This window comes from Corapipo altera, unplaced genomic scaffold (assembly GCF_003945725.1).
Source record: "Corapipo altera isolate COAL_440 unplaced genomic scaffold, ASM394572v1 48, whole genome shotgun sequence".
Taxonomy (NCBI): domain Eukaryota; kingdom Metazoa; phylum Chordata; class Aves; order Passeriformes; family Pipridae; genus Corapipo; species Corapipo altera.
In genome coordinates this window covers 2,096,924-2,218,459 of record NW_020884931.1, presented here as the reverse complement: position 1 = coordinate 2,218,459, position 121,536 = coordinate 2,096,924, and the positions used below count along the sequence as shown (strand labels likewise).

The 121,536-nt window shown below is 40.9% G+C and overlaps 3 protein-coding genes and 2 long non-coding RNA genes across 15 annotated transcripts; 3 read left to right on the top strand and 2 right to left on the bottom strand.

Moving 5' to 3' along the window:
• Positions 1 to 6,579: 6,579 nt before the first annotated feature.
• On the top strand, positions 6,580 to 33,790 carry STON1 (stonin 1). Of its 7 annotated transcripts, none has more exons than XM_027659213.1 (4): positions 6,580 to 6,653; positions 18,065 to 20,043; positions 29,015 to 29,217; positions 29,594 to 33,790. In XM_027659213.1, exons 2-4 carry the CDS (start codon positions 18,114 to 18,116, stop codon positions 29,666 to 29,668), a joined length of 2,208 nt encoding a protein of 735 aa, XP_027515014.1. In that variant the 5' UTR covers positions 6,580 to 6,653; positions 18,065 to 18,113; the 3' UTR covers positions 29,669 to 33,790. The 7 variants fall into 7 exon arrangements, 5 of the variants coding, with proteins under 5 accessions (XP_027515014.1, XP_027515013.1, XP_027515016.1 ...); XM_027659212.1 differs by having other exon boundaries at positions 6,592 to 6,664; XM_027659215.1 differs by lacking the exon at positions 6,580 to 6,653 and adding an exon at positions 7,277 to 7,606.
• Positions 33,791 to 39,538: 5,748 nt separating this feature from the next.
• On the bottom strand, positions 39,539 to 40,520 carry LOC113954642. Its single transcript, XR_003530297.1, has 2 exons — positions 40,277 to 40,520; positions 39,539 to 39,925 (listed from the first exon to the last, which is right to left on the bottom strand). It is a non-coding gene; the product is annotated as an uncharacterized LOC113954642 (long non-coding RNA).
• GTF2A1L (general transcription factor IIA subunit 1 like) lies at positions 40,468 to 52,137 on the top strand. Of its 5 annotated transcripts, XM_027659222.1 has the most exons (10): positions 40,514 to 40,551; positions 41,300 to 41,363; positions 42,303 to 42,404; positions 42,712 to 42,835; positions 44,188 to 44,243; positions 45,244 to 45,337; positions 46,510 to 47,105; positions 48,640 to 48,912; positions 49,714 to 49,803; positions 51,232 to 52,137. In XM_027659222.1, exons 3-10 carry the CDS (start codon positions 42,306 to 42,308, stop codon positions 51,337 to 51,339), a joined length of 1,440 nt encoding a protein of 479 aa, XP_027515023.1. In that variant the 5' UTR covers positions 40,514 to 40,551; positions 41,300 to 41,363; positions 42,303 to 42,305; the 3' UTR covers positions 51,340 to 52,137. The 5 variants fall into 5 exon arrangements, with proteins under 5 accessions (XP_027515020.1, XP_027515024.1, XP_027515023.1 ...); XM_027659219.1 differs by lacking the exon at positions 41,300 to 41,363 and having other exon boundaries at positions 40,468 to 40,551; XM_027659220.1 differs by lacking the exons at positions 40,514 to 40,551; positions 41,300 to 41,363 and adding an exon at positions 40,598 to 41,031.
• A 4,961-nt stretch (positions 52,138 to 57,098) lies between these two features.
• Positions 57,099 to 69,722, bottom strand: LOC113954640 (lutropin-choriogonadotropic hormone receptor). The gene is made up of 8 exons (XM_027659217.1): positions 69,654 to 69,722; positions 69,038 to 69,112; positions 68,868 to 68,945; positions 66,112 to 66,180; positions 65,377 to 65,451; positions 63,980 to 64,165; positions 60,688 to 60,768; positions 57,099 to 58,439 (listed from the first exon to the last, which is right to left on the bottom strand). Exons 3-8 carry the CDS (start codon positions 68,921 to 68,923, stop codon positions 57,200 to 57,202), a joined length of 1,707 nt encoding a protein of 568 aa, XP_027515018.1. The 5' UTR covers positions 68,924 to 68,945; positions 69,038 to 69,112; positions 69,654 to 69,722; the 3' UTR covers positions 57,099 to 57,199.
• Positions 65,387 to 68,938, top strand: LOC113954643. The gene is made up of 3 exons (XR_003530298.1): positions 65,387 to 65,416; positions 66,383 to 66,483; positions 68,448 to 68,938. It is a non-coding gene; the product is annotated as an uncharacterized LOC113954643 (long non-coding RNA).
• Positions 69,723 to 121,536: the final 51,814 nt, after the last annotated feature.

The window sequence follows — 121,536 nt, the reverse complement described above, 5'->3', positions numbered from 1 at the left end:
TGGTCTGCTTGATCACCACTGTGGAACTGTTCTGTTGTTTTTTCCTTTTAGAAATGCAAAATAGATGTGGTTAGAAAAGGGAGAGGAGATGGGGAGAGCCTGCAGGGTTTCTTATGAGCACGGTGTTGAATTTAAAACTGGGTGCTGGTGCTAATCCGGGTTGGGAAGTGTTTGCTTTCTCTCAAACCATTTTATGGAAGCTTCACCTGTTTCAGTTAGCGTTGGAAGGTGCTTTCTTCCAATTCTTTTGAAGCTGCCTTCTCTGAAGACTTTTATCTTGCAGTGAAGATGCTAATTCAGTTATTTTAATTCTCTGAATCAAATTACCAGGCGTGTTACTGATGCTACTTTTCATAGCTAGCTGCATTGAGAAAAAGGTTTTGCTTAGGCGTTTTTGACATGTCTAATTAAAACATATGCTTTGAAAAGAGTGTGTTTAGGGTTTGCATAAAATGTTATCTCAAACTGGTTTTACAACAGAATATTCTCAACCTCCAAACTGGTATTCATACAGAATGTATAGGCATTTAGGTACAATTCCAATATATCTCAACATCCAAACTGGAATTCATACAGAATGTACAGGCATTTAGGTACAATTCCAATGTACATTAGTTTATCAGCATTTTTTCTTTGCAGTATTATTTGGGAGTGTGTTTGTGTGTCCCCCTCACCAATCAGCAATAAACATGCTTAGGGAGAGACAATTTTGATCACTCAAGCTCCCTTCAGCTTTTCAGGAAATGTTTTGAATTAAGCTCTAGACAACTGTAAACTACCAATACTCAAAAATAGAATCTGGAAAAAAAATTTAAACCAGTATTTTGGATACTGCTGTAGTAATGTTGTAAAGGAGCATAGTACATTACATTTAACTTAGTGGCATTAGAATCTTAGATTAGAAGTGGATCAAGTAGAAATGCCCAACTAGCTTATGCTTATTATCTGCTAACCAGGTGATTCTGAATCTGTTTCTGAATATCTCAAATGCTCTTAAATGTTTAAATTGCTACTGCATAAGGCTGTGCAACTGAAGGCTGACTTCAACATAGCAGTGAAGAATTCATCTTGGAGGCAAAGCTGTCCAGAAATAGAAATTTGAACTACTTTGTGTATATGAAATAGTATGTGCAGATTATCATGGTGTGTACAATATTTGGGCAAAGAAATGTTACTAACTCTGAAATTAATCCTCAAAAGTGTACAGTGTGAATTCTTGTCTTACTAGTTGATTAATTGGGGAAACTAATGACAAAATGTTGCAAACTACAAAAAAATTTTAGAACATTACTGTGTAAAACCAAGGTTAAAGAAAAACCCTAATGACAGTTATTTTTTAAATGGACAGTTCACTGTAATACACAAGTTTTTAAAGCATTTTTAGAGTGTTTAATTCATGTCTCCATAATGTTGGGCACCTCATGAGTAGTCTCTCACACTCATGCATAAGTGAATAATTCAGGAAACATCACTATTTTAATGATTTTAATAACTGGATTTTCAGAAGTTCTCTCTGAACTTTGTTTTTGAAGCTATATTAACTTATTTAAGGATTTTAAACTGTTTGGCTATCCTAGATTTCTGAAAACACATCCCCAGTAACTATTCTGTGTGCTCAAAATAAATATTTGCTGTAATTACGAATGAGTTCAACATCAGAATCGCCCTTTTAAGAGCTACTGCTTCAGGAGTCATGAAAATACCCAAGAAGCACCAAATACATTGGTTATTTTAAAAGACCTTAAGCTCTTACAGGTCAGAGGTTTCCCTGCCTGAGAGATTAAATTCTAAAACAGGAATCTTAGGCTGATGTTGTAAGCTGTGCAAGGGTCTCATCTCACTGCTGTTAAACAATCATGTGCTTATTTTGTTACATAATTATTCATCTGTGATTTGAACAACGATCATGTAAAGTGTTGGTTTAAAAATGGTGATGTTTGTCATGTTTTGTTAGTTCCTTCAGGTTCATTCTGAACCAGCTGAACATTTCAGTAATAGTGGAGGCTGGATCTTGACGATGGATGTGATCTAGCGGCACTCCAAGCAGCATCAGTATTGAGACTGAAGCATTTGGTTTTCCCATCTTTGTTGAAATACTTAGTCTGTTTTTGTGGATTATTTTCTCTTTTTCCCAAACCAGCTCCATTTCTTGTACTTGTGATGCTGCTGCTCCACATAATCTGCCTTCCCCCACTGACAGTTGAAGTTTTGGTGTGAAGGTCTTTGGCCCAGCATGTTTCCTGGATGCTGACTTTGGACACAGTGATCACACTGTTTAACAGTGTTCACTAGGACTCCAAAGAACAGATTTGTTTGGACATACAAAGCATCAGTTGCAAACAGGAAAGGAAATAAATTTTTTATCCACATATTGCCTAGACCGGAGAAGTTATTTACTGGATTGGGTGAGCAATGTGAAAGCTGTGGGATTTTGTAATAATATAAATCCACTGATATATTAAATTTTGGAGAACCATCTGGCCCTGTAACCTGGGCAAACCTGTTATTTAATACAGTCTGTATGTAAGGTAATTTGAGAGCACTATCTTAGCAACAGCAGGGTCATAATAAAAATAAAGCTTAGTACAGTAAAAAATGGTAATTGTTGCCAGAGGTCTGATTACTTCCTCCCACAAAGGCTGGATGCTGCTCGATTAAGAATGCTTGTTCTGTCTTATTTTGCATTTTCTGCCTCTGTTATTACTTGCAGAATTGCTCAGCTATGAGTTAAAACCATGTTTGTTTAGAAGGGGCCACGTTTGCCTGAATTCCTGAATATTTCTTTTAATCAGAGAGTCAGAAACTTGCTTTAACTGTAATTGTGTGTGCAGAACTGCTGGCTTGGTTACAGAAGGGGACAGAGAAGAGCTTTTGGGGACCTTTTGTAAACCATGTTTACTGGTTGACTGGGGCTGTGAACTAAACCACACGGAAACTTGCCTGGGGCAGTTTTCATTATCTGCCTTTGCTCTGTGTGTAGGCAGCTTTAGACATGTCAGTGCTAATTCAGAATCACTCAGCTTCTTGCAGAGGCAAACACTTGCATTGCTGCAATGCTGGGGTTATGCAGCTGAGCTGCAACAGGAGAAATGTGATTCTCGTTGGGCCTAATTTGCATGACAAGCTACTATGCTAAGAGCCCTAAAAGAATTCTAGTTAAAAACTTCTTATATGTGAAATAGCAGAGGTGCAGGAGAGATAATGATTTACCTGTACTGGGTTTAAATCTAATTCACCCTGGGAGTTCAAAGCTTTATAAGCTGATGAGGTCTTAACTAAGGAAGAAGCCTTTGAAATCCAGGCCTGGTGTCAAAATTCTCTTGGTGGTCTCCCATAAACAACACAGCTTGGTCCTGAGAAGAGTTAAACCCACAAAATTTAAGAGTCTAGGTAATTTCCAGTTATTTTAAGCACTGTGGATTCTTTCATGAATTGACTTGGAAGCCAGTCTGTGGTGGCATGTAGCTTCTTGCAGACTTTGTCTGTATAAAGTTCTTTGCTTCTTAAATGAATATGAGAACACCTTAAATCTCCACACGCTTCCCCTTCTACTACAAAGAGAGTCTTCATCCTTGTCTGCCCTCCCACTGAAACTTAAAGTTTCTTTTCTCTTGAACTTAAAGGACTTCAGTTTGTGCTGAAATTGTAAATGCAGAACACTTTATCCAAGAAAGATTATTTTAATGAAGTTAGGAGATTGAAGAAGTCTGAACTGAGAACTTCAGTGCAGTTTCATTAATTGCAGCCTTTGGCATAAGGAACACCTGTAATATACTTCTATTTAGTGTGTTTCAAACTGTATATAGCATAAGCAGGGCTGGACAGAAAATATACACCTCGGGAGGGGCGAATCAACTGTACCAAAGGTTTCTTTTGAAGTCCGGAAAATCTGGTTTATTTTTAGTCCAAAGAAGTAGGCAAGAAAAGTTTCTTCTGGATTATAGATCTAGCCCAGGAGGTCAAGAGCACCTGAATCCAACAAGCATTCAATTTCTCACAGAAAGGACATTAGTATGCTAGATTTCTGTAACCAATTTATGTGTAGTAAATATATATTACTTAAATAGAGAATATACAAGGCTTGTAAATTTTAAATCGCAGTTGTGCTAAGTGAAAGATGAATTTATTAAATAGGGGGAGGAGGAGAAGAATTTGCTTTTTCAAACCAAAACACAAAAGTAATTCTCAGTTAAGATGAACTTCTGCAGAAATTTCTTGCTAAAATAAAAGGTGAACTAGTAGAGCAAAGAGTTAATATAAGTCTAGAAACAAGTATTCTTCTGTCTCCAGTTATATTTGGTTTTAGCCAGATATGAACTGACAGGTTTCACTTTTGACAAAATAGCCACAGACAGTAAACATTTTATAAAAAGGGTAATATATTGCAAATCATGTTAAGATCAACTTAAATATAGTCAGCAATGTAAATTGAATTTGTTAGCATTGTAAAATGTTGAATGAGTTTAATAACTGTGTGTAGCAATATATAATACTGTATGTGAAGTGCTCTTCAAGTTGTATTTACAGTACAAATAATTTTAATAGTTCTAATCCATTCTGTATATGCTATTCATTAAAGTCAAATTATATTAAAGGACTTTTAAATCTCAGTTTCAGGGTTTCTTTCACTAATGCTTGAGTTCTATTGCATGGAATTAATTTGGAGGAAGAGAAAGTGATAGCAGAATTTTCTGGAGAAGAACAGTCTTTTGAAAATGTATACGCTTTTCTCAAAAAGGAAAAATCTGATCTCTTTTTGGACATCCTGACTTTGATAAGGAGATATGAGAAATAAATACCCTTTCCACTCGAAAACCATTAGAAAGGGCTAATGTGGAAGCTAAACAGGGAAAAGGTTTTATTGACTGTTGTGCAGGAGTATGTGAGAGTCTGAAGGACTCATTTGGGAGTATGTAGAAAATATAGAAATTAGAAAGTATTTATAATTTCCTGGCATTTTTTGGCAAAACAAGAGGTTTTGATCCTCTGGTTCCCTCTGCTAAGAGGTTGAGTGTGTCCTGGGAGGAGGCAAAAGACTGTGTTTTTTATGGGAGACTGTAAATACAATTTTGACATCAGGCCTCAATTTCCAAGGCAGAAGACTTTAGTGGGATGGAATTCCAGAGGAAAGAGGTTGGGATCAGGTTCTGACACTTCTGGGGCTGTATGCTGGGATGAGGATGGCAGGTGGAGCTGCCTAACCCCATGCTAGCCAGGGCTGCAGTACTGCAGTCTGAGCCTGGAGGCCTCTCAGGCTGGCAATACTCAAGAAAAACCTTTAAGGAGAGAAAAATGTAAAGGTTACAATTCACTGGCTTGCAAGTTACAGGTTACATTATGGTCAAAAAATTTCAGGCTATCGGGGTCAGGGCTTTGAGCAACCTGGTCAAGTGGAAGGTGTCCCTGCCCAGGGTTGGAAGTGGATGATCTCTAAGGTCACTTCCAACCCAAACCAGGATTCTAAGAAAAGGCCACTACCTGTCTGTGTAGAAAATCCTTAAACCCTTTCCCTTTCTTGATACTGAGATAGAAATATGAACTACAGCATGATTCTGCCACAAACAGGTAGGTAAAAAGCCCCCAGGTGAAATTCTGTATTACTAAAGTAAAACTAATTTGGAGCATAATTTTAACAACCACTATCTTACTTGGTTTGACATTATAAATACTCATGAACTGTCTAACTATGTTTGGCACTGGATTTTTTTAAATTAAGATAATAAACCCAGATTTTTTTAAACCATGGATGGCCAAGGTTTATCCTAGTGCAATTTTTATAATGGCATTAAGCTTACAGAAAAATTTATTTGTGGGGAAAACCATACTGAACACTTCTATTGCAAATGGAGATGGACAGAGCCTGAATAGTATTTCCCAGGCATAGAGCAAAGCAGTAGTATTGCTTAATTTTCAGAGAATACATAAGAAAACTTTTCAGAGAAGATAAATAGGACAAAAGAAAACAATTTACAGAAGGACATCCCTCTGCATTAAAACACAAGGGAAATTTCAACAACACTGAAAAGCAGTGGAGCTAAAATGGATGGATGATGCTTTACAAACAATTTTGGATGATTTATACAAGAAATGAGCTCACTGCTGTAAGTGAGCTATCACTGCTATTGATAACTTTTCATATGGGCAATTTGGGTGTCTGCCGTCCCTGGGAACTCTACTTCATGTCCCTGGGAACGCTCTAGAGGGTTTTATAGGTGTTTTGCCCCTCTTCACCCTACCCGTTCTATTCTATCCGTGTGTTCTTTCCTTTTAGGAAAGAACTCTCTCTGCATGGTACCTTGTCGCCCCTGGGAGGTGCCCTCTAGAGATGCACAAGGCACCGTATAAAAAGGACTTTCTGTTACTCAAGATAATACAACTATATTATCCTGTTGGTTATAAAGGCATTTTCCAAGCCTTGTATGTCTCTGGAGGAACTCCTATTCCCAGGGGAACTTTGACGGTGCTGGTCCACCTCGGAGTCTCCGGCCTTTCAACAACTTCTGCCCCTTGCTGGGGGATGCTCCTCCGGGATGGGGCCGGGCGGGGCTTGTCCTGCCACCGCCCCCCGCCCGCTGCCGCTGCTGCCTCTGCCGGTGGCGGGCGGGTCGTGCCGGCGCCGGGACCGGGACGGGCAGGGAGAGGGTAAGGAGCGGGTACAGAACGGGCCGGGTCGGCTCTGCCTCGGGGGTGGCCGCTCCCGGGGACCGGGGCGGGGGAGCGGGGCCCGTGGGAGCTCCATCCGAGGGGGAATTTTCCCGGTAGTTGCGGCGCAGCCCCGAAGTTCTGGCTTGAAACGGGCCGGTGGATGGAGCTGCTTTGTTTTAGTTAAAGAACGTGATACATACAACAAAATATTTGGTTCCTTTTTCTTCCCCCCCCTTCCCTCTCCTTCCCCCCCCCCCCCCCCCCCGTTTTTCTTTCTTTCTTTTCTTTTCTTTTCTTTTCTTTTCTTTTCTTTTCTTTTCTTTTCTTTTCTTTTCTTTTCTTTTCTTTTCTTTTCTTTCTTTTCTTTTCTCCCCCTCTCCTTTCCCCCTTTTCCTTCTCCCTTTTCCGCTTTCCTTCTCCCTTTTTCCCTTTCCCTTTTCTCGTTTTCCCTCTCCCTTTTCCCCTTTCCTTTTCCCCTCCTCCCCTTTTCCTTTTCTTTTTAAAGCAGAAGTGATGAAAGGGGGATGGCTTTGCCCGGAGCTTTGAATCGCAGCGGAAATCGGTAGCGTTTGGGTGCCGGGCATCCTGCTGGATCACATTCCCATGACTTTTGCCTTGTTAGGGAGGAGTCTGGGGCAACTGAGGAGTGTTTTTTATTTAATACTCGAAGTTAAGTGAATTCCTGGAGCCTTTCTCATATTTCCTAGTGGTTCAGCTGATGATGTTAAACTATGCACGTAGGCTCATGGTGTTTGAAATCATTGCTGCAGAAATCTCTCCCGTAAATCCAGCCGGGGCTTTGGGAAAACAACCAGAGCGGACGCAGAATGATGTGCTACATGGGGTTGAAGTGATTAGGCTGCACTTACCATATATACCCCTAGTGCAAATCCCAGAGATGGTGTTTCAAACGTACCGTAGATGGGAAAAAATATAGAAAGTGTTCGTTTTCTGGCTTTAGGTAAGTACTCACTGAAGGGAGGCTGTGCAGTGAGGTTTTTTTTAAAGATGTAGATGTCCTGACATTTGTTGTAAATAAGTGTGCTGAGAAAACTGCTGACTAAGGTATTTTAGGGAGCCAAGCGAAAGTTAAATTGCACAGTTCTGTGCTTCTCCAGTGTTTTTTCTGTGAGGTGGAGTGGAATAGAAACCCTGACAGATTTCTCTGCAAACAGGACTTAGTTTTTTTTGGGAGAGTGGTAATGACGGTCTGGGGAGGAGGGGACAGAAGTTTTGGAGCCTGAGGCTCTTAAATATGAACTGTTTATTTTGCTGTTAACTCACTTTTGCCTGTCTGGGGACTGAGATTCTTCTCTATCTCTAAAAGAAGGAAAAGCAGTAGCTGAAGGCAACACTTGTTGCCTGGTTTCATGCACTGGAAGCATCTGCAGGGAGAAAATGCTGTGAGGAAAGATTAACTGCTTTCTTGACTACACGTTTGAGTCGAAGAGAACTTAGCACTGCACTCTGTAACTAGTTGTGGTCAAGCATAGAAGTAGTTTGTACAAGAGGAAGTGTGGCTGGAGATTATACTTGACTGCTGCTGGAGTTGTAAATCACACCTGTGGGAAAACATGCCCAAAGGCAGGTACAAGGTGCTTGCTTCATGCTCAGGTGTGATTGTTTTCCTTCTTCCTAATGAGTATATAATAAATGCTATTTTCTATCACTTTAAAAATTATTGGGATTTATGAGCTTAATGGCCCAGCTTGTTGATCTCTGAATAGCAAATTGATGTAAGCTTTTAAATTAGTCTGTATGTGAATATTTACTCCAGCATGGAATGCACACAACTACACAAATAAAGATGCACTCTTATGGACAGTGTTTTACTTTGTGTTTTGGTAAACAAGGTCCCTCTAGTCCACCACTCCTTTTCTTATGTTTTTGCTCGTTATAAATGTAAGTTGACGTCTTTTGCTTCAGGAAACCAGGCTACCCACATGTCTGTCTTAAAAGGCTTTTGGAGAGGAACCCAAAAGAGGCTTTTTTTGGTGTCTGCATTATGAATTATACTTTCTGACATGACTGTCATCAGTTGCTATTAAAAAATACCTCTGTCCAAATAAACAAGGATTCAGCTGGGACACTCCTCGTTAGTGTTAGTATTCCTATAATGCTTTAAGGAAGGGAGAAGGGGAGTATCCTGCAATGGAGGAGAGAATTGATCTGTCAGAAAATGTTACTAATAGCTGTCTGGCAGTACTTTTCATGTTTAGAGATCTCTGCAAAGCTTAGGTCATTCCAGGAGGGTATTAGCACTTGTGTATTGGGCACTAAAGCATGAGGTAATTTTAAATGCAGATATAAAATCTGACTCTGAATCAAAAATAAATTTTAAAAAAAGGAGAATATTATACTGTTAAGTGAATATGCTAAATATAGTATTTCTTTTAGCTTCCTTATCTTTTAATATTCACTCTGAGATTAGTGGCAAAGGTTTTGAAGTGTGCTTCTATGTCATGTATTCTTTGTGGCATTTCATCCATCCCTTCCCTTGGACACTGCAAACACTACTAGAGGACCAGGTTTAAATTTGTTTCTAACTACAGACAGCTGAGTGTTTTGATGTGTGATCTGTGTGCCAAAGCACTCCAGACTTTTTTTTTTTTTTTAATCCAGAAGGCTGCTTAATCCTAAAAAAAAAAAAGGCTTTTGATATTACAGAAGTGGGACAGCCACCCATAACTGCATTTCTGATGTTTGGTAGCCCATTATAAATCTCTGATTCTGCTCGTGGGGGGAAAGGAGAGGGAGAGGTTTGGGATGTTAAACTACTTGCCAGAGCACTCTGCAGAGCTGCCGTGACCAGAGCTCTTTTGTGGGGTGTGCGTGCGTCCCTAATAATAACATGTTTCCTAAACACAGCTAAAAATTGCTTCAGTAGATGCAGTAACAATCCATTAACTTAGTGACCTGCAGAAGTGCTGTAAATAAAAATAGTCTTATTTTCCTGTCTCTTCCAGGCCAGAGCACTGTGCTGAAGGTTGGTTTTTTTTTTTTTAATTACAATAACCCAACAAACCTTCCCTACAGTAAAATGTCAGCTAATGTCAATAAACAGTTTACATGAGACTCTACTGCAATTGTCCCTTGGCTCTCTGAAATCTGCCTACGGGGTGTAAGTTATGCAGTCACTATGGTGATGCTGAAGAGGGGTGCGATTCAGAGAGGATAAAGCAGGACTGGGCCAGGAAACTGAATGGGAGTGGGAACAGAAGCACCTTTCAGGAGTGAGCCCACACTGCTCCCCACAGCTTGACCAGCAACCTCTGCCTTCTCCCCATCCCTCTTCTAACAGGGGCTTTTACTTGCAGAAAGAAGAAAGGCCCCATGGAGGGGTTGTGTTGTATGAACAAGAGAAACACAGACATGCAGTGAAGAGAATTTTTTAAATATCTCGTCTAACTTGATGATAGGAAGAAATTAAGTGCAGCAGCACAGAGTGGTCAGTCAAAAGCCAATTTCCAGCTAAAAACCATTTAAGGATCGCAGTCTTGCAATGGCACTTTATAACACAAAAAAAAAAAAAAAAAAAGAAGAAAGTTTTACCAATACACAGTTGCATGTAACTATTTTGTTTTCAGGAGATGCAATTGCATCTTGTGTAACAACTTGCAATTGTGTCTTCACACAAATAATGTGTCTTAGATATCCAGATAGGAAGAGATTAACAACACTGAGTAGTCAATATTGATTTGATTAGTCTTTTTGTTATTTCTTGTAGGAAAAGTGAATTTTCTTCTGTTAAAGGTGTTCAGTAAAACAGAGAGAACTCTTTTTTGGTTTTTAGGATTTAGTCATGTTCTCATTCAAGCTAGTAAAAATGTTCCCACTTTGATAGCAGACTGTGTCCTCTTGAGGGTTTTCGTGACCATCCCGTTTGCCAGCAAATGGGGCACACACATGGGTACACCCTGTCTTGCCTTCTCTGTTACCAGCCTGGAGTCCAAAGATGCACAAAACCACGTGCTATTAGACATGTGTTACTTGGAACTGGAACAGTCTGTCACCTTCTGAGATAGGAAATCCACCCTGTAAACAGGAAAATGCGGGACATCCGAGATGGAACTCTTGAATGTCATCTGGAAGAAATGACTGAGAAATTAGAACTGAGGTACCCAAGAAAGATGCTTAGACTTGTGTCGAATAATGGTGTTTGCTATTTTTGCAGTAAGACATGATGATGTGCCAGAGATGTGTGGGTTTTGTCACTTCGATTGCATGGAAAAAACCTGAAACAGGTTATAAGTGTACCTGTATCTGGCTCTTTCTTATGTGCCAGAATTATCTAGAGTTGGTGCTGTGATGTGAGATGTGGTTGCATCTTCCTGAAACGAAATAGTTACATGCAGCTGTGGATCGGGAAAACTTTTTTCTTTCATGTTAGAAAGTGCTTGTTGCAAGCCTGGGATCTTTGAATGTTTTGTAGCTGGAGATTGGCTTTTAATTGACTTCTCCGTGGTGTCACATTCACTGACTCGTGTTTTGTAATGTGTTTGCATATGGGCTAAGTCACAGCAAGTGGTGTAAGAACTGCTGCAAATAACCTTATAGTTCACCTCACGAGAAAGAAGTGGCCTGAAGGGTAAGAGGACTGCTATTGTTTTTTGTAGTTCAATGCTTGGCTGTGTGTGCTGATGGAGAAGTTCTTGAGTGACTTCCAAGAGTGGCTTCAGGTCTCCATTCCGGGATCTTTCCCAATGACAAATAAATTAGACTTCTATTTTAGTTTATTTAATTTATGGTATTTTAATTTTTTTTTTTAGTTTATTCTATTTAGTTTACCTTATTCTATTCTGAAAGTTATGTTCCTGATAGCAAGCTCTGCAAAACTCTTGAGAGGAATGGCAGTGCAGATCACAGGTGACTGTGTTGCCATGATTTTTAAAAATTTCTCAGCTCCTGTAGAAAATACCTTTGGCTTGTCTCCGTAAAATCATATGGAAACTTTCAGTAAAATGTTGTCTCTATGCTTTGCTGCCTTGATTTTTATTCTTCGCTAAGAAAACACTGAAGGGCAAAGTTGATCTGACTCACCCGTGGTGGTGTGGCTGCTGGAGTGGGGTGAGGGAGGGTGTGGGAATTGGAGCTTACTCTGAATGGGAAGATTGGTTGAAGCCGATGGTGTTACACACAAGACCAGTCATGCATGATGTTTTGTTGTCTTTTTGAGGCGGCTTTGGAACGACTTCACATCTGAGTGTTAGGGAAGGTCTCCTAGAATGGATCTGGACATGAAAAGGAGTTTACTTACAGTGCATAACAGCTGAAGTTTGGGTGATTATTCATGGCAAAGATGAGAACTATTCTGAATAGCTATGCTAATTTTTCATATAAACTGGAAGGTCCTCACCATCTAACCTCCCCCTGCTGGGAGCAAGAAGAGCTACTTCTTTGGGGAAGACCCACTTCAGCCCCAGCTGAGCAGGCTTGGATAGTTAGCAGAGATGTGAATCTGCTGCTTTTTTTCATTTTTCATTTGAAAGCTTCCCGTAGGTTTTCCCTCCCATGTGAATCTCATACCTGCTTACAGCCTTTAAAGCATGAGACATGACTGTGAGGCAGAGGAGTCGGCAATTCTTCAGGCCTCCCTTGTCCAGTTCCTGTGTGTAGCATCCCCTCCTGAGCTGGATGCTGGATGCTTTCCTGGCGTGCAGAGACTGTCAGTGCTGTAGCTGTCAGTACTTGTCCTTGTGGTGGGGCGTCCCTCACATCCCAAACTGTGACATCATCCTCACTAGGGACTGTTTCAGTCTCTGCCATACCCTTTTCCTATCAAGGGAAGTTGTCTCCACTTGTGAACATACTGTGGTGTTTGTGATGATGCCCTTAAAAATGTCAGTTTTCTCAAGCCTGTCTGTGCGTCTACCAACCACCTTGTTTGTAACCTCCCCTTTGACTCGGGGCAGAAACAAGTAATGGTGAGAGGTGTTTGCAAGGGCTGCGCCTGCCTTTGCTCTGGGGACGTGCTCACTGTCAAAAGCTAAAAGCTTTAATTCCTCCAGCTCTCAGGGCCAAGAGTAAGGAATTCCAAATTAAACAGATTAGCTGTGAGCTTCAAAATTCTCCCAGCTGTGCCTATGCCCCAGAGAGCAGGCAATAAGGTCACACTGCACTTGGAAGTTGTATATTTTTGACTATTACACCAGTTCCTTTTTCTAAAATGAGTAATGCAGTGGGAGGCTTCATCCATGTATATATCCCAAATACCAGTGAGAGCCAAGAAATTCCTGTTTCCTGTCAGTTGTGCCTTTTGCTTATGTTTATTTCAGAGTTATATGTTGGAGAAGTTTTTTTGGGTGTGTCTAGGAGAGGCAGAGCAGAGTTAAATAAAAGTGCAGCCATATGTAGTATCAAAATAAAATTTGAGACAAATCATCATAAATCAAGCAGTATTTTATGTAGAAGGTGTGTGTCAAGTTTTTTTCCAGAGTTAAGTAGTAACTGAAACAGTGATACAAAGAATATGGCTGTAAAATACAGAGATAAATCTGCCATATTATACTTGGATATCACAAGGGCTTAGAAACGTTTAGGGTATTTTATATACCGTATGTTCTTTATTGCTTAATCCACAGAGAATTTGTACTTCCCTGCAAGACTACTACACTTTATGGCAAAATGCATGAAGAATTGTCTACGTATGTGTTCAAGAAGCAGTAACAACTCGTATGGTATCGTTATGGGACAGCTTCACCATAGCCTGCACAGTATGCAGAGTTTTGCATTAAATTTCTATATAGCCTGTATGCAACAGATGACCTTGTTCCTGGAAATATAATTGGCACATAGTAGTGTATGGAGTCCATAGTTTTTCTGGACGGTTGGAAATAAAATGTCCAGGCATTGTCCACAGAGTAGCTCATGAGAAGAGCTCAGCTTGTTTTGAAGGATTTATTTAGCTGTTTTGTCACACTGAGTGTATATAAATCTGGGGGTTTTTTTTTAGCTTGAAACACTTAGTTAGGCTGATATTTGCCCAATAAAACCCCACTGTGCAAGTGGCTCTCATAAGATATGTGCTCAGGTATTAAAAAGACAATTTGTTTAGAGGATGTATGGCTTAACAGTTTTGAAGCCGTGATGGCCTCTGGAGCTAGAAAGGCAAGAAGAAATGTATTCATAAAATTATGCTTTCTTCTGTGTTTGGGAATGTGAGTACTGTCTATTAAACTTTGTGTTTACTTGCTTTATGCTTTGCAGAAGGGAAGTGTTTCCCTGTCATTCCCCATTCATTGACCCCCATGCTCCTCCAATATTTTTAAAGAGGACCTTTGTGTTCAAGTCAGAAGGGACATGCTTGAGGGTTTTAACTGGTGCCAAATTTTAGGGAAGACCCTGGGAGTGAGATGCAGAGGGTTCAATCATACACTATGCTGGTTCAGATTCTGCTCCTTCCCTGTTGTGAAGGAGGTGGTGCAAGGCTGCACTATCAGGGTGGTGGGGACATTGCTGATGATAACTGAGCATCCTCAGCTTGCTGAGGACTGAGGTGTATCTGGATTAAAAGTAGCAAAGTCAATACCTTGAATTGCACTGTGGAGTGAGTAGGAAGTTATTATTAGTGTTCAGTGTAGGAAGAGGTAACAGTATTCCCCAGCAAGGCACAAAAGTTGAGTATTTTTGCTGTAGATTTGATCTGAGATTTCTGAAGCAACAAAGGACCCAGTAATAGCTACAGCCTATGAAATCTTTCAATAATAGGGTAGAATTTCTTTTCCTTCCTTCCTTGAGGTATTAAAATGAAGAAATTAAGCTGCAACTACTGTTCATTAAATGCTGAGAGACTGCGGTAATCTGATAAATGGGAAGATCATTTTCAGCAGAAGAGGATGAATTGAGATGAGTCATAACTTTTGGGTTCACTGGCATTAATGCATTTAGGAGCAACTCTTTATTTCAGCCAGCTTTTTTTTACTGGCAGTTTCAGTATTATAAAAATGGTATTTCCTGTCACATATCTGAAGGAGATACCACACGTGCTTGTAATTTAAATGTTATGGGCCACATAACTTATATGGTAATGGAGATCAATGGCATCTTGTATCATTTTCCTCTTAGCCAAAGCATTTGGGTTACATTTATGGGGATCCCATGGGGGCCCTTTGCTATTTGGAGGCAAAACACATCCATCCTGAAGCCCAAATTTAATGCAATTTCAAGGAAGAACATCCCAATTCATAAGGAGGAATCTGGAGAACCGTTGAGGACAAAATAGAACTTGAAAGCATTCCTTTATTGTGTTGTGCAGATGTAAAAGCATCAGAGAATAAGTGATGTAGCACAAGACTTATTTTATATTTTTTAAAATACTAGATTAAGGGTTCATTTCCTTTTATTACCATGACACTATACAAACAGCTTGTAGAAATCCATTTGGACTTTTTTCCTCCATTCCTAGTAGTCAGTTTTGGGGATGAGTAGAGCAACAATAGGGGAACTGCTATCAATTGCAACACTTACTTCTTGCCTGTGTGTTTTTGCTATCATCAGTACCTTTTTCCTTTAAAAAACCCTCACATATATCTGGAACAGTTACAAAAGGTCAAAGCTTCAGCTTCAGACAGGTACAATTGAGGGTATTGTGACTGCAGAAGAGAGCTCCATCTGGGAAAGTGGTTTTCTTCATTGACACTTATTGACTGAAATTAAGTATTTGGCAAGTGGATTTCAGACATATTTTTGTTTTGTAAGAGGAAAAAACCTGCCAAATAATCTGTAACATCACATTTTAAAAAGTGAATAGTAACATTGTGGAAAAACCCCCCAAACATCTCGAAATAATAAGACACTGAAAAACTTCATTTCTAACAAGAAAGGGAAACAGGCTGCAAAATTTGTTCTTTATTGTAAGCCACATTTCTATTTACTTACATTCCCTTTTTATGATTTCTCTTTTACTGGTGCATCTCAGTGTTGTGTGATTTGCCCCCTGAGTGTGGCTGTGGTCACACCAAAGGTCTGTGCCTTGTCAGGCTGCCAAGCTCACTGTCAGTTCCTCTGAGCTTCACCCAGTACTCCAGGATCATCCCTGGAGCCCCTCCGGAGAGAAAGGCTCCCTCTCCCATCCACAGTGTGTTTTTTTTCTCTCACTGGCAGATGCTTATCTCTTGTAAATTCCAGAGGAGTTTTTAGTGGCAGCCTTTGAGGCTGTTTCCTTGTGCTCTTTGTCTACCAGACTGCCCCACGGTCTTGGCTGTTACAAAAAAATCCAATACCCGAGACAGCATCATGTAAGCTGCTGTTAACAAATGACACTTGTTAAGATGAAACAAGGGCTGAAAACTTTGAAATTTCCCAATCTAGAAATAATCAATATATACTGCTGAAAGAGGCATGGTGACAACCAGAGGGAGAGGAGGAGAAGGGTGTGGAACGGGAGACAAAAATGATGACCAAGTCCAAGAACAAATAGCTATGATTTTTCTTTCCATTGTTGCACTTTATTTTGATGATGTGATTGTGTGGGTGAATGATATACTGGTACTTGTGTGTGTCTGAGCTATGATAGTAATTTGTAACTTGTTTGTTCCTTTTCTCTCTCTCTTTCTGTAAGTGGAGAGTGCTTATAAAATAACTAGCATAGTGCAAATATTTTTCTGAACAAAAAGGTTGAGAGTTCAAAAACTAATGAAGGACCAGAGTCCTCCTCCACTGCAAGCCCTCAGTTGCTCAGCTGCAGAGAGAGTGGGCTGTGCCATGGTTTATGGTACTTTCTTAACGGCCATAAACTGGCCAAGAAATAATGGAGAAATGGTAAAAATAATGACTCGTAGCATAAGATTTCACTTGGCTGAACTGTGGCATGTCTAGAAATTAACTGTTCTCTAAATGTTACAGATAAAGAATGGCTTTTATGGTTACATGATTGTGTGCTGTAGCCCTGTGCAATTAATAAATGGCCTAACTGTGGCTGTCTGTGCATGAAGGAGAATAGCTTTAAGTCATCGTTAGCTGACCTTAATTAACGGAGTAATGTATGTGCAGGTGGTTTTTGTCTATATGAACTTTGCCTTCGTTGTGCTTTCAGGCAAACGTGAATGTGTTCTGACATAACAAGAATAACTTTTTATCAAATGAGCGATGTTTATATGTGCCCTGTGGTGCTTCATTGTACTTGATTCCTCCTCAGGCATTAGCAATTTATTGCTCACTCCCTCATCAGTCAGGAGCAGTGGGGAGGAAAAACTTTGGGGACAGCATACTCTGCATAAGGATACAGTGAACACGTTTAAAGTTCAGCGCACGATTTAAAACCACGAAGGCAAGATTAATTATTTACTGGTTATAGTCCTGCTCCGAGGACATCCAGCTGAGCCCTTTACGAAAGACACTTTGTTTGATGGAGTGTAGTTTATTAATTGGTCTAAAGACCTGTCCTTTTTCCAGGCCACCAGCCAATTCAGTGCTTAGCAGATATGTTGTCACTTGGCCTTGACTTCCGTTTCACCAGTGTTTTATCTGCAGTGGATGCTCACAGTCTACCCTTTAACGGGAACGTATCGCTCATTCTTAGGGCTAATTTCTTGTTTATAAGTTTAACGCCTTTCCACCCTTCTTTCTAACATGTCCAGTCCTTGAGAGCATAAGTCTGGGTTGAAGGAACAGATGTAAAGAGATTCCGGTCCAGGTCTGGAAGGCATCTGGGGCCAGTCTACCCATGCTGTTCCTGACAGGAGGCACCTCAGATGTCAGCATGGAGTGGGTGATGAGTCCCAGGTCTGCTCTGGTGGCCACAACATGCTCCTGCTGCCTCTCACCTGTGGATGCTCATGGAACTGCTCTGTTTGCCCATGTCCATCGCAGAAGGAGAACGCCTGCCTTGATTGCTCAGTGCATGTGTTACTTTGGTGGGCTGGTTGCCCTTGATAGCAGTAGTATGTGTACCTTTGCCATCAGCACCTAGTTGCCACAGCTTTTCACGAAAAAAATAATCCCCTCTCACCTTCGGGATTTTCTTTTTGGAAACAGTTGCACCATTCTTAGTAAAGTGCTGTTTTGTTTCATGAGGGAAAGGAGGGGAAGCCTCACCTGGAGCAGATCCCTAGTATGGAAAATCTCTGTCCATACTGCAAAATACACGTAAGCTGTATAGTATTATGCTGAAAGTATTATGCAAGCAGTCCTATACCAACTGTGGGGCTTTCTGCTCTCTGACTGAGAGGCTGCGTTCATCAGATGCTCTGAGCAGCTCACAGAGCTTAGAACTCCCAACATGAGAGAGCAGTGAGGATTCCTGGGCAGCTTATCTGTTTCGACACAGCCACGCCAGATTATACATGTAAAACACAAAGTACACTGGATGTGTGAAATGCTTGCAAATTTGAGCTTTGTGTGATTTGAATTTTATAAGGGCTGGGTTTGTTTTGTCTTTCAAGAGAATTTATTTCTGCTCATGTTTGTTGTTTCTTCATAGACGGTGTGCGGGTGATGTGTGTGCAAGTGCCTCAAGCTTCTCCTGCAAGATGTGTTCCACCAATCCAGCAAATTGGGTCACCTTTGATGATGAGCCGCTCTTCCAGTCACCTCAGAAATCAGTTGATACTCAGAGTAGCTGTAAAGCAAATGGCCTTAAACTCAATCTGTCTAGTGTGCATGAGTCTTCAAGTAGGTCATCTTCTACAGGCAGCACTCCACTCTCATCTCCTGTAGTTGATTTTTACCTAAGTCCTGGACCTCCCAGCAACTCTCCACTTACTACACCTACCAGAGACTACCCAGGAAACCCATGTATCCCAAAGTCTGGGATTCACATGCTTTATCCCATCCCTGAATGGCCTTCAAACGTTAACCTTCTTCCATCACCTGGGATTTGCTCATCCCTAGCCTCACAGAAACCGAGCAGCCTTCCTTTGAACACCTCACCTAATGACCATCCAGTTAAGACTTCAGTCTCCAAATCAGCAGACAAAGGAAGCCCTAATTCACCAGGAAGCTGTGAGGAGTTAGCTTCAGGGCGCTTCCCATACATCCAGAGTGACTGTGCTTTTTCCAGTCCTTTTTGGAAGGAAGGGTGCTCGCTCGGCATGTCACCAGCTAATGTGAGCATGCACAAGAAGGACAGAGTGCTCGACAGGAGCATCTGTCATCCTAAAGACAAAGAAACTTGTCACGATCAGAAAAGCCTTAACCAGGGCTCCTTCAGTTATATCTGTGAGAGGCTTGAACACCTGCAGGTTGATAGCTGTGACACCGTGGAAAACCCACCCGTCTCCAGCACTCACGCGTGGCACAAGCTCTCCCCCACTATCCCACACAGCCTCTTCAGGAGCCGGAAAGCAGATGGGTGGCCATTCATGCTGAGGATTCCTGAAAAGAAGAACATGATGTCATCTCGGCAATGGGGCCCTATTTACCTGAGCGTCCTACCTGGAGGTGTGTTGCAGATGTATTACGAAAAGGGCCTGGAGAAACCTTTCAAGGAATTCCAGCTGCAGCCGCAGTGTAAGCTATCTGAACCCAAATTAGAGAGCTACAATGTCTCGGGAAAAATCCATACTGTGAAGATCGAGTGTGTGTCATACACAGAGAAAAGGAGGTATCATCCCAAAGTAGAAGTGATCCACGAGCCAGAGGTTGAGCAGATGTTAAAACTGGGCACCACAGATTATAATGACTTCACTGATTTCCTTGTAACAGTTGAGGAAGAGCTTATGAAACTTCCTACTCTTTCTAGACAAAAGAGGAATTATGAAGAGCAAGAAATGACTCTGGAAATAGTGGATAACTTCTGGGGGAAAGTCACTAAGGCAGAAGGAAAACTCGTAGAAAGTGCCGTCATCACGCACATTTACTGCCTCTGTTTTGTGAATGGAGGTGCTGACTGTTTTCTAACCCTGAATGACCTGGAACTCCAGAAGAGGGACGAGCGTTACTTCGACAAGGAGGAGGAGAAGAAGTGGATCGATATTCTCGACTGCCATTTCCATAACTGTGTCAAAGCACAGGAATTCGAGCAGTCACGGATTATTAAGTTCACACCTCCGGATGCCTGTAGGCTGGAACTGATGCGTTTCAGGACACGGTATAATGGGCAAGACCTTCCCTTTTCCGTGAAGGCTGCGGTAGTGGTTCAGGGGGCATACATTGAACTTCAGGCTTTTATAAATATGTCATCAACTGCTCCGATCCCAACGTGTTTGCCCTCTGTGAAATACTGTGAAAACGTTATGATACGCTTTCCTGTTCCCACACAGTGGATCAAAGCACTTTGGACCATGAACCTCCAAAGGCAGAAGTCCCTAAAAGCAAAAATGAATAGGAGAGCATGCCTTGGCGCTTTGCACGAGGTTGAATCCGATCCTGTAATACAAGTCTCAGTTGGAACAGCAAAATACGAGAGTGCCTACAGGGCTGTGGTGTGGAAGATTGACAGGCTTCCAGATAAAAATTCAAGTAAATAATTTGCACTATGAAGTTATGGGATTGGGGGTGTGTCTTCAGCGTTTTTGTGCTTGTGTACCTCCATTAGCTGCTTGTTTTGGGTTTTTATCTGTGTGCTGTTATTGGTAGAAGCTGAAGTAATCTTTTAGGAAAAAGAGAATATAGCCTTATTTTTTTTAAAGGATATTTTCCTAATTTATTTGATGGAGACAGATGTATTATTGTCAGTCATTTTAAGTGAGCAGCATCATGGAAGTGGATCTCATCATTCTGAGTAAACAGTAAGACAGAGGAAAGGGTTTTTTCTTTCTGTATATCAGCTGGACAGTGGGCAGGATGGGAAGAAAAAATCTTTTGGTAAAATGATTCGTCCACCTGATATCACACAGTTAATAGAAAAGGTGGTATTGTCACTGTTGGGTGTGGCTTTCCAACATCGTTTAAGAAATGGTAAGTATGATACATAACTAGAAAATTCTGTGGTCAAATTTCCCATAGGAAGGTCACTGTGCTTTTGCAAAGGTTGATATATAGTACCTCTTTCATTAGTTTGTGCATTGAGACTGTACATTCATGGCAATAGCTGCACTGATGAAAAATGCCTCCCACTTTATTCTTATTTCTTTCTGGTGGTGGTACCTCACTGAAAACTTGCAGTAATAAAACCAGCTGTGTTTATAGTTGCATACATGGAAGTAGTTAATTTACCAGAAAAATATAAATATTTGGTTTTAAAACTCCAATTTTCAATCACGTTACCAGTACTTTTTTAAAGGCATAATACTTTTCCAAAGGCATAAAAATTCTTGAGAAATACAATATCCTGCTTTAAGTTCTGTAGAGTGAAGGCATTTGATCCTTTGCTTGAATATGCATTATATGTACTTTGGGCTTTGGGAATTTGTGTAAGACAAGGTCACCTGTTAAAGCATTTTGCCTAAAATATCTGTATAATCTGTACTTTTAAAAAGGGGGTAAGTGTGTGTTACTAACAAATGGATTGTCCTAGTCTTGTATTATCCTAACTGCCTCTTTAAAATGTCCAGAAAAGATTTCATCTTCTTAAGTCCTGGTTTCAGATATGCTAGTAATAAGCTCCCAGGTTCTGACAGCTAAATGCATGTGCAGGTGAGAGTTAACATTCAAAAGTATTAAAAAAAAAAAAAAAGAAGGGTAAAGGCAAAAAAATTCCCAAGGATTTTTTTTCCCCCTCATTTTTAATTAATTTTAAGTTATAGTTAATCTGACCTGTTGTTTAGGTACTTATGACCTTATTTTATTATTTTACAATTTGATATTTGAGTTAAGATTGGTATTTCAGTGACAAAAGTAACAGATTGATGGAAAAACTGAGGCAGGAGCGAATGAAAAGGGAATATTATCCTGAGCCTATGTGTGAACTAAATTGCCTGTGGATTAGAACAGCATTTGTAATCATCCTGCATCAAGAAATGAGAGCTGGTATGTTTACTAACAATGCTGCATGGAAATGCTGGTCCCCTTTGCGTGTCTACTGGGACTTGCTCGGGTGCTGAGGTCTCTCAAGGCTTGAGTGGTTGTGCCTTTCACTTCCCTGTGATGCACTTGGTGGGAGGAACAGCACAAACCCCACTGCGGTCACAATCAAAAATTATGTTGTGTTAATGCCACCTCTGTTTTTCCCTTTCTTTTGCTTTGGAGGAAGCTGTGGTTGGCTTGGACCTGCAGCTAATGCTGTATATAGTTCCCCCTGAACTGGCTGAGCCCTCCCTTTTACATGCTGGGTTTCTGCTGCTCTGCTCAGAGAGGATGCTGGTGGCTGCCAAGGCAGTGGGAGGGAGGAGGAGACGCAGCATCAGCAGACGTGCCAACACAAGGGAGGGAGCCAAGCCAGAACTAATGGGGGGGGGGAGAGAAATGACAGAGAGAAGGAAGATAAGGGGAGGCAGTAAAGGAGGGGTTGGGGAGACTGGAAAATGGACAGGGAGGGCAGAGGATCTGATGAAGAGATGTTGGAGAATTAGTAGACAGAAAAACATTCTTCAGGTCTTCCAGATCTGTAGATATGGGTGCCCTGTGCTCCAGGTATCAAGGGTTTGCACCTCGAAATGCTGCTGTGACCCATGTGTTTTTCCAAGGCTTACTGGACTAACTGTTTGGGAAGCTTTTAGTATTCTTTGCTATTTAATGTAGGTTTGGTTCTGCCAAACCAACTCAACAATTTAGGAAATTTTAAAGATTTTAAGTCTTCCAAAGTTTTTAATTCCCTACAGTTCTTTCACCTTAAGATTTGGTGTGCACAATTAGCTTTAAATTTATGTTATTTGAAAGTAAAAACTGGTTTTTTTGTGGCATTGTACAGCTTTACATTATTTTCTACCAGTAGCTTAAACTTTTGACATTTGAATAATTCCTCTGGCTGAGACCTGCAAAATCATTTGTATCCTTGAAGTGTTCATGTGTTTGAAAAAACATTTTAGTAGTAATGCTGCCTGGTCAAATTTTAAACCTCTTTATCAAGTGCTCCGTACACAGTTAAGAGTTTAAAAATAGAGTTGTCCCAAGGCGTGCCAAAAATCTGGAAACAGTCAGACTAATAGAAATATGTAAACTTTCATAATATGTTTATCGCAGTGGGAAAAATATGCCGAGGTTTTTGCTGTCAAAAAGCCTTTGCCCAAGGCTTCTTAAAAAAAAAAAAAAAAAGAAGGGAAGGTTGCCTGTAGTTATATTGTGGCTTCGATAATAGACATTGAAATATGTTATTATCCACTGGATTCTACTAAAGCACTTCCTTGGAAAAGTGGTCAAGTGAAGTCGATATGAGCTGTGAGATACTCCAGACTTTTAAAAGCTGCCTGTGCTTATTCAGATATACATATGTAGAGTTTGCAGAGCTTGGAGTCAGAATGTTAGCATTATTTAAAAAAAAAGGTAAAAAAAAGTAAAAAGCCACAGACTTTGAAGGGCTGATCCAATGAAATTTCTGCAAATTGATTCTATATTTCTGAAGTCAGGGCACTTGTAAGGAAATGCAAAACATATTATGATTTTAGCACAGTGCTGGGGCCAGTCTTTGCAGTGGAGAAATTGTGTGCACCTGTCTTGCCTAGGGACTGGGGAGAGACTTTGAAAGGCTCTGTTTTAATTGCTTGCTGTGTAAATTTGAGTCCCATGGTGTTTCCTGCTAGGACACCTCCATCCTTGGGCTGTTGTGTAAAGCAATAGCTCTTCAGCTGAGTATTTCTTCTTTTATTCTGCATCCTGGAGCCACACTGAGGAAGCAGTGATTAAACAACACAGCAAATTGGAGCCAGGGGAGCTTGTGGCTGCTGGCAGCCCTTTACTGCCTTTAGCATCTGAGCATGGACTCTGAAGTGTGGGAGGTGATGTGGTTCCCAGCAACCGCTGCTGCTTTTCTTATTTTCTAAATTGCCTAGGTGGAAACTCCAAGCCATGACTTTGTCAGGTGGGCTCCATCCCTGCCCAGCCACCTCCTTCTGGCACTGGCACCATTGCAAGCTGCTCCTTGGTGGTGGTACCATTCCCACTCCCCTACTTCCTATGCATTCCGCCCAGCAGGTTGGGTAAATGCACTCATTTAGACATAGCTGCAGGAGTTATTAACTTCTAACAATCCTGTTATAAATCTGTGTCTTAGTAATTGTTGATGTTTTCGTGTTCAAAATCAGACTTTTATAATTGGACCAATTTTGGCAAAAATAGAATTACCACTTAACTGAAATAACCAGTATATTTTTTTGGCTTAAATTGCCTGGCTTCAGGAACCTTTCTCAGATCAAGGTTGCTACTTATACAGGTGAATAAGGTCTAAACAGCGTGAAGAGATGCAAAGTCAGATTATTAATTGCTTGGCTTCAGGAACCTTTCTCAGATCAAGGTTGCTTGAATGCTGCTTATACAGGTGAATATGTTCTAAACAGTGTGAATATATGCAAAGTTAGATTATTAATTGCTTTTGAAATGCCATATGAGTGTTAAATAACATTTTGAATCTAGTTTCATAGTTTTACTGATCTTTTGTTTGTTTGTTTTGGCTTTCTTGTTGGTATTCTTCAGAGAAAGAGAGCAAGAATTTGGAATGTTTTTTAGGATACAAGAGCCAGACTTGAAGAATCAGGACAGACTAAAGTCTCTTAATTCACAGAAGTCTTAACAAGTTGCACAGACACCTAAACTGTAGGATTTCTGTCTCCTAAATCAGCTAGTGAAAGCTCAGTTATCTCCCCAAATTATCTGGTTGCCTTTCAGGAGTGATTCAGTTTCATCATGCCAGGTGCTTATTTCTCCAGGATGCCTGTTGGGCCACATTTTGGATAGCTGGGCTTGCATCTGGATATGTTTTCTCATGGTATGCAGATTACACTGTGCCTACTCCAACCCACCTGTCTTTCCACGGAACTACTTTCTCTCTCCTTCTGGCCATCAGAGCACTGCAGCTTGTTTTGCAAAAGGATCCTGTACATGCAGCCTGTCTTTGTTCTTCTAACTCCAGTGTAATACAAGGCCTGGGAAGCAGTAGTTTCATGGAGGAGAAATGATAAGGACTGGCCAATTTTAGGTGGAAACTAAGGCAATGTTGGTCAACCAAAGTTGGTCACTTTGTCATCTGACAGCTGATGGGAAGAAGTTGCTCTACGTTCCTAGCACAGCTCAGCAGTCCTAGGAGTTCAGAAGGACTTCTGCACAAGTGAAGTGGTGAGTACCTCCTTCTGACATTGACATTGGTACAAGGGATAGATGGGCTGGGGGGAACCCTGTATTTTAGGAGCATGCAAAAATGTCCAATGGAGGCTGCTCCAGAGGACCCAAGGCAGTAGCCTTACTGAGATCCCAAAACTATTGTCTCTACCTTTGCAGGTTACCACCTAAGGAAATGGAAGCATCCCAGAACTCACTGCATCCCAACACCAAGACCACCTCATGGGTGTGGGTCAGCTGGAATATAAACCCAGAGATTTCTTTAAGGGCTATATGGTACCGAATCACAACTAACATCAGCAGACCAAGAGGAATGGTCTAGGCTGTGGACCATTTATGCCTGGACTCAAGTGGACACCTATCATCCAACATTTGCCATCAGATCTGCCTAGGAAAATTCCAAGCAGTGGTTATTTCTGGATTCCGTTTCTGAGAAGACTAAATACTTTTCCAGACAACTCCCATTGCTGTTTGTTCCTTCAAAGGCCTCCCCCTCCCCTCCAGCTGGAAGATGCTGAATTTGATCTCCAAAAGCCCTTAGATCTGTGCTGGTTTCCTTCTACCACAAATGGACTCCAAACAACAAACCCTTTCTCCTCAGATCCTTGATTAACTATAGACCCAGAGGCAGAGAGTGCTGCTTCCATAGCCAAGACATGACATGCCATCTTGGTGCTGCAACCCGTGCTATCTTCCTCAGGATGCTTCAGTTGTGTCTGACGTGCAGTCTGCACAGCCCGACCCAGCAAACAGCACAAAGACCAGGACAACAAAGTGTGTTTGTTGCCAAGCTGCATCCTGGCACCACCACAGGAGAATGGACCAGGCCCAGGGAGCCAAAAGGAGTACAGCTCAGGTGGGTTGTGGTGCTGTGACACCACACGTGGGATGGCATCTCGTGGTTTGGCTCTGAAACTGGGGTGCTCCTTATGGCCTTCTTCACTGCTGATGCTGCTGTCACCACAGCTGTTGCTGGGATGATGGAGGATTCAAGGATGGAGAGGCACACCTCAACAGGGGCTCATTCTACCACGTCCAGGATGTTTAGAAGAGGGACTGTGGACCAAGAGAGTGTTAGTGCAGGAGAAATGGGCTTGGACACAGCAAGAGATGAGCAGCAGCAGATCACGGACAAGGCTCACATCATAGATACAGAGATCTGCTCATCCCTGGGTACATGAGTGATGAAACGCCACCTCCTCACACTTGTTCAGTGCTGCAGCTTCATTCTGAAGGGGTTGGCGGGTGTCTCTAACCCGTATTTCTGACTTTGTTCCCTCCTCTATTTCTGAAATAAAATCCCTAATGTTATAGTTTTACTGGTCTCTGTGTTTTGTGTTATTGTCCTGAGACTTCAGCCACATGCTGCATGCCCCTGGCATGGGACTCTTTGCTTTAGTGCCCTGAAGGACCCTGTCCTGTAGTGTGCTCAGAGATGTGAGCAATGTCTCACACATGCTGAGAGCCCTAATTTAGCTCAAATTGCAGTCAGTCCCTCTTACTCCACCCCCACACCAGCCTTGCTGTCTATTTGTGTGTGACTGAGCCCAGTTCATGCACAAGTGCACTAAACAGCAGGCTCTTGTATGAAAGGGAAGTGATAGTCTGCTCCTTTTGGTCATGGGCCATGGTTTGGGTGATGGTTGTCATTTTTTATGTGCAGGTGGGTTGTGAAGCATTGTGCCCTGACTGATGAGGTGGGTGGGTTGCAAGGTCTGCAAGGAGGGGTGAAGTTCTTCCATCTGACCTCTCCAGCCTGTCCTGCTTGCTTTGGTTTCCCTCCCTCTGTGTTGGCATTGGCCATTGCTGGATGCCTACTCGCTCACCTTAAAGGTGCTATTATATTGGACATATTTAGGGGAGCTTTGTTCCCAAAACTTGGGACCTACACATTTTTTGTTGCAGCGATCCCTACCAGTCCCTTTTATGGATCTGCCCTTGCATTTATGTGTGAGTTGCATGACATCTTCCCTTGATTTCTGTCACCATTTCCTTATGAGCATGTAATAGATCTGTGCTTTGATAGAAAGAAGCTTCTGCTCCCACATGGGGAGTGGTTGCTGGCTCTCCATTGTGATACATGTTTCTTCAGAGGCGCCTGGGAGACTTCATGGCCGGAGTTTGATACTCTTCCATGGTGCAGGATCCTAGCTGGTGTGCATATAGCACTATTTTCTGAAATCCATGCAAAGAATCAGCATTTAGGATGAGGATGGAATGCGATGTACTGCTGGGAGCAAGTCTGCAGGAGACGCTTGTAAATCAGCCACATATGGAGTCCAGCTGGTGAAGGACTGCACTTGTCCAGTGACAAGTCTCTTCTCTGAAGTGGTGGCTGTAAATGCTGCTGTGTTCCTGTGTGTGTGTGTCTTTGGGGCATCGGACACTTGCAGTCAGCAAACAGCTTTGTAAGCTACTGTTGATTTTTGCTGTTATTAAACATGTTAAAAAGAAGGGTGGAGAAAAAGAGTAAAGAGTCAGAGGCCTCCCCCTCTGAAATTTAGGGGCTGATAATCCAAAGGACACTACCTATTTCTTCCTCCCTTTCCCTCACCTTTTATATCAGGCAGTCAAGTTTTAATTGTGCTGTTGAGTGTAATAGCAAAGAAGAGGGAGGGGAATTATTAATTATGCTAATTATGTAATTAGTAAAAAAATGTGAATTGTTTTAGTATGATTAAGAATAAAGAACATGAATTTCATGCTCTTCAAGCCTTGATTTTTGGGGGCTTTTTGATTTATGCCAGACTTGAAATGAAATGTGGAGGATGGTTTATGGAATTAGACTTTGCTCCAGTGCAGTCAGAGATATGTGTGACAGAACTCTACCCATCAAACTGCTCAAATGTAAATTATTTCCTAAACTCTTGGGCAGGCTGTGAGGCAGATTCCAGGAAACCCTGCAGCACAGAGCAGAGGATGGCCCAAGGCTCCTAGGAGCAATGGAGATGTAGCTTTTTTATTTATTTTTGCCTTACAAAATGCCTGAGAGCTTGTGGATGTGGAATGTTACCATGACTTTTCCCATGGGATGGATAAAGCTCAGTGTGTGTTAACTCCATCTTCAGTATTTCCTTCATTCTGATATGAAATTGCTTCCTGTCACCAGAGGAAGCCAGTACATAAAGAATGGAACATTTTTGCCTGAACTTTGAGATGCCATTCATTGTAATGGATGAAAACCAAATATGCACTGCCAGGCTTGCCTTTGACAAAATACAGCCAATCCTTTCTCTGCTTTTTTTTTTCTGCCTGCAGTCAAAGCATAGTTAGTTGTCTATGCTGATGATTAAAATCCTGAAGAGAAGGAGAAACACAGAATTACGACGTTTTGCCCTAAAGAATTTGGAGAGGATTCTTTTCGTTATGTTATATTGTATTGCTTTCATGCACATAGTGAGCCTACTGACTTCAGTTGCTTTGGAAAGCAGGCTTTCACCTTGGTGTTTCTCTGTGCCCAAAGTGCTTTCCCATATCACTGCCACATGTAAGAAATGCTAAAGCAATTGATCCCTGGGATCTAAGCTTGGATTACGCTGCTCCAGAATATCCTGCACATGGCCTTCATGACTCTGCTTTATAACGTGGCAGTTATTTTAGCAATACTTTTTTTTTCTGAAGACATGGGGATATGTTCTTTTCCTGTAACAAACCAAGCTAGAAAGGGAGTCCAGGTAGCCCTTAGCCTGGCAGCTGGGATATATCTTGTTTGAGCAGCACTCTGAGCTGTGCCTTTATCTTTCTGCTGTAGACATACTGTAATAAATGATGTTACACAAGATAGCTGTAGTACTTGAAATAAACACTCCAGTAAAATTCCTACAGCAGACGTCTCTGGAAAGGGGCTTGTTGCATACAGGGCAGCATCTCTGCCTTAGCTACACTGGTTCCTTTCAGTTTTTATTTTTCTATGAGCATAAGAAGTGCATTTTTAAGGGAAAACTTAGATTCTTCCAAACAGTATGAATATAGCAATGAAGCCCTAAGTTTGTAACATTCTTCTCTCAATTAGAAGCTGGAAGGATCTGATAAATCTTGCTTAAATTAATTTGTAAAACTGCAATGATTGTGAAAAGTGTGCTGAAGCAGAAAAAAAATGAGTAAAGGGCGACCTTATGTCCAAGTAGCAAAATGTTATAGATAGAATACTCTTGTATCATAACAACTGCTCTGTATTTATAAAAAATAGAGCTGCGCTCTCTTGCTAGGAGATGAACCTTATATTGTAAACAAAGAAAAGATAATTCACTGATGATGTGGTGGTTTTCTTTTTGTTTTCAAGATTCAGATCATCCACACAGCCTGTCTTATAAGCTGGAACTTGGATCAGACCAGGAAATACCATCTGACTGGTATCCATTTGCTACTGTCCAATTTGTTGTTCATGATACCTGTGCCTCAGGAACAGAAGTCAAGTCCCTGGGCATAGAGAGTGATCTGCAGCCCCAGAAACACGTGGTTCAGAAAGCTTTTTACAATTGCCAGGTACTTTCAGGGCTATGCTTTCTGTATTTTCCTCCTCTTCTTCTTCCCTACTCCCCCATACAGTATTTGAAAAGCAAATGTACTCTGTATTCTAAACATATCTTGCATGTACTTTTGATAATGATTTTGAGCAAAAGAATCATTAAATAATAATTCCTTGTCTGATCAAAGATGGTGCTGAAAAACAGAACGGTGAATGCAGCCTTGTTTTTCCTCAGTTGAGCTATTTTTGGGAGTAGTGGTTTTGAAATCTGTTGGGTCTGGAAATGTTTTGGTTCTTGTCAAAGCTTCTTTTCATGTCATTGCTGCAGTTCACATTTTTCAGTGTCCAGTTATTTACTAATTCTACCTGGTTCTTTTTGTTTTCTAACTACAGGTTGAAATTGAAAAGAAGTGGATTAGGCTTGATGGAGAAGACCCAGATAAGGCTGGCAACTGCCTAATGCAGTGAAAGAGAGGAGGCACCATCATAGGATATTAGTAGGAATCAATTTACATAGGAAATTCTATTGTTAGAAGAAGCGCAGTGACCTAGTTTAGGATAAACATGGTCATTGAATTTTTTTTAATGCTTATGGGTTTGATTCTGCAAATCAGTACTCATTTGACTGGCCTGCATTCAAGTAAGCTTCCTGTCATGGGAATACCGGTATGAGTAAGCTCTCCTTATAAAGAGCTGCAAGATGTGAGCACTTAATTGACTGATTGTAATATATTCTTTTCCTGTTGTGTATCGATGACTTGGGAATGATCTCATACTCCACGTTGAGACCTAATGGCACTACTTAAATAATTCATGTCACTTGGACATGTAATATTTGGTAATAAAAACTTCCAGACTGCTTATGTGCAGAACAGCATCTGTGTAAGGTCCAACAGGACCAATTATATTTCTTAGTGCTGTTTGAAAACTCAAGTCCCTCATGTTTCTGCTCCCCTTGATGTATGTGAACAGAAGAAGTCAAAACACTATTCTTGACAAGAGCCTTAATTAATGAGTTGGAAACTGGGTGATTTAATTGGTAAAATGGGAGAAGTTGCTCTGCAATAATACTCTTCATTTTTCTGTGGCTGTGACTGTCTCCTCCCCAGCACTTTATAGGTTCACTCAAAGTAATCTCGAGGGGAAAAAAAAACATATGGCACATGTGATTGTAATTTCTGTGCCAGCATTAGACAGTTTTTTTTCACTACTGTAGCAAGTGAGGTAAGGGGTGGATCCTCAGCAAGTGTAAATCAGTCCAGGCCCATTTCATTTGATGAGGCTTTGAGAATATACATCAGAAGAGGTTTTCCCCCACAAGCTGAAGAAAAGGTTGATGGCTGCTGTTTGCTCTGGGTCTCCTTTAGGATGCAAATTCCAGATGTTGGTTTGGGAATTGCAGAAGTTGTGGCTTTGAGTAACTTTTAAGACAGTCTTTTCATACATGGGAATGGAGATGTTTTCATGCTACTGGCTTTAAAGGCATTTTCCATGGGGAAATAGTGCAGAAATGGACTGTCACAAGAGACATGAAGCTGTGATGCTTCATCAGGCAGCCTGAGCTACTAATCACATCAGTGTGTTAAATATGTTTTCAACAAACAATTGTCTTTTAGGGAAAGGTTCTAATACTTCCCCTTAGCCATTATCCCCTTGATTATATTCTGCAGGCTGTAATTCCAGGTCTGAAAAAAATCTTATAAATTGAAAAAATACTCCTGATACTTTTTTTTTGGCTGCAGTTTTCCTAAAACTATCATTACTTCAAACTGAAATTAGTGGAGAACAAAAATATAGTAATGCACTGCCTCACTTTATATTTTGTACAGCTTGTAACTGTTTATATGAACACTCTGTAAAAATACAGATAAATGTTATTCCCCAAAAGTAGAAATATGTGGGATATGCACTGAGAAAATTACCAGTCTGAGGAAACAGAAGGCCATAATATGAACCTAGTTCATCACAATAAACTTTTCCCCCCATTTGGAAGCTGAGAATGAAATGGGTAATAGATTCTACAGTAAGTCCTGAGGGCAGGTTTTTTATGGGTATTGCATTGCCAAAGCTCCAAATAGACTATTATGGTATTTGGGCTTCTCTATATATCCCTTTTTATTAGCAGATTATATTGTTATAAATCTAAGCAAGCATTGGAGTATAGTAGGGATCCAAATGTGTCTCAGCTCTTCCATCCTCCATCCGTGTTTTGAACTGAGAAACCATTAGCACCTTCAAATCATGTTTGTTGTGTTTTATTAATATTTAATTTTGGTTTATATACTGCTCGGCTGAACTAAGGGGCAAAGTGTTTGTACTTGGCACCATGACAAGTTCTGCAGTTTGCTGAAGTCTATGGTTATACTAGAGCTACAATATCTATTAACCTCTTTGCTCCATGAGGTGGAGGAAGCAAAATACATGTTGCAAATACCTGCACAAACCTTTGTCTGAGGCTGATTTGTTTTGACTTGCATTAATACATCTAATTTAGTAAACCTGTTAACAGTGGTTACTCTCCAAAGCCTGTCTTGCACACCTGGCCCCTATTTTTCTGTTTCTTAAGGAGGAACTCTTTCACCTTAATGCCTCCATTCACAGCACTCATCTCCTGGGCTTTTAGTACTTGATGGTGTTAAGGAAGCAGTGGCTGCTTTTCTTCTCTCAGGTGTCTGCTTTGTTTCAGGATGTGTTTAAGAAGGTTGTCTAGTGTTGACCCTTCAAGATATGAGCTATTGTTTTGAGTGAGTGGCCTAAATGGTGAACAACCACCTTACAAGTCATCATTCCTCCTAGTGAATCTGTATTGTATGTAGTATGGTGCAAATGGTCGTTCAGACTTACTGAACTCATTAACATAAAAAGGTCAAGCTACAGCTTTATATATGTTGCAAACTCTTGGATTTCCATCTGAGGCTTGCAAGTCTTGCTATTACCTTTAATAGAAATTGGATCAGGATCACGGGGAATTAATTCCACAGAAATATTGCCACACTGAAAGAAAGTTACTGTGTTTAATACATGGCTTTCCTTTTAAACCTGACAATTAGTGCAGCCTAAGGTTGAATAATTGCCCTGTTCAGTCTCAAACTGATGTTTATATGCCTTGGTGTCAGAATATTTAAAAATAGGCTGCAGTTTAATGAAGGAAAGTTTGGGTTGTCTGACTTTCCCCCCCCCCTCAAATTCTAACTTCCTATTCTACTGCAACATGCCTAAGCAGAAACACCCTGGCTTCCCCTTTTTTCTGCACTGTCTGGTGACCTTGAGTATAACCTACTGAGCAAATATTCTCAATGTTTTGCTAATATTTTCCATGAACATGACAGCAGCCGATAGTGAGTAAACATACTGGCTTCGATGCTTTAAAAATCTGGGCTATAAGTAGTCTAATTGTAATTTTTTTTTTGGGGGGGGGAGGGGGAAAGAGAAGAAGAACGGTTGCAATAAGCTGTTGTGATGCTCAGTGTCCAGCTAGTGGAAGGATTGGATCTTTAAATAACCCATGAGGTACACTGGCATCATGTGAGGAACGAGGTTTCACACTTATCTGATCTCTGCTTCCCGCAGCGAGTGCCTGCAGTCACTGCAATGCTTCCAACTGTTTGGGTCACTTAAGATGCTGACATTTTGCTAACGTTTTCTACAAGGCAGTGTTTAGATACTATCTGTGTTTCCTTCAGAGAGGACCAGCAGGGTTTGGGATATTTTGTATTTAAAACATAAATCAATAAGAACAGCTACTTTTATAGTGTGTTTGCCTTACTTTCAAAGCATCGTATTAGCTGAAACCGACAGACCTTATCTTCGCATTCATCTGTCTCAAACTAATTGTATTACTGTAGGTAAATGGTACTTGATGTAATTTTGGATTCAAACACCCATTGAAGTCAATGGAAGTCTTTTAACTGACAAAATGGGATCTGCATCAAAATCTCGAAGGGGAGGGAAAAAAAAAAAAGAAGAAAGAAATCATGGTAATGGGCTGTAGAAGATTTTTGATGTTAGTAAGCAACCTGCAGTGTGTGCTTATTCCAACCAGAAAAGAGCACAAAAGATAGGAAAAGAGGTGTTACTGGGTGTCAACGCTGAAGCTTTGGCAGTGATTGGAAACAATGGTCCAGTTGCCCCTGTGTAGCAGCTCCTGAGAAATGAGGATGATGATGCATTCCATTGAACTTGATGCCAAGCCACTGTCATCCTTATGCTCCTTGGTTTTTTTTTTTTTTTTTTCAGATTCTGTGTTAATTGTCCAAAAGTACTTTACATCTGAAAACATATTTTCACATATTACTTTTGGTTGTGTTTATTTTACTTGGCAGGCTTCTTAGCTGCAGTATTGGTGTCCATACTTCTATTTTGCATTTATTTGTCTTTTTGTTAACTAAACACACTAACTAATTGCTGCAGTTAGTAGTTCTTAGCAATAATTCTGATAACTCTGAAGCAGTGTTGTTACTGTTAATGGAAACTATAATTTTATTTGGGTCTCTTTGTCAGTATAAGTACAAACAGATCATGCTGATAATCTTGTAATAACATTTTGTAGATTGCATATTGATTAAAAAAATAAAGTTGTATTTCAAACTAGCAGTTTCTTGTCCCCTCACTAGAAATTTATCAAGCTAGTTTTACATTTACTATAATTAACTGGTTGATCTCAGTCATCAGGTATTGCAGTTTATTAGAAAGAACTGTTCTTCTCTGTGAGTGGGTAACACCACTCCTCATACTAGATAAACCTAGTTGCAGGAAGCTCAGTGATGCACTATATTCCATTGATCATAGAATGGTTTGGGTTGGAAGGGACCTTGAAGATTATCCAGTTCCAGGCTCCCTGCCATGGGCAGGGATACCTTCCACTAGACCAGGTTGCTCAAAGCCTCATCCAACCTGACCTTGGACAGTTTCAGTGCCTCACCACCCTCATGGTAAAGAATTTCTTACTAATATCTAATCCAAACCTACCCTCTTTCACTTTAAAGCCATTCCTCATTGTCCTATCACTACATGCCCTTGTAACAAGTCCCTCTCCATCTTTCTTGTAGTCCCCTTTAGGTACTGGAAGGTGCTATAAGGTCTCCCTGGAGCCTTCTCTTTTCCAGGCTGAACAAACCCAGCTCTCTCTCTTCATTGGAGAGGTGCTCCAGCACTATAACCTCTCTGTGGCCCTCCTCTGAACTTGTTCCAGCAGGTCCATGTCCTTCTTTTGTTGGGGGCCCCAGAGCTGGATGCACTACTCCAGGTGGGGGTCTCATGATGATCATTTATGGCAGACCCTTTTCCTGCCTTATTTGCATAACAGTAACCCAGAGAATACCCTGGTTTTTCTCCCTCTAATCTCTCTGGGGTATTCGAATATAATGTAGTGACAACTGTTTAAGACTTTCACAAATTTCAAAGCCTGTTCTTGAAATGAGCTGTTACTAGGGAAACAGTGAAACCTCTGTGGGGAAATATGGGAATAAGGCGAGAGGTTTGTGAGGCAGCATTCAAAGAATGGGTTTAAAGAATAAAATAACTATGCCACTTGTCCTATGCTGCTGCGTCTGTAGCAAAGCTGTCAGCTATTCTGGGAAACACTGGGAAATAGAGTTAACATCCATTCTCACTTCAGTGGTGTTCTATCCTTCAGTGAGCACCTGCAAATGGAAAGCAGGTGTCTAGCAAAAGTACAGTCCCCTTACAGAGCTTAAACATTTTGCAATGTTTAAAAGTATCAGTGCACAAAATGATTCAGGTACATGAAAAGTGAGATGACAAATTACTACAGTATAAGTAAAAACATAAAAACATTTATTTTGGGACAGCTTCCTAGATTCTGTTATGCCTAGTATGTGCTATTTTATAGTGCTGCTCTTTCCTTAGCAAAAACAACCTGTAATTTTTTACAATAACAATCATAACATGTTGTGAGTGGTGCTCACATTCCCTGCTGAAGCCTTACTGATAAAAAAGCATTCACTTAAATTCTGTTTTGCCATCCCAAACCCTATTGTGATTAGGTGTTTCTGGTTGTGGGTGTATACTGTCTAATGTTACGTTGCACTATGATGGCCTTTTCAGTTTAATATGGAAGAACTTTCACTTCCATTTCCATTTTCAACAAGAAAAGTCCAAGGGGGAAAAATCAGAAGTGGGGATGGGTTGGGAGTAGAAGAGACCTGTGAAGAGAGACCAGCAGTGGAGGTAAGACAGAGGAAGCAGGGAGTGAGCAGGGAGTTGGCTAGAAGGAAAGGGCAACAGGCAGAGCTTGTTTGCAGAGGATAAGGAGAACTGATGCCTCTCTAAGTCAAGTTGAAAAGCTTAACTATAAGAAGGACTGAAACAGAGCAGTGGTGAGGAAACCATGTAGAGAAGCGCCTTCAAGGGAAGGAGTTGAGAACAAAGTTGTGAGTAGCTGCAGGAGGTGAAGGAAAATGAACTGAGTGATCTCCTGGGGTGGGGAGGAGGAGCTGAAGCAGCTGAAGAGGGGGGGGGGGGGGGGGGGGGGGGGGGCAGAGCCACTGAAGACACAGCAGGTGGTTGTGAGACTGATGGGGCACAGGGAGAGGTGTCCTCCCCAAACAAGCCAAGCTGGTACCTGCTTGTGGTGCGCTGCAGCTCAGGGCAGCACCATGCCATGCAGCTGGCCCTGCTCTCATCCAGTACGTGCTGCCATCGTGCACCAAGCAGAACTTGCTCCCCCCAGAGCATCCCCGTGTCACCTCTGCACAGCTGTTGGTAATGGTGACCCGTCTTCCTGCACAGGGCAATCTTGCTCAGGCAAGGGGAATGAGACGGTCATGCTGAAAGCAGTGCAATGAAAATATCAAACAAAACCCAACAGTGAAACAGGGAGGATATACAGCAAGAACTTAGACCTTAGCCTGGTGATACTCAGAGGTAAGCTACCACTGTAACTTTCTTAGACCATTATCTAGGAAGGGACCTTCACCTGTCAAGTAATCTGTGATAGGGAGTAGATTTTACTGTCTAAATGATACCAGGATTTAGATGACAGTTCATCTGAAATTGAGGGAGCCATCCACTGCTTGGAGAGAAAAAAGGAAAGGCTGTTTAGCCCCCTTTGTGGAAAGCCATTACTGAATATCTTTACTTTTGTGTAAATCTGCCCAAAGCAGATCTTTTGCACCCCCCTTTTGACATTATAGTCACACAATTAACAGCAAAGTGGGGGGAAAGAGATAAAAAACCAAAAAAGAATGAAATTAAGTATTAGGACAGCAGGAGTCCATCCACATTTGCTCAGAAAAGGAAGATCAGGAATATGATTTTGAGCAAATATTGGGGTCCTCCATCAATTTTTCCCACACCCAATATGGCAATGCAGGTTAGTCTCCATACATCAGTTGTTCTTTAATGGAGTTAAATTGCCATCAAATAGGCAGTAAAAAGGAGAGCCTGACTGCTAAGCTGTGCTTCAGCCTGTTTCTCAGTCACTTGCTGGATGATTTTAGTGGTTTGGTTGGTGTTGTAAACCCCAGTGCTGGTGAAAGGGGCTGATGTTGGGTCACTCAGCTTTATTCCTCTTGAAATTACCAAACGCAAAGTTAGACAGAGCAAACTGGCCTTGCCCAAAACATGCTGCTCTGCTCTTATTTAAATTCGCACTAAAACTGCTGGACTTTTGCAATAGTCTGCTCCACTCTGAACTTCCATCAGCTAACTCAAATAAGGAGAAACGATATTTCTGGCATTTACTCTTCCACTGCACCCTGCCTCTGAGTGGTTCTGCACGTCTCTGTTAGCTCGTCCCTCCCCAGTGGAGTCAGGGAGCCCAGGAGCAGGTAAGTGGCAATCACAGGCAGGTGAGGAAGGAGTGGGATTTCAATCACCGATGAAGGGGGCAAAACTAGATGGCAGGGAAGGGACTTAGAGGGAGAGAAGGCAAAGGCAGTGGACAAAAGAGGGAGCTGGAGTGTGGCTTTCCTGGGGACACAGGGCAGGAGGTTGGGGTCTCTGTGGGAGAAAAGGGTGGTATAAACATCTGTATGTCACACCCAGGGAAACAAGGCAGACAGCAAAGGAGGTGTGGGAACAAGGGATGAGCACTGAGCTGTACAGCAGCAGGAGCGTGATAGAAAGGGACAAAAATAAGGACAGTGAAATGACTGGTGGCTGCTCTTTCCCTTTGAGAATTTCTCTCCACATAAGGCATATGTATCAGAGTGAGTATTTAGGAGAGGCAAGGCTTATTTCATCCTTAATTAGGCTTACTCATACTATACAAGTCTCTGGGCTTGCCGAGGAGCTGAGATATACAGTACTATTCAGTATATTCAATCCATCAGACTGCCATTTTTATATAGCAGTTTGTACAGGTCAGAGCCCTTCATAAGCCACCCAATGTCCTGAAAATTTGTCATTAAATTGAATTAAGAGACAGGTCTTTCTATAGTTCTTCTGATAAAGTGGTTTAAATCAGGTAATAAAAAAAAAAAAGAGAGGCTCTTGAAGAAACAGGAGTCACACATGATAAATGAAAAAGGAACAAATCACAGGTCCTGGTATTATCTGTCTCAGAACTCTGAGGGAGATGATGGAGCTTGTAACAAAATCATGCTGTTAATAAAATTGGTTCTGAGACTGGAGTGCTGTATATCTATGAGTCAACAGCAAAAAACAAAGGGAGCATGTTAGAGAATATCTTTAAAATGAAATTACACCTTTGCTCATGTCACAGTATCTCCATGAGGACTGTCTGGATTCTGCAACTGGTTCCTCCTAAGAATGATTGCTTTCACTTGGAAAGAAAAGGCAAGATAGTATTTGTAAAATATGCCTTGAGATAGAATTCTGCAGTCCTGCGGTTGAGTGGCTGTGTTCCTCTACAGCAGCAATGCTGGATTTAAACAGGAGAGGGCAGTCATGACCAAGCATCCGAGCATACTGAGGGATTTCTCTTTCTAGACGGAAGATATTTGAAAAAGGTACATTTTTTAAAAAATGATTAATAAAGCTTCATCATCCAAAAATAAATCTTCTCTAGACATCATGTATCAAGAGTAGTATAAATAATTACAAATTAAAACCTGTCTAGAAAATGAATGTTTGAGGTGTCCTAAAGCAGCACTATCCCAAATGCTGACAAAATCCCTGAAAAATCAGGAGGGTTTGAACAGCATGCTAATCTTTTTGATAGTCTCATTTCTAAAACTCTTGCGAGATCTTAAAGAGACTGCAATGGGGAGAGCTGGGATGGAAGCTGAACCAAGACTGATGAAACCTGGATACTGTTCCCCACTGCCGTTTGTGAGCTTGGACAAGATATTTGCTGTGTCTGTGCCTTAGTTTCTTCTCTTGAAAGTAGAGTTTAAGTGTTAGAAAAGTCCATAAGCATGAAAATGACTGCAGGACGCTGATAGTAGGTTAAGATCACCATATCAAAGCTAGGCAGTCAGTATGGATAATGCTGTTCACAGATATTTTAATATTTTTTTCCTTGTTGAGAGATGATTGATTTTTTTCAGTGCATACTGGGCTTTCTCATGCTGTTCAGCTGACACTGTTTGCAGTGCTTAGGTGAAAAAACAACTTCCCTAAGCATTTGTAAAAGAAAGTATGTAAGGTATGTTGCTAGACCTCAGATGAAAGCATAAGGACCTTGGTTAGCAGGAAGTGCCCTCTACAAACTCCCTGTGCCGTTTGGAAAGTTGTATTCCCTTTCCCAGTTTCTACTTTATCCTCAGCAATAGCAGTGTACTATAAGTAGGCTTATCTGCTGTCCCTTGCGTGAAGGGAACTCACATGTTGACCTTGGTGACAGGATTTTTGTTGTTCGCCATGCAAAGAGTATAATTTAGAACAGATAGGGTATGTCCACATGCCTTGTGGGATTACAAATACAGAGACATGCTCTCCACCTGAAGTGCAGGTGAAGATAATTTGCTTTGGTCTGCAACATGTGGACATGGGCAAAGTAATCTGACCACTATCTGAGGCAGCTGGGAAGTCCTTTGGTATCAAGCTCCCCAGTTCTCCTTCTTTTTGAGGTTAGGTATACAAATTGTTACAATTTCAAGGCACTTCGTAATCCCTAGATAAACAGAGTTAGAAAGAAGGGAGCTCATTTATAGATCTTTCTGCACTTCCACCTTTCTAGAAGCACTGTACAGTGTGCTGGCAGGGAGAAGGCTCTGCATAAGGTCTATCTGCCTGATGAGGAAGGCAGAATCCAGCTGCAGGATCAGCATCTGTGGCCTTCAGGGCCCAGCAAGATCCTCAAGGCTGCAGCTCCTTCCTGCTATCTCTGCTAACTTGAAGGGAAAAAACAGGAGAAAAATAAGGACACTCTTGGTATGCACTATCCCAGACAGTTTCAAATGAGCACTGTGGTTTAAAAAAACATGTTTTATTATTTAAATAAAAGCAACATGGCTCTTCCTTTCCTTGTGAAGATGCAGGGCATACAGAACAGCTGCATATGTAACTGCTGTTTAATTCAAGACCCAGACAGTGTCATTAAACATATTTTCTGGTAGAGCAAAATTACTTCAATAGGAAATTGTATTTGTCTCACTTGTGAAAATGCAGCTTAGAATATTGTTATGGATGTTGCTTCTTTTTTTGTAGGTGTTAGTGTGGCTGTATAATTAAGGGTCTGTCAGTATTTTCATTAAAATATTTTCATTTTTCAGGATGTGTAAGTTAGCCTTAAAAATGAAAGCTTAATGGGTGAGTCTCCTCTTCACAAGCCAGACAACACTGTAACTACATAGCTACCTAAAAAATGAAAAAGAAAGGAAAAAAAGAAGATTATGTTTCTAGGTTCTCAGAATCACCAGGGCAACACTGACTGAAGGTGCAGAAAGATCCAAGCATATATTCTACTACATATATGGGGTTAATGAACATTTTTCCAAGTGAGTAACTGCTAAATTGGTAAATCTCCGTATTAACATATGAACAGATTGCTGCAAATGTAAGCAATAATTTGAGTAGTTGTGCCAGATTGCTGCTACTTAACTAGTAGCTTCAGCTATCCCCCTGTTTAGGAGGTAATCATGACTTCGGGGTTTATTAGAGCAAAATGATATGCCTTTGTATCCAGCTTTCCTCGGTGCCTTCTCGCACCACGGAGCAGCTGTGGTTCTCCAGACAAATCCTCCTTTCCCCTGCGCTCATGAGGGTAAGCTCAAGGCTAGAGCTTGGATCTCACACCTCCTTTCGGCCCGTCCCTCTTTTCGGGTCTTGCTTTCGGTGTCTGGGTGTAGCTCCCAGGGCCCCAGGATTCTCAGGGATGTGGGAGGGCAGGGCGGGGGCCGGGCTGTCCCCATGGCAACGGCGCCTTAAAGGCGGGCGGGAGCGGCGGTGGTGCTGCCGCGGCCATGGATCACGGCAGCCCCGTGGTGAGGGGCCGGGCCGCGGGCTGCCCTTCCCTGCGGGATGGGGAAATCACCTCCTTCTCCCTGCCTCCCCCTTTTTGTCGTCGTCGTTTTTGAAAATAACACGATGTGGGCAGTGCGGGCGGAAGGGTCGTGTCCGGGCTTGGCGTGAGGCGCTGGGCAGCTCCAGCGAGGCGCTGTGGGAGCCCGGCAGTGCCAGGGAGGGAAGCGGCGGCTTTTACCCCCACCCCGGGTTTCATCTGGTCCTGTCTCTCCGTACGTGGGGCTTCGGGTGGTCCCTCAGGGGACAGTAACCCCAGAGGAGCCTTGGAGGCTTCCCTTTTAGGCTCACTTCGGGCTTTGCCGCAACGGAGTGCCGATAAGCCCTTCCTGCCGCCCCGCTGTGTACAAAGAAAACTGGAGCTTGACGGTTCCCGATATGGATGGCCTGGGTCCGGCAAAAGAGTGCCTGTGTGTGAAGGGATAAAGGCGGAGTAAAACAATGTCTGCACTGTAACCATTTTTCTCTAATTTGGAAGCATGCGGTGTTTGAATTTTACAGTCGCTATGTTCATTTTTTACGTAGCGTGATAAATATTTGTACTCACTCTAGTTTGGCAATCCTGGGGAGAGGAATAGGCCCGTTGAAAGATTTACATCCAGTTTCTCTTCTGGATTAACAGTGAAGGCAGAGCATGTGACATATGGGCTGATCAACAGCTTTTAGTGCAGTGGTAAAGAGTAAACTTTTTTTTCCTCCTCAGCTTCCTAGTATCCTGAAATGTGGTGGAGAATTTTTGGAGATCACTAACCCCAGATAAAAAAATTATACATGAGTATGGTTATTTTAAAGTAGTGGTATGTTTTGTTGATTGCTTTTTCAAAAAGTGTAATGTGTTACTTCTTAATAACTTCTATTTTTTTTTTAAATGAAATTACTTATCATCTGCACTTTAGAATAACTTTAGAGCAGTAAAATATTAATTTGAAAATGAAAATAAATAACTCAGACTCCTCTGTTTCCTAAAATATCTTAGCTTCATCTTTCACCTTGTGTAGGCTATTCTGGCGACGATGATAATGAAGATTAATAAGGTTTAAATTGGTACAAGCTAATTATCTTACATTGGAGTGTATGAACGTTGAAGCTCATGTGTGTCTGCTGTCCAGGTCTAACTGGAGCATTAGGATTTAATCACTTATATGGGCAGAAGAAGGAATAAAATATTCTGTTGAAGTCCTATTGTAATATAAGAAGAATTATATGTATTGATAATGTTAAAATTTCCTTAGCTAATCCACTATACAGCATAAAATTGTTTCCACAAAAAAGAAAAAAAATCTTTGTTATTTTTTGCAGGTTCCTTACATTCTGCTTCTGATGGAATAGGCACATCTCATTTTTAGTAGCTTGTACTGTTGGTTGGCCTTTAAGTTAGGGGCAATGATTATAGAACAATACAAAGTGGTTGGAGGTGCTTGTTTGAAAATAAGCACAGCAATTGTTTTTGTAATGTTTCTACGATTTTCTTGAATGTTTCTGTAGCCTAACTAATAATTTGCTGCTCAAATCCAGTATTTTTCTAGGGATGTCAGATTTAGAAGAATGAGTGGAATTGCAGACCTTCACGTTTGACATTCAGTTTATTAAACTGATCTGTTCTTGCTGTTCAGTTCATAACAATAGTTTATGCAGTGAGATTAGAGTTTGTGCTATCTTTTCAAATGACTTAATGCTCATCTTAACTTGAAAATATATATATTTTTTAATTTAGTCTATGCTGTACAAGTCCATTATTGAAGATGTGATTGAAGGTGTGCGGAAACTTTTTGCAGAAGAGGGGGTAGAGGAACAGGTTCTGAAAGACTTGAAGCAGGTTTGTTTGCTTCCCCTGTATTAATAGCAGCGTTTATTTTTCTTTGTTGTTGTTGTTATTGTTTGAGAAAATGTACTGGTTCATTTCTTTGCCTCCAAAACATGCAAACTTTAACTTAGAGTTACAAGTATCCTGTGAGTGATATGTTGGCTGCCGCAGTCAAAATCCATTAGTTGTTGTTACCATGTTTATTGGTTAGAATCAATCAATTTACTCTTGGAAAAACTGGGAATACTTGATTATCTTTTTAGATGTAGTTTGTTTTCAAAGCTGATATTTGCTGACCTTAATAATAATCTTTCTGCAGCTTTGGGAAACCAAGGTGACAGAGTCTAAAGCAACAGAAGGCTTCTTCAGGCGTGGCCACTGTTCTCCACAGTTCACCCTGCAGCTGCCACACAATTTTCACAGTGTTCTGCAGGCTTCAGCAGGTCAGGTGTTGGACACGACAGAAGCAGTTTAAGAATAACTCTGTGATTCAGGGATATTTTTGGAAGACTTGCAATAATCTTGGTTTGTGATGCTTCTGTAAATAGCACGAGGGGGAACAGTAACTATTTGAAAGCAGAATTTGACCAATAAAAGATGAATTAAACTTTGATAAACTGATGGAATTCTCTGTATGTGCTCTTGATCTGCTGCCTACTTCCAGTAAAAAAACATGCAGAGAATTTTAGTGTTCTTGTCTGCAGTCCAAAGTGTAGCCCTTCAGTTGCACCTTTACCTGTAGGGTTAAGCTTTTGCTTCCCCATTTAATGTGTGTCCTGATGTGTGCAGAGGTTATGTGGCACATTTGTGCCATGCAGCTCTGCTGTCGTGTTGGAGTTTAATCTGGTTCTCCAGTTGCTGAAATGTAATCTCTTGCTCAAACAGAAGAGAGGGAGCTTTTTGGTTTTTCTTTCAGTTAGCTTTTCTAAAAGCAGTGCTCCTGTTGCAGAGAAGTACTTGACTTTCACACGGCCTCTGACATCAGGACCTATTCTTCTCAGTTAAGTCCAGCTGACCACTGTGGTGGTGTTGTGGTGGAGTGTAATGCTCAGCTGAGACTTTTCACAAAGTGTGAGCCTGTTAGGACCTTTGCCCATAAAGGACAAAACCCATATGAGATGGTTTAATTTAAATCTGTGTTGTAGTGCACTTCAAGGTTGGGCAGGCACTCTTCATCTGTTTGGATTTTTTTTACAGTCTTCATAGTTGAATGAATTGCTTTTGGAGGCAGATGTTTTATTTATTCCACGTGCTGAAAGGGAATATATTTTTGGGTTTGCATGGTACTGGAGGTCTTATATTTAATGAGCATTACCTTGTTACTCCTAAGATTTTAGTGACAATGCTAAGGCAAAACAATCTGTTGAAGCCAGTGAATCTATTTCTTTTTAAAAATGGGATTTGAATTGCCTTATGGCCAGAGATTTTCAAAGTATTTAGGACTACCTAAATTATTTGCTTCCTGAAGCCTGGGAAAGTTTTCCCTTTGGCTTTTTTTTTTTTCTCCCACTGAAGTCAGTGTTAAGTGCTTTTGAAAATCTTATCCTACTGTTCCTACTGTTAGCACCATTGGTGCAGAAAAGTACTTGCATGTTTTTCTCATGTTGACAAGGCAACACTTGTGCTCACTTGGTTGTTGATCTGATGAGTATGAGCTGAAGTTAGATTGCTTTAGTTTCATGTGTACTTGCTGTAAATTATTGAAAGATAACTGTGGTAAATTATTTACAGATAACTGTGTCCAAGAAATTAATGTTTTTTGTTAAGTAGTGGGTTTTTTTTGTTTTGCTTATAGCTTCTTTTGTCATCCCAGCTGGCAGAGGTTTTCAGCATTTCACAGCTGCAGAACTGGTATGTAGCTGTAGTGATATTTTACTTCAGTTTTGATTATCCTGAACTCCTAAAGGGTTGTTTGTCAGTTATTAATAGTTTTAAAGGGGGAGAACTATAACACTTCTGCTTCTATTTGAGCAGTGAAAAAGGAGAGGGATCTACCAGCTGGTTTTGCAGGCAGTGCAGCCAGAGGTGTGTTGGAAGACAGGGCTGCATGTATTTAGCCCATAGGATGGAAGTGTAGTGGAAATGCACATCCGCAGTTACTTTAAAAAAAAAATACTGAGTGTTAAAATAATGCATGGTTGGGAAATACTAGCACTAGTGAAGCTGGGAGGAGCATTATCTGTGAGGTGTAGGAATCATCCAGAAGCAAATGGATGTTTTTACAGTTGACAAGTTCTGAACTTTGGGAATGGCAAAATTTCTTTGAGGAGGACTACTGTTTGTCAGAGCTTGATGAACTTAGGGTGCCTCCTGACACTCAAGCTAATTAGCTTGTAAAGTTGAACATAATATTGGGAAGATGTTTCTGCAACGTGTGAGTTTCCTGATTTAAAATTTGGATTTCCCTGAAACAACTGGTTTGAAAGGGAGCCATATATCCAACTCTTGGAGGAGTTCCAGGAGGAAAAGAGAATATGAAATGACTTCATAGGCCTAGGAAAGGAGTCTGTGCTGTGTGGAGTAATGCATAAATTTAGGGAAAAGTGACTCCGAGTGGATAAATACCTTTCAGGATGGTGGGTACATTGAAGGGATGTGGGAAGGTGTTCTGTTAACAAAAAGGGAATGTGATAGCTGGGAAGTAGGAAACTCCTAGGGCAAATCATTACCCTGTTAATGCAGAATACTCTTCATCTGTCTGAATCTCAAAAGCATGAAGCAACTTTTCAGTAAAGATGACCACAGAAAGGTCCTCATTGGTGTTCCATATGGATGTGTTAGGTGTGGCAGTCAGGGCCCAGGGGATGAAGTGTGTACTGTTTCTTGCTAAAGCCAGCTCTTGTGTATCCAGGGGCCCTCACAAGCAGGGACAGCTCTTGCTCTCCCTTCGGCTGTTGCTTATCCCATACACCTGCCAGCTGGAGTGACACTACAGACAGCCCCAGGTAAGGTTAAAGAGCACATGTGAGATGTTACAGTGCACTGTGGATACTGAAAGATGGTCCCAAGTGCAGTAGATAAAACAGATGTGAAGTTAAAGTAAATGTTGGTAAAGTCAATTACCCTTCTCTTCCTCTGTAGTTTGTGTCTGTGATTGCTGCGTGGGGGAAGTAATTGCAAGGATTAGTTAGTGTGTCAGTTGTGTACACTTGCAAGATCAAGAAGGTATCTCCTTCTCTTATATGAGGGACAGTCTTCCATGTTTGAAATAGGTAAAGACACTCCACTGGTTCAGAAACGAATTGATTTTTTTATTCAAATAAAATAAAATCAAGCATTAACCTTTTTGCTCACATTCATTTGCTGATGAAATTGCCTATGCTGCTTGTACAAAAAGGGGCTTGTGCTGCTTAGGTGTGATCAGTGGAAGGCTTATTCCAGTCATTAAATCTTTCCTCAAACAGCTGTTCTTTGTGAACTAATGTCACTAGTTATCTATTTCAGGTGTAACTCCTGAGGTTTTGAAATCTATAGATTGGTACCAGTGGATCTGTGTGTGTGAGCATGTGTGTGTGGAGGAGAAAATTCAAATGGAATTTGGAACTTGGCTCTGGCATTGTAATTCTAACACTGATAATAATGACTTTAAGGATTCAGTATTTGGAGTGGTTTTCATAGAATGAAAAGATACAGAAATTAGGAATGGTCTTTTTTTTCTTTTTTTTTTTAACTTAACTGGGTAGTTTTTTTAGAGGGGATACCTAAAGGTCCTGAACTCTCCCTGTAGATATAGAATAGTTTATTGTTTCATCTTGTATTTTTTAGTTTCTGAAATAACATAGAAAAAATTCAAACCAGGATTTTTATTTATGTATTGTTTTAGATCTAGTATGTAATTAAATTATTGAACTTACTGTTACAGGGTACTGTGTAGGCCAAGACTAAAAATGGGTGTAAAACATGATGGACTGGATTGGAAGCCATGATTCAGAAAGCTTCTGAATGCTTAATTTTCAAGGGCCGAAATTGTGCTGGAGGAAAGTTTTGCTTTGTAAACATCCCTTTTCTCATAGTTTGCCTGAGTGTTTGCTATTGGTTTTTAGTGGTAAGAGGTCAGTGCTCTGAATGAACCTGTAGTTTAACTTGCTGAAGTAGTTTTCAACTCTTCTCTCTATAGGGCAGCTTTATAAAGTAAATGTGCCTGTTATGGTTACACAGGCCTCAAGAGATAGCAGCATTCTACACCCTCCTGTGCAGCAGATAATTCATCCCCTTGGGCAACCTTCAGTTCTGCAAGCCAGTGTTGCTGGTGTTGCACAGATGAATGCACCTTCTTTCCAGGCAGCTGGTGAAACATTGCAACCCCAGGAGGCTGTTGTCCAACAGACTATGGTATTTAAACCAAACATTGCAGAAAAAAAAACCCTGGAGAACTCTGCTTCATTGGTCCAGCAGCCTCCTGAGAGTCAGCAGGAACTTGCAACTAATGCAGTGTTGAATCGGTGTGCAGACTCCACAGAAAACTCCCAGCATGACAATCTTCACACAGCTGTGTTTACTCCAGAATCCTCTGTAGGGCTTTTTCTCGATGAATCCTTGGCCAACAGCTCGAGCAGTGTGCTGCTGGATGTGGAGGGGCAGTTGGACATGGAGCCTCCAGACCTGGTGCAGCAGCAGGTGTCTGATGATATCATTGACCTGATTATCTCGAGTGAAAGTTTGGATGACAATGCATTCCTGAAAGGTCAGGGCAGCATTGCTTCCTCTGACAAGGTAATGCCTTTTGTTTCTCAGCTGGTGAAAATACATCTGTTGGAGATGGTGGTTTGAACACATCCATCAATGACAAACAGCACCTCAATTGTAAGAATAAAAATTATTTTCATCTTAAAATTCTTTCTTGAGCTTGTTTAGAAGAGCAGGAGCTAAGTGCTTATTTTTACATTAGGAATTTGTAAAAAATACTGCTAAAATACTGTGATGGATGAGAATGTCAATCTAAAAAGATGAAGTGTAATGGATAACAGATAGATGTAATGTATTAGACCTCTTGATTACTTTTGGGGATCATAGTTTTTTTATTGTTTTGTTTTGGTGACTAAACAGACATGAATGACCTCTTGAGAAGTTCCATATCATTCTGACACTGGTCAGCATATGGATACTGGTCAGCTGTGGCCAAAGTGCTTTTGCAGTATCAGCTAGGATTAGTTTGAGCTTATAATGTATGAAGAGCATTTAAGTTGCATTGAGGATGAAAAGTCAGATTTGATAAGTGAAAATCTGCTGGAAGAAAATGTATTTCCTTGGGAAAAAGTCCTGAACAAACTAGAACTCAGCTGTGTGGGAAAACTTGAATGACTTATTAACAAGCCACTTTCCTGACCTCATCTAATTTTTGTTCCAGAAATTGTTTGCAGATGTTTGAAGTTCAGACTGGCTTGCTCACTTTGAGTTGTAGTGCTTATGTGTGATTGAGGCAAATTTATTAAATGCAGATTTAATGACAATAATGCCAAATGTCTGAAAATAGAAAGCATGTTATGTTACTCATCTGAACTTTGATGGCAGGATGATGAAGACTGTCCACAGTAAGAATGGAAGGTCAAAGCAAAGTGTTATTTTGTTGAACTAGAATGTGTATGTGAATGGGAATTAAGGGCTACAATAAAGATTTAATGAGAAACTGAAGATGGCCAAAACCTTAAAGCCTTTTTATGGTCTTGTGAATGTTCTGTTTAGGAATTCTAGCACTTTTATGAACAGTAACTTGAAGTAGTGAAATGTTTACTGTTTCTCCCAGCTTTTTATATCTTATTTAAACAAAGTGTTTTGATTGAGTTGAAAGAGAGGAATCAGTTCATCTTGACTTTTATTTAAAGAATGACAAATGGTATTTTTGGGTCAGAGGAGTAGCTTGTTTGTTTTTCTTTTTGTTTTTTTTTTTTTTTTTATTTGAAGGTTTTTTTGCAATAGAAATTCTAAAGGCCCACTTAATTGCCTCTTTTTTTTTAGAGTTGTTTGAGTACATGAGTGCTTAAAGAAAAGTCAAAGAATTCTTTTTTTTTCTGTATTGCTGAGGAATATTTGACATGGGTTTAATTTAAGGTTAGATGTAATGACAGTTTGCAAATGTACTCAGGGTTTACAAGTAGTAGGACTTGAAACTCTCATTTTAGTGCCCCAAACATGCTGGTTTATGAACAAAAATCTCAGGCTTTGTACTGAACATAGCTTTCATTGTGGTGTTAATTCACAAACTGTCTCTGGTCTCTTTTATTCCTGTCACATGGAACCTACTGAGCAGACAGAATATAACTTCCAGTCGGAGAAGGATACCTGCAGTGCCATTGAAGGCATAATCCAGCTAGATGGTACTGGTGATGTTTCTTCCAAGGAGGAAATAGCATGTACAAAAGATAAGGAAGAGAATGAATTCGTTGGAATTATTGAATCAGAGGATCTAAAAGTTCTGGATGATGAGGAAGACTATGATGAAGAATGTGACAGTACTTCAAATATGGAGTCTAGCTGCAGTGGTGGTGATAATGAAGACCTCCAAATAGATATAGTTGAGGAGGTAATTTACTTTTTAGCCTTGTGAAGCACATACCAATAGTAGGTATATCTTGAATTGTTGGACGTAGAACAATTCCTGGTTAGTTCAGTGCAGAGGATGCACAGTGAAGTTACATGCCTCAGGAGGAAGGAGGTACTGCTGAGAAATTACTCAAAGCTCATTATGAAGAGTGTGGACAAATGAAAGAAATGTTGAAAAGTCATTTGTTTATTGGATTAATTAAAGTACTAAATTATCAGAATTAAAGGTCTATTGTAAACCCTGGCCTCAGAGGAATGGAGCTCTGCTTTTTATTTAAATAAGATATAATTTAAAAAATTTAGATTTTAAATAAGATATATTTAAATAAGATCAGGATACAAATCTAGATTTCCATTCCTTCTGAAGAACCACAGGGGGTTTAACAGAGAACAATATGATACAAGTACATATGTTTCCTAGGTTTTCCTTTTTCTTAAAGGTGTATGATTTTGTATCCTGGAGATTTGTTCACAAGAGAATCAACTTGTAGCATTTGGACTTCAAATAAATACAGATTGATCAGTGTTCCAGTTACTGGAATCACTTTATCCTTTAGCAGTCTTGCTTTTTGACCTGTGTTTTTGTTTAGGTTGTTCTTGGTTTTGAGAATGCAAGCATGTAAAGGTGCTTATAAACGAAGTTTGTGTATCGCGGTCTTCACAGCCTCTAGGTCTTGATTTTTTTTTTCAGTGGTAACCCTTATTGTTCGAGGTGTGTTTGATGCCAAGAATATTCAGTGCTATTCTGAAAGAGTGTATAAAATAGAATTTTAATTTCTAGGACCCCCTGAACTCTGGTGATGATGTCAGTGAACAGGACATTCCAGACTTATTTGACACCGACAACGTGATAGTTTGTCAGTACGACAAGGTACAGTTTGTACTTTTATCTTTGTTCCTTAATCATTCCAAATAATATCTTCAGCAAATCCGCGTCTGTTCTACTGTCAATACCTTTTAAAGAAAATCTAATGCTGTAATAATCGAGTGTTTATATTATGTGTTTAGCTGACAATAGTCTGAAGACTCTCCTGCTGTTTTCTGAAATGAGGATAATCAGAATGGCTTGTTAAAGGAAAAAGAGAACAAGTCTTGCAAAATTAAAATGTGTAAAGGTGCAAAAGCTTATGCATTTCCTTAACTTTTAAGGATTGGGTTGCTATAAGGATTGCTATTTTAAGTAATAGCAACATCTCCATGGATGTACACAGCCATGAATAAAGACTTTTGAAATGGGTAACAGAAAGATAAGTGTTTAACATTTTTTGTCTTTGAAGGGCTTACTGGGAGATTTTCATACCAGAATTGTGTTGTGGCTGAAAAACCAACTGGTTGTCAAGGGCCATTTTGTCCTTCATTTTAATGTTTAAAATTCAACCCTATTTTGAACTTCCAAAGATCAGATTAAATACTAACTCTGGTATGGTTTCGGATGCTTATATATTAGTAATTTAAAAGATAACAAAACAAAGTACAAATTTTATTTTAAAACAAATATGGAACAATATGGCTATAGTTTGCTTGAGAATGTGCCTTGACTTTTATTCTTTCAAAAGTCATTAGTAACTAGGCATGGTGAAAAGTAGATAAAAACATTTATCTATTGTTACCTTCTTACCTATAAAAGAATGCTGTTGGCAAAATTGCTGTCCTGTTTCTTTTTCTTTCTAGAGATGAAACTAGACTGCTGAAAATCCAAGGAATTTTCTAGAATTGTTTAAAATTCCTTCTTTTAGTATCAAACAAAGCTTTCTGCAGTATGGATTATTTTGCAGGCCTTTAAAAAGAAACAGAATATAAAAAATCTTTTTTTTTTTTATGGCAGTATTTGCTCTTAAGCAAAGTTTTCATGCTTTTAGCCTTATTCTTACACTGCTGTGCATGCAGCATTACTTTGCCATGTGTATGGAAAAAGGAAAACACTGCATTTCAGTTGAGCTGTACTTGTTTTCAAGGTGCAGTTTGTTTTGGGGTAGACTGATCTCTCATGAAATTGCTCCATTCCTGTTGTCTTGTCCTGCTGGTGCTGAGTTGTCACACAGCTAACATTTTCTTGGGAGGGTGGGGAGGGAGTGTGGGAGAAGGTGTGCTAAGATTCATGAGGTTGCTCTCTTGAGAGGGCAGGGAATTCATTATAGACAAATGAAATATACTGCTTCCATTGAATATTTTGGGCTATCAGGATTTTAAAATAAAAACAGGGTGTGTAAACCAGGCTGTGCTAAAATATTTTTTTTTTTAATGGATGGTCTAATACATATTTGTGGGGGCATTGATTCTGATTTTTATTTTTTAACAGATACATCGAACTAAGAACAAATGGAAGTTCTTCTTAAAAGATGGAGTGATGTCCTTTGAAGGTAAAGACCATGTTTTTGCAAAAGCCATTGGAGATGCAGAGTGGTGAAACCTCACTGAAGCGTGGACTTTAAGACTGTGGCATTATTCCCTTATGAACCTTCTGTTGTGAAACAACTGGACTTTCTATTGTTTTGCCATAAAACCTCCCAACAAATAATAAAACAACAAAGCTGTGATAAAAATATGCAAAATATGTGCAGTTAATACATGCACACTATAACACTGTATTGTTAGCTACTCAGCTGTCTTTGCGGTTCTTTTCTGGCTATTTCATCACTTTTCCCTCCAAGAAACATCATTAGAATGATTAGCTTTAAAGTTTGAAATGTTGTATATGTTAATATTTCTTTACTTTCTTGAATTACAAAGTAAATTCTAGTTCTGTTGGGTTTGTTTCAACTTCTTAAGAGCTAAAGTATGACTTGAAATATAAAACTAAACAGTTGTTGTTGATACCATGTATTTCTTTTCAAAGACTGCTGAGTTAGAAAAGGAAAACCACATCTGTGCAAGTCTGAAACCTCTTGTCTTTCCTTCCTCTTTTGCTTTTTTTGGTGGTTTTTTTTGACATCAGTTTAAAGGCAGGCGTTTTAGATCGGAGTAAGGGAAATGTGGATCCTGGAGTTCTCAATATATGAGAATTATTATTGCTTATTCTACACCATCTATATCTGCTGAGATGCAATGAATAGTGTGATGTAACACTAAAATGTGATTTATTTTCATTGTCAATTGAAAATAATTTAAGTTTGCTACTGTACATACTCACTTCATTTCAGGACTACAGACCAGTAAGCTGTGAATGACAAAAATTGTGCATAATAATAAAATGTCATCTCATATATATTTCTAGCAGAGAGTTGTTTTTGTGTTCCCTAAATAATAACTTTGCTTAGAGAAATATGTACAAACCATGCATGGTGGCAGTAGCTCACGCTGCCATGAGAACTGCATTCCCACCAGTCCTCAACATTGATTTTTGTTAGTTTGTCTAGAAACAAAAGTCAGAAAGAAGCTCTGTGTCCTGGCTCTTCAGAGCTGCAGCTTTTCCCTGGCTAGCTCCTGTTCCTTGTAGGGCAATATTGGGAACTAAATGGTAATGACTCAGAACAGGATAATCCTGCTGGAAGGGCAGGACCATATGGTACCTCTCCCTCCTGGCTGCTGCTCCCATGTCTGCTGAGAGAAGACCTTGTGAGACATTTTGGCTTTCTCTACTCCCTGAGAGGATACAGAGGCTTTGAGAAGGGAAAGAAAAGAAATAGGAGAGTGGGAGAGACTGAATATATGGAAGACATGAGGGGGAAAAAACCCAGCCCTTGTTCATAATGGTGCCAACCCTTGTGCTGATGGCATTGAGAAGAGATGCTTTCCTCAAGAGGTAGGTTTTTAACAACTATTTATTCCATGCTTTTGCTGACATATCTGCTGCTCTCCCGTATCAAAGACAGGACACTGAACTAGAGCATCTGATCCGAGTGTGGCATTTCTTTTGTCTTTTATTGATATTGCTGCTGGGACGTGAAGAATGTGTATTCAGAGACGGTTAAAATATTACAATGTGTGATTTCTTTTTCCTCATTCAGATGACTTGTAGCTGCACTGGTGCTAGGCTTCAGATCCATAAATGCCCAGGAAATGCAGCTCTTACTACGTGATAGATGCTTTTAGATTTCAGCACTCTCTCACAGGTGTTCATGCTCTATAAATGTGCACATTATGAACTGTGGGACCATTTTCAACTTCATAAAAGAAAGGAAGCAGAGGTAGTGTGGCACAGGAATCCATGGGACAGGGCCAGATATGCACCATTCACTAAGCACCACTCAGTCTCCAAATGTTGCTCCTGAATTTGACTTGTTTTTCTAGTCACTATAAAATAAAGTGGCTAAAGAGCACTTAATTTGTAGCTAGTTTTTAAGACGAGCAGCTTTTTCCTTTGTTGCATCTTGTGGTGTTAAAAGACTGCCTCTACATGAAGGTGAGGAGTCCATGCTCTAAGCTTTGTTGTAACTGCCAATCCCTGTCCCTTCCTAGAACTTGTTCCTCTGGGAATGGATGCTGAGATGTGTGGGATAAAGGTATTTCAGTAGGAATTCTTGCCCCATCTCTTCTTAGCCTCACCAATTCATAGTTATCACATGCCTTCTGCCTGCTGGCTGCATCTGCTTCTTTTGTTCTGTTCTTGAAATGCTTCTTATGCTTTGAAGTTTTGCAACTTAACTTTTATGATAGCTTGTTCCAACCTCTGTGCAGTCCAGGTATGATATTGGTTATACAGGCTGTGCATCAGGGATTGGAAGTATTTTTTAAACACCGGTCTTTTCCTTCCCAAGCCTCTTGTAAGTTTTATGGCTTGGGCATTGGTGATATTTTCCATCCTCTTTGCTTTTTTTATAAATCATGTGTACTGTCAGCAATTAAAATCTCAAAGGACTGTTTGCCACCTTTCCTCATGAAGCTTTGCTGGCAGTATGCATAGCTGGTCAAAGCTGACCTACTTCAAAAGGGATGCTGAAGACAACTTAGCTACGCCATCAAGCATCTCCTGGGTTTTTATTTAATAGCATTTTCTAACCCAGTACCTTCTTGATATGAAGGAACTTTAACTTGGGCTCCATCCACGCCTTCGAGACCACATATAGAAGCTTTAAGAATTAGAATAGGGTTTTGATCTTGCTATCTCAACCCCTTTAGTAGCCATATTTGAGAAAATGGCTACTAAATTCATAACACTGCAGATATTCTTCAGGAGTGCTTGCAGTGGGTTTCTCAGTCTAGAGCTATAAAATGTCTATTTGGACTCTCAGTCTAGAGCTATAAAATGTCTATTTGGACTCCTGCAATAAGGCTGACTTTCATTTTCTTCTGTCTAAGCATACAAGAATTCCCCTACATTTTGCTTCCAGTGTTCTTGAATGAACATCGGTAAAGAATTACAGCTTGGAATAAGACCTTTACAATTATATATACCTGAAGTCAGGAATTTTTATACTAAAACAAAATGTTTCTTATTAAAATGTAAGCTCATGTAGCTATTTACTGTAGTCTGTGACTTGAGCAGTAATCAGTGCTTTTGATCTGAACAGTTTGTGGATTAATGTTTTTGATTGCTGCTACTTACAGTTTAGCAAACATTGCTGCAGATGTGACAGGATGAGATACTTCAGTAAATGGCTGTCTAAAACTTTACACAAGAAAGAAGGTAAGTTTACCAAAAATAGTGAGACAGAATAAAAAGTGTAACTTGTATGAGAAACTCTAACATGAATCTAAATCTCTTATTAAAGTGTTGCTTTTACTTATTTGCTTACTTTTGTGTAGGAAGATTTTAAGTATATAAATTACTTTTGTTGTTTCTCTGTGGTTTTTCTTTTTATTTTTTTCCTTGAATCATCAATTTTGTAAGAGGTGGATTTCACTCAACTTACAGCAGGTACAGTGCAGTTTCCTGACAATGTTATGTGGTGGGGAGGGTGTGTTTGCAAGTTCTTGTCCTGTCGAAACATAACGTAGGTAAATCAGTTATTGCCCACTCAAGACATTGTTTTCTTATGTCCTAAATAGTGTGCAGGACTCTTCCATGTGATGTCAGAAGAAAAAAGTCTCAAAACTCAGTTTTGAGTTAGGTGACAGAGACTCTATAGGCCAAGTAGTTGTTTTTTTTTTTTCATCTCTGTCTTTAGTTTGTATTATAGCTAAATATCATTTTGTAGTCCTGTTTGCTTAGGAACTGGTGTGTATAAAGCAGTGCATCATATGGAATTTTTACTGGTTGCTAAACCCAAGAGTTTTAACAGTCTCCTCTGTTCTCAATCCTGCTTTGTTCCCCACCTGTGCAAAGTGCTTGTGAGTACAGCTGTGCTTACATACAGAGCTTTTGAACTGATTGAAATAATGACATTAAGCTGAAGGTAAGAGTGGGTCAGAGATGTTATTGCTAAATATTACAATTATAAACTAATGATAGACCAGTCACTAGTACAAAGAATTGGTTTCATTAATGTGAAGCAAATTTAGCTTGCAGCACAGTGTTTGGGCAACTAGAGATGTGCTTTGGAACTCTATTGCTGTCACAGACTTGAAAGCAATGGACTCAGTTGAAAAGGATAATGTAAAACGTTTAAAGTGATTGCAAATAATACCATTTTCATATGTATCAGAGTTTGCACTTTTGGTGGCCATCACAAACTGTTGGGCTATGCCTGTTCTGGAGGCAGCACAGACCATAGACAGCTGCACTGTTCCACTCAGTTCAGGGTAGGTGAGTATTATACCAGCTGAAGAACTGTCTTCAGATACTGTGAGTATCATTTACAGAATGTGATCTAAGATGCTAAAACTGTGACTACAAGTCCATGTAAAATACATTTGGTTTATCTTCTAAACTGTCACGTGTAGGTCTCGTGCTACTGTATTGTTTGATGAAATGTAAGCTCTTGTGTGTTCATCCCATCAGAGGCAATGGAACCAACCTGTCAAGAATAAGCAACATAAGGAGAAGCTTGATCTGGAGATTGCAGTTTTTGTATGTTTTTGCTCACAGGACATGGTGAACTTTCTAGTAACTAAGCACCTAATTTTCAGTGTAGAATGTAACCTCTTTAGGATGTGCCTGGGGCAGACTCCCCCAGGGATCCTGCCTGGCATTCAATGCAATCAGCAGCTTGTTGCCCAGTAGTACAGATTGTTTGGCCCATATGATGCAAATAAGAGCTCACACATATGAATCTGTAACTTCAGTGAAGTATGGTGTTGGCCCATGGTAAGTGAACTGTGTAAGGATGACAGTTTATTTGCTGATAACAGAGTAAATATGCTGCAATAACGAAGGAATGCTCAGTTCTCAAACTAGGAATGCAGCCACAAATCTGGATCAGGCATTTAGCATGATCACCTAGCATCAGGCAATGCATGGTGAAAGAAAAGAGAGAGTTTAATAGGAAAATATGGTCACTAAAAAGGAACTATTCTGCTTCATCAGGTGGGATTGGAGTTGGACTGTAGGTGCTGAAGAGCCCCAGTGCATTCCTGAATGCCTCTGGCACAGGTGATGTCAGAGAGTGGGCAGATGAAAATGGTTCATGAGACTGTCCTGGAAAGAAAACAAAGCAGCACTTGCCTGTGCAGGGGGCAGTTACCCTGCTGCTGAGAGAGAGCCTTTACAGCTTACCTGATTTTTGTGTGTGCACATATGATACTCAAAATAGAGTCCTGCGTGCAGCAGGTGGGGTTTTACACCTATTGGATCTCCTGTGATTTCCAGATCATACATGGCTGTGTATGGGTTAATATTTTAAGTAAATTACCTACCAGCTCAGACTGAGATCTAATATAAACTGCAAAATTGCTAGTAACAAAGGTTCAATAGATCAACTTTTCTCCTTGGTGACATCTTTACAACCCACCGCTTGAACACTTTCCTTTAACTGGGTGTAGGTGGCTGTGTAATTGGAATCTTCTGTTGATGAAACGAAGGGAGGCATCTAGTTTAGTGCCCCTTTCTTTAACCCAACAATGCCAGCACAGCTGACAGGAATGGAAAAAGAAGGCATGAAAGGTAGCAGAGAGGCTTTAAATACTCCAGTGAAGCAGATCTGGAGAAAAAGAAGCCAGACTGCAATCACTGCAGTGGCTGTTAACATCAAGAGCAACCTGATGACTCCTGGGCTCCTCTGGTCCCCACTAAAGAAGAGTTTTGGCTAATAGTCACCTTCTATACCCGTCGTTACAAAGGAAGGAAAGGGAAAATACCACTTTGAACATCAGAACAGTTATGTTGCTTACGAATTATTGACTGGCATTTTTATTTATTGTGAAATGCTCAGGACATTAGAAAATAATCCCTAGTTACTAGAATAATTACAACTGGCCTTGCAAAGTGCTGCATCTCTTGGCACTCTGGTTTAATTTTCCTTGTAAGACATCTTGTCTCGCACTGCAGGATATGGCTTCTCTAACGCCGACAGGAGCAGCAGCGCTTGTGAGGCTTTGCTGGGGGCTGTGGCTGAGCCGCCGTTCTTGCAGTTGGAGGCATAAGCAGAGAAATAGTTCATCCTGTAAAGCTCCGCTCGGCTCTTGCAGCAACCGAGCTTGCTCATCAGCAGAAAGAAATCCCTTCGAAATGCTTTGGTGAAAATTGCGTAGAGAAATGGGTTTGCACAGGAGTTGACGGGGTAAAATAAGACCAGCAGGATCTTGGAGTTGGTCACTGTGATGAGAGGAACTTTAAAGGCAGCGGATATGGCAAAGAAGGAGATGGGGGCCATGCAGGTAAAGTCCGTGAATATCAGTATTGCCATTCTCTTGGCCACTTTGGTATCTTTATTGGCAGCTACCAGCTCTGGGTTCTGAACAGCGATGTAAATCTTAATGTAGCAAGCGCAAATGACAATGAAGGCAACAACATTCAGCACCAAGATCAGCAGTATGTAGGCTTGGGAAAGACCCGTCTCAATATCCATGGGCAAACAAATGCTGACCTTCATGTAACTGCTGACCCCTACGAGAGGCAGCACCGCTATCAAAATGGAGAATATCCAGCCCCCGAGCATGATGGGCACGGCGTGCCGCAGCCGCAGCTTCCGATCCAGCTGCATGGCGTAGGTGATGGTGTGCCACCGTTCCACGGTGATCACCGTGAGCGTGTACACCGACAGCTCGCTGGCAAACACCGTGAAGAAGCCGGCGGTGCTGCAGCCGCTGCCCGTCTGCCAGTCTATGGCGTGGTTGTAGTACTGACCGCTCGTCTGGGCGTCCACAGAGGCGATGAGCAGCAGGTAAAGTCCCATGCAGAAGTCGGCGAAGGAGAGGTTGCACATGAGGAAGCGGGGAACAGTGAGCTTATAATGGCTGGTTATGAGAACGAGGAGGACGGTGAAGTTGCCGGCAATGGCAAGGATGTTTATAAACCAGATCAGGACCCTGAGAAAGCTGTATCCCAGGATGTCCTCGCAGGGATTAAATGCATCTGGTTCTGGAGTGCACGTGAATACTTTCGGCTGGCAAAAGTCATACTCAAAGTCAAAGCCTGTCATTTCGCTGTCATCGAAAATGGCTGAGTAGCTGTAAGGAGAGTTTTCTTCATCTGTGAAGGAATGTATGTTCTTTCCTGCTGACCACAGCAATGTGTTGTTAGAATCGTATCTGTAACCATCAAAAAAACACAACCCCCCCGAATAGAAGTGAATTATTTGTTTCATGCTGCTCACAGTCTTTTCTAAAATACAACAGATAACAGTTGTTTTAAAACAGTGACTTCCTGCACGTGTTTCTACAGAGTGTTTACAAATAATGAAGCCTTGTAAGGATGCTTTGTGTTTGGGTAGCAGCCTTGGAGAGCAGCAGAGGTCACAGTCATACCCATGGGAATGCTTTCTTATACAACTCACTTATTTGTAAGTACTTTATTGTGATTGCTTTGTAAGTGAGCCATCGTTCTCATGCTGTCAGTTGACTGTAGTCCAAGCTACAGTTACACTTGAATTGATGGATTACAGGTTTGAAGCACATAGGTTTATCAGACAGTTGTAGAAGCCACACTAAAATAACCTAAGATAACTGTGTGCAGTTACCTCCCTTAGGAAAGGCACTTAGCAAATGAATTCCTGAGACTATGTATGACTTGGGAAGTGCTGAGGAATTTGATATTTGCAGTATTATAAAGGAAGGAGTAGAAGTGCATGGTTAACTAAATAATTTTGATGGCTAGGAGTTTATTAAATCTAGACTGGACCCAGTGCCTAATTATAAATGTTTTAGGTGTTTAAAATAGACCTCCTTAACCTCTGGGTCATCAAGAGTGTGGTGATAAGGCCACGAAAGAAGAAATACTTTAAACAAAACACTGTCTTTTATGGCACTTCCCTGCCATAAAAGGTACCTATTTCACAACTTCCCAGTCATCCTGACTGTGAGTGTTTGGTGGGCAAACACTCAGTCAGCAGTGTGAGACATGGAAAGCATCTCTGAGGGACAACTCTAGAGAAAACTGGTAGCTTTGGGATAACTTAAATACATGCTTAAGCTTCCACATCTACTGAAGCATGTACATTAAATGATAGCTCTGGAGCAGGGTCTTAACTGACAAATGAAGCGGAGCTGCTTTTCAGCTATTCCTGTTGAACAAATAACTTCCAAATCTTGTCATCCTAACTCTTCATATATGAAAAACTGGACAATGTCTTGCAATTAATTGCCTTGTTTAAACTGGAAGAGCAGGGAATACATTTAATTCTATTTATTAATAAAAAATGATTGTGATTTTCTGAGAGGCAGTGTAAACATGTTGCCATGAGCAAGCAGCTTTTTTTTTTTTTTTTTTTAATAATAAGAACTCAGGACTTTCAGATGATTTCTGCTGTGGTTCTGCAGCCATTCAGACCATGAACCATGAGCTTACTTCCATCTGCTTAACATAATGTCTGCTCAGAGAATTGCTGGGATTGGGATTTACCAAAGCAGGACCCAATAGGCTGGGCAGACTATTTAATGCACAGGAGGAGTGCAACAGATGCCATTCCAGAGCAAACAGTCAGATAAAACCAAAGGGCAAGTGTAGGAGGCCTCACCAACCAGCAAACAAGATAATGTCCAATGAAGTCATTACTCCAATGAATCAATCACATTTCAGCTGTATTTAGCCATTGAAATTTTGTGACCATAACCTTGTTTTTTCTAGACTTTACAATGCTTTGACGCCACATCAGGGCTGCTGGGAAGTCCCAAGGTCTACCATTTAGCTGTAAAGGGGTGAATAATAGCAAATTCTTAAACTTCTCCCTTGAATACTGGGTTAGAGCTTGTGTAATCCAGCATGGTCAACACCACAGTTTTGATATTAGCCCTTCTCATTGTCACACTGAACACTCTCAGACAAAACTCTTATGATATGAAAAGACATGTTTAGACCGAGTAAACCACTGGCATGGGGTCATCACACTTCTAACTCAGGGACTCTATTTCTACCATGGAAAACTACTGATATACAGACTTCTAATTATCCTTTCTATAGGCAAAAATAAAAATATTGACAGTAGCAGCTCTTCTTTGAATCACACTAACAACTGCAATTATCTCAGGACATGGAAAGTCTCCATGTAGGCCATTAACTTTTTAAAGTATTTAATAACTGTTTTGAAAGCCTTTCAAGAATTCAGAAGAGAAACTGGAGTGAGTAAAGCTCATGACATCATGAAGGGTTTTTTTTTCCCCTTTTCTTTTGAGCATCAAATCACAAATCTTGGTTTAATGATAGTAAAATTACCACTGCGCAACTTGTAAGGGTGACTGAATTGGCAGCCAAAGACATGCTGTTTGAGAAAAACTCATGAACAGCAGCAGGGGGAAGTCTGTATTTGCTACTTCCAGCATCTGTATGCAGAGAGGTACTCACAGTATTTTGTTAGTTGGTTTCCTCATGGTGTTTTCACACTCTTTGGAGAAGTTGTCAAAAATGGAAAGCAATGAATTTTGTCTGCAAGAAGGATGAAAAGAAAGTTAAGTTTCAAGCTGAATTTTGGCCAAAATCCTGTCTTCTCTGCAAGTGATCTTCACAGATATGTAAGGCAAGCTAGAGTTTGGCCTCATGGCAGCACAAACATTCACACAGATATCTGGAAGCAGAAAAGAGAAGGCTTCAAATACTGTGACAATAGGCAGGACCAAATGGAGGGCTGTAAGGATGGTCTTTCAGCTTGTTTATTGTTTATGATGTATTCTTTTATAGTGAAATAACTCAAGCTGAAATTAAAAGGTATGTTTTGAAATATTGTATTGAAGTGGGCTAGACTCTCCACCAGTATGAATGGTAGCAGTCACACTGGCTTTTAGAGAAGTGACTGTTAAGAGCTGCTGGGAAACTGGCCTGATACAGAATCACAGAATGGGCCAAGTTGGAAGGGACCACAGTGACTCTCCTGGTCCAACCTCCCTGCTCAAGCAGGGTCATCCTAGAGCACATGGTACAGGATTGCATCCAGACAGTTCTTGAATCATTTCCAGTGAGGGAGACTCCACACCCTCTCTGGTCAATCTGTTCCAGTGCATGGTGCCTTGCATATTCAGGTGGAACTTCCTGTGCATCAGTTTCCGCCTGTTGCCTCTTGTTCTGTTACTCACCACCATTGGGAAGAGCCTGGCTCTATCCTCTTGACATCCTCCCTTCAGATACTTATAGACATTGAGAGGGTTGCCTCTGAGCTGTCTCTTCTTTAGGCTGAACAGGCTCAGCTCCCTCAGTCCTTAATCATCTTTTTCACCCTCTGCTGGACCCACTCCAGGAGCTCCATTGTCCCCCTTGTACTGAAGAGCCCAGAACTGGACACAGCACTCCAGATGCACCTCACTAGGGCTGACCATTGCCACCTTGACCTGCTGGCAATGCTTTTCCTAATGCATCCCAGGATCCCATTGGCCTCCTTGGCCACAAGGACACACTCATAGACAGACTGTTGTCCATCAGAACCCCCAGGTCCTTCTCTGCAGAGCTGCTTTCCAGTAGGTCAGCCCCAAGCCCATACTGGTGCATGGAGTTATTCTTCCCCAGGTGAATACTCTATTTTAAAAACTGTCTGGGATCTGGATGTAGACTTTAATGTTTGAAGTAAAGCAGTTTGAAAAGAACAAGTTGAAAGATGACATATTTGGCAAAATCTCTGATTTTGCGGCTTTGAAAGTATGGGACAGGTACTCTATCAGTATGAATGGAAATGGCTTTGTCTCACCTCTAGAAAGAACCAGCAAAAAACACTAAGGTCATTTGTGTACTCTTAAGAGAATCAGACACCTGGAAACTTATAGGAAGTTTTATGTATAATGAGAGAAATAAGATACCAATCTAAGCCCCTACGTGATGGTTATAACAACAGGATGGCAACAGAAATGATTTTTTTCTTTTAATTTCTTGAAGATAGGGTGCACCTGCTTCCTGCCCTCCCCCTGCCACATTTAGGCAAGTATAAGAAAGTCTAGGGAACTGAATGCTACCTTCCACCTCCCTTACATGGCTCAGGGAATAAGTACACCACAATTGAACCTCACAAATCTCAAAAATATTTAGTCTGAGGACTTTATTCTCCTATCTCGTCACCATATTTCACTGATTAGAGAGTGCAGTCTATAGGTGCTATACATATATTTTTGGGACATGGGGAGTAAAAACTGATGGGTTGACTGTATGTAGAGTACACAGCAACAGAAGGAGGTAGAAACAGGCAGCAGCTCTGTGACCATGATTATACAAAACCACACAGATTCTTCTCTGTGTAACCTGGCAAGGTCTTGGGAGGTCTCAGTCTCCATGGTCTTCTGTTGTCATCAACAGATGACAAGGAAAAAGAGACAGAGATAGGCCTCTTATTCCTTTGTAGTAGCTGGTCATATAGGAGATAACAGCCTGTACAGGGTTTTTCCAGCAGGCAGTGCTGTGCAGACAGGTAATGCATTAGCACTGCTCTGAACCCTGCTGATGCCACAGGTAGGGGAGCAGTCGTTTCCTGATATGCATGGAGTTTCCCCGCCCCCACTTCACTAAGCAAGCAGTCACTTAATGTAAGAAAGTGACTTTCTATAGCACCCCTGTTCTTACAGAGCATGGTCATGTTGCAAAATCAGGTACCCGAAAATTCATCAGAAATGTAGTTTTCTTTATCAGAATGCTTTTTTTTCTTTCTGTCCCAGAGTTGCTTCTGCATTTATTCCACTCAAGAGTCTTGATCTGGGACTGAATCAGAGTTCAGTAGCAATGGAAACCCTTGACAGTAGAATCTTTGCTCTATTCTTGCAGAATCAAGGACCCCTTAGTAAAATGAGGTAGGCAGAATAAGCATAGCATCACCCCTAATTTTAGCCTAAAGAATTGTATTGTACTCTGCTCTTGCAAGACAGTCCTGAAGTGAAGGCATGCAAGTGACACAGATCAGGCTGCTCACAACTGAATGCTCAGTATGTTTTTTCTGTAGCCTTCATTTGAGACAGATGAGAAATAAGGCATCCTCACAGCTCAAACTAAATTGATTTGGGGTTGCTTTGGCTGCCTAAAGTCAACAGAGGGTTGGTTTCTTTGAAATATAAATGCTGAAAAATTAGCTCCAGTTGTCTCAGATTGGCTGTTTCAAATTAGCTGATGCAAAGCTCTCTCTGTGTCATGATTTCCAATTGTGGGGAAAACTATACTGTCTAATATTTGAAATGATTTGAACTAAACCAAGTAATATCTTTCTGTAGACTTGTGTCAGGCCCTAATTTTGGTGGGTAATTGAAAGCCTGCCTTTTCTACTATGTCATCATATCACCTGTATTAATTAGGCTACATAGCTAAAGGCTACAGGGTTTCTTTTTTTTTTTTTTAAGGCAACACACTGTTGATGAAGATCTACCTTCTGCATGCCAGTAGGCTTTTTAATTGAGATACCAAGAAAAATATTTAAGCTTTAAGCAAACTTAGAATAATGTTCCTGCTGGCAGATCCAGGACACTGGATGGGATCCACTTCTGCTCTAAAATAAATGGACATCATTTTCCTGGCTTTAGCAGAGATCTGTTGTTTCATGCAAGACCTTGCTACACACCACGGCTTTGCTGCTACTGGAATAAAGATAATCAAACCTTGTGAGCTAAATAAAGAAGAATTGGCATTTTGGAGCTTCTGAAGTACCGCAGTACAATAATGTGCTATTCGGACTTACTTTTTTGTCCTCAGATTTCGAAAAGCACAGCAGTGGCTGGGATATGTTAGAACAGCTTCTAGGAGACTGCTGAATTTATCCAGTGGTGGCAGTCTCTTTAACGAGTAAGATGACGTTGCATTTAAGACTTGAATGGCCTCAAGCCCGTAACTAGGCAGGGACTCCAGCGCTGTTGAAGAAATATCCCTGTGGAACAAAGAGAGCATTCTCTTTTCTTTTCACACCGATAAAAATGCCACCAAAGCACCAAAGGACAGTAGGAAACAGCAACTCGGCTTTTCACAAAGGTCTAAATCTACAAAGCCGCTTCAGCACCTGATACCCAGCTCAGAAACACAGTCGGTGAAACTACAGAGCAGTGGGGTAAGAGTATGCCTGTGGCTCAGGAGCCCCCAGCGAGGCAAGGAGCTCACTTTGTCCTGGAAAAACTGAAGCCCACCACTCCAGGTGCTGTGCCCTGACCTCTCTCTTGAAATTCACTGTGCACAGAGTGAGGGATGGCTCTTTAAGCCAGACAGGGAGAGAAGAAAGCGGGAAAATGTGACTCTCCAGCCAGCTAACAGGTAGGACACCCTCTTGGCTCTCTGCTTGGCTCTGAAGGGCTGCTCTAGGTGTTTTAATTAAAGCTACCAATTAAAGCCCCAAAAGATTCCATCATTCTCACCAACACAAACTTTAGCAGCTTAGCTTAGAGTAACTTCAGAGGGGCTCTTTGTGTGAGGAAAGGCCATCAACAGGACTAAGGATTTTCAGAGTCAGGCCATTAAACAAGGGAAAAAAAGGCTACAGTTGTGAAAATTATATTAGTAATGCTGTGTACCGTAAAGTACCAATGAAAGGAACAAAAAAGGCACGTGCAGCACAGAGTGCTATTTACAGAACAACATGCTGTGTTTTACTACATGGAGTTACAGCCAGTGCAGCCCTCCAATAAGTACTTGATTAATAAATCATGAAGATGATAATAATGTGTTTTATTCAGCACAACCTTATAGCATGCAATCAGCTAGTTCACTTTTATAACTAAATTCTAAAATAATGTATTGTAAAAAATATCCATGCTACCAAAGAACAAGTTAGCTTGCAATGTTAGAATATAAGACACAGGAAAAGGATCACGAGGATCTGACACAAATAAAGCAAAGCCCAAAATATCTAAGACGTGGAGGTCAATCCCAACACTAGAACTGGCTGATAGGTGTCTGTCACAGTGCAAACTGAGCCTTTCACTACCCTGTAATTTCATGGCATCTTATTGACATGTTTTCACTTCATAAACAGAGGGTAAGAGATCAAATCTCTTTCCAGACTCAAAGCTTGTGTTTGTTGTGATGACACAGCCCGTGTGGCACAGCACAGTTCCCATGGGACACTCAGGTAACAGAGTGGATACTTACAGGACATCTGGCCCTGTGGCCCCTCTCAAAGCATCGTTGTGTATCCGCCTGAGGTTCTTATTGTCCTTCAGAATTCTGTGGATTCAAGCATGAACTCTCTTTACATCTGTTTTTTAAAATATCCCTTTTTTCGTTTCCTTCTCACACCTATTTCAATTCCTTCTCCCATCACACAGGTGGTTTTTGCAATACCTGGCTGGGGAGTACTTGTAATTCCCATGTGACCTCTCCCTCTGCTGATGCCATCAGATTGTTATCATCTACAGTTAAAGCTGATAAATTCCAAATTTTCCTCACTTAAAGTAGGGACGACCAGGCTGGTTCTTTCATTGTGGTGGCAGTGTACAAAAATGCAGCAAAAGTTTTGCCCAAACCAAGAGGCTAGTCCCAGAGCATGTGAGAGGGATTTAAAAACTATTGATGTTTCCAGACATAAACTGTAGGTTCCTCAGTTTTGGCTATGGTTTCAAGTTTTCCACTGTTACTGCTAAATTTCAGAATTTATGAAATTTTATTAAAAATTATGAGCTTTTCTCATAAAAACTGCTATACTCTAAGGGATGGTGTTTCAGACAAAGCAGTAAGAGCTGCAGGATTAATACCGAAAGATGTATTTTTCTCATGAGTATTGGGAAATACAAGACACAGCCAGTTAAGCTGAAGGAAGAACCTTTGACTGTGTTTGAATTATTATTTACTGAACTGTTTATGACTGAGGAGGGAAAACATACTCACAGTTGATTCAGCTTTGTCCCATTGAAGGCATGGCTGTGGATATCTTCAAATCCATTTTTATACAATTTGCTGGGGATTAAAAAAAGTGTGTAAGGAAAAAGGATTTGGTAAAGGCAAGATTATGGTATGTATTGCAAGTTTCAAACCTTAATGCTGCATTCATTTTAATGTTTAGAGGGTTTGCTTATAAAGAACAAAGGTAACTATAGCACAACTTACGCTGACTCTAAGAAAGTTGCAGTTTAAATTCCCTAAGCACCTTCCTGTTTAGCTGCTGAAGAGAACTTCTGCTGATGTTCAGATCCTCCCCCCTCTGAGGGGTTTGTCTGTGCCTACCTGTGGCTGAGATCCAGAAATAAGACATTACTCCAGGTAAGCTGTTTCTGGCACACAGACAACAACCTGGAGACAGAAGATCTGGATTTTGTGGTATCAGCAAGTGCAAATCCAGGGCTAGAGAAGTGTCAGGTGGAAAGCAACTCTAAAGCCTGGAGGGTGCTGCTGGATTTTAGATCCTCTGTGGACACACAAATCTTCCAGCAGCCCAAGAGGCAGCTTTGTAGAGAGGCAGGGGCAAGTTGTGCATCATCCAGCAGTCAGTGAGTTACCAGCTTCTCCAAAGTGCTGCTGCCAGGCTTGATTTGTGCAGTGGAAACCTTGCTGTCCCCTGCACTGCACAGGGACCCTTGATGTCTTTCTTTTTTCTTGATTCCCCACCCTGGGGCCAGATACCTAAAGGCTGGGCTCTGCTACACCTGAAGTCCAGCTCTTTTTTTTCTTCACTAGGAGATCTAAGCTATGGGTCTATCAATATGCATTTGTGATATTAAGTTCATGTTTCCAATACAAATTCAATATAGTCACTTGTATATAATTATTTTTTATTTATTATTAAGTCATAATAAAAAACTTGGCACAGTTTATAAATTAAACAACATTTCTGTTATTGCTTTTCCACCTGCTTTTGGGAGAGCACAAAGTGGGCCTATGGAGCCTGCTCCCAAGAATAACTGAAGTGTGTGGAGCACCTGGCTACATTTGATAGGAGAAGGCACCTAAGCACATTGCTGAAATTAGTGATTCCCTTAAAAGCCACAACAGTATGTAGGATCGATTTCCCCATCCACACGAAACATTAACTATTGAAAAGGCTAATTTAGCTATTTGCAGTGCAAAGTATTACTGCAGGCTGACTTTATACCTTCATAGATTACTTGTATTTCACCAGACCATGCTGTAACAAGAGGAATTACTTCAGCTAATTACAGCTAACTGCATGGGGTGGAGTTAACATGTAGCTCTACAATTAGGAAACCGCTGCTAAGATAATTCTTTTTTTCTTCTGATGAGCTCCCTATCACAAAAGGATGGGAGAAAAAAAATGATTGTTGGCTCTTCCCTGACTTAGACTCACTCCCACTTAATACACTTTAGGGTTACAGTAAAAACTTTAAGCACCTTTCTCCATCTCTTTTATGTTCATTTTCTTGCACCATTAGCAGAATCATAATTTTGCTGAAGTTATTTTGAGAACTTGTTGGGAGGAAAGAGGGTCATAAGATAAAATGATGCACTAATCTAAGCAATTGCTCCTCTTTAGCATCGTGTAGGAGCAACATTCAGTCACATTTATGCCCACTTCCTCTATTGGTTTCAGAAGGTATTGGTCAATACATAAAATCTGTGTTGAAATTACTGTCATGCTGACACATCAGCTTGATGAAGAGCCTGGTCCACCAACTGCAGTTCTTGCTGGTGTGCACAGCTCATTTGCAGGTGCAAATATTCATGGAATTTTGTGCAGGGCTTTTGGTACGTGCTTGTCTCAAGGCAAAGCTCCCATTTTGGATGTGTACTGCAGCCTGGTCCACAAAGGTGCTTTACAGGGCTCCACACTGGTGTTTGTGGTTACAGCACGAAGTAGGTGGCCTGCTGCTGCCCTCTATTGCTCAGCAGGTCCTTCCTTGGGAGACCCAAATTTTGGCCACATCCCAAAAAGAGGCTCAGTCTGTGATTTTTTTCCTATTTCAACAGTACTTTATGGAAGTTTTTGTGAGGACAAGGGCACTGTGAAATTCATACACGGTTTGTGCTGTGCTGGCAGAGGACATCTCACCTTGGCTTTCCGCTGCTTTCGGTGTTCCTCAGGTGGGGCATCTCACAGCATCAAACCCACCCATCTCACAAGTAGCTGTAGCAATGGTTGGCTAAAAGGAAAGTCTTGGGTGTGGAGAGTTATAGGAATCGATGTAAGCCGAGTCAAAAAAATCAGGGTAAGAAGCAGTATCAGCACTTTGAACTAATTTTTTTTTTCTCTCTCTGTCCCTCTTCTTCAGAGGGATCCCGTGCAGCTGAAGTTCAGCAGTATTAAATCAGCTCTCTCAGTCTGCTTGGCCCCTGAAAACACTATTTCATGAAACTGCACCCCTGAGGGAAGAAGAGAGACTTCGGCCTCCAGTGCAGCTTTTGGAGTTTATATCCTGTTGACGGTATTTTTAAAAGCAACATTGCATCAAAGATGAAGATTTAGATCCCTTGTTCTATTTTCTTTCCTATGTGAAATTATCTTCTGCATAAAACTCCGTTCTTCAGCTTGAAGAAGACCTCTATCTTTCTTAAGCATTTCAAATTTAACTCACAATAGAGATATATATTTCATGGGGCTTAATGTCAAAATTTTTATGAAGTCAACTTGCTTTTCTCAAGAGAAGTGTTATCCTCGCAGAAGGAACTGGAGCTAGGATTATTTTACTCACAGTGTCAGTGATTCATTGTTCATCCCCTGGAAAGCATTTTGTGGTATAATTGTCATACGCAAGTTATCACAGAGCTCCCTTTGGAAGAAAGAAAAAGAGGTATTTTTGTCAGCAATCCAGGAAGAAGATGGAAAAGACTCACAGCTGGGCTAGGTTGTGTCTCTACTTACAAAATAAAATGAGCTTCCAATGAGAAGATCTGTGTCAAGTCTGGGAATTGTCTTATTCCAGTGTTACAAATGCTCCTAGAGAAAAGCATAATTCCTGTTTATAGGAGAAAATATTACCAGAGTGCATGCAACAAGAAGCTGACCTAGTAGGTTTGAGTTTAACAGTGCATTAAAAGGTGACAAATATGACAATTTTTAATTAGGTTTCAAATGTGTTAGTAAGACCTACAAAAATTAAGTTTTGTAGAATTGTCAAGCAGTGCCCTGGAGAAGCACTTTCTCTCTACATTAAGCACGAGAAACAGATTTTAGTTACCCCTTTTATATAGTGCCCTGTCAGTCTGAAAGCTTTATTCTAGAAATAAGCACTTACCAGAACTACTTTGCAGACTTCTGTTTTGTCCATCACTGCCCTGCCCTGCCCCGGCTTACTTTATTTTCTTGCCTATTGAAAGACATCACTATACATTAAAGCTATTGTAAATGATGTATGTACTTCTAGTATACTATAATGCATGAAAAGCTTCTTTCTTCCTTACAGTCCTTTAAGTGATTTGTCTGCTTCAGAGAAAAGAATAAATAAAGCAAAGAGCAAAGGAATACAACTCTTTCTTACAAGTATTTTAGCCTTGAAAGATTTCTGAATGCTCCGTGCTCAATGTGCAGCAGATTTTTCGTGTTCAGGATCAATCTGTAATAAGGGAAAAATATTTCAGTGCTATAATCATTATAGATTTGGAAGGGTACTGAATTTTGCTTGTGATTTGCTTTCTCAGAAAACAGTCTGCAAATATGCTACTGGGCGCATTTTGAAGCACTGTTGGTAGTAAAAATGGCCCATAATTGTCAGGCAGTCAAAAAAAGACAGTGCCTGAATTCTTGCAGTTCACTGAGCTGAGATGATCTGGTTTGGATATCCTGGTCACTGGTGGAAGTGGACCATGGACTTCCTTAGAGCAGTCGTTCGTAGTACCAGGTGCCTGCACGGATCTGCAGAAACTGGCAGTTGGAGTGAAGTGTATGAGAAATCCTGTTTGCCAGTGGCCGCTCAAAAACCAGGCAGATCTCTTTCTCAAGGAGCACTTTCTGCACCCACATTATCTGGTAAATCTATGTTTGCCTTAAAGTTCAGAAACTATAGTTCAACTCCCTCCCTATGCATGACTTACAAAATTCAAAGGTTTTAGCACATGAAATTGCAAGAAAAGTTGGAAGTTCAAGAATGCCATTGAACCCACCTACCCAGAGCACTCACTGAATTTTGACTTGAGCGCAGTATGAGACTTCAAGCCCTTGCAATGTGAGGTTTGTAGAGCATTCGAGATTCAAACATGTTTTCTTGTGAGCCTCCTGAAGCTCTTTAATGGTCTTCCTTAGCTTTTTGGTTTTGGAAGACAGGCATATGGCAAACTATCCATAAACTGTAGGGGTCAAATCTTTTATTCCTTCCCTAAACCCACCATTGATTCTAGTGGAAGTTGGACCCAATCAGAGGTGGACAAATATGTATCTCTTTCTTATGTGAGTAACTGGCTTCAGGGACGTTCACATACAAGATTAAAAAAAAAAAAAAAAAAGAGATGGATTTGTCCTCAGTTGCACAATTTTAAGCCACTCACTGGTCATGCTGTGCGAAAAAGGCAGTAATGAGATATTGAATCAGATTTATAGTTTCCAATTTCACTAAATATTTCAGAGCATTCTCCTAGTCATTGCTTTTAACTCTCTCTCTCATATGCCAGTGCTATGCAGGTCAAGTTTAAAATCAGTACATGTTCTGTTTGAGTAATATTTTAGTGCTCAAAAGAAGAGCTGTGCATACTAAGCAGCTGAATTTAAATAATGTAGGGCTTTGAAAACTGCATCTTCAAAAAGAAAGATTTTTCTCATCTGTTGCCATCTCGAATTGTTTCCCCGCTTAGAAAGCTTGACAATGCCAGCAGAAGTAGACATAGAGCTGTGCTCCTGTCATCGAGCTCACTGAAAGCAGAGGGATTTTCTGGGCATGGATGTCTTTGCATGCGTTAGATCTCCAAGGCCAGGCCTTGCAGAGCGCTCCCTATTTTATATGGTACTTTGGAGAGAAATGTTTCTCATCATAGATCTCAGCTAAAGCCAACCAAAGTAATAGAGACAGATTTGGTCCAAGAATACTTCTCTGCAGACTGTTTACTCCTTGATGATCCTAAATCATGATATGGATGCCTTTTTTTAACTGATGCTTACATTTCAGACAAGGTGGGAAGGCTGTCAAATGCACTCGCTTCTATTCTCTCCAGGGAGTCGCTCTGAGAGATTTCACTACAATGAAAACGGGAGACACAAAGCAACATATTAACAGAAAAGCCACCAGCAATGGGCTTTCCACTCTATTTGCTTTTTTTATACACAGTTGCTCAACCCCTCTTGTTTGGCAGCAGTGCCTCCACTCAGACATCGTGGTAGCCCATGCCAGTGGGGTTTGAGACAGACCAACATTTTGCTGCCTTGGCAAAAGGGAATGCCAACCCTTTGGAATAAGTGTCTCTGTAACAGCCAATCTCCATTTTCTCAGTAAATTGTAGGTAAGGTAGAGACTAAGGGCCAGAACTAATGTAAATAGAGTGAGCCCAAGCCTGTGAGCCTTTTGGTCCTGCTTAGTGAATTTATTTCCATGGGTAGGGATACAGATAATGTTCACGGTGCTCACATACGCTATAACCAAGTCAGAATTATGGTCATCTAATCCACAGATGTAGAAATGCACTAATATGGATTCAGCACATTTTATGAATAATTTTTGGATTTGAATGCCATTTTCATTATGTGCACGCAAACTGAAAGGAAGTGGCTCTTTTTCATCATTACAGCGACCAACATGACTGTTTTTGTCGGCACTCTTGGATTTTGATGTACAGATGCTCCTATTCCCCATGTGTACTCAAGAATAACCAATACTGAACATAGAAAAAAACCAATCCACTTATTAAATGCTTGTTAAATATCTGTTAGATTAAGATTTGTAGAGCTATGCAAAATTGAGCCTGAAAGTAAGTAGTATATATTGATGCATATATATGGGAAAGATCTTCAAAACAGTGTTTTTCTGCACAGAATTGACTAGAAGGGCACACAAAGTAAACCTAAGATTATACAGTGTCAAGAAAAAATATCTTCTGAACAACTGGAATGCATCTACAAAATCAGTCAGTATTGTCACAGTTCTAAGAGTTAGCTTATTTCAATTACAATTATGAGAAAACAAGTTCTTTTGCTGTTGATATAAAACTACTTCGATCAGAATGAGTTTTGTATTTCACTTGTAGGGGCAAAGGAGGATGCACACTAGAAATCATATAGTAAATATGTACGTATTTCTTACAGAAACATTAATGATTTTTTTCATCATCAAATTCAGTGAGAATATTATTTTTGGTATTGCACTAGTTACTTATAAATGAAAGATGGATGTAGAATAAGTGGCTTGCTGGGCATCTGGTCCTCAGAGACTCACAGGCTGAGAGGGAGCAGTGCCTGCTCACAGAACTTGAAGAACTCGGGTTTGGCGTCTTAAACTTGTGTCTTCCATGAGATCCCCCCATCTGCCACTGGTTTTCCATTTACATATATTGGAATGACTTATGGCAGTGAGAATAATTTATCATCTCATTTGCAGAGGGTGATGTGCTGCCAAATAGATGATTTAGAGGTTTGTAATTTAAAAATATGCATTCTAAAAAAGCAATACTAATTCAATACTAAATTCAATAAAATTATGAAGTGTTCTATAGATTTACTTCATAAAAAATACACTGATTTCTACGCTGTTCATTTGGACAGATTCATTAAAGGGACACAAAGAAATCAAATTAAATTTTCTTTGTGGAAGGAAAAGTGTCAATGAACAAGCCATTCTCTGAGGAGAATAGGACATGCATACATTTTGGGAAAGTTTAGCCTCAAGTCATACAGGTAGGAGAAATTTTGTAGGTTTAATTTAGTCTCCTGCGTGAAAATGGTAAAGTTCTCATTAATCATTCAGATGCAAGTGGATGCAACAATACAGTGCCACTGGATTCTACTGTGACACTGTATTGCAGGGAAATACATGCAGCAGAGAAGTATAAAAAGTGCACTTTGAAAAGAAAGCAGCAGCATTGGTGCTGCTACCTAGGTTCCGGGAAAGTAATTTCCCTGTTCTTCATTGCATTGGTGTGTCATCAACTTTGTTCTTTAGAAGCCATTCAATGAAGACAAAATAAAAAATAATAAATAAGGGAGTCTCAAACATGCCATCTTTCAGCTGGGGTAACAACAGAAAAAGGGGCAAGAGGGGTAACACAAGCCTTATGTCTGAGTTCTTGATGTTAAATAGGTACAAAGCCAAGGGTTGGGAAGCAACAGAGACCCAGACTGTAAAATTACAGCACCTGCAAACTGAAAGATCAAAGAAAAAGTGCAGTTCTACTGATGCTCTCCCAAGCTTATCTTTCACTTCAAAATGCCAAAGAAGTATCTTATTTGGGTATTATATAACGCCAAAGCTATCATCGCAGTGGTAATGTTTGATGATAGAAATCTATTCCCTCTGCTAATCAAAAGCTCCTCTCACCACTTAAGCTGTATCCAGTTCTCTCTGACAAGATTAATATTTCATTATGTGATCTGTTAAACAATTGTCAAAAATCACACCTTTTCAAAGGACCTTTTATATAACATTTATAAGAAATAAACACTATGTTTATCCTTCCCCATTGGTTTTTTTTTCATCAATAGTATGTTTTAGTCACACGTTTTCATATTATTATAAAAGAATGTTGTTTGGGATGGGGTTTTACGACAGAATTTTTAGCAAGAAATTAAGGAAAAACCTATGGAAAATATTGACAACTTACATGATGAAGGCATCTCTAAGTCCTTCAAAGGCGTGTGATGGGATTACTTTCACAGGGAGATGGGTAAAGGATCTGAAAAAAAGAAGAGACGGAGGAAAGGATTGTAAGGCATGGGGTTTCCTTGTTTATAGATTGTACCATTAGGGTAGGGAGAAAACCAATAAAGCATAATGCCACTTCATTTTTCCTGCAGTTCTCTTTACCTCTGGGGCCTGATCCATTTGTCATTGATCTCGGTTAAATGGAATTCAAAGGATATTGGGTCAGTTCCTCAACAGCATAAATTTGAGACTAATCACCATCAAATCAATAATAATCATAACCTACTAAGGAAATTTATAGCCTGATGAAAATGGGCTGCTACATTCACAGTCAAAGGAAGCAATAGGCTATTTAAGGTTAGATCCTCAGAAGTGGGTTTCATGTAAAGTTTTCTCCATAAAACAGTATCTTTGCATTTGCTGGACCATGTTCTCTGCCCAGCAGTATCTCTGCAATGTTGCAGCATGGCATCCTGAATTCTCTGGCGAAGCTCTGGCTGTGTACAAGGTGCAGAAGAGCTCCAAATGAGGCCTGATACAGTGTAGTTTTTTATTTTTTAAATAAATTGCATCAGTGTGGTTAGTTAATTCAAAGCAAGTGAATACTTTTCTTTTTAATTTTTAGTTACTCTGACTAGAAAGTTAATAATGATGTGGGAGCAGATTTGCATTTTACCACCCTAGTCTACATCTGAACCACAGTACTTTCACCAGCCAATTTATCTAGCAATGACCACACTTTCCCTGATAATGGCCATAGGAAAATATTTAACATATTTCAAGACGTTATCTCTGTGCAAACAGATAATTGCTCCATTTTGCATTATAATTACAAATATCTAGTCAGAGACATTTGTTTCCCATCCTTAAAAATCCCCCACAAGGCTTTTTGACTGAAATGTTTCCGTGCTATTCATATCATGTGCTTTTTTGGTTGTTCTTGTCATAATTCTTTATATGAAGACATATGTTTATGTTGATCAATGTTTATGTTAAATGTTTATAGTTTTATATATGTATGTATTTTTTTGTATGTACATATATGTCATACCCACACATTATAATAGCAGACTGTCACACATATGTCTGGGGGTTACAAATCTAGATGCACTAATGAGCCTGGCAGTCACTTCCCACCTATGTTCCAAACAGTCTGTATGATTTCAGGCAAATAATTTAGTTCCCTTGCACCTTGTCTTCTTGTCAGTAAACTGGGAATAACAATGCTTCCCTACCTAAAAGGAGTGTTGTAAGGATATATATGTTTTTCACACTACTGTGATTGGGTCTAGATTGATGCTGGCATGTTTTGTTGTGTGTGAGATTTGGTTAAATCAGAAATGAAACTGTCATGCAGCTTGAAGAAGGTATTTTTCCATGAGGGGAGAGACAGGTAGAGATAACCTGCAGTAGGGCTTGACACTGAGCTGAAAGGAAAAGAAATTCAGGAAGAAGTAAAAAGTAGAAGCTGAGAAATTCCTGCTCTATAACCCTGGCAGCAGGAACCTCTCATAACTGCTCCATCAGCTCAGGCTCCTTGGAAAACAAAGCACACCTTTTTTGAAACTGCTTGCAGATGTATTATCATTTAAAAAAGAAATAGAAATGTGACTGAAAGTGCAAAAAATAAAACCAAGTCTTGGCTTTTAATTACATCGGCCCATGAGCCTCCCACCTCCCTGTGATGTGCTGGTGAGCAGTTAACAGTGCATGGCTTGGGAGTAACCTGCTTCCCCAGAGTGCCAGTCCCCCCTCCCTGCCTGCAGAAAACCTCTGGCAACAGTGATCTGAGCTTAGCCACCTCAGCTATGTGGTTTAATTTAAGTGGGACGACCCAGCCTTTCTAATATGTAATGTAGCTAAACTGCATGATGGCACTTAATCCATTCTGTATTTCAACTTCACTGGTTTTCATTTTTTAATTCTTGTGATTTCACCTTGATAGCTGAAACTATCTGCATTGACATTACCTCATCCCATTAAGCATCTCACAAAACAGAGCAGTAAGAGCTCTTTAGAAAATATTCATGGGGCAGTCTATCCCAAGGAAGCAGTGACATAAAACCACTCTTGTAAATTTTTTGCTTCTGGGATATAGCAGAAGCAACTTGATTCAACCTGACAACGATTTTTATCTGCTAAAAGATAAGCCTCTGCTCCTGTGCTACCACATAGGCTCAAGCTCCAAGAGAAGCTTTCGAGAGCCCTAGATGCCCCAAAAGCCCAGGACTATTTCCAGTCCTGTTGAGGAGGAATCAAAGCCCAAGCCCACTCACACCACTGGAGGAAATCTCTGTGTTACAAAACTGGCCTTTTGCAAAAAGTGTTTCGTTGAACTGACAATAAATAATAATAAAAATAATTAAAAAACCCCATAAGCCCAATAGCAATAGGTATGAGTGACTTATTGTGGCTGGGTTGGCTGCTATATTTTAGTGTCTCTATTTTATAGGATTACTTGTATTTTTAATGCTCGAAAGGTGAACGCATAGGGTAGACTCTTGTTGACAAGCATTTTATTTTGTGGTGACCTCAGACTTAACTTGGGAGGATTGTGAACACTGATTGAAACCGCAGCTGGAAATGCACTGTTTTCCTAGGATTTTCATCAGCTTCTGGGGGGCAGTGTAAAGGGTTGGTATTGATTTTTAAAGCCCTGTATATTGGGCATTACCTACCTGAAATGCGAACTATGATGGTGGATATACCACACAACCACCCAAAGAGTACCTTCTATGAGGTGATGATGGGTGACACAATATCTCCCATGAAAGACACTTTGGCCCTGAAACTGAATTCTTTTGACAATCCTAAAGAGCCAAATATGCCCCCAGTGCAGACATGGTAGAACTGCTGAGTTCTTTAGGCTTTTGCTACAAAGTTTTGAATTTGATATCTCGTAATTTGGTGCCTAATCACGTGCCACTCACCCTACTGCAGAAGCTCTGCATAGAGGGGCACACACAGGCCCAGGAAAGTGAACATCATTATGAAATGAAGCTTTTGAAGGGGCAAAAAGGTCTTAGGTATCCAATGCCCATTGCTGTAGAGCTGGAATTGGGTGCCTTTCCACCTAAACTTTGCTTAAAAACCCAAAAAGTACATATGAGATTTCAAAAGAAGGAAAATCTTATTTTGTTTCAAAATGTAATGGTGTATTAAAGATTATTTTTCTGCTGAGACTAAGAAGACACATAGCTGCTATAGCCAAAATTGCATACAAAGGTGTCTGAATAATGGAGGTTCTATAGTGTTTGTGTAATGTCCAAATTAAAAACAGGAGCTTGAGAAAATTATGGTCAATTCAGGACTGTATAAAACAAATAATTCTGCAACCTGACAGAATTCTAATAATTTTGAAAGCCCTTTTCAGCAATAATATGACATGGCAAGAAAAACCTAGGTAAAGAAAAATAGCTGAAATTTCCCTACACGACATATACTTGTAATATAACAAATTATCAAAAGTACATTTGGAAGCACAGCTCATTACAGCACCAGGGCTTGAATTGCTCAGATATAACTGGAGTTACATACTGGAGTTTATTTGCTTTACTGACCATACCTTTAAGAAAGACTTTTCTAAGGCCTGGTTTCTGTGTTACAGTTGCACCAGTGAAAGAACATGGGCACCCCAAGAACTGTGCTGGAACAACCTGCAATAGCATTTTTTCCCAAAATTATTAGTGCACTTGCAAGCACCAAAGTGCACACAGGGACGTGTGACTATAAGGGGACAAAATTAATGTTCTCTTGTTTTGTCTCTCATACACAGAGCTGTGCAGGGGGAGAAGAGAGCTAGAAAGACTGGTAAAGTATAGAAAGAGAGGGAGTCAGTACTTACAAAGCTCAAAAAGCTGTATGAATAAGAGAGAGGGGAAGACAACAGCTAAATGGACACTAGCATGAAAATCAAAGGACGAGATGAAAGGAAAGTAAAAGAGGTTGAACAAGAACTAAAAAAAAGAGCAAGAATACATGTATACCTGTAGGGTTAGTGACTACATTCACCTTTACAGCTTTGTAATTGCATGATGAACATAAGCTTTCTGTTAAAAAAAAACCCCAAATACAAAAAAATGGATATTTAATAATATAGTTTCAGGTTCAATATAAATCAGGTTAGATGTCACTCGGAAGTAGAAGGAGCTGGGTATGTCTGTGAATGCAGACTGAAAGACAGGGATTTTTTTACCAAGTGTAAATATTTTCTTTGTAGGAGTATAAAGTAGAATTTTGGTTGAACTGTTTTTTGACTATAAAGTTGTTTTCTACAGCCAGCCTAATAGCTGGAATTTGTGTACAATCATCACGATTAAACGCGATTTTAAAGGTTGAAAGGAAAAATTCTTCTCTTCTTTTTTATCCATTCCCTAGCCCTGTGGCTCTGGGTGAAACATAACTGGCAGCAGCCATAAACCCATTATCTGTCTTAACCTGATCACTGAGGTTGAGATGTGGTTCTTCTTGGGGTGGCAGATGGAAAAAGGAGAAATAAAAGAGTAAACCAAAAAAAGAAAATAAAATCATATAAGTTTACAGATTTTGATAACCTCTCAGGGCTGTGACCTGCATTGCCCTAATACACATGTGAAATCCCTGCAAAAACTATCGTCCCTATTTGTTTCTGCTGCTGCAGGCAGTGGATTTGATTGATCCACTGCTGGCTCTGCGTGTGGTACAAATACTGGTGAAAAAAAGTGCTTGTTGTAATAACTATGGAAAGTGTATCCAGCTTCTACTAGGGGCTCTGCTTTCTCTGACACTAAGGTAACACAGGGAAATATGGAGAAAAAATCAGGACAGAGATTTTTCTAAAATCTTTGACTTTGGAGGAATGCTTCACATGGCTCTGGATTAACACAAATTAGCTTTTCTTCCTCCTATCAACTCTTGAGCTAGGGAGAAAGAAAAGAGGAGATCAGGGTTAGTATCATCCCTGGGGAATTTCAAGAGCATTTTAAATTTACAAACAAATCAGATGAAAATGGAAAACACAGGCTTTGTTACCAAAAGGGGCACAATAAGAAGACTGCAGCTCAATTAATCCACAGATAACCAATGGATCCTAGAAATGGCAACTGTCCTATCTGCTGCTCCTCCAATCCCATATTTTCATGCCATGATTGTTTAGATCAGTGCTGTAATTGAGCCCAAAACCAACAAAACAACACTTGAATACCTACATATATCAATTATTTGGTGTGGTCTATCAGACCATGAGCTTGGAGTATGGTGTGGGAGCAGGGAAAGGGAATGCCCGTGATTCCTTGTTGTTATAATGTAATACTAATTCCCAGAGAGGAATTAGGTAGAAAGATATGATGGACCACCCTGCAGGGATCCAAACAGCTGTCAAGACTCACAGCAGCTTTTTAACTAACAGAGAGGGAAAAGAAATCAGTCAATAACTTGTCAATGAGCTGGACCTCAAAAAGAGGCAACGGGCACAGTGAGGAGGATTATCATGCTTCAGTATAGGCAGGACAATTAATTGCACAAACTTGGGGAGAAGAGGTTGCAAGAAGTCCAACAGATTTGTGAAAGAAAAAACAAACCCCAGAACTGACGGAAGGTTTAAGACCGTATCTCAACCTTTTAATCAGATTTCTTAAAAGGTAACCGTGCCACTACAAGGCGCTGATTTTGAAATAGGAAAGGCAGCCACAGCGGGAGAACACAGAAAGCCCTGATACCCGCACCCCTTCCCTCTGTCACTGAGGCCAGTGGAGAGCGGGACATTTTGCCCACCGAGAAGAGGCCCCGAGAGGACGTGCGTCTCCTTCCTAAGGCGGGGGGTGGTGGGGGGGAACCAAACTCCGCGTCTGGGTTTCGTTCGAAGTCTGAAAGTTTGAAAACTTCAGTCCCAAGCTCCCCCCCCCCCCCCCCAACCCCCCCGCGGGGTGAGGGATGCTCCAAGCATCCCGCACGCCCGGCGGGAACGGCACCGCTGTCCCTGCCGGTCCCCCCCGCGGGTCCCGCCGTACTTACGCGCGGGTGGGCGCGGGCAGTGCCCCCTGCGGCGGCGCTGGGCAGCGCAGCGCTCCCTGGCTGCAGGAGCAGCGGGATGGGCAGCGCCCGCCCTCCGCCGCGGGCAGCGGGAGCAGCGCCAGCGGGAGCACCGGGAGCAGCAGCAGCAGCGGCGGCGGCGGCGGCGGCTGCAGCAGCGCGGGCACCATGGCCGGCCGCCGCTCCCCTCCGCCGCCTCTCTCGCCTCTGCCCGCCCGCAGCCCGCGGGACGCGCCCGCCGCCCCCGCCCCCCTCCCAGCGCCCCCGCCCCGGGGCGGGATCGCTGCCCTCCACCCTCCCTCCACCCCGGCCCCCGGGGCTGCCCAGGGACAATCCTGCGGTGCCGTGTGCTTACGGGTGAAGTTGGCAGTGAAGCCTACAGGTGGCCGGCAGAAGGTTTCCTTGGCTTTTCAGAAGTTCTGGTTCCCGTTCCTACAGGAATGCTCCTCAACGCTCCCCATTCCTAGTGTGAAAGCTGGTGGTGTGGAGCTGTGGGCCCTGGAAACACTCATTCGTCTGGCTGTTAACTGCTTTGAGAGTTTGTGTCTGGGGGAATATGTGTTCCAGCTCCCTTAACGGGGGTAAATGCTTATTGTGCAGATATAGCAGCCTCATTAGAGGATGGAAATGGTTGAGATACAAATGTCCGTGTCAAACGCTCTCTTAAGGTTCCGTGCACTGTCACTGCATTGCTGATGAAGGATTGTAATTTGCCTACTGAGTGATCAGGCATTTCAGTGTGTAACTTGTTACTTTATGATCAATTATACCCTTTGTGTGAAAGCAGTAATCATATTCTAAAGACTATTTATCTTCACAAAGGTCCATTCATTTTGTAAGGGACTGTTTTCATGTAACTATAATTATTGCTGTTGTTGTTGTTATTATTGTTTATTACTACGGCTATAGCTTCTAGAAGCCATAGTTAGAAATACAGACCTTTTTTATAATGAGTGATGGAGCAAGCCACCAAAAAAGATAATTGCTCTACAGAGTAGGCTTTGTAAAACAAGTATAAAGGTATGGGTATATCATCAAAAGCTATCTCTTTCTTCAAGTGTACCCAGGAAAAAATCAGAGTCGAGGGAATGGCACAACAAAACATGGGATTTGCTTGACACAATACTTCCAGCTGTTGCTTTAAAATCATGGTATCAAATAATATAGCCTTATACACCTTTTGTTCATTAGGAATAAAATGTCAGACAGGAATGAGGCATGAGATGTGTGTGACCCAGGGGCATCCCAGTATTCTCAGCAGGCACTGAGTGCTGGAGATAGTTAGCAAGTGTTAAGCAACTCCTCTGGACTGTCCTCAATAACGTGACCTGTGTCCATCTGGATCAGAAACCGGAACTGAATCTCGCACAGGAGGGTAGGGTGGCAAAGCCCTGCTTTGTTGTCCCTTTCATGAGCCCTACCATCCACCCAACCTTCTTCCTTCAGCATCATCTGCTCCACTTTAACTGATAGTGATGTGAGCCTTTATTCTGACCTTGCAGTGGTTATGAGGTGTGCTCCATCACTTTATTCCGCTATGCTTGGGATACCCTTTTATCCACCAGTACATCACTGTTAATCTGATGGATGGTCTACCTAATTCCAGCTAGCATGGGACTTTATATTGATCTGTTCTCCTCCTCTCCACCTCCCCATCACCTTTCAAATCAAGGAAGGTGATGGGGTTGTGAAACTGAGGGACCAACTGAACCATGTCAGCTGATTAATGTGGGATAACGTTGTGCCCTTGTGAGGACCTGCCACTTCCTAGAAATCGGTCCATATGGTACTGCTGACCCTTTTCTGACACTCAGCTGCCAGTGTTGAGCAGTAACAGGTTTTGGGATCCTGCAACTTGGTTTCCTACAGGAGGAGCAATCAGTGAGGAAAAGTCTGGTTATCTTTTTGCATCATTTCCATGTGCTCGTATACATTGATTTGGGAAGGAAACAGTCAGAGGGCAATCAGGAAAGTCCCTTCTCCAGAATTCTTTTGCCAAGTTGCTAGTTCCCAAGGAGCAACTTGGTTTCTGAATTGTCTGCATGCGCACTTGATGTCAAGAAGCAAACTCCCTGCTGCCAGACAGCTTGTCTGTCCACAAAGTTGCCTATACTCCCAAAATCAGGCAAAACGGTGCATCGTCAAAAAAAAAAAAAAAAAAGAAAAAGAAAAAGAAAATTTCTTTGACAAGCCATCTTGGAAGAGCATGGGGAGCAGCACTGCTGAGTGACACCTCCTGTCACTCTTTTCCTGGCAGGTGTCATGGGTTGCCCACATTATCTGCAACATTTGTGGGTTTGCAGGATTTCACTGATGCTCAGATGCCTTTGAGGATATTTTTAACAAGGGTGTTAGAGCAGTGCGTGGTGTTTGAGGACATGACTACTTTTCTCAGCACAGTCCCTGCCAGGAGCACAAGAGTGGTGGCACTGCTCTGCCTGTGTCATGTTTGGGAGACATGGTGCTGTGAACAACCCCTTTGGCCTTTGGGGCCATCACAACAGTCAGGTTGTGATGGTGAATTGTAGCGACAGAGTGAACTAGCTAAGATCTAGCCATTTTGGGTAAAGGGGGTTTTCTAGGCAGTGGTGGTTGTAGGGCATCATTCAGCCTGCCCTGTGTGCTGCAGTTGTATGAGAGCCGGCTAGCTCAAGATTTTTTGGGTATGAGCTGCAGTCTAGTCTACACAGCACAGGCATTTATCTTTCCTTCCCTGCATGACTTTTGCCTTGAGCATTTTAACCTCTAAGTAACGTGCCAGTAGCTGTGAGATGTTTTGTGACTTAAGGCTCCCTGAGGGCTGGATTTGTGTGGATATAAAGACATATCAGATCTCTGAGCCTCCCCTTCCCTCTTTCAGCAAGTTTGGCAGAGCATTGCAATTGGCCATGAAATTATAAATCAGTTTGTTATTTATGCATTTTTATGCTCATGTGTGTACAGAGTGTATATATCTTGTGATCGAGTGCAAAAGCCATTTAATGATCTGTAACAATCATATACCCTTAATTGCATTCAGCCCATTGATTTGCATTCAGCCCACTGATTCATCTAAGGTCACGGGGAATCTTGTACACATAGGGAGAACAAAATTTAACAACCTTCCTCTCCTGCCGAAAGGGTCCCTATGTCTAAACACCATGCTCCCTTAAATTTAGAAATGTTAGCCATATATAAAAAAATGTTTTGATGCCCTATCATCAAATTAGAATTATAAGGAAAAAACCTGTATTTCTGATGGAAACACGCAATTATTAGTCATGCTGTCTTGCACATCTGGTCCTGAGTTAATATCTATCCAAAATGAAGCAGTAATTATCCATAAGTAGAGGCATATAAACACATGGTATTTTACCTAAATTAACAGATTCAGAAGTAACTGCAGTTCCTACATGGAGGAACCTTATATGGCTTTGTAACTGCACATACAAAGAGTCTTATACCTACATTCATACCTCGCTATATAATCATGATGAATGGCAACACATATATTTAACACTTCAGGGAACCATCTCTGTTCTGTCAGTACTTAAGCAGGAGCTTAACTTTGATGGGTTAAAGTTTCACTGAAGTCACAGGGAATCAAAGATATGCCTGATGTTACTGTTCTGCTCAAGCACTGGCAGAGGCAGGGATTACTTTACACGTGTTGGAGTGCTTTCCTGAATCCTTGCCTCAAGGCCGCTGTGCAGAAGTGTACGTGAGCCCTTCTGCACACAGAAATGGCAGGAGTGATAACAGCTGCCAGGGCTGCAGCTGTGGGTTGTAGGTTTGCTCTGCACAGGCGAAAAATGCAAACAGGAAAACCCCACAGTCCTTACTCTGTTGGATCTTCCACTGATCTGAAATGTGGGGTTGATGGAGCAAGGACTGAGAGATCTGGCTTGGAGGAGCTGGTACAAGGTTCCTCACTCAGGGCTGCAACCTGGTAACCTGCTTTCCTTGAGGGCAACTCAGAACCTGCAGTCACTGTAGACCCAGTTTAGGCCAGTTGTTCTAATTTACTATCTTTCCTTTTCTTTCCCCATTTATTAACCTTAACATGCCTTTTTACAGTTCCTCAGAGAAGCAGTGCCAGTGGAATACTCATGTGTAGAAAAAAATTGCTTTTGAGATACAGAACACAGCTAATTACGGTGCTACAATTAGCTGAATGCCCTTAACAGAGTCCAAGGGGGGAAATCATGCTGCAGCATCTGCTGTAACATATGCTTTTCTAGTTTCCAGAAGATAACAGTGGGCATGTACACTGCCATGGATTGTGCTTTCTGCCTGAAGAGCAGAGCAGCCCGCAGATGCTCCAGGATTTCTTCCACCCGAACTCCATAAGAAATGTCTGATGCTGCATACATCTGTCATGAGGAATTATGCTATTTTTTGGCTTCAGACTCCTTCGTGCAGACGGACTTACAATGATGCACTGGAAATTCAGATCCCGTGGTTCCTGAGTGCACACTTCATCCTAAGGGTAGGTGTCATACCAAGAGCAGACCAGAAGTATCAGGCAGTGTGGCATCACAGGAGTTTGTGCTCAGCTCTGAGGTGTTTCTCGTTGTTCACTGAATTACCACATAAACCAGATGAACTGCTGCTTTCTGAGTGAATTTTTTTTTCACTGTGGTATTGGAAAGATGAAGTGCTTTTCTGTGTACTGTTTAGTGAGCTAAATCTAAAGTGGCTCATTATTTTCTATCCTGTAAATTAACTTGGTCTTGTCCAAAACATCCTAGAATAGTTGATATAGCCCTGCTAGTATACTGTTCAACATGCTGAGCTCTGTTAGTTACAGTCGAATTAGAGATTGATCCACCTTAGTCAAGTATTGCTTCAAATTTACCACAAACCTTCATCTCCTTTCCATTACTTTATTTTTTTTATCATCACATTTTTAACATTTCACTGTCTTTTACCTTAACAGAAAGAACTCCAAAAAGAAATGCATTTGTAAAGACACTCTTAAAAATATGTCACTATAGTTGCAAAGCAGCAAGTAGTAAGTAACTTTGGACCACATCCATCCTCCTGTGTACTGATTCATAGGAGAGTTTGTTTAAGGAAAGTGTGTCTCTGTTATTTAGCCAATTACTTAATGATCAATTCTTCCTTCCCAGTTCATCTGGCAGCCTTACACTATGATCTGTGGCAGGTCCTGATGAAAAAAAAATTAAATTTTTGGGAAGGGCTTTGGCCAGGTCATATAAACCTGTGATTTACCTCCCGCAAGGCCTGAAGAAAGGCTGCTGAGAGGGAAGGAAGCCTGTGGCTCCTCCATAAGCAGTTGGAAAAGACTCTGGCTCTGGTCAGCTCTCTGTACATTTCTAACCGTACCCCAGCACTTTACTGTGTGTGCTTTCAATGAAATGCTAGAGCTGTTGGTTCTTCATGGATGTGATGTCATATGGTTACTGCTCGTGCCTTTATGAATTAGAGGACTGTGACCATCTTGTGAGCATTTACATCCTTATGTGGGGGCTGTGAGTGCAATGGGAAGTTAACCCTGGGGTCTCAGCCATGGGACCAGTGCTGCAGTGGAGGGCAAATTAGGGGAGTCAAGGGAGTGAGATTTTTCTCACTTGGGCTATAGTACTAGTTCACTCACTGACTGATCCACCAGTTAAGTCTTATTTATAACTCTGTGTGAGCGCACACTTGCAGGTGTGAAGTGAGGCTAGTGGGGCACCTTGTTTGCAGGAATGTCTGAGTGCCTGAAAGGGGCACATAACTGAAAAGGCAGGCTGTGAATTTATGCATGTAAAGTTACACAGCAAAGCCTAAAGGCTGGCTAAGCTTTGAAGTAGGATGAGTTGTAAGCTTTATTCACTAGATGATAAAACCCCTGGTCTTTGATCCAGTAATCCATATGTCAGTTGGATGATAAATCCAATAATTAAGTAGAGTGTAGTTTTTCTCTCCCCCTTCCAAAGACTTTCTTTCACATTCTTATTTATTTTTTGTCTGTTATCTCAAAATGTCAAAAGAGGGTGGTACAGCCATTTGCAATCAGGTCTGAGCCATTCACAATGAGGTCTGAGCCTGATTCCACTGTCACTTTTAGTATGTATTACGCACTTATTTAAAGACTATTTTAAAATAAATTAAAGCCATCATGAGAAATGCAGGAAGCCCTACACTTCTGAATTGTGTTTGATGCTTACCTCATTGAATTCAGGAAGAAGGGATTATTAAAGACATAAAAGCTGTCTCTGTATCAGGAGCTTAAAAACACTCCAAGGGAAACAAAATCTGTTGTGCTTGGCTGCTGTAATTTAAGAGCCAAATTCTACTCACGTTTATAATGGTATAAATTTAAATTTGATTGAACTGTGGATTAACATTGCTGCAAATGAGACCAAAATGTGACTTCTGAAGTTCATAAGGTAAGAAGCAGTTTTGCACCCAATCTTGTTAATTTTTTCTATGTGTATGCTCTTACCAACTCTGTGCTGTGGCATGTCACCCTGGACAAAAATACCCGTGGCACATTTGATCTCTTTTTAGTGGTCCTAGTCAGAATGGGTATGCTTTATTCTAACAGTAGACGTGGCCAGATTAGTAAAATTCCACTGAGTTTCTACCCTTTGCCATTCCCATGATATTTGGATACTGCATGAGAAAATAATGGCATGCTGCCTAGATCCTGAGATTTTGGTTCAAGTATTTCATGGACTTTTGGGTTCAAAAGGGCAGCAATTACGCTGAGCTTCACTTGCTACATAATGCAGGCCAGCTTGTGTGATTCTGATAATGCAGAGGTGGATAGGGGAGAGTCTAAAAAGACTGACTGTAGTAATTTCAATAATTAAATATTGGCTTAATAGTTAATACAAGTTCATTACATAAAAATAATAGCTCACAATCTGTTGATAAAAAATCAGAACTGCCCATACTATATTGATTTAGAAGATACTAATTTTTTAGTAAATATTATGAAGTGGTTTGGAAAGTAGTTAATATTTGTTTTTTCTGGGGGTTCATTAAAGTAGATGTTCTTGAATTAGACAAATATATGTCATCTTAGAGGGGGAAATTATTCCAAGTTTTACTGTGCATTTCAAAAAGAAATAGTGCTAGCCATCTTCAACGTGTTCACTTTCTTACCTCTTCCGCTGACACCCAATTGGGTTACATTATTTCAAGGCCAATATTTCCAAGGGTGATCCTCTCCAAGGGTGCAGGACGTTGTGTAATTTGGCCATCAGTCAGAAAATGCACTAATAATGATAAAGCATGGGAGAATGATTTCTGCTCGCCCTCATATGACTTACAAAGTATACAGCTTTTCTTTTTTTTTCCCAACTCAATGTCAAATTAATGGAGTTTGTCAGCTGTTTAGGTAATGAGCTAGAACACATGCTGTGTTTTTGGAGGAGATGTGTGTGTTGTATTGTGAGGCCAAAATCCAGAAAGGTGAATGTTTTCAACCATCTTGACAAGCAGATTATCTCCCTGGATATACATTGCCTAGTAGCCTTAAAGAAAGACCATTTTGTAAAACCTTTTAATGATTGCTGACAGAAATACAAGAGAAATGAAAGACATTTAGGAACTGAGATCGGAACCAAGTTCTAAATGACAAGCACTTTTGGTTTATTTGTGATTAATCTCATATGTCTCTTTTTTCTTTTTCCTTTTTTCTCTTTCAGTAGTGCTTTTCTGCTGTGTGTAAGGAGTTAGTGTAATGCTTGGGAACAGGAGGTGACTGAACCCAATTCTTCACGTCTTACCTGGGCTCAGCTGTGACGTGTGTTTGCAAAAGTCAATAATATCACCTGAGATTGAGGAACAGGGGCTGACACAAAAATTCACTGCCTAGCTTTACCTATCGAACCACTGCAGCAGCAGCACCTGTCTCCAAAGTTTGGTCTGTAAGCTTCTTGTAAAGCTCATGGAAGGAATTAGACACCTCCAAAAAAGTGATCCCAAATCATGCAAATTGTATAAAGAGCCACCCAGAGTAAGCCAGGGAGCTCTGGGCAGAGGCATGAATATGAAGCCCAGCTTCAATTAGAGCTGGGTTCCTGGAGACAAACAGCTGCATCTGTTCAGAATCCAGAGCTGCAAATCCCATACCTATCACCTGGGAGGAGGAAACTCTTGAAAACTCATTCTTGTCTTTTGAAGAGCTTCCACAAGGGGAAAAAATGCTGCCTCCTGTAAGGGAAATGGGAGCATGAGTTTTGCGCCTTTCCTATTCTAAGGGGATTTTGGATTTGTGCCTTCCACCTTCCAGATGAGTGGTGCAGCTCTTGGTTGGGGCCTGAGCACCTCTAAACTGCTGCCTTGCAAAAAGGAGGGTAAGAGGTAGTTTTTCTTGTGTTCTTTAGTTTGCTATGACTTTTGCCTGCTCCTATTTTTTCTCTATCATTTCTAATTCAGATTAGCTGAGAGGTCTTTGCTGGTGTGGCATTATTGCCTTTCTCTGTATGTATTACTATTGCTAATGTCCTCCTGAGATGTGCATTCCACTGGAACACTTTTCTACATTTTTTGTGTGTGTGTGTGTGTGTCCATGAAATTCCAGGCATTTATTGATTTAAGGATGAAAAAGACTTCCACTTAAATGCCTATACTCTGTTCTCCAGCTGACTTCACTGTTCCCTTTAGTTTCTCAACTTGCCTGCTTGGAATTCAGGGCTTTTGGTATTGACTTTTTGCCTTCCTCTGGGTTAGCACCAAATGAGAGCTTGATCACTTGCTCCAGATCTATGTTCAGTAAATCACTCTCACATAATTTCCTCCCCTAATTAGCAGGAAGGTAGTGTACTGGGTAGATACTCTGTGTGTGTCCAAAGGGGTTTCAATTCTCAACCTCGTGGAAGGCAATGGCAAAACTTTCCTGGTACCGGCTTTCTGTAGCTGTAGAGTAATGGTAATGGTTACTTAATTAGCTCTTCACTGGCATGGGTAATATTCCCAAAATATTTGTGTTTATAGATATCTGTCAGAAAGCTGGGGCAAACTCCTTGATGCTGATATTTGAAGGGGGTGATGGGAATGTGAGCCTCAACATGCCCTTGAGGGCGTTTGGGCTGTGGGAGACAACACCTCTAACACCCCACTTCCAGGCACAGCAGGTGCCACACGGTCATAAGGCACTTGACTAGTTGTTTTCTTACCAGGCTACACTGTTACTAGTTCTTCTACTGAGTTTAGCAGACTGTGGATGATAGAAAGTTATTTTCGGGTCTTCTTTAAATACCAGCCAAAAGAGGATAAAGGCAAGTTCTTTATCCTCTCATCACCAAAGGCCAATGAAGTGGGGAAGGGCCACAGTTTACATCTTGGTGCAGCACTTCTGATTATTTATTTATTTGGTTGGTTTTGGAATCATTGTGTACTTTTATACATTAATGTAGGAAGTCCCGCTGCCCTTCTTGAGCTCCCCTCTCCCATGAAAACCCAGACTGGATTTTGGCTGGAGTATGGAATGGGGGAAAACCCGGACTGGATTTTTCCAGAGCACAGAATGGGTGAAACCCAGGACAAGATTTAAAAAAAAAAAAAAAAAAAAAAAAAGAAGGGTTGGACTTGATGATCTCAGAGGTCCTTTCCAACCTGGCTGATTCTATGATTCCATGATTCTATATAAAACCTCTCAGCTGTGCATTCCCTGATGTGCTCCAGATCCTCTCCCTTAGCCTCCTTGAGTTGTTAGAAGTTACTGTTCCCTCCAAAGGCAATCCTTGCATTTGTGCCAGCAAAGCTTGCCTTGGCACACCTCAGCTCGCTCCTACCCTGGCCCTACCAGCCCAAGGTGCCCAGGGTAGCAGGTTTCTGAGGCTGCTGGGACTCTCCCAATACATTCACTGCCTGGCTGGCTGCCAGCAGGCCCTGCTACCCCACACTCTGGCCAGCCCAAAAACCCAAAGGCATCACCAGCTGTAGGTCTGATGCTGTCCTGCTGTGCCTCTTGCTGGCTCACCTATGCACAGATGAACCATGTGTGGGGGTGAAGGGGAACTGGAAAGGGCTCTGGCTTAGGCAACCAGCAGTTGCTGCATGCCCAGATCACACAGCAAACACCCTTTGGCTCAGTTCTCCTGCCTCCACCTTGTTCCTTTTGGCTCAGAATAAATGTGGGACTGTACACATGGACGCATGGCTGCCAGAGGAGAGTGTTTTCCAGATAAAATGAAGCAGAAGAATATTGGTAGGATTAATATCAGGACGACTTTTCATGGAGCTTCCCCTAACTTCCCTTTTTCTCCATTTTCTCAGGTGTGCTGTGTCCCTTTCCCAGGCTGGCTGCATGATCCTAATCTTTCATTGCTGTCCTGAGGGCAGTCTTTGGTGTAGCTGCTGAGTATGGGGCTGGGTGATATCAGTGTGGGATATTAGTTGCTTTAAGCCTCTACTTTTCCTTCTTTTTGTTAAAGTAAACAGGGACAGGGTGCACTGCTCGTGAGTTAGTATGTAATTGCTGCAGCTCCACAGATGAAATTTGTTCAGCACATCTCTTTTTTGTGAAAAATATAGAGGTCAAGATAGTCCCTTTTAACACCTTTCCTCATTATTTTTTGAGTTGCATGTTGTTTAGATGAGTAAATGAGAAAATGAATAAAAAAAAAAGAATAGTCTCTTTGAAAAAATGTTTTGTTGCTTTGTTCTCTATTATTTAAATAAATAATTGATCAATTGACCAAACCCTAAAAGAAGGAGAAAGCATTCAATACTCCTTATGTATCCATGACAACTTTTCACAGATTTGCATTCTGCTGAAGCAAGTAAGGGGCTCAGAATGAAAATAAAAGCAAATATTTTAATTTGTGATGGATAAAAACTAAAGGAGAAGAGTGAATTTAATTCTATACTGTTTAAATTTATGTGTATTTGTGAAGAGTGAAGTCCTATAACAACAAGAAATGATTGCCTTTTTTCATTCGTCCCCGATGTCTGGGATGTCTTTCAGTTATTGAAATTGCATGGATGTGAACAATCTCATGAGAAACAAGTTGAACACTCATAGGACTGAAGTATTAATCCCACTGAGTCTAAGGAGAAGAATGTTGTAGGTACATCTATTTGTGGTTTTGTGGATCCATGGAGTAATAACTCCTGACTTGCAAAGATCTACTAAAGAAGTAATTACTTGGTGCTGTTGCCATGTGAGATGGGTGTATCTCTCATAATTCATCTTTCATCCTTCCAGGTGGAACAGCCAAATTCAAATTTTATAACCAGGTCCATTTGTCTAAGTTCAGTTACTCCAAGGTCACATAGCTGTGACAGGGTGGTATTTACCCCAGAGTGTAGATATATATCATCTTTAGATGTGATTTTACTTGTATATAATAACTGATTCAATTTAGATATGCAAAAGAAACCTGTTTGAATTATGGGTGGTCCAGGAAACTTCCTTTTGAGCAGTCACATTTTTGAGAGAGCACCGGTTTAATCAACAGGCTTGGTGCCAACCCAAATCTAACCAGATTGTCCTCATGCCAAAGTTGAGGCAGGTGGCTTGTGTGAAATGACTTTCAAGAATGGAAAAGAACAGCAGGAAATTTTCTCTGGTTTGGAAAGGCTCAGTTTTGATTCAGAAACGGGGTTCCAGAAGAGAAACACAAGCTGCTTTGGGAGAGGAAGATAGGTCTGAGGCTCTGCTGTCCGCTCTGCCTAATGCCTTGGGATGTCACGGGACAACTGCACCTCAACACAGGGAATTCAAATGTGGTATTATTTAACTTGTTCCACATACCAAAGGTGCAAAGGGAAGACTCCTCTGTCACCTCTCAAATTCAGATAGGGTGGATCTAACTGATCCATTTCCCAAAGGATCATTTCATGGAAGAGCATCATTAGTGTAGATGACAGGTTATTGTACATGGCAGTATGGGCAAAATTCTGGGCTGACTGAAGGTTGTAAATCCTCATGCACTCAGTCATGGTCTGACTATGGTGATGACTGTTGAGAGGCATAGTTCAATCTCATGGAAATCAAAAGCACTGCATAGGCCAAGACATATCTAAAATGGAGAAATCTTTTGAAGTCCTGTAACAGTTTTAGTTCATCAAATGAAAATTAGGTCTAAGTTCAATACTTAATTTCCCCTTTTCTTTGCTCATTAACACTGAAGCTGTACACAAATGTACATACTCTGTGCTTGGAGCCAGTCTTTAGGTATGTTTAACTTTTCAAAGAGTGAGAAATGCACAGGGCAGAAATGTGAAGACATAATGTAAAATGCAAATAACTAACTTCTAATAACCTGCACCATTTGCTGTCTCTGCATTGTATTTGTGATCCTGTTGCCATTCAAATTGACACTCACAAGACTGACAGTAAGGATTCCATTTCCACAGCTCTAACATCAAGGTGTTCCTGAAAACAGAACTTCCAAGTGTCGATCTACTGTTTCCACAATGCTACTGGGATAAATCCAACATCATCAATACCTAAATAGATGAGAAAACAGTAGCAAACTTTTACATAGTGCTTTTACATTCAGTACTTCTTGTACTTTCCAGTACTTTAAACATCCCTCTTCATAGGATGGTGTTGCTGAAAATTAAGAGCTGAGGCATGTAGAAGCCAAGCCACTCATCAATGGCACCTGGGGAGTTCAAGTTATATTTTAATTGCTGATCCTTCCTTCTTTTACAGGGGTAAACAGTGACTTCTGTGTGAGCTGGTACTTTGGGTACTCAGCTCTCAACCTGCAGGCCCAGATATGATGCAACAAGGAGGATATCCACTGCTGAAATTGTTGCAGTTCATTCAAGTCTCCAGAGTAGTCCATTGATTCATCTGGTTCTCAAGTACTCAACTTTCCAGTTTGCTTTTTGGATTAAGAACCTGGTGTTTAGATAATCTCTAATAATTTCCTGCCCAGTAGGCCGGGTGCTTAATTCTCTACTCAATGACATTGATATTTGTGTTTCTGCACAAGCAAAACATCCACTGATGCAAAGGAAACATGCCCAAATAAGTTTAAAGGATCAGACAACTGATTGTTTATCCACAGTGCTAATTTCTTAGGAACTATCCCCTGTTGGTACATCTGCACATTCTATAAGAACTAATTCTACACTTCAGCATCCTCAGCTCTCTTAAGTGAGTTTACTTTCATACTTCAGAGTCGAAACACAAGTGTGATCACTCTCCTGTGCTTTGGTGTCATGATACTATCCTTGCAGTAAGAAAAACCCAATACAGTGATCTTGTGAGACAACATATATGATGTATATAAATTTAAATGCACATAAATCCATTCTGTTTTCTGCTAAAGTGATTTTTTGTGTCTCCTCGACTTATTTGATTTTTTTCTTTTGCCTTCAGATCCTGTCATAATACAAAAGTTGGAAGGAATAAGTTGAACAGGTTTGTCTTTTTAGATTTTTTTTTTGTTTTGCATAGAGACCCCACAGTGTAACATGCCTTAATTAATGGAAAGCAAGAACGGATTGCATAAACTCCCAGTGAATATTGTCTTAGCAAATTAAATCTGATTTAATGCTTTAAGCCAAAAACATATTTGCATAGCTAATGAAACTGATTAACTTGGAATTAATTTGCAATGTTTAGTCATAAAGCTTAAAACTAAAGTGATGTTAGTAATGTGTTGATTATTATTAGTACTCAAGATAATCAGACTTGCTGGATGATTAAATGTAAACACATAGTAAAAAAATTGGTTCAGGTTAATAAACAATTTCAAATGGGAAAATGCCCCATGATGATAAAGTGGAACCGAGGAGTGTTAATTGTACAAGCAGAAGTTAAGAAAACACAAGTTCCCTCTTGTCTGCTGGAAGCAGGTGAAAAGCTACTTCTTTTTGGCTTCCCTTTGATTTGATAATGATTTCTTTGTGATCTGTGTTACAATTGTGCCTGGGAACAGTCAGTATAGGCCACGGACCCGACGTACCCAAGTGCTGTACAAACAGATCTTGGTGAGTTCATGGAAGCATGGACGGGAAGGACTGGGTGGAGGAGGTGGTTTGTGGGTCAGTGCCTGTGTGCACGGACAGCAGAGACCTTGGTTCACCAACAGCTTCATCGTAACTGTGACATATTTTTGCTTAATTCTGCAGGCATTGTAGTGAAGTTTTGGGATAGGCTTGCAATGAGTACCATGTAACGACTTTCAGAGATCTACAGGAAACTGCGCTTTAAGATAAGGTGTCTGTTGGAGAAAAAATGGAAGTGTGTGCTTAAAAATGAAGTGGTTGTGGTGCTAAGAGGTGATACCACTGATTTGTAAGGATGTAGAGCTTGCTAGTCACTAACTTAAAGAGGTAGTATGTAAATAGCCTCAGTGTAAGAAGGAAAGGACATGGAAAGCAGACAGGAGCAGTTAAAACTTGGTAGGTTATAGAATCACAGGATCATAGAATCATCAAGGTTTGAAGAGACCTTTAAGATCATCCAGTCCCACCATCCACCTGGCACTACTGCTATAAACCCCTGAACCACTAAACCACATCACACAGCCCCAGATCTTGAATACCTCCAGGGATGGTTACTCCACACACCCTGGGCAACCTATTCCAGTGCCTGCCCACCCTAACAGTGAAAAAATTTTTTTTCTAATATCTAATCTGAATCTCCCCTGCCTCAGCTTAAAGCCATTTCCTCTGCTCCTCTCACTGCAGGCACAGCAGAAGAGACCAGCCCCCACCTCACTACACCCTCCTTTCACGTGGTTGTAGAGAGCAATGAGGTCCCCCTTCAGCCTCCTCTTCTCCAGACTAAACAAACCCAGCTCCCTCAGCCATTCCTCATAAGACATGTTTTCTACACCCTTCACGAGCCTTATTGCCCTTCTCTGGACATCTTCCAGCACCTCATGTCATTTTTAAAGTGAGGGGCCCATATAGAGGCATCTGATGAAGTAGCTGTTCTTATGCTGTTGTCTGGAGGCTCAATCAGTCTCTAGAGAAACTGAGGACAGCTAAGGGATCATCTAATTTATAGCATTTTTGGGAGGGGGTTATGAGGTTTCTCTGTAGTGTGGAGTCACTGTAGCTGTTTGGCAGTGTTCTGGGCTTAGCCATTGCATCCTGGTGGATGGTGCTGGGGGTGATGGGGCAAGGCTCCCTATCCTAGTGCCATCCAGGGACTCCCAGAGCCACACGTACCCTTCTACTCTGGTGCAGTGGGCTGGACTGTGTCCGTGGGCATGGGGTAACGAGGCAGAGGTGGAAAAAAGAATCTCTCAGGCTTCTGGGAGTCTGAGTTTAACCTCAACCTGCAAATTGAATTTCTATCTCCAAATAAATACATTTCATGGCATGTGAAAAGGCTGCAATTCTGGCTGTAAATCTGACCTTTAGGTTCTTACTTTACAGTGCTGTTTACTACATAAAATTGCCTATTTAAACAGGAAGATTTCTGTGCTTTGAATTTTCATAGTGTGAGAGTCAGATCAGAGTTGACAACACAATTTCTTCACTTGGTTACCCTAATGTAAATACCAATTAAATGAATGTAAAAATTTATTTTCATACAGCTGTGAGCAGAATTTGACCCAAAGAATCTTCCTTTGACCCCACATTGGCACACTCTTATGTTTTGTCTATAAATTAGGAAAAGAAGTGTAAATCAAACCAACGTTTTATCCATCAAGAAGAAAGAATTGCTTTTCTGTGTGAGTTTTCTCAGACTGTTTCTGAGGATGGAGGGTCCACAGAGCTTATAAAGAAGAATGACAATGTTGGGGAATGGCAGGTGTCCTCTTCTGGGTCTGATAACATGACAGCTTCGGCCAGCTGACTGTTTTGGCTGATGTGCTGGAGTCTACAGCTCGTGCTGGTCAGACAATGTAAAAGATCATGTGAACTTTCCTCATCCACTTGGCTGTCAAATCTGTAGTAAGCTTTACCTGTGTGGCCAAAGGAAAAACAATGGTCAAACAATCTTTCTTGCTTCAGAAGGTACTGTGGAAACTTGCAGCAGAAGGGTGATAACAAGCATGTGGTGATGAAGACATGGTAGTTGTTTGCAGCAGAGAAACAGATGGAAAGTGAAAAACTATCTGCTTCATGTACCATTGCACCTCCTCATTATGTCTCCTTTATACTTGAGTGCTGGGTCTCATCCTTCCATGGCTCTTGTCTGCACTCTCTGGAGTTGTGTATGGAAGGGATTTTTTTTCCTTCTTTTTATTTTACTCTCCTCCCTTCATATCACTAGATTTTGGTTCAGATCATTTTGACCTAATTCTCTCCTTTGACTCCTTAAGACGAAGTTTTGCAATGCCTGTGGGTTATAATCCTATCTCTGTTATGGCTGGTGAAGTCTCTTGATAGTCACAAGAAAAAGGCTAAATTTAACTAAACTGAGCAATCATTCCTGCACAGCATCACAGTGCACTGCCACTCTTTCCAATACCTCAGGAGGCCTTTGCTATAGAATAGCATTTCTCCATAATTTCCCTATTTCCCCATAATTCACTAGTATTCCAGGTTGCCAGTAGATAAACAGCATAAACATGGGTTTTCTAGGCTGAACAGTAATATTGTGCAGCTCTGTCATCTCTGTAACTTCGCAGGCACTCTGGTCCCATCCATAACACACAGATACACTTCTTGCTTCATATATCATCCTTTAGAGGTGACAGCACTATCTTCCCAGATAATGTGAAAGCATTCATGGGATGTTTCAGGAACCGATGTTTGTTTGCTGCGGTTTTTATGTAAGTGAAGAGTGACTTGTAGCTGAATAAGGAGAAGGAGGCACATTCTGGTGTGAAGGCAGATGACCCAGATTGTGTGGGCATGTCACATGGCTCTGCCTGATGCTTCGGTGTGGTCATCTTCAAATCTGTCATCTGAATTCTTCCTCTTTGTCAAATAGTGGTAATACTTCTTCCTTTGTGCTATCAGCTTCAGGATTTTTATGTTGTGATTTTAAAGGAGCTACCACGGTGATGCCGAAGCCTCTGCTTGTCCTGCTGTAATAAAATAATTTGGCTTTCATATGTCATCTGTAAATCCCACCAGCTTCTATATGTCCAGGGACTTCACCTGTGGGCAATGGGGAGGGCTGGGGGTAAAGGAGTGCCAGAAGACACCTGTGAACCATGGAGCAGTGCCATGTGTGGTAACCTCGTTCCATACAAAGATACCGTGTTTGTATTATTGTTCAAATGCTGTCACTATATATAACTCACATGTGCACACATGTATGTAGCTCCCAAGAGGTATTCAGGTTTACTTTTCTGGTAAAAATTGAAAGGAATCATAATGAAAACAATCTAATTCAGGGCAGAATCAGATCCACTGTGAGGTTCAAGATATTGGCATATTCAAGATAATGCTGTACACTGATAATACTATTTGAAAAATCCTCCTCAATTGCCTCCATTACTGCATAAAATATCTAACTTTACACTGTGTATAATGCATGAGAACAATGTTTATAGCACAAGGATTTTTTGCTTATAATGTAATAGTGTTCTTGGTCAGCATCTCTTGATGTTTTACAACCAAATTGTAAGTCAATTTAAATGATTTATTACACCCCAGCCTGGTTAGTAAGCACAGGTAAACAAGTTCTCTGTGAAGATTTAAACTGGAAGGACAGTCACTATAAAGTCTATCTGAAATTCATTGCACTTCACAGATGGAACAGATAAAAAAAAGTCCTTAACTGCAGGCAGCAGGGAAAGAAAATCCTAAATTATCAAGATGCAATGAAACTCTGTTGCAGGATGCCATACAAACGTCTTAGAAAACAATTTTTATTGATTCTTTAAAAGAGTAGATGAAAACTCCTCTTGGTGGCCAGCTTTTTTACAAATTCCCACTTGGCCTGTCCCCAGGAGGCCAGAATCTGGAGCCAGGGTATTTACGTTTGGGTGGACAGTGAATGGGGACTGACTGTAATGACTTTTTGTGCTGCCAAAATCTGCCACAGATCTGCAGACTGAGGACTGTGTGTTCTGATAGTCCCAAGGAGTTAAAAATTGCATGTAGCTTTACTGCAAGCCACTCCACCCTGAAAAAAGAGTAAATGTCAGGATTTTTACTTTTGTTTTCTATTATTTGATTTTTAAGGGTTGCTTTCTCCCTGCTATCCCAACTCCTCTCCGTGACCATGAGCATTAGAGGCTTATTTTGCAAATGGTGAGTTGAAAAACTCATCACCTATTGAAAGACTTGCCATTTAGTCAATCAAGATGACAACACGAAATTGAGAAGGAACAACAAGAACCACAGTCACTGGCTATGAGCATGGACTAGAAAATTTAAAGCAAGTGATAGTTTTCAGAGCTGTGATATGCCAACAAAGAACAGAAAAGCAGGGCAGAGCAGGCAGAGAGGCTCAGAGCTAGAGGGAAGAAGCATCTGTGAAATGGCTGTCAAAGCCACAAGTTTTCAAAAGAAATTTTTGTAGCTCTCCAGACTTCCAGTCAGTAAAGCTGTGCCAGTTAATGCTTGTTCAAGATCTTAGTCGCCCTCCTTAATTAGGAGTGACTTTGTTTAATGAGGAGCATTTCTTACTGCAGCAGTAAGTTGCTCTTGGTGCAAATCTGTTGTGGTAGCCTGGAGTGATTCACATGAGACAATGAAGTTGGTGTCTAAAATCAGTGCCGTGTCTGACTCAGACCTGTTGGCTTCATCCTCCAGTTTTGTTGCAAGGCAGATTTTGAGGGAGAGGGACATGGAATAACACGCTTAACACAATCAGGTTTTAAAAAAATGAAAATCTCTTTGTCCTTTAATCCTGAATTATTTGTGTTTATACTGTTTTGCACTGAAGGATTTTACTATTAAACAGTGAAATCACCCCAGTACCATTGTTCTTGCATGGAATTGCAGTAGCCTGCCTAGTTGTATTATGTTTAAAGGAGAAACTTTTCTTCACAGGCTGAATGTAAGTCATCTTCCAACTTTGAATTTTCTCTGGAAATATAGGAACCGAAGTGCCACCTGCTATCAGTTTTCCCTCATCCATTGTACAGACACACATTGAGTCCTCCTTTTGTGAAGGCTTTTCTCTGACTTAGTAACTGCTTATGCAGGGAGGAAATGAGAGGCTGAAATCTTTTCTTGCTTTGTGACCCCATCCCTTGCCTAAAAAGAAAGAGAAATGTTTTGCTATATCTCTTTCATCCTTCTTCTTGCCTTACCAAGACAATAGATGGGCATGTTTTGTTGAGTTCTGAGCAGATTTTACCCACTGTGAAAATGTATATAATGCTCAAAGGTATCACGTAAACAACTATACTGACAACAGTGTTAAATGGTGTCTCAATTCTGATTGTCAGCTGGTTGACTTTGTGCAAATAAACAGAAGGCTTTTCCCAAAATCTGCCTGTCAGTCACCTATAGTGCACTACTCCCTCTGCTGCAGTGGTCCTTATGTGAACATGAATGATGTGTAGGAATATGTAGACTGAATTCCTGTCACATTTGTTTTCCTTATCTATATGAAGGTACACATAATAATGTATGTGTTAGAAGTGATTTTCTTTGCTTGGATGCAGAGCAGAGCTTGCCCTCATCCATCTGTGCACCAGAGCAGGTCAGAGGTGGCCTTTGCGTGAGCTGGTAGAATGCCCATGCTCAGAAAACAAGCAAAAAATAGCATAAAAAGATGAAATAGCATTAAAAGATAAAGACTTGGAGGTAGAAGTGTTAGTAGCTGGAATTTTTCTCCCTGGTTTGCTTCTGGCTGTTTGGCACATCTGCAGCTTTCTTGCAAGTCAAGTGTATTATTGTAAAAACAGGGATAGGCGGAGAGAGGTCTACCTTAAATTTGACTCCTTACACCCGAGTCACAAAAGACTTCCTGTAGTGCCAGTTTGCAGTAAAGTTGTTTTATGTGGCCAAATGTAAAGGGGTCTTTTTGATGTAACTGACTGTTTAGGTCTGTGTATGATATGTGCAAGAAAAGGCCTTGAGCACAGAAAAGGTAACAATGACTGATAATTAAAAATCACAATCTATAGAAATTTGCAATTTTCACTTAAAACAAATAGGATTTTCATTTCAAACTTTTATTAGTCATAACTAAATAGATAGATTTATGCTCTCACTATACCCATTATAACCCTCCCCACACACCTTACTAATACCCTCTTACCTGAAACCCATGGCAGATCAAAACACTGCACCATTTTGAAGTCTGCAGTAAGCATGTGCATTTGCTCGGCTGTGCTTGCTTCCAAGGGAATGTGCTGCAGGGACAGTGAGAAAGTTCTGGTTTTACTGCTGCAGGCAAACACAATTTGTGAAGGGCGCAAAAATTAGCTGGCAAAGAAGCTGAGACACTATTTCTTTCCTTACTGAAATAAGGCATACAGAATTTCATGCTTGTGTTTGTATGCTTCGTAGATGTGAAGGTTCTGTTTGCTAAAATTTAAAAAAATTATAAGGCAGTAGTTGACAACTGATGTGGTTGGATCTTTTTTTACAAAGTTGTTGATTTTCTTAATGCGGTAGAAGTTACGTTTATCATCCCGTGATCGTTAGTTTTTGGTAGTCCAGATCTTTGTCATTGTGGAGTGACTGGTCAGAGAGGAATGTAAATTGTTGATAAAAATATTCCTGACCTGCTGAGAGAGCAAGGTGCTTCCCTGTGCTGGCTTCACAGTGGTCCAGGTCCTGCCCAAGGACCACAGCCTGCAACCCTCCTCTCCCTCCACTAGGTAGGATGGAGGACGTCAGGGCTGTTTGCTTCCTGGATGATGGTTTTGGTAAACACACAGAGAGTACCTGTTTCCAAGCTACTTTCTGCATTACTTTTGCTGTTTCCTTCCTATTCACTACCCTTTTCTTCCAGGGTAGCATCCAAGGAGTTGTACTTTGCCAAAAGGGTCTCATATGTACAGACTTATATATTTTGTCCTTTTTGGTCAGCTGAAGCATGCAGGGGCAAGATTGACTTGCCACTTGTACAGAAAATATATAGAATTGACTGCTGCAGGAATTGCCTAAAGTCAGATTAAAGAAAAAGAATAAATCCTGCATACTCGATGCCCAGAATGGGATGGTCATTTTCACATGCTGGAATTGGATTGGGAAAGCAACAGTTCATATTTCAATCTGTAAAGTGATGTGCTTTGGCATCAAATCTAGGGGATTGGAATACAAGGTTGAAATATTATATCAGGTTTGTGCTTATTTCATGCCAGCGTTCCTTTGAGGATATCCAGAACACAGTTCTTGCTCAATAACAAAAGTGTAGCAAGAGAACCTGGTCCCTTACAAGTGGTACTCATTTTTCTTTTGAGCATTTTACTATTTCTACTGCTAAGGACAGAATAGAGGATGAAAGGATTCAGCAAACCTTATTTCTCACTGATGTCTTTTCTAAGTAATCACAGCATTTCAGTTTGATTTACTGTAATTTTTTTCTCCCATGAAAAGATTATAAACTAGAGAGCATATTGACTGGAAGAAAATAGCTGCTAATCTTCTGAAACTAATGTTTAATCAGTGATGGAAAGAAAGAAAGTAACTAAAAAGCTTCATCCAGCTAATTAAATAAAGCTGGTTATTCTGCTGGAAACAGTTAATGAACCCCAAGTAATATAATTATTTTCAGAATATTAAAGCAGGAAAAAAGTGATTACTTACTTAAGACTAAATAATTACAATGTATTCTTCACGATAAGAGGTTATAGATGCCAAAGACTAAATAACTACTATGCTTCTGATTCTCCATAAAAGGATATTTCGCAGGAGTTATTACATTCGATATCTAGCTTGTACTGAATTTTCTTCTCTAAGATAATCTCCTATGATCTCTAAGGGAATTTGCCTCCCTTGGTGACTCTTATTATTCTCATTTTTAGGGACTTGCTGTATTTGATTGCCCTTAAAATCATCTGTGATTGTATTAACTGTGCAGAAGGGATGAAGTGCAACGATTCTGATCACGGCAGCAACAGCTCTGAGCTGAGCCCTGCGCTCTGCTCCGCTGCTGAAACACCTCTGGGGCAGCAGAGTTCGGCCTCCTGGGCTGAAATCCTTCCTCTCGGCTGGAGTTCAGCTTGTCTCTGAAATGTTTCGTGTCTCTTCTCTTTCGAGATTACAGACGAAGGGGAATTTCTCTTAGAAAGGCAGGCTGCAGCCTAATTATCCCTGCAAGTGCTGGGAGCTTCCATTTTGGGAGCAGAGTCTGCTTAATGCTGGGAGCTTCAGAAAAATCCTACCTGGCTTTGTCTTAATAATCACTGTAATTTTTTTCCTCTTAGCATCTGAAAGCTAGCACGTGAGGTGGTTGAGGAAACAAAATACCAAAACCCCTGAGCTGGGAGGGAACCTCATGCAGAGCTGCTATCCCAACCAGCTCCAGACAAATGGCTTTTATTTATGAGGCACATCCCCGAGGAAGGGGCAGTTCAGAACAGCCTGTCCTGGGAGTCATCCCTAAAGGAAAGCATTCCCGTATCTGCTCTGCTCCCCTGCTGGTGCTGGCATTGTTGCACCCGTTTCTGTCGTCCTCGTTGACTTAAGAGTCACTTCTGCTCCCAGTGTGGAGGCAGGTAAAACCCAGTCCCTGCAACACCCTAGTGATGAGTTTGTCTGAATTGTTAAGGCTCTCTGGCGAGGTGGGAAGGCACTCTGGTCCTTCAGTTGTCCCCTGTTCATCTCTGCAGGGATCAGGCTCAGTCTGGGGGTGAAAAAGCCCAGAAAGCTGTGCACATTTGGAGGCAATGAGACTGGATTTCCACCTGCCTCCCTAAGCCTGACTCAGCTCCCTTTCTCATCCAAGGACATCAGATGAAAACTGCAAAGAGCAAAACATATCCTCTTGTTTTCACTCCTTTCACTTATCTGAGTTATATTCAGTGCCCCATATCACACACGTTCTTACCGAATGCTCCTTTCACTTTGTCAGGAGCAACCACCCTAAATGTGGATCCAGCTCATATGATCGTGGAAATAAACATCTCAGCCATTTAAAATAATATCTCACACTTGAGAGAGACATGCTGAGGACACAGAGAAACAATAGATTTAATTAGGCTTTTAAAATGTGACACATCTATTATATGTTCCGTTACAGCTTTTAAAAAGTCTCAGTTTCTGTATAGTAAATCTTGCTATAGTACTACCGTTTAATTAAATGGGAGTCAGCACTGGGAACAATTAAAACGAGTTTATGCACTTTCAGGGAAACCCTATAGCAAGATGTGCAAAATAGCATACAATAAAATGAAAAATTAAACCCTTAGTGGGTTTGAGCTGCTGCATATAAGAAATTTGATAAAAAGCATTTTAAGAAAGTAGGCAATTTTGCAGTGTAGCAAGTAGTCTGTTCTGCCTCAAAGGTACCAGCTCATGTCCCTTGGATTTTTGCCATTGGCAAAAGGCTCCAGATGGATGGATGTATCAATACTAATATGTGAAATTCATCCCCCAAAAAAGCACTTTCTTTAAAGCCCTGACTAGGAGTGGATGTCACCTAGCAGAAAGCATGCATAAATAGGTGAAAAAGATATCTTTATTCTGAATAGTCTCTGAGCAGTTTCAATCAAGAGTTTCTCTGCTTTTGGGATTTAGTGAAGGCTGATTCGATTTTAGGATATATTTGCATGGTAACATACATAAGCAAACAGTGACGCTTTCTTAACTAGAACACAATATATACATTTTATTGCATATTAAAACCTATTCTAACATTGCATTCAACACAGAGTTTTTACTGTGTTTCCCTCTTTCTGCCTCAGTATAAATAAGCAGCCTTGAAACGAACATCAAAACTAAATGACATTGAATATAATGAAACAACATTGAGTCTAATGAAGCAGAATTGCTATGTAAACAGGGATGCTTTTATCTCATTGGAATTTTTATGTCCTTGTATGTCTCTCTGCTACATTTTTGTAACCTGATTCTTATGAAATGTCTGATAGCTCTATGATTGTTAACAGAGACCAAGACAGCACTGTAATGTGTTCTTAGCTGAGTGGTGTGGAAGTAATATCAAGTTTGCTGCTTTACAAGCAAAATGTTCATTGTCCTCACCTTATTACAGGCAATTGGGTGTAAAACTTGGTAAACTCCAAATGTGAATAGATCTCCTAAGAAGAATGGTTGCAGACAGTCAAGGGTTGGGTGAAAGTGTTGCTTGGAAGGTCCCTGCCTGTGAGCATTCCAGCCCTTTCCTTGTCTTTTAATGCCTTTGTCCAGATACTGGCAGTAATAACCCAAGCAATAAAAGCAAACCTCATAAAACTTTGAGCTGAGAACCATGCATTTCACTTTCTTGCTGCAGCATGAGCCTTACCAGGACACCAGCTGACCTTCCTCTGCCCGGGAAGGGCGAAACACTCAAGCACTGCCTGTGCACCCATTCTTCATCACCTCGGGAGGTTGCAGGAGCTCTGAGAAAGTTTATGGTTCTTCCATTGTAAATTAAAATACTAGGAAAGACCTTACTCACATATACTTTTTATTATCACCTTATTTTGATTCTGTACTTGTAAGTCATGCACTTTAATATATTTGTCTTGTAGCTGAACATCTTCCTCACTGATATGAGCTTTTGCCCCTTTGGAAAGCAGCTCAAAATTCAGCCTCTCAAGTTAATGGGCTTCAGCTCCTCATACAGCATTTGGGCTGAACAGCATCATATGAATAAATGCTGCTACTCAGCAGTATTAACATGGAAGTATTTCTTATAGTACACAAGGCCCTTTCTAGTTCTCCACAGATTACTTGAACTTAAAAAAATATGATGGCAAAGTAAATTAATGTTTTTTTTCCTGAAATATAGTCACTGGAAGAAGAAGAGGAAACCACTTTGTTATCTATCACCATAAACTCTCCTGTTCTAATAGCTTCTTCATCTAAAATACCATCAACGCTGTGAAATCTTGCAGCTGTGGTGCTGTTCTTAAACCTCCTGCTCCTGAAAGTTTGTGTGTGGTTTTGTTTTTTTTTTCCCTGAGAATTTCTTTTTCTCTAAAAATTCATTCTAGATCTTCAACACGTTGCATTTCTCTGTGTGATGCCTTTTAATGGGTGCAGTGCACAGAAGAACTATAGTGTAAGATTTTCCATATCATACGTTTATGAAGCCTGAGGACTTGAGTTTTAAAAGGCGTTCCTCTTCCATGGGTTGTTAAGTCTGTAATTAGAAATTTAGGGGAATGGCTAGCCGACCCAACTTCCAAATATTGAAAAACCTCAGAGTAACGTAGCACGTAGCTGAGATCACATAAAGTTTGGGTATAAGAAATGAAGCTTCTGAGAACTCGTTTTCATTATGAAGATGGTAACGAGAATGGAAAATGTCACAAGAATAATTCACGTAAGTTTGGTCTTTAGTAGCATAATTATCTAGTCCATCTTGCTTTGGGCTCCCCTTTACCTACGTAACTTTTGGAAAAAGGTGGGTTTGGCTTTTAGTGGCCTAATAAATACAAGTAATAGCTTGTGATTTGTTTAATATTTTGAACTGAAAGGTCAAGGGTAGGAAGATTAAAAAGTCATTGGGAGAAATGCTCTCAGTAAAAGCCATCTCTTGCTGGATGTAACACAGTTTCTTAAGTAAGCATAAGGTCATGTTAAGAAGGCTCTGAGCCCAAATTAAAGCAGAAAGGAGAATAATGTTAGTGTATAGACACCACCAGCCGTAGAAGGGTAAGTGAAATGAAAAACCAGGCAGGGAAATCATCCTCAGTATTCCCCACAGAGTCTATGATTTTTTTGACTATGATTTTTTTGTTGGATTTTTGAGGGTATGTAGAAAATCTGTCTGAAAGTCACTGAGTTCGAAGTAATGATTGAAGTGCTCTTGAGCCTAATCTTTCAAATCTGGCTTTTGCTAATTAAATCAGAGCTTTTCATGACCTCTCCAGGTAAATGATTGCTTATGCAGCAAGTAACTAGTAACTACCCCTTTTTTTGTGTATGGACCCTGGGACAGAGAATTTGGCTCATATAACCCCATTCTGAGCAAATACCCCATTACAGTGAAGTATGTCAAGCTTACTGCAAAATTCTCTCTCAGTGAGGGCAATGTAATAGTGTGTTTAAAGACATATATAGTTTCATGTAACGATTTGTGTGTGTGCTGTTTTGTCAGCAAGCACTGGTATCTTCTTGTCTTCTTGCCCAAAATCTGGTTTCTCTTGCATGTGTTACAGAATACCAGAGTGGGCTGAAATTTGCGTGGCCAGCCAAAGAGATGTACTGCTGGGATCATCCATCCCAGCTAAAAATGTGTTATGAGACTGACTTCATGCCCCTCCTCTCATGTGTGGGGATTCCTGTACATGAGCTATATTTTCTGTCTGTGCTTTGACCCTTTAAGCCTTCTCTCCCACTCCTCAATGCCTGCACCGCAGGCGAGGAAGTCACGGTATCACCAGAGCATTGCTGACTGGAGCTCTGCTTGCAAAGCCCCAGATGAGACTGAATCAAAGGGTGTTTTATGAAAAGCTGCCTGCTGCCAGATAATTATCTTAAATTCCAGCATCTTCACACATCCCATCTCCTCTCATCTCCCAGGTGTGAGGAGCACCCTTCCCTTCTCTTTTGCACGGGAGGGAGATGGAGCAGAAATTCAAGGGCTCTCTGTCCCAACTTTTTTCCCTGCTCTGAAGGTGCTCAGTTACAGAGGGTTCTACCTTGCCCTAGTTCTCTCTGCAGCAGTGCTGCAGAATGAGTGATGGAGAAAAGCAGCTCCAATGATTCAAGGCTGCTTGCAGAAGTGACTGAAATTGAGTTGTCTGTGCACTGTGAGAACTGGAGACCTGAGACAGATGGGTCCTTTGCTTCCCTCAGGGGCACTGGGGGGTTTTCACATTTTCCTGGAGCCCCAGGCAGGTGCCTTCCTTGCTTTCTTCCAAAATAGGCTCTTTCCATCACAGAAAATGGAATCATGTCTGCAAAGATCTTGAAATATGCTGTTAATTTTGCTTATTTCTTTGGAATGACAATGTGGAAGTGTTTTCTCTAGAATGTCTTCTTTTTATTAAAGCAAACAGGCTGAGCAGACACATGATGGGAGTGTCTAGCTGTGTGTTTGGTAGGAAGGAGGCAAATATCATTTTGGTGGAAAGATATGAGGAATATGATTTGGAACATAACTAGGAGTTTATTGTGCATTTGAGGACATCGGAATTTTTATAATATAAGCCTGTTGTAGCTCTGGTGAATATGGAAGCACAACCCAACTGTACAAGGCTGAGAGCTCAGGAAAAAGAGTTGTCTTCACCACTGCCACAGGTTACACTGGGTCCCATCAGCTGGTCCCGTGGGCAGCTGAATGACACTGATGGGTACCCACAACTGTTTGGTACTGAAGGTGTGATTAATACCAAGTGTGGTATTTTCTCTCAACATTAAAGGTGGAAATGTACCTGTAATTATCATCATCTAAGTTAAAAATACTACCACAACAGTGCTAGGTCATTCTGACCTTCTGAAGTGCAAAGTGAAAACACAGTTAAGTACTTCTTTTATAGTTTCTTAACAGCACCTATTTTTCCCTGGGATGTTCTGAGCAGTTAAAACCAGCTCTCACACAGAATGTTCTTCTTATTTAGTTGCAGAAAACCCTTACCATATACTATGGCAAATCACATAATCAATCTTCATGCTAATCATTCTCTGCTGGAAGCTATTTACTACAAAAACTTCTGAAATTTTCTTACTAGCTGGGGAGCAGAGAGTCACAGCCAAAAGAGTGATTAATTTATGTTTTTTAAAAAATAAAACCCAAATTGAATACTTTGAAATAAGTTTGAGTATTTCAGATTAGATGGGTAAAGGCTGAACTAAGAGACATTCAGAAATGGTCTTCTTCAGGAGGGCTTCTCCTTTAATTCCCGCAGATCGAATTCTAGCTAGCCTTTATTTGCCTCCATGCTGCCATTTAAATTATGGGCTTCTGATGATTTGCATTCATTTTGTTGCAGTGGTTTCATTAGTGTTATCTCCGACTTAAACCAGCACTCGCGGTTGTGCCACCCACATCCTATGACATGGCAGCAAAGGGATTGAAGGAGTGGGGTACATCAATGCCTAGCTTGTAGGAAACCTACTGTAGGTGCAAAATGTCTCAGGGTTTGAGTGATGTTTTGTGCTCTTTTTGAAACGCTGAGGAGGAACACCTCGGGGTGTGTGAGAGCCTTAGACCTCTCGCTGTGCTCTGTGGCCATTCTGACTGTGCTTACACAGCAGTTGAAGAAAGTATATTGAGCTTCATGCCAGTTTGGCTTTGAGGGAGTGGGAAGAAAGCAGCAGTGATTCAGAAAAGCAAAAAAAGAGGAAAAAAGAAAGAAATAGCAGGCATGTGAAGCTATTAGATGCCCGGAACTTGTGATAGGTCCCTTCAGAAAGGAAATGGACAGACACAACACAGCAGAACAGGGGTCTGAGTTGTTCTCTAAAGGAAACATAGAAATTTGCTTTTAAATATGTGTCTGGTATAGAGCTGCAGCATGTCTCACCCTCTGCTGCACTGTATGTTTGATTTGCTTTCCAAAATTAGACAGCTTAAGGTTTGAGTCACCCTCCATTAAGTTGAACAAAACGAAAATGCCAGCACTTTTGGAACATGTTGGCGTGGGCCTTAAATTGGAAAACAAACATAGCATCAAGCTGCCCTTCTCAATCTGAATGGAGAGAAAGAAGCTATTTAGTGAAGTGTGGAATTTGGAGGACTGGGTCTTTTGCATTGATTTCTGTGTTGGGGAAAAGCATCGGACAACAGAAAACTTCAGTATTTGTTGAATGAGATCTGCTTCTCGACTAATTTCTGATGTTACTCTTCTTATTTGTTTCTTATTTATCTTGTTCAGTACTCAAGAGCTGATTCACAGGAGGAGGTCTGATAACTAAAAGCAGAATAATCTGGTTCATCAATGACAATAGTGCAGCCCACAGTGAGTGGGCATGGGTTTCAGCCTCTCTTACTGTCAGAGGGCATCTTGTCTGGTGGGAGATGGAAGAAAGGTGGGAGAGGGCTTGTCCTAACGTGTTACAGAGTGCAGCCCAGAGCAGAGAACTGTTATGGCAGGAGCTACACCTACAGTCTCACCACTACCCATTTTTGGATTCCCTCCTCTGCACCTCCTCTGCAGATCGCTGCAGCAGAGCACGCAGGCAGTAGGAGGTCTGGCCATCAAAAGACATCTGGGAGGCTAAGGCTACAGGAAAACTATATTAGATTGTGTGCCTGAAGGCATCTGGTCAGAAAAGCACCAGAGGCTACATGTGAGCCCAGAGCTCTGTGGGGAAAGAGTGAGTGGGATGTCAGCAGAGACATGCAGTACTGGGTTTTGCAAACAGGATGAGGTACCTCACATAATCCCTAGTGCAAAACACAGTCACTACTGTTTCAGCAGGGTTATGATTTCCAGCTTAATGAATTTAAGACCCACGGAGATTGACTCTGAAAGTACCTATCAGTTCTCTTCTGTGCAAACAACAGTGCAGGCAACGCCTGAGTTGCGATGTGGTCACACTTGGTGCACCTCTCTGAGTGCCCCCACTGTGACCAGAACACCTAACAGGTGTGACATGACCATGTTTGCTTTGAATGGTGGTACAAGGCAGGAGCTCCTGTAGGTCTCAGAGGGATGCTAACAGGACAAATCATCCCTCCTTGGGTTCAGACAGAGCCCTTCTCAGGTGAGGTGGGCAGCAGCTTTAGCTTTTTCTTGTGGCCACAAGGAGTGGAGGAGCTAAGGCTGTCAGGAGAAGCAAAACACAAGAGCAAATTGGTTTTATTTGCCCAGTACTGCAATCATCAGGATGGTTACTGTCTTCTGATAAGAGTCACACAGTCCTCCTTGATTGCACAGCTGTAAGAGCAAGGTCCCATGATATTTTCAGGCAGGTGGAGGGTGGCCTGCAGGCAGGTGCTGTGGTGACTGTTGCTGCATGATGGTTCCGACAACTTACAGCACACTGGCTGTAGAGGCTCCTTTGAATGTCTTCCCTCACTTCCCTTGTGATATTCATCACCAAGAAATATGATGGTTACCTGATCGCTACTGTGACACATTACCCCCAGCACAGTCACAGAGGCATAGAGGTAAACAGGCAGATTATCCTTTCAAAATAAATACTGGGTCCTACCTTCACTTCTGCAACATAAAGAGGAACAGTGATGGAGTCACTGCAATCTGCTGGAGTCATAGACACAAGAGTAGATTTCTATTCTGATTAATGATTTCTATCACTTAAAAAAGGGCATTTTAATGTTTTAAATACCCATTTTATAATGATCAGAGTTTTCAGGTTGTACTGTAGGGCTGATTAATGTGCACCTCAGGTGTGCCAGAGGCTCACGTTTATTACACACACCATGCACCCATTAATCGGTGGTGCAGTGCAGTCTGTCATGCCATATTGCTTAATTACATTGTCTCCCCCCCGCCCAGGGCTTATGTGTATTGTGCAAAGCCATAAATACTCCAAGACCCCATTTCCACTGAAATCAATAAGGAGTTTTGCCATTGAACTGGGATGAGAGCAAGACTTTGCCGTTAAACTAAAATAATGCAGCTAGCAGGGACTTTCAATTGGGAAGAGGGGCAGCAAAGGGCATGTGAATTATGACAGATCAAACTCAAGGGTGATCTGAAAAAATTACAGGATAAACTAGAAGATTTTAATGGAAGCATAAGTGTAGGAAAGATAGAAGGCAAAATGAAAATTTGACAAGAGGTAAAAATAAATAAGAGACCTCAAGCGGATAAAGAATAAGAAGTGAATGAGGCAACAGGGATTCTGCAAAATGGAAAGGGTAATTTTGCAACAGAAGTGGTAGATGTTGTTGAATAAATAAACGAATTATGTGTCTGTTTTCATAGAGGATCATGGGAAAAATTCAATGCATCAGAAACGAGAATGTTCCTGGGACAGGGCAAGGGACATTCACGTGGAGCAAGGGCGGAAGAACAAGAGTAAGCCCACCACTGAGACACAAGTGCTGACACCACATCTCCTTTTCTGGTTCTCCTGGGAATTTTCTCTGTGATGTGTAATTGGCCTGCTTATATCTTTATTTCAGCCATGGTACTGGTGGTCTCCTGGGACAAGGTCTGTTCTTTTTGTCCAGGGGTTTAGTCAGAGGCAGGACCTGTCTGAGTATCTGCAGGACTGCAGTTACTGTTCACCACCAAGAGACTGCCAGATAACTATAATTTCTGCACTGCTAGAATAACTGAAAAGGCAGGAAATTTGGACAAAAGAAAATAATTTAATTTTTGGCAGCTATACTTTTTGCTTTCATCCTGTAGAATAATTTCCCATCACAGATATTTGACAGTGTTTAAGTCAGTCCAACCCTAATTGTTTATCTACTGTCCATCATGGGAATCTGTTTGACTGTATAATGCAAAAGGTCTGCTGAGAATTGTTTTGATGGGTTAAATTAGCACTTGGTCAGTTTATGAACACAGTGGCTGGCAGGATTCAGAAATATATTGGTCATTTATCTTTTTCTTGTTATGAATACACCTTAAGTGCAGCAGAATAAAAAAGGATGCATCAGATCTGAATGGCTATAGCAATTTAACTCAAGGAAACTGCAATCCTAAACTTCAAGGTGTATTTTGTACCAGCCAAGGACTGCTAAATGTTGTCATATTCCTTTTTGCCATGTAGTTGGAACTAGAGGGAAACATGAAAACGTGAGGCAACCTTAAAGAATTTAGCTGAGAACAATATGATGTAATAGCTGCAGAGTTCAAATATTCATATCCAGATTAAAGAAATAAAAATATCCCTAAAGTTTATAGGTTAATATAGCAAGTTCCAAAAATTATTTTGACAAGCACACAAACTGTCTCTGATTCTGTATAAATAAAAGGTAAATAACTAAGGAGGCAATCCTGGAAGTGTTTCAAGAGAATAAATGAACATTTGTTGGGAGGAAATAAAAAGAAAGAGAAAAAACCCTCAAATAACCCCCCCAAAACTAGAACCTAAACAAACAAAGAAAAAAAACCCCTAAAAACCCCCAAACCCAGAAAAAAAAAATTCCAAGCCTTGCAGGCTCCTGCCTGCAGTTGGAGTGAAAACACAGTGCAAGAATGTTAATGGAAGATGAGTCCAGGAATCATTCAGCTTTAAAGACTTGTTGCCAGAATATTTTAGGACCACATTACTCTTTTTTTTTCAATGGTGTTAAAATAATGTAAGAAATTTCATGTACAAGCCAACCCTCTCCTACCATGGCTGAACAGAAGGCAATTCTGGCCCATGCCAGGGAAAGAAGCCATGGTGAGTGTAATGTGCCCAAGATGCTGCAGCTGCTGCCAGACAGGGTGGGATTGAGTACCCTGGGGGAACTTGGCTGATTGCAGGATGGGGAGACTGCAGGATAGAGACATCAGCTCCAGAGATGGAAAAGCTCTTGATGTGAGATAAAAGGATGAAGGGAGTTGGTACCACCACATCCCTCCAGGCTGGAGAGGCAAATTCAGGCGTTATGGACACTTGGACATATATCCATAGTATGGTGATAAGGCTATTATCATTTTTTCCTCTGTTGAGTTTTTCTTTCATTCTGGATAAAGAAGTATTAAACCAAACCATGCCATTTATCTGTTTAAAAAAGCTATTTTGATAAAAACCTGCTTATAGCACTGGGATTACATTTTCTTTTTTTTTTTCTTTCCAATAATAAATCTTTTATAAAATTAAGGCATTGACATTACATCTCTGTTAGGGTAATTTACTCCCCACAGTAATTTTGACTTAGTTTGTTCTACATGGAGTGATATTTTAATCATCCTTTCAGTGCTTATTGATGAGGGTTTGCTGCAAAAGATGAGAAGATTAGTTTAAAATTATCCCTTGTGAATTTAAAACAATAACAAGGAAGTGAACACAGTCTAAAACAAATTAAGAAATGTAATAGACTTAATAAAAGGCTGATATTTTGTTCGATGTACAAAATGTCTGCAAGACTTGCTGTGGTGGGGCTGCACATACTTTTATCAAACTATGTTTTATTTTTTTAATTGAAGATGCACAAATCTTCACCTCTCTAAAGGTAAATGATGAATGAGATAAACGGTTTGTATTTTGTCCAACCTTGACTCAGACATCATGTAAAAATTGTGCCTTGTTCCTACACTCATCACCTGGGAATAATTTGCACTTCTTCACGGAGCAGCAACACTCTGGTTTCAAAGCTTTCTCCTCATCAACTCTTGGCTCTTCCTCAGTGTGTAAGGGGATAGATTCCTTCAAAGATTCATTAACTGCCAGGTCAGAGGGAGTGGAATTTCTTCCTCAGATGGTAGGATCCCTGCAATGCTGCAAGGGTGCCAAAGGGCATCCTTAAAGGCCAAAATTACAGCTTCAAAGAACGACCTCTCTTTTTTTTTTTTTTTTTTAAACTAAGCATGACACAGTCTCCACAGTCTCCAGCGTTGATGTTAAGTGGTAATCAGCCAGATGAAAAAAAATCAAGGTTCCAAAGTCCTTTGATGGCTGAACTGTCTCAGAGGTTTGAGACTTTAGCCAGCCTTCACCCAGGGAGAGACCTAGCAACCACATGCTAAAAGACAAAAAAATCACAGGGCATTTTTGCTAGTCTTTCCCAGGCATTGAAGAAATAGTGTTTTTTAGGAAAATTTTTTAGGAAAGTTTAGGAATATTTCAACTAAAAAGTTTTTTCTAGGATGGGAACTGAATAGTTGTATGGATCTGGTTCTTCAACAACACTGGTGACAGAAGAACCTGAGAATTTGAGTGTGTCTGCTCTGAGGAGCCGGGCGTTATGGCCAGATTCCTTCTTGTGTCATGTACCTAACTCCCTGGGTGGGGATGTAGGTTTTGCATGGATTCTAGAATGAAAAGAGTAAAATCTCTTTTCGTCTTACATTGTGGCTGCATATTGCAGTACCTTGCTAAATAGTAGCTGAATGAAGTCTGTGTATCTGCATGCACCTATACCTATATATCAGGGACCCCTGGTGGTCTAGTGGTTAGGATGCAGCGCTCTCACCGCTGCGGCCTGGGTTTGATTCCTGGTCAGGGAAACTCCCCTGGGCAGATGGAGCTCGTCAGCCCTGTAAGGCCATCCATCTAAGAGAAGGTCACTCTAAACAAACCTACATCCTGAGGACCTCACTGCCACTGTCCAAGCCTCTCTCAGCCCCGGCAGATGAACCTTAGGATTAAAGGGTGGGCTCAGTTCAGCACACACGGTGTCTCACCTAAAAAAATCCACTGCACAGGCTCGAAGGGTAAAGATCTTTCCCAAATCTTCGTTCACGAAGACTGGCCATACATACCTATATAAATGTATACAAACTTGGCATAAACTGTTCTGAGTCTGCTGGGTCACTCTTGCTTTGCCAAGTTACAAATACCAGCACTTTGGCCTGTTGCACAGTTTGTGAGCTTTGCTGAATTTTTCAGCACTGCTTTTACACTATTTAAGTGTAAAATGTGATTAGCTATAGTAAAGTGACTTTTTATCTGGCTGATACACCTTTCTTTCAATTTAGTTGATGAGTGTGCAGTGTTAGCCTGGTCACAGGCATTCCTGTTGTGATCTGAGGAAAGCAACTGGTGGGACTTCTGACGCTGATATGAAATTACTCACTTTTGCTATTGTCTATTGACCATGTGTTTGCTGTTATATGCTGAACATGGATGTGGAGAGGCATGGTCTTCAGACAGTGAATGGTGAGAGGCGAGAGGTGTCTCTCTTCACACTCACAACAGCAGCTGGATGTTTTGGCTGAGGAAGGATGCTCATCAGTGGAGGAGTGGGAGCTGGGAGGAGTAATGTCTTCAGTGCTCCCCGTTCAATCTTCAGGAGAAAACATTTTACCCTGCCCTTTGTGACTGGTTTTAAGAATGAATCTTTGCATTGGTTTAATTATATCTATTTACCTTGTGTGGGCACTATAAGGCTTAGTTAAATGTTTATGTGTATGCTTGAGGGGCTCGTATGGAAAGTAGTGCAGAAGAGTTGCATGTTAATCCTATTGATTCACATTATTGTGCCCTAGTATGATTAGTTTAATCATTTGAGGGCTCAAGGTCCATTCCATTGGATTGAATGACAATACTGGTGCTTGTTAAATGGCTAAACAGCACGCAAGTGTAATGTTCAGCAATCTTGGTCTCTACAACAACACTGTAGTTACCCAAAGCTTTCCCTCCATCAGCTTTTCCATAGTAATGAATAGCAAGAAAATATTTGCCAGATATTCTGTGCACTACTTCGATTTAATTATGTCTTCTCTGGTTTGAACAGAAGGCATCTAAAACGTGCTTGCATACTTCTGTGGAAGTCTTAAATGGAAGGAATTGGTTTTGCCTGATTTGCATAGCCTTTCGAGGACGGACCTCAGTGTACATATGTTGACAGCAATAAGATGATCATTATCCAGCCCATGCCTCCTATGTAGGTAGAGAGGTATGCCTGAATCAGCTGTGCTACTGCTAGGGTGCCCTGAGGGTTTAATTCCCAAACTTTCATTTCCTTCCTCTATTTTCAGCTGCTATTAACTTTAAAAGCGTATTTTTGCACGAGGAAAGATTATGCACGGCAGTGACAACTTATTACTCGTCTGGATTTGCCGATTGGCTGAAACTCAAAAGTCTTCACTAGTTGGGCTAAAACATTAAAAATGTCTTTTGATAAATGATCTGAAGGGAAAATCAAGCAGATGGCTTTTAGGCCCATCTCACGATGCAACTTTGCAGAGAAATAATAGTTTCGGTAATGGATTGTAGAGTTTTATTTAAATCACTATACTATTTAGTGGAAAGGGGTAAATCATGCAGGGTTTTTTTGGGGTGTTTTTTTTTTCCTTTCTGTTTTTTCAGATTTCTCTCCTTGAAATGAACTGAAGCACAATTTGAAGTGCTGGGAAGTTGTTCTTTCTTCACTTTTTGTGGTTGGTCCATCGGTTTTCTGCTATTGTCTTTTATTTTGTATGGGTGATGCCCTCTGACTTTCCACAGCCTGCTTCCTGATGGACTCACTGTGTTGTGGGAGCAGGATTTATGTGCATCAAGCTGCTGCCTACAGCTAGACATCTCTTCTGTTATAGTGGGTTTATAGGGTGAATTACAGTTTCTGTAAGGCTTTGTGGAAAACTGCAGGGAAGTTAGAATGAGTGTTTCTAACCTGCTCATTTGGCCTCCAGGATGGATTAGGTAGATACAGGCTGGGATAGGCAGCTCCTCTCTGTGTGTGCTGGGAGGGCAGGGCTTCCTTCTGCAGAGCACCAAGGTGGCCAGTGTTTGTGTGTAGGCATAAATGTCAGTCCCATAGTTCAAGTTTAAAGGCAGAGGTGCAACTGTGGTGTAACTGTGAATTTGTGTTTATTGTATAAGACAGAGACCAAGCTTCTGGAAGGGCAGGAACTACTTTTTGGAGTGTAGATGAAGAGATGTGTTAGAAGAACAATATTTTTGACAGGTATTTTATCACTCCGTCTTTCAGGAGCAAAGCCCTTTAAGCTGTTTCCAACTGAACACTCAAGAAATCAAATGGGAAAGGTCTTTATTTGCTTCTGAACACCCAAGACAAAAATATGCTGGACTTGCGTGCATGTTCATTTTCCTAGTGATGACACCTTCCTCCTTGAAACACGCGCTCAGTTCTGTATTCTCTATTAGATATTAGCAAAATCTTTAGAATAAATATTGGATGTAATTGTCCAGATGCTCCAACTTTGGCTTTTAGGAGAAAATTGGGACACATTTGATATGGGCAATTTTTTTGTTTTGTTCAAGTCAAAAAATGAGAAGGAAAGGTGTCCTTACTCTGGCATGGTACTGATTCAGTATGGGCTGAAAGACAGACATTGGGTATGCCCCATGCTCCAGCAGAGGAAATGTCTGGGATGATGTCTTTGTTACTTCTTTGTTACTGTATTTTCATAAATCAATGCAGCAACCTGTCAAGAACTGGATGTGAAAACACTGAAGTGGCTTACCCTGTATAAGAGAGCTGAGACTGTGGTGTTGCAAAGAGTCTGAAATCAAAAAGACTGAAAAGAGGGGCTCCGAGCTGCCAGCAATTTGTTGTCTTAGGGACATTAACTCTTCTGCAGACCCCAGGGGCAGGGGTACAATTTCTTGCAGGAGCCAGTCCTGCATCTGCTGGACCACAGTGCCTCTCCCTGGCTGCCTTGGCGGAGCCAGATGGATCTGTGCTAAACTAAACATGGAGGAGAAAGAAAGAAAATGAAACCTGGAGGAACGTAGTGTGACAAGTAGAGGGTCAGTCAAAGCTGTCTTTGTTGTCAAAATTATGCTGGCAGAAAGAGTAAAGATAAGGGGGTTTTGGCTAAGTCTTGTAATATTACAATGTGAAATAAAATGTTAGTTGCCTCTCATCTCTGCTCTGCCAAGAACAGAGGGAAAAATACTCCAGTAAAAGAGGTACAGGTTGTGAAACAGAGAACATGCCCTCCTATGCTAACATGATATGCTAAAATGTGGTCTAAACACCCCTGTTAGTCCTCAGTAAAAGCAGTTTTCTCCTGAGAGGTGTCAGCTTAAAATACAAGGTCTTGATCTTTAATTCTAATCCCTCTGGGCAGACCTTTCTGTCAGCCTGAACTCCTTTGATTTCAATAACCCTTTGCGGTTCTAAACACACCAGTCCAGCTGGGAGTTTAGATTCCTACTACACACTGGTATGGTAGCTTTTCATGCATTTTGAAAAAAAAAACCAAACCGAAACCATTAACATCAAATGGTATGGGTTCTTTTTTTTGTTTGTTTGTTTGTTTGTTTGGGTTTTTTTGGTTTTGTCTTTGTTTTCATTTTCTACTCTCCTTTGTGTAATTCTTGGTTCCAGTCTTTCTGGTTCTTTCTCAGGTGATTGCAGACACTGACATTTTATTTTTGGATCACGTAATGAAAATAAATACATCAGGGTGCTAAATTAAACTTCACAGGTAATTTCAGGTTGGAGACTCCAGCCAGTGCCTCTTCTTTTGAGGATACAGCTCCACTTGATCCATGAGGACATCTCATTTTGTGCCTGTAAAGGATGGCAGCTTGGTCAGATAGAGAGCATCCAATGGCACATAGCACCTGGAAATATTCCTTGCAATGTAGGTTGGTTCTGTGGCACCATCACCTGTTTTGCCTTCAAAGACTGATAAAAAGTCCTTGGGAATGATAACTCCAGTGAGGAGCAAACTTTGAAGATAAATGGTACATTGACTTTGCCATTTGCATTTACTGTGCAGCTTGAGATGACTTTTAATTATTCAAAAGAGGCAGAATGTTAGTCACATCTATCTTTGTTCCTCTCCCTAAAGCAAATCCTCTCTGTAAATCTTCCTGTGGCCACTATACCAATATTTCCCTGGTATAGCTCCTCTGATTTTCACCTCATTTTTTTCTTTCTTTTGAATTTTTTGTTAGATGTTTGAGATGCAACAGAATTCAGCTACATTGAGATGTTTTCTTATCAGCTGTCTCAGATCAGATTGATCAGATCTATTCATGTAGTGAACAAGGAGAAGAACGTGAACACTTTCCAGTGCTACAGACACATATCTAGAAAAATGATATAACAGTTAAATAGCCTCATTAACATGAACATTGAGAAAACTCCATCATATTTGTTCATGTTAGGAAAAACTGGGTGTTCAGTGTCTCAGCCTACACACATGTACCTGGCAAGGGGGTTGGGAGGGAAGATAATTTCTCAGTGTGTTTAGAGACATGATCTCTATATTTCTTCCCTTTGGCATCCACTGCTGCCATCACCATGGGCACCTTCTTTCTCCTTTTCTTTAAAAGACAAGAGATTTTATTCATTGCAATCTTAGTCAGTTTTTTGGAAAATGCTCTGTGAGAAATATGCAAAGCAGTAGGGAACTGAGTGTTCTTGCTGTCAGATTACAAATGTTTTTGGCCAATAGGTTTAAGCACAGAATAGCATTTGCTTTTAGGAGCTTTGAAGGAAATAACAGAAACCCTACAACCCTAACCTACAACTTCTTTGTATCAGTTTTTCCTTCTGTAAAGTGGTGACAACACCCCCTTCATATTTTGATTGCTCAGGAATGAGATGTTTTATCTTGCACACACTCTGAGTAGAAAATGGTTTCAAATTTTTATTTAGTATCTGTGAAAAATCCTGGGGAAAAAAAAGGGGAAAAAACAGAAGAAAGGAAAAAAAAAATCACCATTTCTTAACAGGAGTTTTAAACACAGCAAACCATGTGGTGGTGCTAAAGTTACAAAAGACGAATCCTCACAGACCCACTCCGACAAAATATGTAGAATGTAGCCAGATGAGACATGACAACAAGTACAAATTATAGCAGTGGCAAACCAGTAAACATGGAAATCTGAGTAAATCAGTCATTTCAAATCTATTTGCCAAACTGTGTTTATCCTCTGCAAAACCTCATGATCTCCATAGGAAGCACTTCAGAGCAATCTCTGCAGGGCATTTGCTGGGTGGAGTAAGGATCAAGATATTCCACAGCAGCCTTTTTGCAGACAATACAGCTCATCTTTCAACCTAATTGAAATAAACAATGATGATACCTGCATTTTTTATTTTTCAACTTGAGTACCCCCTTCTCACTTTGAAATTGTTACACGAGAAGACATTGAATACTGAGGATAGAAAGATTAAACACTTACGGTTTAACAGTTAAAAACTGATTGCATTATTTTGTTTGTGCGTTTATATCTCATCCCTAAACCACATGGATATCTTGGTATTTTGCCACAAAAAGAGCATTTTGTACAGATGTCAGGTTGGTTTTTTTCCCTGTGGCTTCACCAGTACAGTCCCATCAATTTCAATGCAGTCCCTCTTGCATGTGACAGTGCAGAATTTGTCCTGCAATCTGCAATCTTATCTTGATTTTTCTTGCTGGCCCACATTCCCCAAATTGAGAAAGTGCTTCATTTAGTGGTGAGCCCTATGAAAGACCAAGACTAGATTTTTTAAGTTTTCTTTCTTTTTTTCTTTTTCTCCTTTTTTTTTTCTCCCCCAGATCTCTTTTAATCACATAAGTGTAGCCCTGGATTTGTGAGCTGGTTACAGAGGTCCTCAGTGATGAAAGCAGACATGGGCCAGTTAGCCTTTTAAAATATATTCTGTAACTAGGGCAGAATAATTGCATTCAAAATCCATGTTTAACATTCATTTACAGGCTTACAATGAGGCACACTGTATGTGCCATTCCCTAATTTGTACCACTCCGGGAACATTCTCCTTGTCTCAGCACTTCACGTTGGGTTTTGTAGATAGAAGTTGAAGATCTGAGCGCAAACCTGTTTCTCCCTCAGACATCCTGCATAACCTTGGGCCAATTACTAATCTTCAGTGTATCAGTTTTTCCTTCTGTAAAGTGGTGACTACAATACTTGTCACAGAGGTACCTCAGGCTGAGCCGATTGAGATGTGGATGGAATATATCTTGGCCTTAACATGGTATTCACTTTCCAGTAGACTCACCAGAAATCTTCCTTTTTTCTGTCCTTCTTCCCTCTGACTTCTTTCTTTTTGGGACAAGCAATTAATGCCTCATTTTCCCCTCCAAGATGGAGCATGAAGGAAGATTGTACTGGGTCAGACTGATGTCCATTTGGCCCTCATTCACCCTCTGCCATCTCCTATGCAATATGTGATTTCATGAACTCCTGCCACATCCCTTCTCAACCTTTCCAGACAAATGGCACTATTCCAATGCCATTGATCTGTGCTGGGGAGCTGTTCTGTGGCTGTGGTCAGCCTTGCTGAACTTCTCTGAGGGTTTGCTATGGACTTTTCCTGACAGATGGCCTAGAAATGTATGTAGTGTCCAAGAAGTAGGGCGATCAAATATTTTTTATTCTGTTCTTTCTATTGAGCTACTTATAATAAACATCGAACTACATTTTTGTCAGTTATCTATGAGTGCATTCTCAGCATGTTTGCTGATGACACGAAGCTGAGTGGTGTAGCTGATATGTCTGATACCATCCAGAGGGACCTGGACAAGCTTGAGAAAAAGGCCTGTGGGTTCATGAGGTTCAATAAGGCCAAGTGCAAGGTCCTGCACTTGAGTTGGGGCAAATCCTGGTACCAATACAAGCTTGGGATGTGGGGATTGAGAGAAGCCCTACCAAGAAGGACTTGGGAGTACTGGTGGATGAAAAGCTGGACAGGAGCTGGCAATGTGCACTGCGCTCACAGCCCAGAAAGGTAAGTTTATCCTGGGCTGTATCAAAAGAAGTGTGGCCTGCTGGTCAAGGAAGGTTATTCTGCCCCTCTATTCCATCCTTGTGAGACCTCACATGGAGTGCTGAGGCCAGCACTGGGGGCTGCAACAGAAGCAGGACATGGACTTGTTGGGGTGAGTCCAGAGGAGGGTCACGAAAAGATCAGGATGGAGCACCTCTCCTGTAATGAAAGGCTGAGGTAATATGGATGGTTTAGCCTGGAGGGGAGAAAGCTCTAGGGAGACCTTATTGCAGTCTTTTAGTACTTAAAAGGGGCTTACAAGAAAGATGAGGGTAAACATTTTAGTAGAACCTGCTGTGATAGGACAAGGACATGGTTTTAAACTAAAAGAGGGTATATTTAGACTAGATATAAGAAAGAAAGTTTTGACAATGAGTGTGCTGAACCACTGGAATAGGGGTGGTAGCTGCCCCATACCTGGGAACATTCAGGGTTGGATGAGGCTCTGAACAACCTGATCTAGTTGAA

What these genes read in the sequence shown, in the direction of transcription:
- STON1 (XM_027659211.1), top strand. An exon ending in GCTTCCAGATAAAAATTCAA is followed by an intron (nt 20,044 to 29,014) that starts GTAAATAATTTG and finishes TTTGTTTTCAAG; the next exon opens with ATTCAGATCATCCACACAGC. An exon ending in AAGCTTTTTACAATTGCCAG is followed by an intron (nt 29,218 to 29,593) that starts GTACTTTCAGGG and finishes TTCTAACTACAG; the next exon opens with GTTGAAATTGAAAAGAAGTG.
- GTF2A1L (XM_027659219.1), top strand. Translation starts at nt 40,531, where the DNA reads ATGGATCACGGCAGCCCCGTG. An exon ending in ATTTCACAGCTGCAGAACTG is followed by an intron (nt 44,244 to 45,243) that starts GTATGTAGCTGT and finishes TTGTGTATCCAG; the next exon opens with GGGCCCTCACAAGCAGGGAC. An exon ending in GCATTGCTTCCTCTGACAAG is followed by an intron (nt 47,106 to 48,639) that starts GTAATGCCTTTT and finishes CCTACTGAGCAG; the next exon opens with ACAGAATATAACTTCCAGTC.
- LOC113954640 (XM_027659217.1), bottom strand. Translation starts at nt 68,923, where the DNA reads ATGACAATTATACCACAAAATGCTTTCCAGGGGATGAACAATGAATCA. An exon ending in CGAAATCTGAGGACAAAAAA is followed by an intron (nt 60,769 to 63,979) that starts GTAAGTCCGAAT and finishes TCCTTCTTGCAG; the next exon opens with ACAAAATTCATTGCTTTCCA. An exon ending in AAACCAACTAACAAAATACT is followed by an intron (nt 58,440 to 60,687) that starts GTGAGTACCTCT and finishes TGATGGTTACAG; the next exon opens with ATACGATTCTAACAACACAT.